Here is a 144179-nt window from a genome sequence, read left to right as displayed (position 1 = left end):
CTAACAAGTTGCAGAAGAGACATACGTTTACCCTGCTTGTGAATGGTAAGCAGTGTACCACAGGAGTACCTTCTTTCACATGTGGATGTGCTGTATTACCATTCTTAGGATTAAATTAATCCCACTGCTATGAAGATTAAAGTGGGGGGGTTGGCTGGGAGAAGAGCACTTGAACCTCAGCCATGGGAGGGCAGAGGTGGCCTGTCTCTCCTGGCTCTCCTGGTTGAGAGACTGCAGATTCCTGGTGGTGGTGTTGTGATGATACTTTGTGTGTGTGTGTGTTTGGGGGAAGGGGGGTCTGTATATTATTTTTTTGCCTCTGCATCCTGCTCTTTTCCTGCCCTCCTTGGCCATGCTGCCTGAGTCCTCCCCACCCCGCTCATCCTGGCCCTGTCCCGCCTCACCCATCCTTCCTGCCTCACGCAGGCTGTCCCTCCTCTTCTGACCTGCCCTGTGCAGTACTGATGCTCCTCTTTCTTCTCTTCCTCCTCTTCCTCCTTCTGTCTGCTCCCCAGGATAACACCTAGCCTCTATGCTTTGAAGACAACAGGTCTTGGGAAGGGCAGTGGAGCTACATGCAATAGGGATCATAGACATTTAAGGGGTGGCGGGAGCCTAGGAGCTGCATTTTAAACCAGTAGGTAGTGGAAATATTATGGACAATCCTAAGCATTGCATCTTGATGGCCTGATTCTCACGGTGCCGGGCAGGTTCACCTCTTCCCTGAATGTTCATAGAGATTCTCTGTGTTGCACTTGTGCATGAGGCAGGGCATAAATTAGTTGCTGTGGGTCTAATGCATGCAGTGCTGCTGGGGAGGTGTAACCTGCTGCTCTCTCCTCCAGTCCCTCCCCAGATTGGTGAGAATGCGTTACTGGCCCCTGTGGACTCCTACAAGTATGGCTCGACGCAGGCCCTCACCTGCACCGTCTACGCCGTCCCACCGCCTGCCACCATCCTCTGGCATTGGCAGCTGGAGGAGGAGTGCACTTTCAGCCCTCAGTGAGTGCCAAGTCCTTGCCATCTGCCGCAGCTTACATAGCTCTGGTGGAATGGTTGGGTTGGGGTGTTTGGGTGCATCCCTTGTCCAGGCTCATTACTAAATTCAGACCCAATGGCTAATGAAGAAAAGATTGTTGTGGTCAATAGGCTGATAATTGCAGGAAGGCTCTGCCAAAGCCATTGTTGTTGGGAGAGGTAAGGATCATCCACAGCAAGGAACTGGCAGCGCGTGCATGCAGCTGTCATGCCTTCTTGAAAGGCTTACTGGGGTTCAACTGCAGCTATCTGCATGCCTTCCCCTTAGATCTCCCTGCAGGCTGCAGGACCAAAACTCCATCCCAAACAGAGGAAATTTACTGTTTATGTTAATTACGGTTCCTTGTGGTGGCTTTTTTTTATGCTCTAGTGCTGAGTGTGACCGTGCTCTTTATCTGTGTGAAAGTGTATCTCAGAGGAAGTGCACTGATTGATGTTGGGGAATGATAGAGAGAGTGCCTGACTGAGATTCACGCAGCTTCCCTTATCTGGGCCTGCCATAAGCCCAGATTTCCTTTAAAAAAAAAACAACCAGCAACCAACAAAAAGCATTCTTCTTTCCTGTTGTTGTTTTTAAAGTGATTTCCACTAGTTTCTTCCTTTGGTGCCTGGTTGCTTCTTACACAATGGCTACTGTCCTCAAGAAATTCTTGTAGGGAGTTCAGCGATTTCTATGTCTGTCTTCCTTTGAACTAAATTAACTTGAATCATCCATTTATGAATGGAGGTTTGTTCCCAGAATAGCTGCTTCCCTCCAAGCATCCTGATTGAGCTGACACAGGCAGATTAATTAGGAAATTCACCTTTAGGCTTGGGGGTTCCTTATTTTACAGATCACAAAGGTCTCAGAAGGTTATAGGGTGCAATTTAATAGAAATGTTTTCAGAATTCCCTCCCAGATACAGGCTGTGGCTGGTGATGCATCTGATTTATAGATAAATATTTTCATATTAAAAAGAAAACACAAACCATTCTCTTGAAGGGTGAATTTTCATCTTATCTAATGCATATATCTCTACTTACTGCCTCAGGAAAGTTCGCTCAGGATCCAATCCATATGCCTGCAGGAAGTGGAAAGTGATCTCAGAGAGAAAGGGTGGGAATCAGGTTGAAATTAAGCACCGAGTTGTCACTATTGCTGGGAAAACAAAGGTGAGCAGATTTTCTTTTCTGTTGGCTGGGGATGATTGGCCCTGTTAAGCAGTCCAGATATCTGGAAATGTATCACTGGAGATGAGACTCTCTTCACCTATCATTAAACTTATGGATCTACTCTTAGCTGGTTGTGCAAACTCCTGCTAGAGCAAACGGCTAGAGATGCACACTTTCAAATCCTTTAGGCATTGACCCAAAATGGTCTCCTTTGAAGAACACAACCTACTTAGATTTCAGTGCTTACCTTTTAGCAGTCTGAAGTTACATGGTTTAAACTTCCTATTTAACTGTAATGAGGAGAAGCTGTAGAGGCTGAAGAGCAGAAAAATGAGGGAGCAGCATTTATTAACACATAAAACAAAATCTGCCTTCTGTGAGACTGCTTTTTCTTGGATTATTTTTTTTTTTTGCCTGATTGTTACATGCTTAAGGACAAAATGTAAACGTCAGGAGGGGACTGTGCTCCTGCCATGCCATGAATTTGTGCTTTGGAGGGATTTTTGGTTGTGCAAATACCTGCAGAGCACTTTGCTAGTCTGTTGGGGTCGTCAGGCTCAAGTATGTACTTTGGGACTGACACAATATGAAATTGCTTGATTGTTCTTTTGCAGACTGTGAGCACCCTTGTGATTCAAGCAGCAAATGTATCTGCTTTGTATAGATGTATGGCCACAAACAGAGCTGGGTCAAGTGAAAGAGTTATCTCCTTTCATGTGACCAGTAAGTATACCCTGTTGAGGACAGCCATGGTAAATTATTGTTATTTTGTCTGTTTTGCTAATGACAGGCTCTTCAGTGTCACTGTCTGATCCCTGCCCTTTATTAAATACATTAATAGTTAAGGATTTAGGTTCACTTAAGGTTTCCTAAGGCAACCTTTAAATTCACCACCTAACTTCAGCCAAATAATTAGTTCTGCTGGCATCTGTGGAGTGGTGGTCCCATGAAAATAATGCAAAATGGGCACTGTTGTCCTGAGAGTGACTACGTTTGCAGTCACTTAAAAGAGCTACAGTGGAATTGTGAGTCGCAGAAAGAACAAGGATGTACTGTGAAAGCTAAGACTAGCCTTTTGAAAAAGTGTCAAAGAGCTTCTGTCTTTTTAAAAATCAATCTCCATATTCATATGATGAAATATTATTTTAATCCAGATCTAAAAATTAGCTATAAGTAATGCTAAGAATCAGCTTAAGTTGCTGTAAATTTCTGCACAGAGAGGAGCTATATTCATTACACAAGCCTCCCTTTTCCTTTTGATGGGAATTGTGCTGTTTAGATGATTGACTGATTTTCAGTGTTTTGTTTCCTTATTTACAATTGGATAAGATGAGGATAAGGCCACAAAATGTGCAACCTAATAGGAATTTGTTTTATTTTTTTAACTTGCAGGGGGTCTTGAAATTAATCTCCAGCCTCGGAATCAGCTCACGGAGAAAGATAATATGTCCTTGCAATGCACGGCAGACAAATTCACCTTTGAGAAGCTGTCATGGTACAAACTGAGTGCTCACGCTTCGCAGACTCCCTTTGGAGGGCTGCCTATGCCTGTCTGCAAGAACCTAAATGCTCTCCAGAGGCTGAATGCTACAATTTCAAATACCAATGGTGAAAATGTCACCTTAGAGCTCATCCTCCGTAACATCTCCCTGCAGGATGGAGGGGACTATGTTTGCATTGCTCAGGACAAAAAGGCTAAAACACAGCACTGCCTGGTGAAGCACCTCACTGTTCAAGGTACACATCTCTTACTGTGAACCAAAATGGGAGGTTGTACACAAAAATAACTGCAGCAGTGTCAGGCTTTGGTACCTCCAGGCCTTGCATGTTTTGGGTTAATGGTGCACTCTGTTAAATAGATTCAGACCATTTGTTGTTGACGCACAGGTCTGGAGCTTGTCTGAGCAGCAGGGTCTTACTGTTTCATTAGTACCAGTGAGGAAACACTGACGGGGACACTGTGCTGTGCAAAGGGATGAGTCTGGCTTTTGCACAACAGCACATAATTAGCTCAATAACTTCTCAGTTTTACTTTTCAAAGCATGTTTTTCCCTCTAGCTGTATATGCATGTGTGTATTCATAGCATTGATGCTACTGCTTTGTGTCACTGACTTGAGTTTAAAGTAATTGTCTGAAGTTGCCTGTAATTTAAACTGTCATGAAGTGATGCTGGCATTCAGATACAGGCAATGCAAGCTGGTAATCAATCAGCTTTGCACACAAATAGTGATGACTTCGTTTTGGACCTGGATGTCTAGGCTGATCAGGCAGATTCAGGAAAATACCTGTTCATGGGCTGTTCTGAATGGACGTTTGATGGACCTGAAGTATCAGACTTTTCATAATGTCTCTGAAAAGAGAAAAGTGAGGAAAGCAATTTCTCACCTATTCCGTCTTCCTGCAGCAGCCTGGCCAGTCACACATTAAACCATCTAAAGCATGTTGCATCAATACTGTTAAAATTTTCTTGGCTATTGTGATTTTTTCATGTCATGTAGAAGTTTAACTATGATTTTAACATGGATGCTGTGGCTGTTGGTGTTATAAAAGGATTTGAGACTTTGTTATTGAGCCATCAAGTGCTATTACAACAACAACAACAAAAAATTGATGTTTTCTGTAATGTAATTGCTCTTTGACAATGTTCTTGTCAGTAATTTTGCTGTATATTCTAACCAACAGAACCCATGGCACCCACACTCATAGGAAATCTGGAAAATCAAACAACAAACGTAGGTGAAACCATAGAAGTGTCATGCACAGCAAATGGCATTCCTCCTCCAAACATCATGTGGTTTAAAAATAATGAAACCCTTGTGGAAGATTCAGGTGATGGTCGTTCCTTTGCTATGAGTTTTCTATCACTGAAGGGCTTTCTTTCATGGGACTCACTGCTGATTTTCACCGAAAGAGTTTAATTTTTAACACAAAGTGGCATAAAAATAGCAGAACTGAGAGTCATGGGTTTTTTCCAGGTATTGTTTTGAAAGATGGAAACAAAACACTAACCATACGTCGAGTGAGGAAAGAAGATGGGGGGCTATACACTTGCCTTGCCTGCAATGTCCTCGGATGCAGAAAAGCAGTGGCTTTTTTTTCAGTGGAAGGTTAGTGTTAGCTTCTTTCTAGGTTGTGTGTGAAATCTTTATAGTTGCTAAAAGGAAAATCTACTGGCTACCCTGATTGGAGATCTTAAAATATACCATGAGATTTGTGAAAAGTCCTCACCATTTCTATCAAGCTCAAATTGAGTGCTGTCATAGCCATCATAATCACAGCTGTTGAGACTGGTGCTTTCTTGTCCACATTGTTGTTCAATGCTTTTCAAGAAAAACTAAATCTATCTTACTTGTGGTTGCAAAGAAAACTCTGCCAAGTCTATGTTACATGCAAACCTATAGAGCCTACCTAAACCTGCAGATATCCTGGGGCATTTCTTTGTCTTGGTAACGTAATTGTCATTGTGTGTGTCTTAACAGTTGTAACTTTTTAAACTATGTCATTGCTGTCACATCATCAAAGAAAAACAGAGTGAAGACTTTGTGCTGTCTGTTATGGCTGCCATCCCATTTCAGTGATAGGAACCATTAGCGGTTTTGGGTTAGGGGACTCCAGCCTTAGTCCACTAAGCTCTGAAAGTAGCATTTCTGAGACTTAACCTCTCACTTGTTCCAGTCCTATTGTGGCACACTGAAATGTAATTCACAATGATAAACAATAAATCCTAACAAGAGGTTAGCCTGTAGTCTGAGTAGCCGGAGCTGTGATGGACTTTCCATCAAGAGTTGCAATGGGAAGCCTTGAGCTAAAAGCTCCTCACCCTTGATGATGTTAGTACATTAGCAAAATGTAGTCACTGAATCCTACACAAATGTCTGTCTTGTAAGTCAGGGTGGTTGTTCTATCTGTTCCGTTAAGGTAATTAAAGCAGTATCCTGTTATTCTCATAGATCCCATTAGGATATTTAGATGTTGGTCAATATGTTTACATGGGGTGGAAATTATTTGCAGCTGACATCAATGCAGATTTCAGCTGATGGGGTAAACATGGCTGGGGCATGTCTGTAAAAGCTGGAAATCTGTGTTGGACATACTGATTCACTCCAAGAAATTTATAGTGCAGCTCGTTTGGGTCATGCAATGAAGTGTGCTACTGTGTAGGAAAATCTGCATGATGAAAAGGATGAAATACAAGAGCATGATGTGTTGAACAGGAGCTGAAACTTCTACATTAATAGATGTTTCAGTGGTATCTGCTGGAGACTATTTTGCTGGAAAAGGGATGTTGTAAATAAGGCCTTATTTTGTTGTAAATAAGGCCTTATTTTGTTGTAAATAAGACCATATTTCACAGTTCTTGTAGAACTGTGTTTTTTTTTCATGCCAAAGTTGAAGAATATAGAGAGACAAGAAAGAGAATGTTCTTTGGGTAATCCTCACAGTACTTTATTTATTATATGATGGGGTTTGTTGGTTTCTGGAGAAAGAATTCTAAAACAATGATTTGTTTGTAAAATGTGAGATTTCACTTTATTATATTTTTCCAAAGGTCCATATATTGTCATTAGAACAAAGCTGATGCTAAAAAATTGGGTGCTGCATAAAACAACATGAAACAAAGTATAATATCCCAAAATAAAACCCTAAGCTTTTAGTTTTGTTTTGCTTTTGTTTCCTTGCTCCATGTTGTACTTTTAAAATGAACCTTCAGAACAAGGACCTCCATTCTTTACTTTAATGAATGAACAAAACAAATATGCTTCCAACTATCACTCAGATACTCATTTATTTCTTCCCAGGCGCTGAAGAGAAAACAAATCTGGAGCTCATTATCCTCGTTGGCACTGCAGTGATTGCCATGTTCTTCTGGTTGCTTCTTGTAATCATCCTCCGAACCGTTAAGCGGGTAATGAAAAAATTCTTATAGTGTCCTATCAGCACTGGTCTTGCATGACAAATGAGAGCTGACTTGAGTTCTTTTGTGTTGCTTCTTTCCATTGTTCTTAAATCAACAGACACATTTTTTCTCTCCATGCTGTAACATTCTTGCCTGGAACCTGGGGCACAGAAATTTGTTTTTAATTGAGAAGCCCTCACAAGAGAAAAAATGTTTCAGCTGGTTTTGTTTATTAAAAAAAAAAAAAAACCAAAAAAGAAAGAAGTGCAAGTAATTAACGGTGATCACACTCATGATGACATGGTGAAATGGGTAAAATGGTAGCCTGGCATTTCTGGGAACTAATGAAACACTACAGAGTGAGAAAACGGCACTTTGCCTGCACATCACCAGCAAAAAATCTGTGCAACTTCAACTAATACCATTTTCCAGGCCAATGGAGGAGACATGAAGACTGGGTACTTGTCAATCATCATGGATCCTGATGAGGTCCCAATAGATGAGCACTGCGAACGGCTGCCATATGATGCCAGCAAGTGGGAATTTCCCAGAGACCGGCTAAAGCTAGGTGTGTCTTCATTGCATGAGGCATTTTGTGATACCTGTGCTGGGGGGGTGTTTCAGGTCCTGGCTTGCCCTGGGGCTCTCCAGATGCAGGACCAATGGATGGTCTCTGTCACCCTGTAGGATATAGTAAATCCTCTCCTTGTTACCAACACTGTTAATTTCTGATACATAAACTCAGTTTTGAGTTGCTCTTTATTCTGCATCTTTTGCCCACTGTGCCAGGGAAATAAACCGGAGTATGTTCATCTTCTCACTTCAAGGTAAACCTCTTGGGCGTGGAGCTTTTGGCCAGGTTATAGAAGCAGACGCGTTTGGGATCGACAAAACTGCTACCTGCAAAACAGTGGCAGTCAAAATGCTTAAAGGTAAAAATGATGACTAAAACTTCACCTTAAATACAGAATGTAGGGATAAATACAGCTATAATACTATAACCAGTAGAAAAAGAAAAAAACCCAAAATATTTGTACCAAAGGTGTAATTAATGTTAATATAATGTGTTAATATAATTAACAAGTTTAGCTTAACAGTTGGTGTCATGAAGCAATGACTAGGAAAAAAACACACCTTTCCCTCATTGATAACTGGATCAACTGTGGTTTCTTAGTCATTGCTTTACATACCTACTCAGGTTCAGAATATGAACTTGCTCCTGCAGACAATTTTCACATGTCCATTTTTGCCTCATGCAGTCTGGTAGGGAGCTTTCTGCAAGTCTCAGACAATGGCTTAGGCATGCTCCAAAATGAGTTGTAATTTTGAACAGCTTTCTCCTTGCTTTAAATCATATTATAGTGCTTTGCATTCACCACAAAAAAGTTGTAAGCTGTGGTTCCAAGCATACTGTTCTTGAAGACAATGTAGCTGGGGCAGCAAAATGGGGCTGTTAGCATCCAGGGGCTGTATCCCATCCTGTGCTGTACTGAAGGAAGAGTGGGAAAGCCAGTGATTTCTGACAGTGCAGTGTGAGCTTTTGCAAGTGCAGGCAATATCTGTTGCAGACTGGTTGCAATGGGAGGGGTATGCATGGAAGCCCTGTCCCTCCAGCATCCTAGTGCTCAGGCAGCCTGCAGAGAGCTGCCTCCTCTGCTCCTTCCTCCCCATTGCTTCAGCTCTTTCCTCTTCACCTTCTGTCTGTGTGAGATGAGGACACCAGCCAAATCTCCAGGCTTTTGGCAAGGCTGCAGGGTCAGGCATGTTTGGCCCTGGCCATATATCCCCTAGACCCATTGGACACCAGCAGTGGCTCTGGGACAATGTTTCTAGCTCTTCTTGGTTGGAAAGTTCAAATGGTAGAGTACAAACTGCTCAAAAGGTCTGTAGGAAAAAAGATGTTTGCTAATCTGGGTTGTTCAGACCCCATTCTGATGTACTGGAAAATGGTTAAAAGCAGAGCAAAACCAACCCTGTCATGCAATTGCCCAGCTTTAATCAATCCTGCAGCATAACTGACCCAGGCTACCAAACAACAAGACTTCTCACCAGATGAGCTGGAAAAATAACAGGAGAAAATGCAGAGGAGGGGAAAACCTTTCTGCCTTTGATGCTGTTCATCCTTGTTGTTTTGCCTCTGCAGAGGGTGCAACCCATAGTGAGCACAGAGCACTTATGTCAGAGCTGAAGATCCTGATTCATATCGGCCATCATCTCAATGTTGTCAATTTACTTGGAGCCTGTACAAAGCCAGGAGGTGCGTAAGTTCTCAGTGGGTGGAAGCTGCTAGTGAAAACCCTGTTTCTGCTGCATAGAAAATTGAGTTTCAAAATTAAGGCTGGAGGAAATAGTCTTCTTTTTTTAAAAAATATATTCTGACAAGAGTGAGCAGGTCTGGAGGTGGATAAGGGCTCAAAAGCCCTGAGTTCTCCATCCAGCTCCATATATTAGTTGTTGTATCACTTTGCTTTTCTGTATCTCAGATCCATTTTTATAGTGGACACCTGATGTGTGGCAGACTTTGGGTCCGAGTCCAGTACCAGATTTAACAAGTTGGTCTTATTTTTATCACTGGGTACAGTGAAACTGCAAGTTGTGGCATCCCTCTCTGGCTTTGGATGGGATGTGGGTGCCTGTGTGCGTGTGTAGGAAGCGAGATTGCCATTTGGATCCCGCTCTGGGTGGATGAACCTTTATACCTACTTTATAATGGGGGACAGATGTTTTGTTTAACAAGTCCAGCACTTCATGGGGTCTGAATTTAATTTGTAAATTCCATGGCAGAAGTGTAGTAGTTGAGGGAAACATAATCCATAAGTATTTCTTACCTTGTTTATTCCATAATAAAATAGAGATGGCCAGTATCTGGAGCCTAGAATGGAAATCTATCCTTCTGACATATGCATATAGATGAAGCAATTTGAGCATGAAATACCACATTTGCACTGTATATTAAGGCATTGTGTGAAACCAAGATTTCTGTTTTAAATTTTTAGGACTTAGACTGCCTGCAGAAAAATGCATGGATAATTATGTGTGTAACTTTATTGCAAAGGAGTGGTTAATTGCAGTGAAGTTCATTCAGATATTTGTGTTGCATCCTTACAATGTCTATTAGCATAGGCAGTTATTGGCACCTCAAGTAGAAGCACACCACTATACATTTTCACATATGACATTGGGCCTGTGATTTTTCAAAAGCATGTGGTTCTTCCTTCCTTCCTAATACAGCAGAAAAGGAATAATTTCTCTGCTTTGGTTAGATTTTCTTTTTATTACTAGTATTTTTAAAAACCTCTGGATAGGAGAATGCTTTTTGAAATGGATGTATTTCTAGCCACAAATTATGCTCTGAGATAAGGTGGGATATAAATAGTCTAAATAAGGAATTGCTTTGTGTTTTACAGGCCCACTCATGGTCATTGTGGAATACTGCAAGTTTGGAAATCTGTCAGCTTACCTACGGAGCAAGAGGAGCGAATTTGTCCCGTACAAGGTAAGGAGTCAAGGTTACTTGACATTACATTGGAATGTTTGTTCTGGTGGGTTTTTTCCACATGCAACTTTTCTGTTTCTAGTGCAGACTGAAGTGGCAATCCTTGGGGACACTGAATATCTAGTACTTCCCATGGGAATGAGAGATGGCAAAGACATCAGAGGTCATCTAGTCTTTCCCCTGGCCCCTGCAATGTAGCTATTTTGTTATTGTTAGCTTAAAATGCACAGGAACTGGGCTTCCACTGTTTCCCTTGGCAGATTGTTCTACACTTGGCCATATCTGTCAGGAAGTTTTTCTGATTATCAGCCTGATTTTTTTCCTTTCTTAGTTAAGCTCTGGACCACCTTAAATAACTGCACACCCTGCTTAGTGCATATATCCATCAGATATCTATAGGTATCTTCTATCACATGATTATCCTTTCCACTATGCCCTTGCCAAACCAGGCTATATATTTTGCTGTTAATCATTTGTGTAATTGATGTATCTCATGAGTTTATGCTGAGCTATGTACCTTCCAAGTCCTTAGGAAAAGGGAGCTCCACCACAGCACCTCCTCTTTCCACCTCAATTTGAAAGGAGTGGGAAGTTGGAGGCTGGCGTATTCAAGTTCATTTCTGGATGCCTTTGAGAGGGGATCTGGTTTCTGGAGAGGGGTTGAGAGTATCCATCCCCTCCAAGGGTTGTACTGCTGGATGAAGAGTATACCTGCATGTACCCAGCACTGAGCATCATGCTTGGGACCATATCCTTTTTCACCCACACCCTGGGCTGTGCTTTGCTGCTCTGGTAGACCTGAGTCTTCTTGCAGCTGCTGTACCTAGATCACAGCTTCTTCCAACTGCTTGTTGGTTCTCTAGGGGGTTATTTTTCTTGATATTTGGAGTCATTGTTTACTATTTTATATTGGCAAAGGCAACTTGCTGCATCTTCTTGTGAGATATGAAGGATAAACAAATATCTGAGAGGCCTTGAAGGAAGAGTCAGGGTTTCATGAAGGTGCTGACCCTTGCACAAGTGGTGGAGATGGGAACTGGCAGTGGAAAAAGACAGCCCTGCCAGGGGAGAAAGGTCACAAAACTGAAGCAGGAGAAAATGGAAATGTGGTTGAGGAAATCTGTGTTGCTGGCATCCTCCCTATAGCTATTTGATATCTTAGGGGAAGGTGGAAATCAGAGTTTTAGGGCTGCTAGGGCTTTGGCCAACTTAGAGGTTTAGCACAGGGGCCTTTGCAAGAGTGGGAGGTAGAGCCATAGCAGTACAGAGAGGCTTGAGTATGTGAGAAGAGGTTTGGCAGCATCCGTGTGTGCTTCACAAGTGGTGGGCACCAAGGGGCTGAGACCCCCCCAAGCGTGTGGAGATGCTGCTGGGTTGCAGCCGGGAGACTGTGGGAGCAGGCTGAAGCCTTTGCTGTGGAGTGGCAGAGGGTGCTTGAACTGGTGAGCCCATGTGGCCATGAGTTAGGGTTCCACAACCAGAGCTGGCTTAGAACAGAGTGGCTGATATGCAAGTGCTGTGCTGCCCTCCCTACCCTCAGGGGTGCCAGTGGCACAGATTGCGGGGAGCACCACTGCCTCTCCTGGGAAAACTTGTGACACACTTTCTGCTTCTGATTTCTCCCACTCTCCCCTCACACTTCTAGAACAAAAGTGCCAGGTTCCGGCAGGGGAAGGAGAACTATGTTGGTGACCTCTCTGCAGACCTGAAGCGACGGCTGGACAGCATCACGAGCAGCCAGAGCTCAGCAAGCTCTGGCTTTGTGGAGGAGCGGTCCCTGAGTGACGTGGAAGAGGAGGATGGTAGGATATGTCTTCTCCTCATACTGGAACAGCTGTCTTTACTGGGGGCTGATGAGGAACATTGGGGACTATGTGATTTCCAAAGCTTCCTCAAAGCTGTGTGCATGGTATTTCCTGGGTGACCAAAGTTCCCGAGTTATGGATTATCTAGCTCAGCATCCCAAACCCCTCAGCATAATACAAGGTACTGTCCTGTCTTAAAAGGGTGCATTTTTAGTGCACTGCTTCTGTCTATTTTACACTCCATTGTCTTCAGGGAGAATTGCAGAGCACAGACTCAGAAGGCTGTGCAGAGGGGGTGCAGTTAGAGGATGCTAAGTAAATTTCCTCAGTGTTTATCCAGAAGTTAAATATCATGAAATGCCATTGGTTTATTAGCAGAGAAGCTGATTTGCCTTCCTGCTGCGCAGGTGGTCTGTCAGGAACAGGAAACCTGAATTACCACTCATTCAAAGCCTCCCCTGAATATACGTACCATCTGCAGCAGTTTCATTGATGCATTTGCCATGTTCAGCTTTGGCAAGGACAGCACAAAGTGCTCAGTGCTGCCAGTATATTTCAGAGACTGCTAAATTCAGCAAGTGGTGGGATCTGACTGGTCCGGAGGGAAGCCATAGCTCAACTGCCTGTACCTCAACTTCTACTAAAAATCATTTAATGCAAAGAAAAACATCAGTATGCTAACAGCGAAGATGATCTTGTGGTTTAAGTTTGATCCTAATAGATAATGTCAGGCATGCACTTTATGCATTTGTGCGCCGTTTTGGTCCTCAGACATCTCTGGTGTAAAAACCGACCCTCTGAACTGGAACGTTGTAAGAAGTATGTAGACATAAAGAGGCCTTGATATGAGTGGTTTAGCCACCAGTGTTATAGTTCTTGGAAGATTTCTTCTTAAAATCAAGAGCTGAGTAAAGTCATTGAGTTGTTTGTTTCAGCAGGAACTAAATGCCTAGGTATCTTTGTTGGATACTTGAGTGTATAATTCCTCCAAGTCACCAGAGGATGAGGTTAGTCTTCTTCTACCTTAAATTAGCAGGGCTTTTTGCCAAATTCAAGTCTTTCTCCCCATGGTGTATTCTTCCCCTCTAAGGACTAGGCGAGGCCTCCCTCTCATGGGTTTCCAAATTCATCTGCTGAAACCACAGCAAGCCTTTCCTGTCCTAGGAACCTGTGTGCTGACTTTTGGTTGTTTTTCTTCTGGGATTGTTTTGCAAATCTTTCCACTGGTGAGAACTGTGGAAATAAGCAAGGAGGGCTGGGGTATAACCCATCATCTCAAAGTTTATTTTACACACGACTAGTTTGGTGTAAAAAGGGTTGTTACTGATAACTATCCAGCCAAAAAAGGGAATATGTTTGCCCTTCCATTTCAATGTGGCATAAGGTTAAGATGGACTTTTACCTAAGAAGCAGTTATGGGTGAAATCAGTGACAAAGGGCATGTTTGGTTGTTGTCTGATTCTTTGCAGCTGGTCCTGAAGACCTTTGCAAAAACCCTTTGACCATGGAGGACCTCATCTGTTATAGCTTCCAGGTGGCGAGAGGAATGGAGTTCTTGGCTTCACGCAAAGTAAGGAACTTCTCAGGAAGAGTGGCATGTTATTTATTTGACTGTAGGAAATAGTGCTGTAGGTCTATAAAAGGAAACAGTATGTTCATCTTTGGACTAGCAGTCATCCGCAGCATTTTCTTTTTGCCTTAAGACATAACCAAATCATTAATACTACAGAGTGAAACAGCCCATGCATTTATTGACACAAATGTTAGTGATCTGTACAAGGCTTATGGGTCACTGATTCATAGAAGCATGATTAAGTAGTTGGAGGAGGTGAGCTGACTTATGAGGATGATTAAAAGAATTGGGGACAAATCTCTGGTAACCATAGCTAAACAGGAGTAAAGGAGTTTTCCCTGAGGAGGTTGCCTGTAACTTGTGCAGCAGGATTGGAAAGGCAGTGTGAGGAGAGATGATGCTCATCTATGAAACTTCATGGATGACTCCCTGGAAAGTCTCTTGCCAAAGACACCCTGGCAGTTGGTAACACCTCACCTGTATTTTCACTTTCTAGAAGTGCTTTTCTGTGGTTTGATCCTAAATATGCATAGCACATGTTTCAAAGGATGTAAATGCCAAAGAGCAAAGAATTGCTGCAGTTGTATAGACACAAAAAGTACTTAGAAATGGGAAAAGGGAATAAAAGCAGGGAATACAGCACTGCTCTAGAGTGCAGGCTAGGACTTCAAAACCAGACTTGAGAGTCCTTTCTAAAAACATGCATTTCTCTACATTTCATACATCATGGTTGGTGTGTATATGTAAAAATATGTCTTCAAATGATCTGCAGTTCTAGTCCATACTAGAAACGTATCTGCAGCCACTTTCAGAGCTTGGCTTTTTTACTTCAAGCTTCAAGTTTTGAAGACTTTGGGTTGTTGGCTAAGCTGTTGTTCTGCATATGTAAAGACATGTACTTTTCCCTCTGTAGTCAAGATTAGTTTGTGTTGGAATCAAATAGATGTTTTAGTGTGGTATGTTTTCCAGAGAGAGAGCATAGAGCGCACAGATTTGAGTGAACCTAAGTAAATCTAAAGGTAATCAGATCTGAACCTGTTTCGTGTCAGCTTCTTAGGATAATTAATTAGGTAACTTCAAAGGCCCTCTCTGCATAGTGGATAAACAGATGTATGTTTGGACTTGGGAATACAAGTCTCCCTGAGCCAAATCAGTTGTGACCATCACAAAAACACTTAAAATCAGTAACTGTTGATGCCGAGGTTTCTTTTTCTTAAAAGGTTTTAAGAATTATCTGGCCTTTGAGGGTCGGGGAGCACATGTGTGAAAGAGATCAGCCCTGTGGACAGAGCTGTGACAACAGGCAGCATACGAAGTTGTTTACTTCTCTTTGCAGTGCATCCACAGGGACCTGGCTGCTCGTAATATCCTCTTGTCAGACAATAACGTTGTCAAAATCTGTGATTTTGGCTTGGCTCGAGACATCTACAAAGACCCAGATTACGTCAGGAAAGGAGATGTAAGTTTCAGGTTCTCTGTTTCAGAGAGAATTAATATCAAGTCCGGACTCCTTCCCCACCCTCCTTAAATGGGTTTGTGGAAACTATTTTGCTAAACTGTGATACCTTTTTGTTTGTGGAAATGCTTTCAGGCCAGACTACCCCTAAAATGGATGGCACCAGAAACCATTTTTGATAGAGTATATACCATTCAGAGTGATGTATGGTCCTTCGGAGTTCTGCTGTGGGAAATATTTTCATTGGGTAAGTCACTTTAGTTTTACTGAGCCATCTTAAATCTTAAACAACAGAGTCAAGCAGTCAAAACAGAAAACAGTCAAAGTGTTCTTGGATCCTCTGCAACATGTTGGGTTTTTTTACTTCTTGAAAATTTCCTGTTTATTTTCTCCATCAAAATAAAATACTCAAATTTCCTTCAAAATGCAAATGTAGGAACATGGACTTGAAATGCTTCTTCATACAATTTCCGTAGGTGATGATGTGCTTCATCTACTCAATCATAAATCTAAATTGTTTGCACATCCAAATATACTGGATTATCTTATTAACTCAGGCCATAGCGAATTGTCTGTTTGAAAATCAATCCCAGAATTTAAGAGTCTAATGCATTAAAATTACCCTTGCTCTCATTTTAGGTGCATCGCCATACCCAGGAGTGAAAATTGACGAGGAATTTTGCAGAAGACTGAAAGAAGGAACAAGAATGAGAGCACCAGACTATACAACACCCGAAATGTGAGAAACTGTTCTTCCAGCTGCCTGCATTTACCCCACAATGATAGCAGGTGCTGGAGCAAGCAGTAGGTGCTGTTTTCCTCATGCTGATATTGTAATGGGCTTTGTTCTTCCAGGTACCAAACAATGCTGGATTGCTGGCATGGGGATCCTAAGCAGAGGCCAACTTTTTCAGAGCTGGTGGAACACCTGGGGAATTTGCTGCAAGCCAACGTCCGTCAGGTATATGGAATGTATTCTCTGATTGCTAAACCCACCAGCTGAACCCCTCCTATCCTGACATCCACCGTGAAATCTCCTAGTTGAGTACTGTCCACTGGGGATGTGGGGGAGCCTGGGCTTCTTCTACCCCTTCAGTTACTGACTGGCATAGGCGGGGAAAGGTTGCAGAGGTCTGTTATGGTAACCAAAAGCCATGTTACCCTGCCATCAAGGGCTTCCCATGAAACCTCCACTGCTGTTACTTAGCTGTCTGGCCAGCAGTTGTAGGTATGCTGGGGAGTTGTTCACCAGCCAGACAGCAGTGGCATCATGGGCTCAGTTTGTTGCTCTGATGCTGATTTCTCTGCATACTACAGAGGTGTTTCGGCAGGTAGCTCCTGTTGATCTTACTGTGCCAAAGATGGCTGTCTTAGCATATGTGAGCCTGTGGGCAGCCATGCTTTTAATGGCTCTTATGGAAAATGAGTATGCAGGTGTTTTGCTGTCTGTCAGCAGCTCAATGCAGATAAGTGTAGTAAGACTTGTCCTGTGTGCAGGCACTGTGGTAAGGGAGCCCACTGTGTCCAGGTGAGCTATATGGGCCTCCCTCCCATGTTCTCCATCTTGTGGATCCCTCCTAAAGTACTATGGAAGTGGACAAGGCCAGGGCAACAGATGTGAGCACACTGGGTGAGAGAGGCTGAGTTTGGCCACATGCTCTCCTATTAGTCAAGCTCTCCCTTTCTGACCTATTAGTAACAATAGGAATTACCTGCCCTTCCAAACTATTGTGTCTGTGCATACCAAAACTCAGAAAGGGGAGCTTTTATTCACTTTTCTGCAGAGCAGCTTGTATCACATGTATCACATCACCACAAGCTGGATGAGGTTGGAAGGGGCCTCTGGAAGTAATCTGGTCCAACCCCACTGCTCAAGCTGGACCACTTGGAACTTGATGATCTTAAGGTCCTTTCCAACCCTAACTATTCTATGATTCTATGATTCTATGATATCTGTTTGTCCGGGACATTGTCCAGATTGGCTTTTGAATATCTCCAAGTATGGAAACTTCGCAACCTCTCTGGGCAGCCTCTGCCACTGCCCAGTCACCCTCACAGGAAAAACAAGTGTTTCCTTGTATGTTCAAAACATATTTTGTGTTATTTACCTATAACTTAATATGGTTGGATTGCTAATGATTTAGACCCTCTTGTCATAAACTATTGTGTACTGTGACTATAAAAGACAAACCTGATTTACTGTCTGATAACGAATAGCTAAATATGTATGTGTCATATTGTAATCCAAAAGAGATAGATGCAAAAAAAACTTAGAAAAAATTAGATTAGAAAATCTACTAAAGGATTTCTCATGGGACTGTAAATAGATATGCAGTACTAAAGGATGCATAATCCATTTTTTCTATTATTTTAGAGCAAAAGTGTAAACAAGTGGAAGAAATTTAAAAAGTAGTTATCCTTGTTATTCACATCAAGTTTGATGTCAAACTATTGATAGAAAATTTTCTTTTTTGCTTGGTTTTTTTTCTTCTTTTTTTAATTAAATTTACTTCTTATACTTAATTTAGTCTTTCTGGTTAATATCAGAAATTTCTGTAGCCTAATTCATTTTAAGGTAATCTTTTTCTTCAGGTTCATATTCTTTGTGTCATTGAGATTCAAACATTCTTAAACCCTACATTTTTATTTCAAAGACATCAGTAAAAAAAAGTTCAGTTTATTCTTTATGTTATAGTATGTCTTATAAACCCATCATTTTTGAATCTAAAATTACTTGACAGTGATTCTTATTAAGTTTCCTTCTTTTAATGTAGCTGCTCTGCAAAGGTGATAAAATGTTCAGTTTAATAAAGCAGCCGCGGTATTACTGGACTGATGCATTCCCATGTACATGTGTGTGTAACTGTTTATGTCAGTGTATCTCTGTAGCCAATTTAATTTTTGTGGTTTTTTTCACTGCATTCTGCAGGATGGTAAAGACTACGTTGTCCTTCCTTTGTCAGTATCGCTGAATATGGAAGAGGACTCGGGTCTCTCTCTCCCCACTTCACCTGCTTCCTGTAGGGAGGAAGAGGAAGTCTGTGATCCTAAATTCCATTATGACAACACAGCAGGAATTAGGTATTTTATATGGTGGACATCCTACTGGGGCCTCTGGGCAGGTTTTGTTCATGCTGGGGGCAGGGAAAATGAAAGGAAGAGACTTTAGCTGCTTGGTCCATATTTAACCTCCTCCACAGGGATAAGAAGGAATCTGTAGAGCTTTTGTAGGCAAAAGCTAGTTTCTTATCTTCCCAAATGCCAATGACTTTTTTTTTACTACCTTTTCAACCTTTGATATTATCATTTAAAAAAAGAAAAATAAGTAATAAGTGTACTTAACTTAGTTTTTAAGAATCAGAATGAATAAGAAAGTCTTACTGATCCAATACAACTGTGTTCACACTCTCGTGTGGCAGCTGCCTAAAATATTAATGGTAATAGATTTATCATTAGTGACCTCTCTGGCATTTCCCCTCCTAGAGCGAAATGCTGATAAATAGGTCATGAATTGATGGCCAAGGGGAACGCAACCTAAATGTTACTGCTTTTTGTCCACTGCTTGTTTCTGGTGGGCTGTTGGGGCACCCATAATAGAGCAACAGCGGTAGATGCTGTTTGGTGTTGTGGCAGAGGTGACTTCCCCAATAAGGAGTTTGTACTAATGTATTTAAGAAGGGGTCACATTGGACCTTGTGAGGACCTCAGGCATGGGATGTAAGGGAGAAAGATATTTTCTCATCCAGTGCTGCCTAAGGTCAAATTCAGCCACTTGGGTGCTGGAAGCTCTGGGTTGCTTGCTGCAGTCTCAGGAGTAGGAGGAGGATAGAAGGAGATGGATCCAACTAGAATAGCAGAGAAGGACTCTGTTGGCAGGGTTCACATGGTTTCCACAAAGTGGAATCCTCTCCGTCACTGTTTGTCTTATATCTATCAAAGACAAACAAAGTTCCCAATGATTTTGTGTACCACAGGATGGCTTTTTTATGTTGTCCTGAGAAAGACTAGGTAGACAACAGTGCATTTCACACTTCAGTTATACTTGTGGTCCTAGAGTTGAACTCTCAACCCCCATGTTTTTGTAGTTCACTTTTAGGGACTTTAATTGGCTTGGTGGATAGCAGGAAAGATAAGAGTTTTATTTTCTCTTGGGGATTTTTGGCCCTTTTTTAATGGGACAGTCTATTATAAAATGCAAACATGTCAGGAAATACTGTCAGTATGTCATCTGAGCCCTCACTGCCACTGGGCAGGAGTCACACTCCACGTGTGGCCTTTCTCTGCCTGCACACTGTTTCTGGTCCTGTTTGCAGAATAGCTTGACTTAACCAGGAGGATCTTGCTCTTTGTAGTCCATGAAGGCTGACTCTTGTCTGGGTTGAGCAGAAAGATGCAGGACTTCCATAACTGGGAGGTTGTTCAGATCAAGAGGCTGGGGTTTCCAGTCCTCGCCCTGGTAACTGTAGTTCTGGCCATGCAGTTCTGTGCCTATGTGCACAATTAGATGCAAGCACACATGGAGCTTTCAGACTAAGAAGGCAAGTTGTGAATGAACTTATCACCATTTAAGGTGATGTACAGGAGGATAAGTTGACTAGATTGTCCATTAGATGTTTTTGGTCCTGTCAGGGTTGGGCTGGGAGTGGATTAGATAACATTGCAGAGTAACAGGAGCAGAAGACACGGTCAATAGAGAGATCTTGAAAGAACTGGTTTTGTTAAGTCTAGGAAGAGCAAATGGAGAGGGAACATATTAGCAGTTTCCAGTAAACGAAAAGTTGCTTGAAAGAGTATGCTAATTGTTTATTCTGTGTCCCTAGCAAGAGGACAAATTTTATTTGCAGCAAATACTTGGGTTTAATATTTGAAAACCATTCTAAAGTGTGATTGAGCACCTGGGCAGGCTACAAAGCGAACTTGTAAAATCCCCACCAGCTTAAATATGTGTTTGTTGGAGATAGGCAGGACTCAGCATAGCTGGACTCAAAGCTGGGAAATGGGATGAATGATGCTCTTAATTGCTTTCAGCTTTGTGCTTCAGGTGAATGCATGTTTCTTTTCTAAATCCATGGCTTTTTCTTCATTAGGTGTTAGGAACATAAATTTGTCCTTTTTAACTGGGACAGTATCCATTTTACTCCACATCCGTTTAGACAGAAAACTGAGGGTAGCTGTTCTGTTTGCTGTATTAGTACCTCCATGAAAGTAATGAGGTTTTTTTGTCCAATATTTTTTATGGATGTCATCGTGACCAGAGGGCTTCTTTTGGAGAAGAGCCTTCAAGAGACACGCAGCGCTCTCTGTCCTGATCCCCCCAGTTTAAGGGCGGCAGTCTGCTGAGTCTGCTGTTGTTGTCCTAGGTCCAGCCAGGGGTCTCAGAAGTGCAGTCCAAAGGAAGAGACACATATCTGAGCTCCAGGCTCCTCTGTTTATTATACTTCTAAGTGAAGCTTGCAGGAAGCGTAACTGAGAAAAGAGGCTGTTTTCTCTAAGCCATTTCTTAGAATATGCTCAGAGATCAAGATTGTCAGGAGCAGAAGGTCAGAAACATGCCACTTTCCAGCCTGTTCGTCCTTCTCAATAAATGGATATTTTGAGGTTTGCATAATATGTTTTGACAAAAGGATTAACTTCTCTGTAGAGAGATAAAAGGATTCTGATATCATTGTGCTGTGTGCAGCCAAGTTGTGGAAAGTGGACACAAAATATTTTTTGTTTGTTTTCTTTTCAGTCAGTACCGACATGGTAGCAAGAGAAAAAGCCGCCCTGTGAGCGTGAAAACATTTGAAGATGTCCCATTGGTAACCACTGTAAAAGTTGTTCAGGAGGTGAGTTTGTCTGATAGTTGTATGTCTTCTCTCTGTCTGTTTATTTTATTTTATTATTTTATTTTTTATATATATATATATTTATTTATCCCTTTGCATTTAATGCATTCCTAACACCTCTGCAGGAAAACCAGACAGATAGTGGGATGGTTCTTGCATCTGAAGAGCTGAAGACTTTGGAAGAGAGTGATAAACAAGTGAAACTAGCCTTTAGGTAAGGATTAGGCTGCATGTGGGTTTGAACAAGACGTTTTGCTTGCAGTATGTCAGAAAACTGATTGGTTTGTAAATGGTTTAGAAGACAAAATATTGTCTTACTGTATTTTTAAAAATACAAAGAAATATTGTGCATTGTGTCCCTGGTCATCTGCATTTGGTACCAGGAGAGGAAAGGTATGCAGCCATTGGAAATAATGGCTAGCACCGCAGAAGGGACTTGTATTTGTCAGCTACAAAAGCATCAACCGCCAGTCAAAGGAACTGAGTTGTTGCACACAATTGAGCATATTTTGAGGGCTTGTCTGCAGTGACAAAGAGCTCCTTTGCTTTTCTTTTTCTTTCTTTTTTTCTAAAGCTGACTCTTGGGTTTTCAGGATGTACCTGGGTGTATTTTCAGAGCATTGTTCAGGGGGGTCATTGTGCAGTTCACAGGAAGCACAGTAACGTTCGTGGAGCTCAAACCTCACGTATGCTCTCTGAGAGCTTCTTGGGAATTACTTTTTCCAGGACAACTTCAGTGCAAACAAAAGTATACTGCTGTTATAATTGCACCACAGCTGAAATGTGTGAAGCTTCTCAAAGTTTTCCACCCATTTCATCTGTGTTCACAATCTAACTCTTTGTATCGCCATAAAATTAAATATCTTTTTCATGTGTTAGTGAAGTTAGGGTATATAAAAAGGTCTCTTTTATAATCAAATGCATGTTTAAAAAGGCTTGAAGCCAGCTTTGCTAAGTGCCTTCCAGAAGACAGTCTCCACAGTTCTCTCAGTCCTGTTTCTGCTTGTTTTTCACAGCACGCTGGTACCCAGCAAGAGTAATGAGTCCGTCATGTCCGAAGCCTCCAACCAGACAAGCGGGTACCAGTCAGGGTACCACTCGGACGACATGGACACCACTGTGTACTCCAGTGAGGAGACTGAACTCTTGTGTGCCCGGGAGCCTTCTCCCCAGCTCTGCCATGCTCATGGGCTCGCCTATGATGGCTCCGTGCCGCTTGCCTCCCCACCGCTCTAGGGCGAAGCTCCAGGTCCCCCCACGATGTGCCTTCCTTGCCTGGGCTCGGTGGTATTCAGGTTTGATGTACAGAAAGACGGCATCCATGAGATGACTAAGAAAAGATGTTTATTTTTCCTGAAGAGGATGCAGGAGCATCTGGCAGCAAAACTGCGCTGTGCTGGGCTATGGGGCACTTTCCTCAAGAGATGCTTGTGGCTGAGGGTACAAAGCCCCAGCTGCAGTGTGTGGGCTGTGCCGACTGAGTGGCAGAGGCAGCATGGTGGCCTTAGGGACCCTGGTGACATAGTGTTCAACTGAACTGTTTCTAGTTGTACGAGATAACGGCACAGCCCTGCTCTTTTTTTGTTGTTGTTGTTTCTCCACTTGTGGCTGGACTCCAGGAAGGAAACAGCACGGCACTGGCTTCTTGTTTCTCAGAGTTATCCCTTGCTTGTACCTCCACAAACAAAAAAAGGAACCTCCAGCTCAAGGCTCTGGCAGTCGCTGATGGCCTGAGTCTAAACATAGGCTCGGCTAAATATAGGTGGGGGCGATGGTCTCTGTCCTTGGCAGAGGAAAACAGTTGCTGTACCAGACCGCATGAGCTCTATTTGCCTGCAAGGCTTGTGCGGTGAGGCTGGTCAGTAGGGAAAAGGCAGAGCACCGAGCCAAGTGATGGGACAGGGGTGCAGGGGCCATGCCTCATGTCTGAAGATGGCTCTGACCCACGTTGTCCCAGCACCCTTGACCCATGCCACATGCCTGCCTGCTTCTGAGCTAGCCTGAAACTGCTGCAGAAAATACCCCCTCTCTGAATCACCACCAGGGCAGCCTCTACAACAGGTAGAACAGTCAATGTAATCTACCTTGAGGCATCCTAAAGGCACCCTACCTTCTCATCTCATCCCCCCCTCCCTCAGATGTAGGTCTGACTCTTTCAATTTGCAAACTCAAAGTCTGTTTGCAATAGCAGAGATCTCGGTTTATGTAGTCTTGGGTATCCGTGACTGGTTTCGTGGCAGCTCCAATCTTCCCTGAATGGTGAGATTGTGCCTAATTGTTGGACAACTTCTTACCTGTGCTCTTGTAGTCCTAGAGCTCTGCTGATAGACACAACGCAGGCTACAAGATCTTAAAATGTAAAGCTATTTCTACTGAGTTCTTTTTTGTATTTTTATAATTATTTTTTTTCAGTTTGTACTTACTATAATGTCAAATGCTGGGAACCACGAATATAAGGCATATACAGTATTTATAGCCTCTTTATGTAGAAATAAATGTAATATATTAAAATATAAATATATATATTATATAATGTTATTGTACTAGTCATATTTTATATCAGTGTTCTGCAGCATTACAAGGGTCACAAAACTTTTAATAGCTACAATTTCACTTTATTACAAGGGACTGGAAATTTAGAGCTGGGGGCTACAAGTAGATCTGTTTGCTTTTCTTACATTTATTTTCCTATATCCTTTCTATTGACAGTGAGGTTTGTCAAGTGCTACTTGGTTCAAGTGCCATTTAATGAATCCAGTTATTTATACCATTGTACGGGTCTATCAACATTTCTGTGGCTACCTGTAGTAAAGAAGCTTCACTGATTTTAGCAGTTGGCAGTAAGTGCCTTTAGAGAAATGAGCACAGGAACAGGCTGCTTGCACAGACCGAATCTCCTCTGAAGGAGTTTATTATGTTCAGTTTGGGAATGGTTGATCTAATTGTATTGTGACTTTTGCCTTGGGAGTAGCAGTTTCCCTTAAAGGCTTATTCATCTTTTTCCCACTTGCATTTCTTCCCTCTCACTTCCTATAACTGAGATGTTGTCCTTGCTCTTGTGTAGCAATGTCTACCCTTATTTTAAATCTGTACTTAAAGGTCCCACCTTTTCACTCTGTTGCCCACCTTTTGACTTTCTCTTCTGCACTGTGCAGGCCTTCATTCTCAGTGGAAGACTGGCCACTGTTGGGGTATCAGGACTCCAAGTACTGTAACAGCTTATGATAAAATAAAAAAAGCAAGGGAAGTTAAACTATAAACCCCAGACTTTATTCAACTTCTCTTCACTGCAGTTTGAAATGAGACCTTCATAGGATACTGCATAGTCAGACCACTTCTCTTGGAAGTGGGAGATCTCACTGCTAAATTCTTCTCAGTCTGAATATGGGACTAACACCTTCTACACACTATGTGCACATCCTAGCTACAAGGCTGTGGAATGTCAAGCTTCAAATGTCTCTCCATTCCTCTCCTGAATCTGAAGAATTTTACATCCAGGAAAGAAGGAACTGGGAGGTCAGGTAGAAAAATAAGGCAGAGGCTTTGTAAATCTACAGTAAGGGCTTCTAGGAAGGACTTGTACTGTCATGTATATATTTAATATTTATCTTGCATCCCAGGCAAGAGTCTAGCCAATAATTGTATGCTCAATAGCCAGTGCTACAAACTTTACCTTCCCTCCTTTCCAATATTCTCCAATATCTTTAATGAAAATGTTCTCATGTGTATTACTGTATGATGGACATAAAATACTGACACTGGCAGAATATTGGTAGGTAACCTGCTAAGTCACATGTTGGAGAGTCCTGACAGAGAGGTGGAGGTGGAGATTTATCTTTGATGTCCATCTGTCCTAGTTCTGGAACTCCCAAATGTTTGGGATATTCAATTTAGATATCTCATTCTGTAGTTTTGTTTCCTCTCCAGACTGGTGTGACACACCGTATGTGCCACATACATGTAGTCAGATGCTTCCCTTTGTGGTTGTAGAACCTTTAAAATGGTTGTCTACCATAATGTAGACTGATGAAGTTGCAATATAACCATTTCAGCTAATGAGTTCTCACAGTTCTTGCCAGCCAATGAATCTCTCTTGTGGGTCCAAATAATTTTACATATGGCTGGAAAATGTGGGAACTAGGACACACCTGCTTTAGGAAAGGAAATTAGTGTCTTTAAAACAAAAACCAGAAAAAAAACCAACAAAAAAAGCCACCTCATATATTCAGATTCAGGAGAAAGCAAAGCTTCTATAAATGTGTTCATACATTTGGCATCCAGTAACACACATCTTTTCTTAGACCACAGCCATTACATCCTTTAAAACACCTGGACTTTCTGTTGTATTCTGAATACAGCACGTTCAGCTAATCCCCAGTCAGGCCACATCTGTCTTGATAGACACTTTAAGTTCCAAAAAGGATATTTTCAATGAAATGACAGAGATACAGAGCACAGATTTGCAAATGCTTCACAAACCACTCCCAGCTTTATCTCCATTTTGCAGCCATGAAGCAAAGTGGCAGCGTTTGGATCAGCATCCTTATCCATGAAATCCAGCTTGACTCTGAGCCCAATAAGCTGCAAACAGAAGGGGCACTCATGAGATTAGGGATCCAAACATACCACTCTGAGCAGCTGTGAACAGGGAGAAGCAGTGATGGGGTTGAATCCTCTTGCTCAGATGAACTGCCAGAATGAACTGTAATTGCTGGTGGGTTTGGATGTGGGGAATCAAGCTGAGCCATGCCTGAAATAGGCAGGTTTGGGGCTTGAAGATGGCTCATGTCAACTCTTATCAGTGTAAACACAGCCCATCTGAAGAATGCAGGGGCAGTCAAGTATAGTAGCTAGGTTCTTCTCCTTGCAAAAGATACTGTAAAATGTATCTCATTCTTTGCCTGGAAATGCCTTGCAAATCCAGTCCTTGCCCAAGCTTTTCTTATTAATGCATCTCCAATCACAAGCAAGTGTATTTCACACAAGCATAAAAGGTGTTGTGGTGATCCTTCATGTCTTCTTCTTCTGATGTGATTGTCCCCAGGCACCATAGCTGGGGACTTCTGGGATGAAGTGCTTTTTAATTCTAAAAGCAGCATGTGACTAAAAAAGCTACAATCACAGAGCTGTTGAATTGGGAACAAAAGTTTCCTGATAATTGCATATCTTATGGATGGTCCTAAGGCTGGGAAACATAGCTGGGTAGCATGGACAGCCTCCAGATATAAAGCTGAAATTGGCTATTTTTATATGAAACATTCCCAAACCATGAATCATCTGAGGTTTCCCCTCATCACTGATACTTGAGTACACACCCTGTGTTACCTCGCAGTATGGGACCTCACAAAGCAGCAGCAAGGGCAAGGAAAACAAAGTTAACATTTGTTCTTCCTAATTGAGAAATTTATCAGGGACAGAAGTTAACCAACAAAGAACTTTCCTTTGGACTTCAGCCCTGGATTTTCATTCTGCCTGGCTGAGTGTTGCATTCTGTGTCATAATATATGTCCTCAGCTCCTCAACCCCTGACATTCAGGCTGATTAAGTCCCAGAAGGTCATTGGGAAACATAGCAGAAGCTTGTAACATATGGTGCTGATAAACATCTCAGAATCAGAGATAAGGAGCTGGTCAATGTAATCTTAGGAAGCTCAGATTTGCTTGCCATAAAACTGTACAATGTAAAGCCTAATCCCTACACAGATTTAATTAGCTGTTAAACGTATCATGTTCATGATGAAGGGTGTTCTGGTAAGCTAGGTATTCACTGACTGCCACCAGTTGGTTCAGATGTGAAGTATCTTTGCCTTGCAGCTTGCTAGGATGACATGTTATGGTGAATGCCTGCTTTGTAAGCTTTTTTTGGGAGGGACAAATGAATTCAATTTCCAGACCCCCTTCTGTAGCGTCAGACACAGGCTCTGGTGCCAGGAAAAGTGGCAATGCTGTGTGGTTTCTTAACTCTTGGTCAGAAAAAGACTTTTATGAGGGTGGAATAAATGAACTGAGGTTTAATTCTACTTTCCAGGGGGAGCTGAAGCTGTCCAGCATCACACAGAACTGTTTCCCTGGGCACTGCGCTGCTTTCTCTTTCGGTGTAGTCATGCTAAGTGGCACGATTAGCAATGGTTACAAAAGTGAGTGGAAATGTAGCTACATTTCAGGTTTTTTCTCTTGTTCTGTTTTCACACTACAGTCAGAAGCAGGACTGCAACAGGTTGTACGTAAGGTAGTTTTCATCTTGCCAGGTTAAGCAGTGAGGGTTTAGCAGGCTGGACTTCTGCTTGTTGCAGTGTTGCATGTTGATAGTGTGGTGCACAGCAAACTCCGTGCTGCTGGCATCAAGCTCACTAGTAGCAAGCCGGCTGCAGGATATCCTCTGTATGTGCCAAAGCAACACCTTCAACTGCAGCACATCCACATGTGCAGCCATAGGGCTGCAAGCCATGTTTGGTTACTGCAGTTTCTCGCACACTGGGAACATGGTTATACCTGTGTCCTGCACTGTGATGGCAAAGAATATGTCATGTTTCATTTCTTTGGTATCAGAATGGCATTACTACAATCCCTTCTCAGACTCAGTTGAGGTTGGAGGTTGCAGTTAGTTTTCCACCATTTGTTCCCAGTATAGTAGACCCTGGCTCTGTTGACCCTACTCAACCCCACAGCTGATGAGGATCAGTGGGCAGCAGTGGCCTTTGGAGTGACACTCTGCCTGTACTTGGTAGTGCTGCACTGGCATGGAGCAGGGGAGAGTAGCAAAAGGCTGAAAGGAAGTTTTAATAACTGTATGTGTCCTTTTCAAATATGCATAGGTCCTTACACTGGAAAGTTGTACTTCAGCACCAGGAACTGAGGAAGAACAAAGGGGATTTGCCTGTTAAGAGAGCATCAGGTTGTGACACCATGGGACTGGAAAACCAGCACTGCTTATTACTAGTCATCTGGAGGCTGCTTTGCAGTCCATATTTCATACCTAAGTAGGGTCCCTAAGGGTTACTAGAATTTCACTTGAAGACTTGCAGAGCACATTGTTTATTACTCTGTTCACAATGTTCAGACTACGGTTTAGGATCTCATCAGCTGGCCAAGGCATTTGAAACATCAATGGACCCTCACGTTTAATATCCTTTGACAGATTTTCCACTTGCTTTTTGAACCCATGTAAAAACCCTTTGCACCTGCAACATCCAGCAGCAAAGACTTCTTGCATGCAGATTTTCGCTTGATGGCCCAAGCTATCTTCCCTTCTACTACCAAGTTTTCCTACTAATTTTCTCCATGTTATTTAGGATTTTGTGGATGGCTGTCCCCTCAGTCCTTCCCTTTCAAGACAGAATATTATAGTATTATATAATATATATAGAATATTATAGTATAGCCCATAGTAATATCTGTTCGTATCTCCACAAACTTTTACATAGGACCCATTTGTGAGAAGGTGACATTTGCCGGGCAGCTTCCAAGCAGGTCCCGGCAAGGTACCCGGCTTCGTGTGGGAGGAAGGAGGGTGTGGGACAGTCAGCAGAGAGCAGTGCTATGTCAACCAATTCGTGTGACGGATGTACCGCAGCATCCGCAAACATCAATGTCAAGATCCCACTTTGCTGGCATCTTCTCAGCATTGCTATTTTTGGCCTGTGAAATGTCTCCAAGGGTTGGGCTGGACTTGTCTCCCGTGTGTGCAGTGTCGCTCCATTCCCAGGCTGTTTGCACTGGCTCCTGGCTGGCTGCAGGGAGGGATAAGATGCAGAAAGCAGAGGCTGTATGGCTCAAATGCGGCACAAACAGGGGCACAATTTACCACTGCAGACCAGCAGAACAGAGCAAAAGCAGGGCCTATCTTATCAGTTACTTACTGAGTTAAGACTCTGGGGTATAAAAACTCTCTTTAAACTCTGGGTAATACCCATAAACGGAGCCCTTAGGAGATAACTCCGCAAGTGGAACTTTTTGAGTGCACTTATGTGTAGTTTTATATTGCAATCACAAAGTCATCTTTTTATTGCCTGATAAACTTCTTAAACTGGCATCAACTATTTAACATTACAGTTTAGTTAAGTACTAAAACAGCAGGGAGTGTGCAGCTAAAGCAATGTGATTATTATTGTATGGTTCAGTAACGCTATCAAAACAATGGCTTTGGGCATTTTAAGTCTGCTCTCAGGCTAATGTCACTAATTTTTCAGAAGGATTATTCAATTTTATTAGCAATTTACAACTCAGTGTAATTATATGGATATTAGAGAAATCAATATTGTATAATGTAGAATCCCTTAATGGCTATGCAGTTTGTTGAGTCTGTTACGGGAATAGCTTTGAAGTCAATTTAAGGAGGAATCTTTATAATTCTGCTGGAATTAGACTTTGAATGGTGAGATAGATGTCTTAGCTATTGGAGAGAGGATTGCAAAATCTGCCCTTATTCTTGAATCTTTGCATTCAAGTGACACTTTTAGAGGTAGACTACAGAAAGATCATTGCTGTATGTTTCAACATCTTCCTCCCATTCTGACTTTTAATTTAATTAAAATTCCTGACCACTACATGGTTTTTAAGCAAATTAATATATTCATATAAATATATGTATGTTCAAATCACCATGCCATAAACATGCTTGTCACCCATTCAAACATTCACTTATCTAAGGTGATATAAGGCGGAGAACTGTCTGTCACCGAAGTGTTTGTGACAGATTTCTTATCTGAACTAGTGAAATGAAATTCTTTTCCACAGGTTGCTAGTATTTACATCAGTTCAGAAAAATGTGAAGCAAATCAGTGGAAGAAGAAAGCATTCAGATGTACTAAGTATAAAGATTCCATCATAAGTTCGAGGAATGTCTGAGCTGCAAATCATGGGAAACTGAGATAGGGTATTTGGGAAAAGTTTTCTGTGCACTTATCCTGCTCTTTTACTCTTCCTTAGGCTTGCACTATCAAATACTAAGGTTTCTGTAAGGGTGCTTTGGTATACTGCGGTATGATCCCCCTGAAGTCTTTATAAGTTAACTTGTAAGCTGTTACAATTAACTAAAACACTGGCTCAACACATTAACTCTCTGGAAGAGTTACAGAGCTCAGCCTGCACATAAATGATCATAAGTATGTACTTTTCAACACACACTTAAACTGCTTTGCACTGAGCACTATGGAGGTTAATGAAGGGAATTCTGCTGAAATTGCTCCGGGTCATCCTGAGCCCTTGGAAATAGAGCATGTCTCCAAAGAGAGAACACGTGTGTGACTGCAGCCTGAGGTCTGATTTCAGTGATGCTTCAGCACCACCATGTACCAGATGCAGAGCTTATACCTCATGTCAGTGGCTTGTTGAAGAGTCATGCAACCTCTGGATAAGAGACTTTAGACCCTGATTTTCAGCCTTTTCGCTGCAAATAAACAATGCATTCCTGACATTTCAAGTACACAGTCAGAATATCCTCAGCTCCAGCAGGCTGCTGACAAGCTGTGCACAGGAAATCTACTACAGCATCAGGAACTGATGGGTTTCCTACTCATTCTCAACAGATTGACTAGTGCTAAATATATATATCCTGTATTTCCACACAGTCTTGGTAAAAAACTTAACCTGTTTACTCTTTTTTTTTAAGACAAAGAAAAACATAAGGTGAATGTAAAGTGGTAATTAATAAAGCAAAATCTAAATCACATTTTTCTTACTACTCCATGCTTCTAGGTCAAAGTTTGCTGAACACCACATCAAACCATGCTCAGCCATGCACAGAGAGGGAAAACTCATTGACATCATTAGGAAACATGTGTAGTTAGTAATTTTACAAGGAAAAATTTCCTGGAGACTAAAGCATGGAAGTGCTAAACAATTGCTGCAAGTCCATGGGATGTGAACACTGTTTACTTTGGTGTCTTTGGATATTGCCTTGCCATATTAACCTTTAGAAGACACTCAGATAGAACAGCCTTGGGAAAATCTCCAGTAGCAAAATGTAGCTAGACATAATGAGCTCAGTCCTGAAGCTGCTGGGACACGCACATCCACAGCTTGTCTGCAGACAAATAACTGTCCTGAGCATGAGCCTGAGCAGGAAAGCCACATTAGATTTGAAGCTTGGCATCTGCTGCAGTTGAGTCCCCAATAACTGCCAGTATTGTTACAGGTCTGTCAGCCCATGGAACAGCAGGTACATGAGAGTTCTGGATCCACACGGATCACACATGATTCTGAAGATACATAAGGCTAAGAGACCTTCACGGCAGTGTAACGCAGCAGTTAACTTGTCTGATTCTGCCAAGCCTTTCCCATAAGAAACCAAGCAGACAGCCTGATGAAGCTGCACTCTGCAAAATCCAGCTCCTTGTTTCAGCTTACACTTCACTATCTATGCACTTTTCCAGCAAGCCACTGTCTCACTTGAAGTCTTCTTCCGTGTGAGAGATAAGATGCGAACTTGTAAACAAACTTCTTCGGCAAATATTGCTGTAAGTTTGGGGTGGGGCTCCAGGGAATTTCAGAAACAACCTATTTTATTCCTCCTTTAAGAAGACTCTACCTTAGATATATAATGTTAGACCTTAGGTGTTAACTATTCAAATAGACTTTTTTTTCCTTGCTTATTCCCTTGTTTCACATACACACTAACACCTTACTATTTCAGTCATCCTCAGCACTATCTTTAGATCAAGGCTGTATAAACTTGGTCTACCTTTCCTTAGTTATTGCTGGGGGTATATGGAGATGCAAGCAAGACTGATCGGCATTGCAAAAGCAGGAGCTAATCAGGCCCTGGGAAATAGTGTTTACTGTTCTGCTAGGAAGGCAGCAGGGAAAAGTCAAGTTGCAGCCTGATTTCTCTAAACTCAGCCCTCTCAGATCAGGCAGTTTTAAAATAAAATTTATTAGAAGAATATGTTAATAGCTCTTGAGATTGGAATAAAAGGGAAAAGCAGACAGGTCTGCCCTCTGAGCCTGGGACCAGCAAAACTGGACTGGCTGCGGCTCCCGCTCCCATGGTCAGATTTCTTAGTGCCTAGTAAGTCACCAACTCTGTTTGAAGCCTTCCCTCAGCACTGAAGTACATATATAAAATGATAAAATGGAAAACTAATGGATTAAAATGGTCAGTGGATTAAAGTTGCTGTGGAGGTCAGGAAGGGAAAACAGGAGGACAGTGTGATTATATTAGAGTGATTTCCTGCCTGGGGTCTGCAAGAACCATCAGGGCGATGTCATGCAAAAAGTTAAATGCTGTACATAATATGCTACAACCATTGAATACTGGGGTTTAGAGAATACAGTTTTCTCTGAAATTAACTGGATTTTTGCCCTCATAAAAACCTGTTCCCTGTGAGGAATATCACACTGCAAAAAGGGCTTGATGAAACTCTGTCCTCATTGAAATCCGTGAGTGTTTCACTGTTGATTTTAATCCTGCAGAGATTTTACTTGCTGCTGTCTCTGCAAGATCTCACAACCTGTGCATAAGGAATCACTTTTCACTGGTCTCACAGTTTCTGAAGCCCATGGGACAGTATCTGTGGAAAAAAACAAGGCAAATTAGACAACAATAACCCAAGCTTCTCCCTACAAAACAGCAGTCCCCTTCCAGCACAGCTAAAGGAAGCAACAAGCCAGATGAGGAAGGTAAACTTGGGATCTGAAAGGAAAGAGTCTCTGGTATTTATAAAAGTCAGAGGTTCACACGGAAACTTAGTTCCAGCACTGATCCTCTCCAGTCTATTTCAGGACACGCAACCCTTTCTCAGCTATAGTATTTGACTCATTAGTGTTAGAATATTTCTCCTCTCTTTAACTCTTTGAGTGGAAAACCTTGCACTGATTTGAAACCTTATTGACAGCTGGAATACACAAAGTGGGAGCTAAGCACTGAAATCCGTTCCCTGAACTAGAACAGAGAGAAAACGAAATAACAGCTTTACAATGAGAACTCTAAGTGGTAGATCCGTTTTACTGATTGTGGTCTTCTGTGATTAACAAACCCATGGCATGGAAAAAGAGAAACTGCCAGCAGTGGGTACTCTGCTGAAGTGCAAAGAATGTTGAGGCATACTGCATTTCAGATGTTAATATCATCTGAAGGAACAGCCTGGGCTGCATTTAATGCCTTCTCAAAGGATCATGGGGCAAATCAGGATGGAAGGTACTGCAGAAGGCCCCTAAAGCAGGACCAGCTCTAAGATCCAATCAAAGTGTACTTCACCGCATTCAGGTCACTGGTAAAGATGTTAAACACAAGAGGTTCCAAGATAGACCCCTGTAGTAGCCCGTTTCTTACCAGCTTCTAGGTGAAGGATGACCCATTAACCTGATGACCCATTAGCCTGATTATCCAACCAAACTTTTAGTCATCTAGTTATCCAGCCGTCCAGACTATGATGTCTTAACTTAGGATACAAGAACACTCTTAGGAACAGTCTCAAAACCCTTGCAAAAGTCAAGGTAAATGACAGCCACTTTTCTGCCCTCACCCACAAAGCCAGTTATTTTATCACAGAAGACAAGCAAGTTGGCTAGGCATGACTTACAATTGGTAAATCCATATTAACTGTTCCAAATCACCTTCATACCCTTATATGCCCAGAAATATCTTCCAACAGCAAGAAGACTTGCTTCAAGGTTTTCCCAGGAATCAGAGTGAGACTAACCAGTCTGTAGTTCCCTGGATTGGCCTTTTGGCCTATTTTGAAGATATGTAACTGAACCATGTAACACTTACTTTTCCTTGCTTTTCTCCAGTCATTACAGAGACTTTTTGAAGATGATAGAGAGGGACCTTGCAGTGACAGCAGCCAGTTCTCTCAGCACCTTCAGATGCAGCTCATCTGGTCTCTTTGTGGCACCATCTTTTATTTGGCAAACAGTTAGGTTCTCTATATAACAGTATTGAGAGACAGCTAAATAGGATTCTAGAATTGGAAAAACATACACAAAAGGATTTTCATTGTGACAGTGGATGAATGGTGCCAAGGACTCAGTGACTACACTGTAGGTGGGGAGAGGAGGTTTTGAACTCTTTCTGGTCAGGTATCATAGCCTGAATGCCCATTAGTGGCTGGTACATCAGTTGTGTTTCTAGAGCTCACGTTTTTGTTCAGTGTCACCTGAAGGGACCCCGGTTTTCACACATAGTGCCCCAGCATAACTAAAGTGTTCACCCATGGGGAGAGTGGAAGATTTGTTTCCCTTTCAGAAAGAAACAAAAATACTGATGTCAATGCAACCTGTTATCCATTGTGAATATCATTCCTGACTGTAGGAGTTTCCATATCACTGTTAGCCCAAGCCCCTCTCCTTACCCAGACCCTTGTTAATATAAGCCTTTAGCTTTTCTCAACAAATTGGTTTGAACTTTCTAACCTCAAAGGTTAAGCCTGAGACTCAGTGAGTATCTCATATTATCTGTCTTTATAAATTAGAAGAGGGCCTGTGTCATCCCAGCTGAGGATGTTTGCTCCACTCCTGGCAGGATTTTAACGTTGCAGGTTACACCTGTTTATCATCTGGAATGAGAAAAGCAACGTGACTCTCCCTGTAGCAGCACCATGTTTATCTGAGAGCTCAAGCTCAGGATCGTGAGAACCTCAGGAGACCACTTCTCAACTTGGTATCCTGATTTGTGGCCTCTAACTGTTTGTTTTGAAAACAGAACTGTCATCAGCATCCCTTGAAAACAGAGCTCTGGGCTTTAACTATGTTGTAGCAGTCACTTGATATTACTGCTAAAATGAGAGTGCATGTCAATGTTAATTGAGGTCAGCATCAGATGTGTTTTATTGGCTTCTGATTGCTACCATTACAACTGTTTTTACTACTGCTTACCTTTCTATAACCTCCTTGCTCATCCGTTAGGTAGTGTATCAGTTAAGCAGGTTTCTCCTCATTGTAATAAATGGCAAATGAGAGATAATAAAAAGTCAGCTTCTGCTTCTTGAGATTAATGGAAATGTCATCATTTCACCAACATAATATCAAGCTAATAGCGCTGAAAGAGACATTATAGCATTTCCCTCATTACAAAATAAAAAAAAGAAAAGGAAGAAGGAAAAGAAAAAAGACAGGATTATGCACTTATATCAGTCCTAAAACTTAAAAGTTATAATCCCAAGGGGGAATAAGGGAGAGGAGGGCACCTGTCAGTACAATCGCATTGAGCAGTCCTGGCTTCTGGTCTCATGACAAGCACTTTTCCATGCTTTGACTTTAGGAAGGCATCCTAGTTTCTGAATGCTTGAAAATAGTCACAGGGCATATGCATTCACAAGTACATTCAGGTATGTCATAGGGAAACTGATATATAAGTAGCATGATGTGTTGGACAGAAATGCTGGGGACTGTCAGACCATTCCAAACCATTCCAGGCAAACTCAAGCAAGATCCTGAGATGGTGGAGGAACAAGTTAACATGAGTTAACAGGAACCTCACGAAGTTCAACAAAGACCTGCAAAGAAACAAGATGTCCTGCATTCTGGTGCAGTAACCCCACACAGCAGCATGGGCTGGGACCAGTTTTATGGAAGAAGGGGAATCCGCTGGACAAGAAATTAAACACAAGCCAGCAGTGAGGAAATGCTGAGGGAGCTGGGTTGGTTTACCCTGTGGAAGTAAAGGCTTATGGGGACCTAATTGCTGGTTTTAGCTACTGTTATGGCACAGAGAGAAGTTAGAGCCAGGCTCTTGCAGGTGAAAGGACAAGAGGAAATAGTCACACATAAGACCAAAGAGACATTTCAGACAGGTATAAAGAAAAACTCTTCACCATGAGTACCGAAGCAGGTTGCCTAGAGAAAAAACTTTGCAGATTTTACAGATCTGATAGAGACAAGGCTCTGCATAATCTGATCTGACTTTGAAGTTAGCCCTGGTTTAGGCAGGAGGATGGACTAGGTGACCCCCAGAGCTCACTCAAATCCTAAATTGTTCTATGACTAAAAGTTTAGGTTGTACTGGGAAAATATTTCTGTAGGAAGCTTTTCATAGAACTGTTGTGTAAAAATGAAACTATTTCACATGATCATGTGTGTTTTAAGATGAAACTTCTCAAAAATCTCAAAATTGCGTTTGTAAAACTCCGAACTGAACTAGGGCATGTTATTTCAGTTGTTACATTATCTGTATAGTTTTTATAAACTCATACGCCAAACGTATACATATATTCTGTTGTAACACTGAACTACTGTGAAAAGCAATGAATTCTACATTATCAAATTACTGTGATAAGGTCTGGCTGGTGTTTCCAAACTCACATCATTTGGAGTATTTTCTGCAAAAGTTTACAGACTTCTAGTTATTTTCTGAGGAAAACAAAGGTCATATTTATCTGCAAAGGGGCAGATACACATACTGTCATCCATAAATCATCTACTAACTCACAGAAGTGACAAAATGTATCACATCAAATACATCTTACTTGTATGCTGCCTCACATGGAAGCCACCCATGTTTTTGTTCCAGAGAGAAAATCTCCAGTCAGAAAGCTGTTATCACCAGTTGCTTTCAATTCTGATCTCAGTACCATCTGAGTGATAAAAGGGATGTATCACCTCAATGAGGCAGGAAGTCTTTTTCTGGTTCATGATTCAGAAGTTACACCACATCCCCTTTTGGTGAATTTCTCCAAAGAAATAGGATCTTCTTTTGAATGGGCTGTTGAAGTACCAAGAATCCACCCTTAAAGGAAATTATGAACCTGGCCCTTTGTAAGCAGGGAAGTTTGAGCAGCTCTAGGTTTTGTGCATGGCATTGGTACTCCAGCCAAGTTGAAAGTAGTTCCCAACACTATGATCCTCATTTGGTAAAGGGAATGGTTTCTTTTCTTTCTGCTCTTGAGAATGTGCATTTACTTGATCGTCTGGTTTTTTTTCCATTTTTCTAAGCCAAGTTCCTGTTGTGTTTTTACTCTTTGTGGTAATCTTGATTTACTTTGATTAGTTTTCAAAATTTTATAAAGCAACAAAAGAGATGGGTTTTGCAATAACACAAATCACATTTGCAGGGACATAATGGAGTTTGAAATCATGCTTGAACATTCACTTCCCTGTCCCTGGTAAGTAAGGCTGAGAAGTCACCAGACATGGGCCTAGGGATGGAGACTAGATTAAGAAAATTATGTCCTTCACCTCCTGGATGAAGTAAGAACAGGTAAAGATGAGGAGGCAGGGTAGCAGATATGTTTCTGCCCAGTTGTCCCTATTACCCAGAAAGACTGGAGGAATGCAGTGAAAAGAAGACAAACCTCACAGTGGTGTGAGGGCTGTCTCCTTGTGTTGTCCAAGCTGAACTTTTTAGTTAGGACAAACTCTCCAAGGCACTTGGGAAGAGATTAAAGAAGTGTAAGAAACAGCCCTCTCAGTCCCTTTCCTCCAGCCAATTTGGGTAGTTGGAAACCTCATGTTTACTGTCTTTTCCTCCACAGCACTGGTAGTGAATTAACTGAGAAGTGTGACCAGAATGGAGCTCACTTTGGCTGGTCAGGGCTTTATGTTCTAAGCAGCAGGGACAAGTCTCAGGAACCAAGGGGTATGAAATGAGATGTGCTTAGAGGGAGGAGGTTTTAACACTGAGCAATGTTCAAGCACTGAAAGCATAAGGCTTCATAGATTTCCACATGGACAAACTGATTTTGCTATGACCATTTGGGTGTCATTAGCACCCACTTCATCTGTCCTGGAATTAAGCTGCATGTTTTTAAAATAAATCACTGTGTTCACCTTGTTAAGAAAACGACTGGCAATGTCCTAATCTTGAGGTGTGATATTTTCACAGGAAAAAGAAATAAAGTTTGTCTATCTAAACCTTGTAATTAATGACAAAAAACAAGTGGTTCATTCATAGAACAACTGAGCGCAACTGAAGAATGGCATCTTAAACTGATCTGTTGAAAGAACTTTGGAAGAAGAAAATCATCATTCATCTTTGCACGTCTTTTGACTGAAGTTGCCTTAGGGATCATCTTTCAGAAGGAAAACAACCTTAGGATATAAACCACTTCGGCCAATGTTTATCCAAGGCAAACCATGAGGACACAACTTAGGTGTGTATAAACAGTTAATTTCATGGGGAATTAGACTGTATTTCAGGGATCAACAGGACAGCAAGGTACAATGTACTACAAGCTGCCTTTGAAACTCAGAAGTTTTAGCAGAATATGTAACGTTATTCAGAATATTTATCTTCGTAGTCATTTTTTCCACTGTGAGATAAATTTTTACCTGCAGTGATACACAGCAACAACTGAAGCAACAGCAAAAATGATAGGAAGCGTATAGGAGGTGTACTTGTGCAGGCTATGTCCTCTCCCACTTTTCACAAGTGGGAAAAGGAAATGCAGAGATTGGAAATGACAGGATAAGTGCACAACTGTTCTGGCAGCTGAACCCCACACTAGTGTCACCTATCTCAGTGACTGAGCGAAAAGACTCCCACACACCAAAATTCATGACATCTTTAGCAATGTTTGCAGACCATCAGGTTTCACAGTCTGGAAAGCACCAGAAACCACCTTGCCCCGAGTAGTGAAAAATATTTCCACTGCAGAAAAAGTTGCATGAGAAATGTTTTCATGCTTCCTCGCAGGTCTTCTACATGGGCATCTTACTGGGAGCAGAACCCACAACTGCACAGTGGCCAGAGGAAAACTCAGAAAATTCACTTTCCTTACCTTGGAAAACTTGAGAGAACTTGAGTGAAAACTGAAAGAGTAAAAATGTTTAAGTAATACTAGTATGATGTTTTTAAATGAAATCTGAAAGAAAACCTTACATTTAAAGAAATCCTGTACCTCTTTCAGGGAAAAAAATACCTCTCATTTTAATCCTTCCCAAGCAGAAAACTACAACAGCATTAATAACATTTATACTGTGGGTTGCTTGTTGGGTTTCATTTAGCAAAAAGACATGTATTTAAGATAAAATCAGTAGACAAGATTTTGTCCGGTGGGACATACATTTTCAAAGTGTATTATGTATCTCCACCTTTTCTTAGTAACAGGAGAAATTGACGAGAATCAAATGCCACCTCCAGGTTTTGCCTCTAGCTGCTCTTTTTCACTTGTAAGTTTGGGAACTTGAGAAAGTGAACATCAAAAGAAAGAGTGCACAATGCAATTGGGAGCATGACTTCTCTCTGCCTGGTCTCTGCATTTGGATGACTGCTATTCACTCAGCATTAACCTTCTAGTCTGTTATCCTCATATAATCCTGATTGCCCTGTTTTATAGCAGGTTTGTACTGTGTTCGTTTGCTGTGCCTATGCAATAATAATAATGGAATACCAAGACAAAGTACACTTTCCACTTCAGCCAGTGCTGAGAGGTGAGCTTTGCCTGCTGGAACCTGCAAGTGAGCTTCACATCTGCAGAGAAAGAGCTGCTCTCCCCATCTCTGAAGGTGAACTTTTCCATCAAGGAAACTGCCAACAGCTCACAATTACCCACCAAAGAAGCTGTTCCGTGCCTTTGAGCCTGAGGGCTTTGACATGAAACTGCACATGGAAACCTGCCTTTTACTGGCTGGGAACCAACGACAGTGGAACACCAAGTTGTTGTGGTCTTAACAGCTTCTGCTAGCTGGGGTGCCATGCTGTAAAATTATATTGATAAATGAGATGGCCATATGTGTTTGGATACATAGCCCTGATGTGTGTTTTAAAGTGGAGTATAACCTGTAGATATATTTTTATTTTTTTTTTATATCTACTATTTCCAACAATATTCTTTGTAGGGAATTCCCCTGGAAATGCCCAACTTTTCAGACTGACACTTGCTTCCCCAGACATTAATTATCCAGAAGAATACTTTTCTGGCTCCTACTTGTGACTTTTAAGGCTAAGATACTTCTTTCTGGAGGTTCTGAAATCAGCCACAGCCTATTAACAGTATCTTTTACATAGAAATTCATCACACAAAATAAATAGAATCAAAACAAAGTATAAAATTTAACATATAAATTTTGTATTTCAGTCAAATTTCAAGTAAAACCAGGAGCTGACTGGCTCTGATTCTGTATGATATGGCATTTAAAGTGAAAAATAACAAGTCAACAAGACCATCAGGGTTCTTACTTCCAGGAAGCAATCTATTTTTAATATTAGAAATGCTTTCCTGTTTTCTTTTCTCCAAGATTTCTCCAGTTCATATGAAATTCAAGGGTTTAAACATTTATGTTTTTCCTTGGCTGTATTATGCAATCAGGGAGAGAGATCAACATTTGTTATTTATTTTAAGAAAGCCTCTGCTCTATGATAACTGAGCAGGATAACATTGATAGGCTTTACGGTTCACAAATGTCACCCTTGTTCTAGGTGAAAAGCTACTGCTGCTAGAAAGCTTGTGCACTGTGTGTGCATCTCGTGTACGTGGGATACATGTTCTGAGACAGAATGATCAGGATATCTACTGATCTGCAATTAGATTATCTGTGTTATTATTTTTAGTTCTTATTGAATTGTAAGCAAAGTGAGCTCAGAAAGAAACCGTCAAATGGCTCCAACTGATATCAGCGATAAACAACTGTTTTCACACAGCAAAAAGCAGAGTAAACACAGTCCTAGTTTGCTCTGGCCGTGATGCTTGTCATAGACCAAGAACATCCATTTCTAATACTTGTCCAGACTGCTGCAACAGGCAGAAAGCAGAGTGTGTTTAGAGAGACTTCTCCAGGATTTATGCAATCTCCATGGCAGCTACAGCACACCCTGGGGGTAACAGGAGAGAAGTATAGATACTCATGGTTGCATGAAGAGCAACCAAGACGCCCATGTCAGGATATAGCTGGATCATTCCCTGGTTTTGCTTTGCAAGACACCTTTCTCAGTGAGCAGGTGCTGTAACAGTTTCTGAAAACGGGTTAGATGTTTTGCTGAAAATTGCCCAAACCAATTTTTAAAACTCATCTTCATGTTTGCATTTGCCAGTGTATTATAACTGCTCCTGGACTACGTTGCAAAATCAGAAGCTGTAATGCTGTTAAAATGGATTTTTGAGTTCACCTCTTCACTGAGTAATGTGATGTCTGATTTTCAGCCCCAGTTTTTGTCAGAACCCCTTATTCTCCAGAAGATCTTGCATGATCTTATGACTACAGTGTTTGCTGTTGTTACGCATTGTGTACTCAGTAGCGAAAAGCCTACAGTCGTGTTTTACACATCCAGACTTAACCATAAAATCTGATTTTCGTACCCTCAGATGCTTTTCTTTCTGCTCAGTGTTCGTTTCAGAGTGATTTGTATTTCTGATGCTCCATCGTCTTCTGCCTTTTGACCCTTTCTTTATTTTTGAAACGAAATGGCTGCCCATTACAAACAGAATTTAATTGTTTCCTGGTTCCTTATGCTTTTTCATGAGTCATACCAGAACTGCTGATTCTCAGCAAGACGCAGAGCTGGAGTTCCTAGGCTCATCACGATCTGCACCCATCTTCCTTGCTAGCACCTGCTTCCTTTTCTGGTGCACTACTACAACAAAAAATGTAAGCAACATGGCAAATTCCAGAGCCATTTGCAGTCATCTGGCATCCATCCACTGACCTTGGTCCACAAGCTGAAGACCAGCTGAAAGACTGTGAGTTGATTCATTGCCAGTTTATCCTGGAAATCCTTGGTAGCTTTCTTATCTGCTATGAATACATGACTTTGGTGGTCCTCCAGCAGCTCAGGTAAAGTCATCCATTTTCCCCTCCCAACTGTAAGCCCCCAGTGCCTTCGTCTTCACTCTCAGCTGTTTCCCTCAGTTGCTTATTGTGCTGGTTGCCTCCAAGCCACAGGTTGATGGTCTGTACACCATCCAGGTGATTCCGTCCGTCTTCCAGGGGACTGTTCTGCAAGACCGTGAGAGATGCACCATTCATGCAAAGGCATTGACAGTTGCTCCTATCTCTGTTACTCTTCCACTAGATCACAATGAACAGAGATTAGCAAATTAAGCATCTTTAGGAGTGACCTTCATAATGGAACAGAGTGCACACATAGCTAGTTTACAGGCAGTACAAAATCATGAGGGTGCTGATACACCAAATCATTGTGCTGCCATGCAGAGGGACCTGGACAGGCCACAGAAATGTGCTGGCAGGAACTTCCTGATGTTCAGCAAGGGGAAATGCAGAGTCATACACCTAGGGAAGAATAACCCCAGGCATCAGTACAGGCTGGGCACCAAAGGGTTGGAAAGCAGTTCTGCACAGATGACCTTGGGGGTCCTGGTGGACACCAAGTTGAACACAGGCTAGGAATATGCCCTTGCAGCCAAGAAGTTCAACAGCCTCCTGGACTGAACTGGGAAGAGTGGGAAAAAAGGGGGAAACTTTTCCCTCTGCTCGTGACTAGTGAGACAGATCTGGAGTGCTAGATCCAGTTTTGGGATCCCCAATACAAGAAGGACATGGACATACTGGAGTTAGTCTTGCAAAGTGCCATGAAGATGATTAAGAAACTGGAGAATCTCTCATATGTCGAAAGGCTGAAACAGCTGAGACTCTTCTTTCAGCCTGGAGAAATCTCTTTGCTATGTGTATATATATACTTGATGGGAAGGAGTTGGGCTTTTCTCGGTAGTGTCCAGTGGCAGGTTCAGAGGCAATGAACACAAACTGAAACACAAGAAACTGAACATCAGGAAACACGTCTTTACTGTGAGAATGATCAAACACTGTCACAGGTTGCCCGAGGAGGCTGTGGAGTCACCTTTGTTGGAGATACTCAAAACCTGACTGGCCATGGCTGTGAGCAACCTACCCTGATCAGGGGAGTTACACTGAGTGATCTCCAGAGGTCCTCTCCAGCCTCACCCATTCTGTGATTCTGTGATCTTTGCACTATCTGAAGTGGGATGATCCAATCTATCTCCCTTACATGGTTAGAAACAGGTTGGAAAACAGTCATAATAATCATAAAATGTATCTGATCATTTGTTCTTGTGGATGTTCTTGTTGTTTCCTGGTGCTTCCATGTTTCTAGTTCATGTCAGTGGGGTTGCTGTCCTTACTTTTCCAAACTAGGAGTGTTGCAAACGGGCTTCCCATTTCTCCAAGAGTTTGTTGTTTTTACCCCTGCTTTAAAAAGCATCTTAGGCAAAATACCTTTTCTGTGATATTTATGTGAAGCCTTCAGGTTCAGTTTGAAAGACTTCTGCTAAACAGGTCCTTCTTTAAATTCATGCATCATGGACCAATTTTAAGGTATGTGAGAACCTCTACTATTTGTTCATTCTTGTTTCCAGAAGACCACAAAGTCCTGTTATCTTTCTACAAGAAACCAATCACAGTTTTTGACACTAGATAGTACAAGCTGAACCTCAGGTCTCCCCAGGAAGAGAAAAACAGTCAATGCAGTCAGGTATCAGATATAATCTTGGTTTCTCTCAAGAAAAGCAAAGCCCCTTTTTCCTGAATTTTACTGGATTCAAATAAGAAAGAGATTAGGTCTTTCACCCAGAAGTCCTTCCTCAAACACAGGATTCCTTCAGTCCACATAACTGCTTCTGAGAGCAGTGATAATGAAGTGTCTAGTGCTCCTGCATCTTTATTATTAATATCTCTTGCCTTTCTGCTGCTTTTCTCACAATACCAGCTCAAAGAAGCAATGTCTGGCCCTTGGCATTGCTGGGTGAGCTCCTAGGACAAACAAACATACAAGGTGAGCCATAGACATAGGTGAACGTTTTGATTAAAGCGTTCTGTGGGCTCCTGTTTTACTAACAGCTGCTTTGACCTGACTGCCTAGAAAAGTTTGATGGCTTCTCTATGGTTTTCTTCCATAAGACCAAATTTAGAGAAGTTACCCTACATACAATAAGGTGCACTTTGCTATCATGGACCTGGGCTTGACAGAGTCTGGATTTGGTCAGACACAGATGTCATAAACAGTGCTCTATTATCCAGACCTGACCTACGCGTGTAGCACCTGACTGCTCTGGAGAGACTGCAATTTCAAACAAGAAACCACTAATGGCTAAATATACAAAGCACTAACGATCAGCACAGATTTGCTCCAAAACAAAATACACTGAAGTATCAATTATTAAGCAATAACATGAATTTTCTCTCTTTTCACTGCTCAGGAACTGGCACTGTAGAAGTAACCTATGTCTCTAGCTGATTCCAAATAAATGACCCCTAACTCCAAAGGTGTAGGCACTGTCCATGGCTATTCAATACAGAAAAACACTCTACACTGGCATTTGCAAGCGCGTTTCTGTGGCTGACATTCTCTGCTGTATGCATTAATTTTTAATTCCTTCACTTTCATTATCTGAATGTAGTGATTTTCCCATTATATTTGTAAAGGTGCAGCCAAAAAAAAAAAAGTATGAAACAACAAATGGCCACTGGGCAGGAAATGAATCACTCTGGCTTTGAGTGTGCTAACTACAGATACTGCAAATATACAGAAACACTTTGAAAACTTTCCAAGGACAGTGCTCTGTTAAAGCTATAACATGTATTCTGGGGCTCTGGATGTATTATTACACAACTTCTTGAAAACAGAAAACAAGCGAAGCACACAGTGAAAAGCCTGGGGATGTGTTTGCATGGGAACTTTTGTTTCAAATGGGTTGACATCTACTACTCTCAAACAGCACACTATAGCCAGATCTCCATTCTCCTTTCTAGGAAGGACTCAGCAGACTGCTGAATGAGAGTCAGATTAACTCTTGCCAGAGAGTTTTCATTCTGCCCATCAGTCTCATCCCCACAGGATGCTGCGGTAATGTGTTGGCAATGTTTTGTCAGAGAATATGTGACTGTTCTTTTCCAAAAGGAAAGTAAGGGATTTCTCCATGCCCTGCTGTGATACTTGGCATTTGTCAGAGCATGTCTTGTCATTTCCCATCACATTGACAGTTTACATAATGTTTGCAGTTTGATTTGCTTGATGGGGTCCCACTTGCTCAAGAGGGCTGAAGATATATAGTTAAGATCAAAGGTTGTCTCAGAAACTTTTCATTATTCTCTACTCCTACGTTGTGATCAGAGCAGAATAGTTAAAGAAAAGCTGCAAACTATGGGCAAAATTCAATCTTAACTCATCCTCTTTGATTCAATTTAGGTGATGGGAAACACAAGCAGTTTGGATAGGATCGGTTACTTCCCAGCATGTTACACCATGTCTTCAGTAGAGATTATGTTTATTTCATTATCTTTTTTGATATATGCAGAGCGTTATCTCAAAATCAAATAAAATATTGACTTTCTTTTGGATACTTCTTCATTGTGACTCCTTTGTGAGCTGCCCAGATCTGGATAATAGGTGACTCAACCAGGGGATAAAAAAACCCAACAAGGTAAAACATCTGTGGTTCATTTTTAAAACATCATAACAAACAATATAAAGTGTGAAAGTTCATGCAGCTTTATTTGAACAGCCTACCTCAGACCAAGCTTGCTGTGTTTCTTTTCCTTCAAATCACAGCACAGAATGAGGTTTGTCATAACCATTTGGCCTTCAGCTGGGGCTGCAGCTGGATCAGCTCTCAAATGTGGAGTTGCTGAGGCATCTGTTATTTGAAATAAGCCCAAGGGAAGAAAAACCAGTAAGTGACAGCTGTTACTGACTGTTTTAAAATTCTCTTTAATTTTAAAAGAAAATTGTAAACAAAGGTATTTTGGCCGTATTTCAGACACAGGCATGGCAGCAAGAGTAAGGAGTATGCAGGTTTGGTTGCTAATCCAGGATAATGGATGGTATCCCTTCCCTACCTGACTGCATGCTCCTCTTTCACACAGAGTAAGAAACGCTGGGTGCTGTGCAGCCTGATGGACATGGCCAACCAACCCATCACACAAACTATCTTGGGTTATTAGACAGATACGGCAACATCACTGTAACTTGTATCCAGCTGGCACTCCTGGCTACTCTGCTGTATGCTATGGCTATGATGCCTCAAGGACCTTAATGACTCCTTTGTAATCAGTCTGGCTCTACTAATGAGCTGGAGAGAATCAATACTTAATGACTTGGTATGCGTATGAGAACCTGAAGTTTCACTGAGTAGTATTTGCATGGAGTATGGCCAACACAAGAATCCAGGCAAGTGCAATGTGTTGTGCATGCCTTTGGGTGCTGCTGCAATGTTCTCTCTCACCCATGGCAACCTTCGACACAACCCAGGCGAGCAGGGATCTGTCATGCACCACATTTACCTTCACTCTTCATGTGTGGCCATTTCTTCTCCTGAGGGTGCTACTGCCTCGGCAGTTCCCAGAAGGGGTCCAATGCTAATCTGAAGTCAGCAATAAGTGGAGAGCTCACCTCTTACCAGCAGTCTGCTCTCACTGATAATTAGCCTTGATCAAACACCATGATCAGACATGCATAGCTTTGGCTTCCAGCTGCCAGTTCTTGCTATACCTCTGGGCCCTAGAATTTTCTCCCTGTAAAGGCAAATTCACCATAATAAAGTCACCTTTCTTTTTTCTGTTTTCCTTCTTTCAGTGCAGCCATCTTCTGCACTTTCCCCTGAACTGCAACGGTCCTCTTAAAATATGATCACAGACCTGTACATCGCCTTCATTACTTCTGCTTTGCACAGAGAAAAATGGTCCTTTGCTGCATCTCCATTGCTTAAGCCTTCATATTAAACCTCTGTGTTGATATGTGATCTGTTAGTATGTGGCTGCTATAGATCAGGATTAATTTTTGTGCACAGTAACTCCTATGGTATCCTTAGGTACTGAATCATCTGAACCCAAGGGAGCAAAGCAAGGGTTTTTTTTTCATTTTATCTGTTAGATTGTGTTCAGGAAGTGGAAAAAAGGCACTAGCTTCAATCTGATGATGCTGATAGGGAAACATGCAGGTGTAAAGCTTTTAGATGTACGGATTGTGTCTCACTTCCATTTTGAACAGTGCTGTGGGAATTTATCCTGCTTCTGTGCTCTACCATTAGAACACAGACAAAAGAATAAAGTTAACACTAATTAATGGGACCAATAATTCTTCATCAGCTGCTTCACATATTACTTACATAAGATCAAGACTGCGGCTTGTTGCTGTGATCACAAAAGCGCGGTGTGATAGAAGAGCTCAAGAAGCGAACTGAAACATTCCAAGATTTATAAAACTTAATGTTATTTCTTGCAATATGAAGACCTTGCCTGGCCAGAAAGAAATACTTAGTGCTGTATAGAAGACTGTAGTTGGGTTTTTAAGAAGAAAAAAATGGATATTTGTTGAGTGATGTAGTCTTTGAATAACAACAATGTGCAGGTTATTAGTTCACATCTCATCCCCCAGCAGAGCATGCACTACAGGCACGTTTGGGTCTGGTGCTCTCAGCAGGGATTTCCCTATTGGTAATGCAAAAAGAGGAGATGGAAGGTCGATAGAAGGTGGCAAATGTAAGCAAACAGTAACTAAAGGGGAAATCATCTGACACGAAGAAAAGGGTCTAAATGGAGTTCAATCTCTGCTGTGCTTAAATCCAGGTATATGACGCTGAACACTCATATACATGGCTTTGAGCATGTATATTCATATGTACATACTCATATACAGGAAGGACACTCCAGAAGAGTCATAACAGTCTTATACATTGCACACATTGATCTCCTGCCTAGCTTTGTGAAGCCTTCAGTGCCTTTTGCGCTCTCAGAAAACCCTTCTTCACTCAGATTTCTCCTAGACTTGTATTACACATTTCTTCACTCTCATACATGATGTCAAAACTCTTTCTAATTATGCCATCAAGAGATTATTGAAGAATGAAACAGGTAATAGGCACAAAACTAGGAGAAACTCTACCTGGATATGGTAACCATAGAGATTTTAAACTTCACAATCTGAAGAAATGTTTCTCTCTCAACCATATGTCTAAGGAGTGCAATGAGAAAACTCTGATCTGCAAGTCACAATGTAATTCATAGAATCACAGAGCGGCTTGGGTTGGAAGGGACCTTAGAATCATCCAGTTCCAGCTCCCTTGCTGTGGACAGACACACATTCCACTAGATCAAGTGGAAGCTCCAAGCCCCCTCCAACCTGGCCTTGAACATTTCCAGGGACGGGGCAGCCACAACTTCTCTGGGCAAACTGTGCCAGTGGCTCACGAGTCTCATAGTGAGGAACTTCTTTGTAATATCTAATCTAAAACTATCCTCTTTTGGTTTAATTCCATTGTCCTATCACTACACAGTCTTGTAAAAAGTCCCTCACCAGCTTTGCTTGTAGGCCCCCTTTAGGCACTGGAAGCTGCTCTAAGGTGTCCCTGAAGCCTTCTCTTCCCAAGGCTGAACAACCCAACTCTTTCAGCCTGTCTTCATGGCAGAGATGATCCAGCCCCTCTGTTCATCTTCGTGGCCTCTTCTGGACTCACTCAAGCAAGTCCATGTCCTTCTTATGTTGAGGGCCCCAGAGCTGGATGCAGTACTGCTCTCATAAGAGCAGAGAAGAGGGGGAGAATCACCTTCATTGACTTGCTGGCCACACTCCTTTGGATGCAGCCAAGCATACAGCTGGCTTTCTGGGCTGCAAACGCACACTTCTGGCTCATCTTGAGCTTCTTGTCAGTCAGCAACCCCAAGTTCTGCACAGGATTGCTGTCAATCCACTCTTCACCCAACCTGTAGGGATTGCTCTGACTAGGTGTAGGACCTTGCATTTTGTATTGTTGAACTTCATGAGACTGGCATTGGCCCACCTCTCAAGCATGTCAAGGTCCCCCCGTATGGCATCCCTTACCTTCAGCATGTAGACAGCACCACTCAGCTTGGTGTCATTGGCAGACTTGCTGAGGGCACACCAATCCCACTGTTCATGTGGCTGACAAAGATGCAGAACAGCACCAGTCCCAATTCCAACCCCTGAGTTGTTGACCCTAAGTCTTTGAGTGTGGCCATCCAGCCAATTCCTTATCCACCAAGTGGTCTGTCCATCAAATCCATGCCTCTCCAGTTTTGAGACAAGGATGTAGTATGGGACAATATCAAACATTTTGTACAAGTCCAGGTAGATGATGCCAGTCACTCTTACTCACCCGTACTGTAACTCCATCATAGGCTAGATTTGTCAAACATGATTTGCCCTTGGTGAAGCCATGATGGTTGTCACCGATCTCCCCTGCTGTGTTGTCCTCCAATAGATATTGGAATGGTTGAAGTCCTCCATGAGGATCAGGGCTTTGAACATGAGGCTGCTCCTACCTGTCTACAAAGAGCCTCATCTGTTCTGTCTTCCTGGTTGGGTGGCCTGCAACAGACCCCACTGTAACGTTCCCTGTCCCTGCCCTCTCTTTCATCCTGACCCACTCTCAGTCAGCCCCACGTCCAACCCATGCACTCCATGCAGTCCATCTGGTCATTGACACAGAGGGTGAGACCCACTCTACATCCCCACTGCCTGTCCTTCCTGAAGAGTCTGTATCCTTCCCACTACATCTCCATGATGCCAAGAAGATCATAGCCCTGCAGGTGTGTGCATGTCTCTAACTCCTGTTTATTCCCCATGCTTTTGCGTAGAGGTCCCTGGTGAAGCTGGAGTGGCACCTCAACTCTGTGAAAACTAAGCAGGATAAGTGGATCAGATTTTTGGGGAGAGGAGGGGGATGTGAAATTGACAATACTTAATGCTCAAATTATCACTGTCATATTAAGTCATTAGTTAAAACTTATTTTGTCATGTATTTTAACTAATCAAGTTTATATTGCATATATAGCAATGCAATATATATTTTTATGCACTACATCAAATAAACTTCAATAAAATATCTTAGCCGCTGTTATGAAGCATGAAGCATATGTAATCAAAATACATTAGCATAATTAAACTCCTTAATCTAGAAAAGAAAATCTGCAGCTGCAGTGTTGCTGCTCTTTAGTAAAGACAGACTAGAAGCATTCTCATCTCCACGGTCTCCCTTTGCTACATTTTCTTCTGCCAAGGAAAATTATGTCCAGCAAAGTAAGCTTTCCTCGGTGTTGCAGAGCCATCTAGTGTCGGAGCGACAGGGTTCCCGCACACATAATTTCTTTCCGTTTACTCTTAATTCCCCAAACGTTTCCCCATTCCATGCTTTAAAAATTTTATCCCTGTTTCGCAGGATCCTTTTTGCTTTCTGAATGAACTTCCTTTCCCATCCTTTTCAGTCTTTAGAAGTCACAGGGCATAAAAGGATTACCTTATACCTGTACTCAAATGATAGTAGGTCCAGCTTACTGTATTTGCTTCTTCCTTAGGATAGAAAAGCTTAAGAAACAAAACCCTGAGAAATATAGGGATGGGGAGAGGTAAAGATACTTTTATTGAATCCTCTGCAATACCTACACCAAGATACAGACTAGCCCTAATAGATCTTGGTCTATCCTATCCCTAAAGACTCCCAGACCATCCCTATTCCAAAGCCAGGAATTTATTTTCTCTCTGGCCAGCCTTTTCCCTGTGGTTACACATTTTCACTAGGGTAGTTTTCTCTCAAGTCTAGCTTCAGTCTGCAAATTTAGGTGGCACCTTTTTGTCCTGCATTGAAAGAACCAGGCATTTGACCAGTGCTGTCTTCGTTGTAACATTTGCCTGCTGGTGGATGCGCCTCCTCCACTGCTTTTTCTCTGTACAAACCAAGTGCAAATCTTACAGTCCCTCCTGCCCACTAGGGCTTGCAGGACCCTTTTGCAATGCTTTCCGTCAAGGCTTTGCTAATGCAGCATCAGGACAGCACAAGGGCTGTCAGTGCTTTACAAATGGTATAGCTGGTTCTGAGCTTGGGTGGCCACCCAAGGTCAGGTAGAAACAGTCTGAAGGACTGCAGCACCTGCAGAATACATCATATAAAGAGAGAGCTGAGTGCAGAGTGCTCAGGAAAAAAAGGACTACAGGGTCAAATGGGAAATATTAGAGGCAGTTCTAGGTAGCTCATGAACACTGGTGGCCATCTGAGTCAGGGGAGTAATACATCTAACATAATAAATGCACATTTCTCACTGAATGTTTTAGTTCACTATATACAAGATAATGCTTAATTATTCTAGACATGGAATAAAACTGTAATTTGACAAACTAGCTGGAGAACGGGTTAGCTAAATGCAAGTACAGTTTTGTTTTGTGACTTGTTTCAGGTAACAGGGTTTATTTAGATGTTGGTTCTGGGTCTGTTAATCAGCAATTAAAAAAGAATGAAAAGTTTGGAGCTAGAAAGCTCTCCTATTTCAAAACTAGGTTTGCCTGCATAACATTCACCTACTGGTGATGCATTTCATTTGTATGTGTGATGATACATATTATTCAATTGGACCTGCAAAAGATAGGCAGCTCTACCCTAAACAGGACAGGGCCTCAAAGGGATGCCTTTTATACTCAACTCCATTTAGAGCATATTTCAGTGATCCACTTTGGAAGTGGTGAATAAATAAATGACAAACAAGCAGCCAGCCAAGAATAGGGGCAAACATAAACACAGAGCTGAAATAGTCTGACAATAGAAGGGATGTACTGACATGTACAAGTACCCATGTTAGATAAAGAATGGCATTTATCACCCATGCCTCTTTTTAGGCTTCTGGAAATACAACAAGTCCAGCAGGACTTTGAAAGTAATCTAGCAGAAGGTGGGTAACCTCAGATTTCCACTGTGATGATTTATTTTTAGGGTGGTTTCCTAAGAAACAAAGTATGTGTGATTACACTGTCTCTCCCACTAATAGCTTCTGAACCTGCTGGCCAGGTTTGATGGAAGGCTAGCAATCTCCAGGATATGAAATTCCTGTGTGTTCCACAAAAACCAGTGACTGGGTGAAGGAGAGAGACCCATCTCTGTGGAGAGACAAGACATCAGATGAAGTGAGCTGATCTTGGTACAATTTGGTCCACCAGCTGGGAAATAAGTTGGTACTGGGCAGACAATAAAGAAATGTGTTCACATTGCAGACCCAGGCACAGCACAGCACTGGCTGCTGCCTTTTGGGGCTTCACTATCCAGTTGCTGGGCAGAAACTGGGTGTCCCAGGAGGAAAGGAAGTATATGAAACAGATGGTGTCACTGGAAAGGGGAGCTCCTGCTCGTAGGAATATGCACTACAGTTAATGTTGCTGGTGAATGAAAGGTGCTGCACCCTCTACAATGATGTAAATAAGATGTCTGCTTCCTCCTCTGCTATTTTACAGAAAGTTATAATTTGGTTAAATAAAATATCTTAGATTTGTCTTAGATTTTTTTTTTTTTTTTTTTATCAGCTACTCAGCAATCAGCAATTTTATCAACTGGAGACTGCTATTTTAGGAAAAACACACCCATTTGCTCATCTTCAAATAAACGTGTTTGCAAAAGCCTTTGGCTCACAATAGCATTTAGGACAAAAAGTACCATGGGAATGGATGCGCTTTCAGACAGACAGCTACCTCACTGACAGAATACATTAACAGGGCATACAGTGGTGCTTTGCACATCTGCCCACTGGAGGCCTCCCTCTCAGTGAGCCCATCACTCCTTCAGAGAAAAGAGGTACCACAGAGGTGCCAATGACCTTGGTAATGCAAAGCTATGCCAGTTATTGCCAGACAGGATCCACCAGTACATGAAAGCCTCCATTAACTCCAGGCCTTTCTTTGAAGGCTGCAGTTTCCCTGAGTTATTGGAACATAAGAAGTCTCTGCCTTTGAGGGGGTTTCCTATTTTGTTGGGGTTTTTTTTGTGGATTCCTGACAGTTCAGGCTGGAGTGAGGTAGAAAAGGTACTGTTATATCCTGCCATGCTTTTTCCTTCACCTAACATTAACCTGTTGCTGAAGTAAGATCAGAAAGCAAAGTTTAAGACCAGAAAACAAGGTTAAACCACAAGCTATTATCTATGAGACCTTAATGAAGAGCTGCTTGCAATTCCCAGACAAGTGTATGGATTATTACAAGAATACAACCAAACCTAGTGTGTTTTCCCCCCTTATTCTTTCCCATCCTTGCTTCTGTGGCATACCTGAGGGGAAATGTAACTTACCAACAAAAAATCTGCCTTCTGACATTTCTACATTTTCTTGCCTTGCTTACCCATTTTCTTACTCACTGCTGGCCAGCCCCAAATCCCTCTCTACCTTCCATCCTTCCTACCTTCACAAAGTGGCAGGGTGTGTTTGACCCGTCTGCTGTTACTACCAGGCATTAAAAGGCTGATCTCATCAGGGTGCCAGAGTTTCCCAGGAATCACATCTGGCTAACAAGCAAAATCTGTTTGGTCCATCTGAGTTCCTTACAGACCCACCAGCTGCAGCGAATCAGCTCCCTTCCCCTTTTCACACCTAGGCACAGTTTTCAGCGTCAGCATCACACACCTCTGTGCAGAGACATGAGCTGGTGTAGCTAGGACAGCAGATCACCCTTAGGGCACTGTTCTCTTTCCTCTATACCTGAAGGCTGGGTCATGGCCATGTGATGCAAGGAAGTCTGATTAGGTCACATGAAATGTCCATCAGCATTCAAACAAGTCTTGTTTCCCATGAAAAGGAAACAATGACTGTACTAAGCAGGCTATAGTCTTGTGCCCTTGTTCTCTATGGGGTACAGGGTAGATAGCAGGAGAGAGGATATGGTAGCAGATCACTGCTCATTTTTAGTAATAAGCCCAGCACAAGGGAAACAACATCTTTTGTCTTTCAAACAATGTCAACAGCTAATTCAAGAGAATTACTGCAATATTGCCCCATGCAGTGAGTGCTCCCTTCTCCCAGTACACTGGAATTAAGCAATTGTTTCTGAATAAGCATGTCTAACCAGAGCCTGAGTTTTTCTGAATTTAATAAAGAATTATTGGCAGCAAGTTTCTCTGCCATTCTTTTGGAACCTTCTAGCTGCCACTCTGCAGCAAGGAGATAAACACAAGACCTAGGAGCCTCTCACAGCTTTCCCACATACTGTATCATATTCTGAAGATCTAGAATAATACAGTAGAATCCAGCAGAACCGAGCTGCACTGCAGAACTGCCAAAACTGAGGAACTGGCATGAGGCACTGCCACTGCTTCTTTTACGCTGCAGGCTTAAGTTGCTTGGTGAATTTTGCCCTGCCCTTCATCATTTTTAAGCAAACAAGCAATTGTCAAGCATTTAAACTTCAGTAAATACAGAAGACTGTAAGCTCTGGTTTTAAACTGTTTGCTGTGTTAGCAGAGTAGTAGGAGAGAAATGACTCCTACCTGACTTTAGGTGCTCTAAGGCACATCTACATTCCAGCTTGGTAACTAAGCACCCTTTAGATTCAACAGCGTTAATGAAATACGGAGAGCAATTACTCTTGCCTAAAGTAGTCAACTAGATTTGGCCAGGTGAGCTACAAAACCTCAGTTGAGGAAATCTTCCCTGGCGGGATGGGTACCTAAGCACCAAGTTCAGATACAGGCAGCTGCCACTGTGATTGATGTCTCATGTCAAGCAAGTTGAATGCAGTCCAATATGTAGCCCCTCCCTGAAGTGACCAGGTACAACTGTTACAAGAATAGTAAAGAAGATGCTATTGGTAACAACCAATACAGTGCCAGAAGCTTTTCAGAAAGAGCCAAATTCTCTGCTACTCGTTGACAGAAATGGGAATCAGAGAGCCTGAGAATAACAACAAAACTCCCAGAGAGCTTAAACAGAGGAAACTAAAGGATTTGCATCACCATCAGAATTCAATTACTTATAACCCACTGGGAAAGCATGTTCCTCCAGCAACACTCATGGCAGACCTTCAATTCAGAGCTATTCAGAGGAGGTGAGCAGGGATAGGGAAAGGAAAGGGAAGGTAGACAGCACATGGGCAGCAGCACTTGCAACCTCAGTGAAGGGATATGGGTCTGGTGGTGGGATGATGAAGACTCTGCCCACTGACCATACCCAGCCTCAGGGGGGTTGCCCAGTGTTAGGTGCTTCCCAAAATACCAATGTGCAGAATCCTCATTAATAATAAAGAGCAATTAGCTTTTTTCTCTCATAGGGCTGTACTTTTCATAGTCACTCACTAGTTGAAGTTCACCATTCCTTTCACAGGCCACAGAATCCTTGCTGCCTTTTGTCAAGAATCCCCTTCTTTTTCTTTCTGTCTCTGTTGGTGGAGGGACCTCCATGAGACCTGAAGTAGAGATGCTCTGGGGTCACAAGCTGACAACAAAACTTCTTTGTGGAAGAACTGTGTTTTTTAATTAGAAATCTGTCATTTGTGCCCTGCTTTAAAGAAAAAAAACCAAAAAAACCAAACCCACCTCAACCCAAACCATTTATAGGTGAACTAGATTAACTGAGGACCACAAGTTCCATACACTTATATGTGTGCATGTGCATATTCTGAATCTGTAAACATTCTTCCTCTGTTTCCTCTCCTGACTTTTTTATATCCTAGCAGTGAATAATTTAAACATTACTAAACTGTCCATGATCATGGAATTACAATATAACCACAACTGGCCTGAACAGAATGCAGATATTTGTATAGATCACTTCTGTTTGCATATGACATACATTAGGAAGTGTCCCTAAAGCAATAAGTTCTGGCCAGACTTTGTTCTAAGAAACAAGTGGCATCAGACAGCATTAGTATATTTAGGCTGTTGTTTTAAACAATAGCAAGAGATTTAATTAAGGAAAATCACTCCATATTGTGAGTAACACAGCGTGACTGTAGCACAGACAAAGCATAGAAATTCTCAGCTTCCCTCACCAAAGCTGCCTCATAGGTTACAAATGTCAGATGAATAAATAATGCTAGCCTGTGTTTCTGAAGCCTCGTTTCTCTGTGAGAAGCCTCTCCGAGTGAAAAGCTAAAGAGAGCTGTTCAAAGATTTACATAGGTCAGGATGTAAATCTTGGGGGAAGTAAGAGATTTTTCTAAGGAAAGAAACAGGAAAAGGAAAAACAGCAGCTTTCCTTCTTCCGAGAGGGGAAAACAGATAAAGGGTTCTGGTGGCTCTTGCCAAGTCCTCACGCCTGCTGTGCTGCAACAGTCCTGCCTTTCATAGACCATGGAGCAGTGGCCTTTCATTATTAGCAGAGAATTAACTGCTTTTCACATCTATTTTTCCTTTGAAATTATAAAAACTGGCTCCTGGGAGAAGCTAACACTTCTGTTTGCTGTATCCTGCCAATAATGATCAACCAGGAGCATTAAAAAGGAGAAGCAGTGATACATTTTGACTGGGCCTTCTCTCCCACTCTCCTGATAATTATCAGCCTCTGTGATTTGATAATTAAAGTTAGAACTCTAGAAACAGTGAGCACCGCCTGCCCGGGAGCTATGTGTCGTGGCAGCCTGATGTCCCCAAGTCCCTGAGGCCAGCAGTCAAGAAGTGGTGTGGCACTGACAAAGTATTACTCCAGGAAGGATGCTTTTCCTGAGAAGCCCTTCCATCTTGATTCCTAGGCACTTTCCCACACAGCATGCTTCAGTAGAAAGTTCATTCAAATCTGCTCACAGCCAAGCTCATCCCTGTAAGGCAGATGTATATGAGCCAAAAAGAGGGTTTGGTTGGCGAGGAGGGTTTCTATCACAATAGCGAAATGTTGACCCTTTGCTCATCTAGTTGCTCTGAAATCTTCTACTGGTGAAATGTGCTGCAGTGGGTGGAGAAAGGAGTCTCCATCTCTCCCCAGAAAATCAACACTTTTTGTGATATCAGGCTGCCAAAATCCTTGTTATCAGTTTATTATAAGCCCCCAGAGAGGCCAAGGGAAAGGCCAAAAAAGATCGCAGTGCTCAAAGTGAAGCTTGGTGTGTCTTTAATCCAAGTTAAAGTATCTCCAAAACTTTGCTCCTCAATCTGTGTCCTGTCGGGTTTGTGTTGCAGTTCTAAGGCACCTCACTTTTTCCCTGCACAAAATGGGAGGCCAAGTGCCTAAGTCTGGGCTTTGCATTTCCACTCTGTATGTTAGTCTACAGAGCAACATTTGTCCTGCAGGGGTATCTCTGCTGCTCCATTTCTGGAGCAGGCTTGGCTCCTGCTACCCTCTTCATTCTGTAGACACATCATGGCCATTCCTCTGCTCTCTCCCAAAGTTTCTCGGAGCCTGAACTGTGACTTCCAGCTCCCTCCCTCCTGTGTGCTTTCAATGCCATGGGTGTCTCAATCCCTCTTCACACTTGTGAAGCCACTGCTTCTGGTGTCTTTGTGGCAAACACAACGCAGGACCGTGCTCCTCGGTTAATAACTGAGCGATGTGCAAGACCTCAGCTCCTCAAAGCACAAGGAGGAGTTTTTTGGTACTTTGCAATGTTTTCTTGCAAGCTTGTGAACATTCTCCCGAGTGTACTGATGGCCTTGCATGTTTCACAAGCTGCAGGCATGGGGATTTTGCAGAAACCTCTTTTCATACAAGCTCTTGCCACAGAGAGGCAGCCTTCGCCACTAAGACAGAAAAACACACTATGAATGCGAAAGAGGAGCTTTGTAGAAAGCATCAGCAGACGGAATAATAGGGATAATATAGTCCGGATGTGAGGCTGTGCCTGACCTGCTCCCAAAGTGCCTGGACTTTGTGCTGTGGATGGAGGCAGCATTTACCATACAGTAACAAGGTCAAGTTTTCATAACCTATGAAGGCAAGAAGAAGTTCTATCTGCTGTGAAACGACAGTGGTGTCTTTGCAGCAGCTGGTTCTGAGGGCCACAGCAGCAGCAGTACCTATCCTGATGGTTTCTGTGCCCTCGCTGAACAACTTGAGGGATTCCTGAGCCCACCTTCTGCAGCCAAAGGACCTTGTTGGTGGAGGCTACTCAGTTCCAGCATGGTGGGCACTCTAAAGAGAACATATGTAATGATTTACAATCAGGTAGGGATTAAAAAAAAACATGAAATGCAGATAAAGATTTTGTCCCTTATATTAAAAGAAGACTTGCTGGTTGGTTTTGGTTTGTTTTTTTTTTTTTTCCCTAACTCAATATATGGACCTTTATTACTTCAGTTTTTCTGTTGTTGGTTGTTTTTTTTTGCTGGGAACTCTCTTATATCAACATTCCTGAAGACAAAAGTCTTCAGCTCTCCACCTGCAACTCAAGGATGTTTTTCTATTAAAATCCTAATTGTATCAATGAGGTTTATTCATTGTTTCAAAGCTACTAGCAACAATCAGCATGCTGATGTTCACTGATTAAGAGAAGAAGAAAAAAATCCCCTCTAAGGTAAATAAATCAACTTAAAAATTATCCCTTTCTGCAAACAGCAGCTGCACAGGAAAAGGAAGACTGTTAGCCATCTTTCACTGATGTACTAGGCTGATCCAGTAGATGCGTTACAAGTACTCTGCGGCTGCAAGTTAATATATCCTACACTCCACAGGAAAGAACCATGCAGGAAAACACACACACAAAAAAAAAGACAGAACAATTGTGTGAACCAAAGGCCCCATCTTATTCTGAAAACATCTGGGCCTCTGAGCATTTCATTCATTCATTTGGTTTATTTGGTGCCAAACCTGCCCAAGCATTAGCAGCCTTAGTTAATAATAGAAAAAGCAAATGCTGGTGTAGAAGTCTTTTGCCTTTTATTCAGTAGCACATGGACTCAGAAAACGGGAACCGCTCAGGGGCTGAGGCTATGATGAGATTCCTCAGTATGGGGGAATATGGCTGCAATGCACAATGCTAGGAATATGGAGGGGCTCAGCAATGCCAGGAGTTTTGGAAATACTGGTTTACGGAGAGCCTTAGTTCAGCACAAAATATAGGAATGTTGAAGAAAAAGACTACAGGGGTGAAAGAAATAAAAGGAGGATGAAATGCAGGCTCTGAAAGTCTGGAGTGATTTTGGCACAAAGCTCCCAAAAATCCAGGATTTTACCAGCCAAGATAACACAGCTTCTGACATCTGCTGCCCAGCTCAGCATGGGATTCTGCTTCATTGCTGAGGAGTGTCCCGCAAAGGGTTAAGTGATGGAAGAGCAACTGCTTCATCTTATGTAGATAACACAACAAAGCCCGGAAATGCAAATGCATTCAGAAAAAGCCTTTGAACGTTGGGCCCCCCCCCCAAAGTTGTTACCTTACAGAGGTTTAAGGAAAGTCCTCACTGTTTACTGTCGAATGTTTATTACTGCAGACGTCAGGAGTGGCTGACAAGTTTACATAAAAAATTCCGGATCTTAACATTTCCCGGTTGTTACTTTTCCTTTTCTACTGCTTCATCTTTACAGAAGAAAGGGATTAAAGTGATGTATTTTGTCACACTTTTTCCTGGGCTGAATTAACCCTTGGCCAACAATGACAAGGAAGATAGCACACCTATATGGAAATTAACTTGACAGCCCATAAACACAAGGGGCTGTTGCTCACTGGATTTCATTTTAATAGACATTAACAAGGCTTGTGGGTTAAGTAAGTAAAGAGAACTAGCACTGAAACTAACATTTCATTTCATAACCCTTTTCACAGGGATTAGCTATCAGTCTGAAAGGACTGAGGCTTCATCGGTCTTTTTAATACAAATTGTACTGAATCCGTTGCAATTCCCTTTTGCTTCTAAATTGGCGCAAACAAGTAAACAATATCCCTTGTGAATCCTTATATTTCTTGGTATGTGTCAGGTTTTTAAGGAGAACTCTGAGGTTGGAAGGGCGCAGATCTGCTCTGTTTTACCAAGGGTAGAGCCTACCTACTCCCAAAACTTAAGTTAGTGATAATTTTTATTCTACGAGGATAATTTTGCATTATAGGATGTGAAAGCTGCACACATGAGCTTAAGGAACAGTTGAGCCCCTCCTCGAATTTCAGGCACAGTTTGTGCCTGGGCATGCTGCAGGGATACTACTAAGTCAGGGTTGAAGAATGGTGGTCAGAGGGTGCTGATGTTAGAGCATGTGACAGGAGGATAAATTCAATGGTGCTACCATGTTCACTGTTCTCATGCTTCTCAAAATGTTGAGTGGATGGAGTTGGATGATTGATAGAAAACTGTTTTCCCAACGATTCACAATTCAGTCAGCCTTGCTTGCATCCTTTTCACCTGCACTCCTGCAATTGTTTGTGTAGATATTTGTGAAGAGTCTTTTCTTTACGAGTAAGTATTATTTACACACGAATGTATCGACACATGAACAAATGGGTTCTCAGAAGCACAAGCACCCTCTGTCTGGAAATTATTACCCTGCCACCCTATACATACACATTCACTTGATGGGAACGTGACTAGAGAAACCAAATGTAAAACATGCAGGACATCCAATAAATGTCATTTATGTGTCCTAGTCAGGAAGGAAACCATCTATTTTTAAAACAGGGTTTTATAAATATAGCCAAATGTAAGGAATACTCTAAAGAGGACAAGCAGGAATCAAAGATACTCAGTGGCTTTCCTGGAGCACACAGCTCGTTCACCATCCCTGTTACTGGCCCAGACCCAAGTAGAGCAGAGCCTTTCTAACATCCTGTTAATGTTGCTTCTGCTCTTTTTGCTAATAGCATCAACACACCAAAAAAAGTCTCTAAAAATATGTAGGACAAGGCTTAGCACTTCTGCGTGGCTCTCCTGCAGATTTCTGACTCATGAGCAGCAAAGGGGTTGAGAGTGGAGTTTTCTGTGTGTCTGCCTCGTGCTTTCATGCATAGACACTCACAGAATCTTGTGGCACACATGTATCTGAGCATGGCTCTTCACATGCTGGGCCAAGACAGCATCCCTCCACTTTCTTTCCTTATTTGAAGAATTCAGAAACACCCAGATGGATTAACTCATCCTAGCAAAATCCCAGTGTAAGCACCTGTGCTTTACAGCTCATTCATCACTCCCAAGTCTCCATCTATATCTCCACTGGAGGATCCTGCCATGCAGCTCCTGTAAGAAGGGTTTCCTCCAGGGAGGTACATGAACAGGATCCTCAGACAGCAGTGTTGCCTGAGACTCAGGAATACAAGAAGCTCAGTGCCTGGACAAGTCTATATTTCTGTGCTAAAGAACAGGAATGTAAATATTGTGTTAAGATCTTGTGTTTGACATCTGTGATCTCAACAAAGGGTAGGAGAAAGAGAAGAAGGAGGTTGTCAGGAAGAAAACAGCAATGCTTACTACCTGGAGGTTTGTATTTCAAAGGTTTTAAAAAATACTTCATTTGTTATTTGCAAAGTTATATACTAATTAAAACGTGAACTGAAATATTTATTAAAATACTGCATCTCTCTCTTGGATCCCTCTCTCAAGCTGCCTTGGAACTATTACATTAGCTTGGGGGGGTTGTGTACAACAAACAGCCCAGAGGCTTAATTTTGTGCAGCACTTCTCAAAAATCTATGACTGCAACCTGTACTTCAGCAGAATGTGAGGTTGAAAGGTAGCAAGTTATTGCTGTTTTAATGGTCCTATCACATGGGTGTATAAGGCATGGGAGGTAATCAGTAGCTGGTTATTAAAAATCAATTTAATCCAGTGTTCTATAGGTCAGACATCCACCATCATAACTAATGTAAAAGACTTAAATTTCATTATGAATCTCCTAATACATGGATTAAATTTCCTGATTTTTTTCTTGGAGCCGCAATTCCTGGAAAATGAGGACTTGAAATTTTTGTGGGAACATTAACACATTTCTCTGACTGATAAAAAGGACATGGTTGTTGTCTTCTTATTTTCCCACTTTGAAACCATTCTTATGATTTCACATCCTTTAACAGTGAATTCACTTATTAGTGAATTTTGGGGTTTCTGAGTCCCACCTGCATTAACTACATGCAATAATCAGCAATTAAAAGGATGCTTGTGTTTTAAGGGGAATTTTCCACTCTTGCTAATTTGAAGACTTGATTTTATTCTCTAAATTACAGCTATAGCCCATAGCGTGGGCTTTTACTGGGGCTCTTCAATAATTATGGTTTTAGTGTCTGTTTTCAGTAGCTTAAAAGACCATTGAATTTCAGTGTGCTTGGGGATGTTACTTTATAGTGTGGAACTCAATCTTCCCTGAACAAATCCTGAGAGACTCTGGAGAAAAAGAGGACATGTTTGCTGAAAAAAGATGGTGTCCCGTAAGAAAATTTATTGCCTTCATGCTTTGAAACAATGGCTTACTTTCATGCTCACAACCCTGCCATGTTTAAATGTCATTATTAAGACAGCAAACACATGTGTGCAAAAGGTCAGAAATGCCAGAATAAGAACAACATATTTTGGGGGGGGGGGAGTTCTTTATGTGTTCTGATGTTGACCCTATGGACAAGATTGTGTGCTATTTCTCTGTGGATGTTACATCTTACCTAGCAAGTTGCTTTCGTGTGACTCAAATGCACCTAATTTCGTTACAAATACTGGAATAGAGGAGGTTGCCTGCTGCAGAACATGAGAGAAGCTTCTCTTGTTGTGCAATGGAATGGACCCCCTTTTTCATTATCATCACAAAAATCCAATGGTATTACACGTTTGTGTCTTTCCTAATAGCCCACATAGTGCTGTGGAGGAACCATTTGCTGTGAAATTACAGGTATCTATTTAACGCCAGGAAGGACATTTGGTATTCTAAGAGCTGAATTGTATCAAGGTAAGTGACATTCCTTTCAAAGCTATTCTAGATTCACATCAGTGATAGTTTGAGGAGAGGTGAGCCTCAGTTACAGGCTCCTTCCAGGCATTTCTGCAGCCTCAGGGCTCCTTGGACTCATGTGCTCTCCACAGCTGTCTCCTTTGGACAAGGAGCAGACACCATAGCCAGTGGCAAGATCTTCTCCCCCTTCCCCAACATCCCTCACATCACCGACATTACCAGGCCTGCAGCTGACTAAGGACTGATGCAGCACAGGATGTGCTCATTGGTCACATACCAATTTTTTTTTTCCCCAAAAGCAGTCTCAGACTGATCTCCTGTCTGAATATCAAACCTAAAGCAGATACGTTTATGCAGGAATGGTGGGAGCCTCATTCGGATCCAGTTTGAAACGCAGCAAGCCCATCACCTCCATGTTGTGTGTACTGTGCTACTGCTGCTGTGTGTGTACACTGGTTCTTAACTGTATTTCTTCATTGAGGACTTTTTGCCTTGTGTAGTTAAATAGCAAAAAATGCCAAACAAAACAGCATTACAAAAGGTACCAAAATAAGACTGCTTTCCAAATGCCTTGTGATTAGGACAAGAAGTATCAGCAAAGGAAACTGAGGTTAAACTTTATTCCTTTCTTTCTACCCATGCAGTGAAGTACTTCAGTACTTAATGTAGGAAGCTGTGGAAATGACATCCTGGAGGGCTGTAAGGACAGGTTAGCAAATACCTCCCAGAAACAGATTAGGATTCACAGATCCTGCATGCGGGTCACACACGATCCTCCCCATGGCCACTGAGATAGCTGGTGGTGTAAGAAGGTGTAAAAGCTTTAGCTTAACTACTGCACTGTGCTAACAAGGTGTAAAAGCCTTAGTTTAACTAGTGCACTGTGCTAACAGTAGGCACTAATAAAAAAGGATGGCCAAAAGGTTTTTTAACTCTCTTAAAATCTCATTTCAGATTTTAAGTCTTAAAAGAAGAAAGAGTGAGAGTTGGCTCACACCACCTTGAGGGGACAAATGAGCTTAGATAACTCGGCAGACAACGAACAGAAGACATGGAGCTACCGAGCAGGACAGCTTGATGCCAAGAGCGAGCAGGGAGCTGATGTGCCACCAGCTTCATCTGAATATTCAGGAAAGTTAGCTAAATGGTGACACCTTGTCCTGGCACATGTCCCTATCCTCTCCTGTAAAACAAACCCTGGCACGCAGCACATGTCGTGTCACTTGCCTTCTTACTTTTGGAGGAAGAGTGAAAAAATTCTGCACATTTGTGAGACATCTGCATTTAAAGCCACAATAGCAGGGAGTGTAGATGAATGTGCCCTTTAAAAAGAAATATCAGGGCATATTTTCATGAGTGCTTTGTGCCTATCCTTGCTAGACGACGGAGTCAAAAGATCCACAGATGATACATAGGTTAAGGCAGAAGCCTTGCATAAGCATAGGACTTCATAGAGGCATCTCCCACACTAGGCAAAGATTTCAGGATTCTGATGCATAAAAGCTAGTGGTAACTGATAATGACAGAGATTTAATAATGCTCCTAAAATTGCCTATATGATTTTCCTGGCTGTTTCTGGCCTAGAGGAAATGCTTTCTAGGACAAGGGTGGTATATGTGAATCATCAGTTCTCACCTGCCAGAGATTTTGTGGGGGAGCCATGTAAAAGTGGGATGCATTGGGGAAGCTGTGGTGCAAGGTGGCAGGCACAGTAAGTTCAGCAAGTCTGGACGAAGGAGTGAGCTGTGCCAGGCTGGGTAGGACACAGGGAGCTTGGCAGAGGAGACGGGCTCCTTTTCAGAAACAACTCAGGTGCAGGTCTTGCAGGGCAAAACAACCTCCTTCTTAGTGTAAAGTGAGGGCTGTGGGGAGGGTGGCAGCTTCAGTGGAGCTCATCCAAAGCTGAGTCCTCTTTTGCCCCTGCCCACTGTTTTCACTTAGAGACATGGAAAGTGCTTGGCAGAGCTGTGTTTGCCCTCATCCAGCTCACCTGGAGGAGCCCAGGCAGCACAACAAAAATGCCTTCTGTAAATCCTCCCTAGCACCCTTCATGCATGTGCTCACCCCTTGGCACTGCTCAGGTTGCCTGAGTGGCTTGACCATGCCCAGGACAGTTGGTCCCAGAGCAAGTGGAGCCTGCCAGCCCTACTACAGCAGCAGCTGCTGAGCTGGTGAGGCTGCAGTTAAGAAAGACTGAACTCAGGAGCAAAGAGTGCGTTTTCCAAGGGGTTATATGGCAGTTAGTGGCTTGCCTCCCAGATAACAGTATCAGTCATTGTAGCAGGCACTGTGCATTACCTGGCTTCAGATAGAAGTTCATCTTGCAGGTAAAACCAGAAAAGGGGATCAGAAAGAGACTTCAAAACTTGTCTCTGGCTTGATGAATCAGGGTTTTCTCTAGTAGTAGGTAATTATTCTGTGGAATATAGATTCTGTGAAACATCACCAAACACTGTCATGAAGGCTGAACCATAAAACCTCACATTAGAGACACTGAATCCAGGCTTTCCCTAGAAACAGCCCTCTGGATTTTTATCCAGCCCAAATCCAGGCTGAGCAAGCATCCACATTAATCCATTCAAGAGGGAAGATCATAGCAAACATGTCATGACAGCAACTGACCTTACAAGAATGCCTCCTTCAGTATGGCAGACTTGTCATAGATGCCTGAACATGAAAAGTATTTGTTATTTGGAACTGCTTTGCTGGGACAAGAGTTCACAACATGCTTGGGATCCTCAAGCCTTGCTCTCTAATTGCTCTTCAACCTGAAATCCAGTTTATTCAGCAGAATTCAAGTAAACGCTTAGCAGTAGTCATTTTTAAATATCTGAGCTGACTTGGGAAAAGCAGGATCAAGCTCCACAGTAGTAATTTCTCAATGGAAATAGAAGGGAATTACTTTTAAGGAAAACAAATAATTGTTTTCAGCAGGTTAATAATGAAAAGGATTTTAACCATGCTGGAGTTTGTGCTGTTAGATCTACGTTAAGTGAGAAAGGTTGCATAGCGTGGCTCCATGTTGGGACAATGATACAGCATTATCCCTGCACCCCTCTATTACAGCTTTAAAAATAATCTGTAGACTGCACCTCAAGACAGCTCAAGACAAAGGGTCTCACAGAGCTGGAGATAAGCACCGTGTTTTATCACTGCAAATTTGTTCCATCTCCTGCCTGACTCAAATAGATGCAATCTAGACTGGAGGCCTAATGTTCATGTAGCTTTTGGTGTCTTTCTGACTGTGTAAAGAGACTGCAAATGGAGCATAAGTGTAATTTATACACGCTATAACCTTACTTTTTATTGCCCCAGTGGAAACTTGCTAACTGTGAGACTCAGGCTCAGAAAGTTCACATTGATTCAGGCATTTGTTGTTTCTTCAGAGTGTAAAATGGCACTTGTACAGCTGAAGATCCCAGTGGCAACACCAAAGCTTAGCAAGGGGGAACAAACAAAGCCCTCAGTGTTCAGAAATTACCACAAGAGCCAGTCTCGATGAATCTGCTGATCTCCCCAACATCCGTCAAGCAAAGCCGTCTCAGAGAAAAAGCATCTGTTTGAGAGTTCTCATACATCTGACAGCTCAGGAGGTGACTCATGCTGGGGAAGGGGGGCTCTTGTAGTCAAGCTGGCTAACTTTGGTCAATACCAGCTCAAAAAAGAGCAGAGAGACAAGTGAGAAGAAAAAGAAATGTCCCCATTGTTGCAGCCACGCCGTGTGACATGGTCATGCTGCTTTCTTTGCCTCCCCTCAGACAACCTTGGCTTTGAGGTGTTTTGACTTTCCTGACTGTGGAGCAGGCAGTGCCTTTGGGCTGCACAAACCTCTTGAGTCCCCACTACCAAGGAGGGATCAGTGCTGGGCAAAGGCAGGTGGTGGCTGCTCACACCCCACAACTGCTGTGCCAGGCAGTGCCTTAGGGATTGTGGCACTTGGTCATTTGGTGTCAGTAGAGCTATGATCTGTTTGCATTTGCTGTACCCAGACCTGCATTACCTGGAGTGGGGAGGAGGTGCTCCATGAGCAAGGGAGACCCATGCAATCAGCACAGAGTGAAGGAGCCTTCTCGTGTCTGATACTGCTCCCTTTAGGGCATCCATCTCACCTACCTTAGTCTTCTGCACCAAAAATGTTGTTCACAATTAAAAGCAGTTCTTAAAGGCATGCAGGCTACCTCTGCTGTTTAACAATAGATAGTAGCAATGCATAGATAACTTCCATTTATCTTCTTAATCTTACATTAAGCTAAAAATGTGTGTTTACATTTAGCATTTCTAAATATCATACTTCTCATGTGTGCTTGATTCTTAATGATCTCCTGAATAATTCATTCTAAAAGCCTCTTTATTTTCTTCTCTCCAGTTTAATTAACCTCTTGGTGCAGTCAGTGAGATTTTTTCCATAAAAGCATAATGCATTTTGCATTAGAGTGTAACTCATGCTGGAAGAATTTGGGTCCAGCCACTAAAGAGTTAATAGCAGGTTCTGACTTAATGCCATTTTATTATGGATGATGAATAATAGCAGAACATTTTCTTTATGTGCCTGAGTGCTACCTTAGGATACCCAGGAAAGAGTACTCATCCTGCCCAGCGTCCTTAGGCAGACCTTGGCACATGGCTGCCACCTCGCTCTGAGGCAAGGGCACTATCCTGTGTTAGTTCTCTATGGAGTTCTCCCTACACTTCCCAAAAGGCTGAAGAAGGCTCCCAAGTCTACACTGATCCTCTGCCAGAGCATCAGGTGACAAATGTTATGGGTGATGTGACTGCAGTGTCAGAAGGCTCTTGACTGATTAGTGGTTTTGGGTTCCCAGGTAGAGCCTTTTCGGATTCCTACCACTGGACCCCATTGAACATCCCATTCAAAGACTTGGACTTCATTAGCAGAAAAGAGCATTTCTTTGCTGTAAGTTGACAGTGATTATCAATAACTGTGAACTAAAGCTTTTTGTTTGAGGAGCTAGACTACTTTCTGCAATGAGAAATACTTTTTTGCTTTGCAAATGGAAGTTGCTGTGTGGTAGTGGACAAGTCTTTATGAATGCCTATGTATGAGGGATAATTTCCAACATACCTTCTGTTTCAGGGTTTCTAACTACAAACTCACCTGCCTAATTTCACAAAGTTTGGGGACATTATTCTTTTTTATAGGAGATCTTTTAGGAGATTTCAAAGTTTAGGAGATGGAGATACAAAGAAGTTAAGACATTCATCCCCAGTCCTGTCACCTGGGTGGGGACAGAAAAAGGAATCCTTGCTTCCTCACCACAACATGGTGCTTTAGCTACAAAGTAAGCTTTGCTGCAAAACATCCCCTGTGCTCATGTGTGCCCTTGGCTGGTACATGGGCAACTCACATCTACAGGTGCTTCAAACGGAGAAGACTCTCCTGATGCCTTCTGCCATTTATTCTGTCTCTGAGCAAGTTTCCATGCCTCTTTCCTGGTAGCTAGTTGCACATGACCAGGTCATGCTTGGGTCCTTTTAGTCTTAGTGCACTTTATTCACAGTGGACCAGCCAAGCATCACTTTGGTCCTGTGGTGAGGGATGGCACAAGGCCACATCTGCACAGAAGATGTGCAAGAGGTCACAACAGCAAGGAGCCATGTTTTTCCCTCGGCTCGTGAAAGATAACCCACCATTACATAAAAGCCCCTCTCCAAAGACTAGAAAGTGAGTCCTTAAATAGTCAAATGATTAAGCCCCAGCTGTTTTGGTCTGGACTAATTATGGCCGAGTCTTTGGCTGGGAAAAGTGACATGGGATTTAAATCAGCAGTGCACTGTTTCAGGAAACAGATTCTCTCATGTTGTTTTATTTCCCCCATAACTATTGTCCAGGTTCAGATTGTAAAAACGTGCAGTGGCAGTTATTCGCTGTTAATTATTTTATCCTTTCTTAAGATCCTCTTGTGCAACCGCTTCGTTATGCAATGAAACAGCGGCAGGTTGCCACACACTAGGCAGGGGACGAGGAAGCCGGCTGTACCTTAGATAAGTGGCAGGGGTTGACAAGGCAGCAGGAGCAGGGGGTCTGGGAGAGGGGGGATGAGGGGAGGGCAGTGTTTCCTATGCACAAGCCACACCAGCGCCTTGGCTTCCTGAGCATCTGCAGCTCATGGGATGGGCAGGCCTCTCAGCTTGTCCTGTAAAGGCCTTTTGCTTCCTTTATGCTGAGACCAAAATATCATAAACCACTTATATTATGCAACAGGGCTAAACTGAAACCGCCTGGGTCAAGGGTTTCTCTTCTCCCTCTCTCCTCACATACACACACGTGTAGGCACACATATCCAGTCTAAAGAGTGCACGGTAATGGTGGTGCTTTTCTCAGTGGCTGTATATAATTGTGAGAAGAGATGGTCCAGTTACTACGTTATTTTTCACATAGTTTGAATTTTTTTGTAGTTTCTTTACAGGACCATTTAGACATTTATTCTTTCCTCTATGTACAATGCAGCTTGAGTGTTAGAGAAGCAGCAACTGTCTCCATAAGAGAAGCAATGGCTGAATTATTTTGCTCCCAATGATTTCTGATGACATTTCATAAAAGCATAGGATCATAGAATGGTTTGGCTTGGAAAGGACCTTAAGATCATCTAGTTCCATCCCCCTGCCATGGGCAGGGACACTTTCCACAGATTTCTCAAAGCCCCATCCAACCTGACCTTAAACACTGCCAGGGATGGAGCATTCACAACTTCCTTGGGCAGTGTGTTCCTGACAGCAAAAAATTTCTTCCTTATATTTAACCTAAATCCCCCATTGAAGTTTGAACCCATTGCCCCTTGTCCTATCACTACAAACACTAACCAAGAGTCCCTCTCCAGTATCCTTATAGTCCTCGTTCAGATACTGGAAGGCTGCTATGAGGTCTCCACGCAGCCTTCTCTTCTCCAGGCTGAGCAGCCCCAACTTTCTCAGCCTGTCTTCATATGGTAGATTTGAGTGGTTTGTATCCCAGCTTTCTCCAAACATGGATGAAAAGCCAACACTTTTAGAGTCTCTGATAGTGCAGACTGCAAAGTGTCCCCTGCATGACCTCTGGGGCTCACAAAGGGACAGAAATGGTGCTTGAGCAGCTCCATTCCCTGTGATTTGAGGGAGCTCAGAGAGGGGATCACAGAAGCCAAGGCTGGGCTGCCTTTTGCTGCTCAGGCTCTCAACCAGAAGTGTCTTTCACCTTGTCTTGGGCAGCAGCTGGCAGTGGTACCCCAGCTAGAGATGGGGAAAGCCTTACTGCTTTCTGTCAGGTACCATCTCTACTGGTATGTAAAGCCTGGTAATCAACTTATTTAAGGAGAAATTCAAAGGATGGATTTTATCTGTCAAGCCTTAAGTGATGTGGTCCCTGAGCACCAGTGCCTGTCTTATTCCTCATAGGACACCACGGCCAGCCCAGGCACACCTCCTGGGAGCCACGTGTTTCACAGGAAACATGCTGGAAGGCGGCACCTCCAATAGCCCTTGGCACTCGCTCATCATGAGAATCAGCCTTACACTGAATCTGTGGCTCTCAGACCCTATTTTTGTGGCTCCCTCCCTGGGGAGAGAGATGATCCTAGTATGCAGAGGGTTGCTTTTAGGCATGGGCATTTGTCCAAGTGTATAATGCTGAGGTTTAGTTTATTAAGATGCACATATATTAGGATATAAAAAGGCATTTTGTTTTGATGTATTTTACTGCATACCCAAATGCTTCCAGCTCCTAAAATTTGCCTGAAGACCAGCTTGAAACTTTTTTTGCACTGTACACGAAGACCATCATACTGTTGCACAGAAGAGAACAAACTCATCAGGATGTCCTGATAAGCTGTCTCTTGGTGTGTCTCTTCAGTAATTTTTGGCATGACCTTTTCTGTTAATACACATAAATTCAACAAATTAGTATGCTGAACCTGGAGCTTCAAAATGAAGAAAGCATTCAAAGACTGTTTGTCTCTGAGGGCTTCAGAATGGTCCCAAGCAACAGTTCTTAGAGAAAGGAAATCATCAGTTTCTATTTTTAACATTTTAAGTGATTTTAAAATTTAAGGAAGTTCAAAATTTAAGGGATAAACTTGCTTACTCAGATCTGTTAAAAGCTGAACTGTGTGTAGAAAAGGTTGGGGGTATTTTAATTCTCCCTTACCCGCTGTGTAATCAGGTAAGATCGTGCAGCCATAATTCAGGCTGTTTGTGGTTTTGTCTTGTAATAAGGTGCTATTTATTCCCACAACATCCTAGCATCAGACACATATACCAAAAGTATTGCTTAAATTTTAGCCACTTTAGATTTTTTATCTTGTTTGTTCCAAAGCTTCATTCTTAGCCAAGAATTAGGTTTCTATGTCTTAGGAGATTATTATTATTATTATTATTAAACTTAGAATTATTTGCACTGAATGAAAACATACAGGAAACGCAGCTAGCTTGTGCACTTTACAGATCACTGCTTGTGCACTTTACGGATCACTACGGAGGAAATTCCTTCAACATACAATCTGTCTGTCCAGCTGTGTTGAAACCTTTATATACTAAACAAATGGCACATGGTTTAAGACTCCTCATGCTATGGACAGCACAACTTTGAAAGCATGACTTTAAATGTTTCTTTGCTTGGGAGACCTACCAACATGCAGCAGCATTCTTTCCTTGGGCACGTTGAGCTGACGGCCACTGAGGCTTTACCAACAAATGAACCTTAAGGGGTGACAGGCTCAAGCCCTGCATTGTCATGGTTTATGTGCTGCAGGGAAAGCCCTAAAGCCCCAGCAGGGACTGTTTCACAGAAAACCTCAAAAGCTGAGCAGAGCTGGTGTTTACATACCAAAAGTGTGATTTTTCAATGGAAAAAAGGACACTCAGACAATTTCTGCTGCAGAAGAACAGGTTTTCCTTACCAAGGCATATGCACCAACACATACAAAGGTTTTCTAAATCCCCCCAACATGAACCTGCTTGCTGAATTTTCTAGCTAGGGATCAGCTTTCCAAAATCTCTAACTACCCCATGCATCTCTTTATGAAATAGCATTGGGATATTGCAGGAAATGTCATCTAAAGAGCATAGTGTAATCCTCCACCATAAATTATGTTAGTCTTCTGGAAAGCTCAATTGCCAAGGGCGAAACACCACCTCTTTGTGTCTGTCAAACTGGGGTAATAATACTTACCTATATTACAAGGGTGCATTTAGGATTAATCACCCTTCTTCATGCCAAGGATGAATTTATCCCATGGTGTTTGGTACTGCCACCCATTAGTGCTAATTTGTATAATTATTGTGAGACCTGCCTGCCAGTGTTTTCACACACACACACACACACACACACACACACATACACATACTCTACATTAACTTCTTCCTAGCAGACTTTCTGGCACTAGCAGAAGTTTTGAGCAGACTTTACCCAGATAGGTCTTCTTCATGTTTTCCTTATCTTTAAAGCTGTCTTGACTATTGAGTCCTCAAGCAGTCCGGGCTACTAGTCCAGAACACAAAAGTATTTCCTGCTGACATTTTCAGGTACATTTTCAACCATTTTGGGGGTAAGAAAACAGAGTAGGACCCAGAGAGATCCTGCCTCAAAACCAGACTGTGAACCTTTCTTCCAGCTGGTGGCATTAGATTATGGCATGCAGCTCAACAAGATGACTATAGAGCTCAGTCACGTCAGGGCTGAGGTAACACTTCCCAAAATTAACTGGAAACCTAGCTGCCATTTCCAGAAGTAATTTACAAGCTAACTGAAACTGTTAATGATTAAAGGGTTTACCTCCCATAGCTTCAGCAGTATAAATGCCAGCTTTGTAGGCTTGAGTGATTCATCCCATTCCAGGATAAGCATCCAAGATAGGTGAAGCAGTCCCTCTGTTGCCTGCAAAAATAAACTGTGAGGGAGCCTGCCCAGGATGCTTGGCTTTCAGACAGCCAAAATTAACCTAAATTAATCCAACTGGAAGATACTTTGAAGATGGGAATTAGTTTGTGAAGTCACTGCAGCCCAGAACATCAAAGGCCAGTGAGCACCTTACTTGGGCTCTTTTCCCAGTTCTGAAATGTTCTCTCTACATCACATGAAATTCTGGTGCTCACTGAAAAAGCCTTGCCCTGTTGTATATCTGAACTTGTGAATACAAGGTCCTGTATACAGCACAGTGTACTATACTGTTTGCATTCGTTAAATCCTTTTCCACTGGAAAATTGGCTCTCTGTCTTGGGATATGCATGACACATAGGAAGGATGTCTGTAATCACTTACACAAATGTCCATATCCTTCTGTTCTTCCTGCTCCCTCTTTACTGTCTCTCATGCTCAAGTAAACTGCATCTTGAACTGGGAAATGACAAGCCATGAGGTATTTTCGATCAGTTAGAATTACATTTGGGTCTCAAGTATCGTAAAAGCCAGAAAAACTGCATTTACTAAAACCTTTTTCTCTGAAAATGTATTAATAATGTATGATCATACTTGTGGATAATGCAATAATTGCTTGCTTGATTATGTAGCCAAAATAATCATTTTCAGAGATGTTTCATTTTTGCCTGGTGACTACATTTTGTATCATTTTCAGGGCAACAGATGCTCGTCTATTTGTTCTGGTTCAAAAAACAGCTCTAAATTGAAAGTGAATTACTGTAAACGTTCCACAGGCATCTAATTTTCTTTTAAAAATACATGCAGCCTGAACGGTCTTATACTCAGGAGGGGAGAATCCACACACAAAGTCCATGCTCAGCGAACTCAGCACACTGCAATTAGCATCACACCCTGCCAAAGCGTACAAGTTACACACCCAGAGAATACACATTCTCACACACACATGCACAGAAACATGTGCTGTCTTTCACATCTAGTTTTTAAACGTTGATTCTGCTTCTTTGCCTTGGCATGACAGTATATTATGTAAGTTTTTTAAGTACATGCCTATTTCATTAAATAAATACAAGTAAGTAAATAAAAGAATAAATAAAGATAAGTAAACAAATCTAAGTAAATAAATACAAGTTATAAATGTAAGTAAATAAATTACTGTTTCCATCTACTTTGGTACCAACATGACCACAGGTGGGTGAAAGCCCCAGTTTACAACTTTGTCCAGACCAGCTTAAGTACATAGGTGTGTTTCCACTGCTCAAATTCAAGGGCAAATCTCTCTGCAGCAGAGGCTTCCCCACCCCTGGTTTGAAGTCATGCAGCAAGAACACCATGGAGACTACAGTGTCGGTGGGCAAAGCACACCTGAAGAGGACATCCATCCTCCAGCTGAGAGCTGGCATGACCAGTATGTCACCTGGTGAAGATGAGCTTTCTGCTATGAGTATTGCTGCCCCAAGGAGGCGGCTGTTTGGAAATAAAACTGCACCATGCAGTGTTGATTTTTTATCAAATTCTGCTTGGTTTTGCCAGCTTGGTTTTGGGTTTTGTTTTCTAGCAACAGGTCAAAGTGCTTTATTTCTTGCATGAATATGAGTACATTATGTTCTAGTTGTCTTCTCCCCCATTCAAGTGTATTTGCACCATGGTCTGAGGCAATTCAGGGCTTGGGAAGACAGCTGTGACCAGATGTATCTGCAAGTGTAAATGGTCTCCCTTCTACTGAACTCCATTTATGAGATCCTCAATCAGGGTGTTGCAATTAGATGAAGTAATGTCTGAGACTAAAAGAGGGAGAGTGACCTTGTTCTAGGATTTTTTTTGCAAATAAAATATTGAAAGGAAATCAAGGCAATGTTGCACTGGAGAGGAAAATGCAAGAAAGAAGTGGTCGATCTGCTGAGAGGCTACTTAGAATCTGTTTCTAATCAGGAACTTGGGGTAGAAAACGAGAAGGAAACATCCCAAAAGGTATGGTTGGTCATGGTGTGTGGACAAAAGATAAGAGTGTCAAAAAGAGAATCTGTGTGCACCAGGTGGAAGAGACTGGTGCTCAGAAATGACCCTGTACTTGGGTGGGAGGCAATGACAGTGCCCTGGTTCCTGTGGGCATCTATCCCAGCCTGGCTGCACTGTGGTGCCTCCTCCTTGTGCTGCCTCTGCCAGGTCCCCTGAGACCATGGAAAAGATTTCAATCAGAATGCTAAATCCTGGGTGACAAGCTTAAAAATCAAAAATAGAGTCAATCTGTGCAGTTATTAACCACCTGACAGAAGTGGTGATCCTTGCAGTCATCAGCTACCTGATTTCCAATTTTAAAATATAATGAAATATGGTTTAAAAAATCCCTCAAATTATCCATTCACAGCTACAGGTTGCTGAACAACAGACAAATTGTAGGTTAGGATACAAAGTGGGAGCCAAGAGCTACTTCTTGATTTCAGATGGTTCTTCATACCACATGACACAAAATCCTACCTGCTAAAGGACCAGATGCTAGTTTGTGTTGTGTCAAAGCAGGAATTGAAACCTTTAAACAAAATGTAATGGCACTACCTCTGTTTCAATAAGGCCCTTAATGGAACGGTGCAGGCATCAGTATTAGGCCTGTTTTTCTTTAATATATTCATTATTCATGATTTAGAATTTTATGAAGTAGTCAATTAATTACAGTTGCAGAAAAAACAAAACTGTAAGGTACATTACTATGCTGCTGCTGTTCCAGTAGTTAAAGTCAACTCTTCCTTCTCCAGGAAGGTTTTTTTTTCCTCCCAGCCAAAATTACTAGTGTAATTACCCCAAATTTCTCTGTCTCCTTACTCCCTGAGACAAGGGGGTTTTCTCCAGATCATCCCAGAGCAACTCCTTCAGGTAATGGATCTGGGTGCCATTGACCCTGCAGCATGCCTCCCAAGGGGGTTGTATGTCTGATGGTGATGCCTGTGCCAGGCGGTCCCAGGAGCTGTGTGACTGTTCTTCCAGTTGCTTGTTCATTCTGTGCAGACAAAATAGTACAGAATCTATGACTTCTGAGCCCTCAGCACATGTAACTTACCTACTTTTATCCTTCCTATATATACTTCTTCCCACATACTTCTGGGGCAGGCATGTAGGAGAAGGGGAGCAGATGTATAAGGGGTACAGGTGTGTGCTGTAAAGCACTGGTGGGAGCGTAATGGAAAAGATGCTTTGGCAGAAGCTATACTAGTAACAGTGAACATCCTCAGAGGTAACCAGTTAGTTTAGCAAGTGTCACCTGCAAGCAGTTGGTAAAACAATTCTCTTGATGGACTTCTCAAAAATAACCACTTTTTTTTCATGACAGAAGGCCTCTGGGCAGCAGGATGTAAAATAAGGCACAAAGGCTTCATGGAAGAATAATGTGAATTCTGAAGTATTTCTTGTTCTTGTAAAGTCTCCACATTAAATCTGTCATGCATAGTCATGTCATAATATGCATAAGTCATGATGCATAAACTTAGAGCTGGCTGTCATAGCAGCCCTATACAGCACAGCTTCTACACTTAGGGTAAAAAGCTAAAATCCATTGCAAATGAATTATATTGAGTGTGTCTGCTTGGAAGTGATAGACTTTCTGAAGCCGTACTGATGTTCAGGAATGGTCTTTTCAAGTTTCGTATATACTTAGCTGGCAAAGAGGACTTGGACATTATTAGACAAAATGAACCATATTCATATGGTGTTTATAAAATACATTTAGTTGTTATTTCCCACTGCAGCAGATGGTACCCAAAATAAGAAATGACCTGGAACCTCATTACCAACTGCATCAAGTCTACACAAAACTGCTCAGGGAAGTAGGAAAATATTTGACTCGTTTTCATGTGAAGAAGGCTTTGCCTACCTTCAGACTCTTAGAAAGGAAGTTTCACAGAAGACATTCATCACAAATACCCACTGTGACACTGGTCAGGATGGAAAAGTTAGAAATAATATCCATCCTCATGCTGCAGGATACCAACCATCAGTCACTGTCTTGAGTGAAGAAGACACATCCCTGCCACAGGGCAGCTATTCCCAAGGTGCGTGTAATGGGTAACTTGTTTCCAGCCTCCCCCGAAGCAGCTGATGGGGCTGTTGTCCAGAACTGCAACACTAAATGCCAGCATTCATTTTCCAGGGAACTGGCTGGAGTCTCAGATATCACTAGAAAAGCATCCTGGTGTCATATGATGTGACCACCCCTCCTTCCCTGCCACGAGGGCTCTCAAGGGATGCAGATAGGGGTAATTATCCAAAGATCTAACACTCAAGAGGGTACCCATCTCTAATGCTTTCCTATTTTTGGTAGATTGCTGGAGTTAGCAGCCAAATGTGCAATCTCCCATTTGCATTAGTTTCTGCCACTGTCAGAGGACAAAGATGAGCATGAAGCACAGGACTGGTGTGGTGCCAAGCCCAGTGCTAAGAGCAGTAGGATGCAGCCAGGGAAGGAACGTGAGCCCTTTCAGCAGCTTTCAGATCTGAAGCTCCTAGTAACCATCTGCAGCTGTGTTTGCCCATACAAATGTGGATCACATTCTTGCCTGGTATTGCTTCATTTGCTCTTGTTGTTTGACTCTTCACAGTGACTGCTGTGAAGCAGCTGTGGTTGGTAGGGGCTAAGCCGGCAGCACCCAGGGCACAGGAGTTCTGACTTTCTCCCCAGTGCTGGGAAAACCTTTTCCCTTTCCTACAAGTTTGCTCTTACTCACATGATAGCTGTAATCTGTCTATACAGATGATAAGCTTTGAGGCTGAATCTCCTTGTGGTTTGGGTCTTTATTGGGTATCTGCCACCACAGACCATGCTCTCTGGATGGCTCTTACAACTCAGCCTTATTACAGAGCTCCTTCACTACTGCAGACCATTGCTGTGTCTGATTCCCCTTCCATGTGAGGTTACAGAAAGTCTGCCCCTGCCTCCCAAACTAGATGGGAATGACTCAGCTACACTGGATTTCACAGGAGGCACAACCACCCCAATGCTGTATGCTTGTCTGGCTGGCCAGGTGTCTGCATCTCAGCCCAGCCCAGCCAGTTGGCCCTGGTGTTGCCAAGTTTGGCTTTCCTCCCTTCTCTTCTTCCCACTTGATGTGTTGCGTGATTTTGCATCTTGATACTAATTTGAGCCTAGACAAATGTGTGCCAATGTGTAATTCAAGTTTAATCTGCCACCAGAAAAATTGCTCTTTTCCCTTTAAAATAACCATCTATCTGATGGTAAAGCTTTTTAGTAGTTCTAACTGGAGAAAGAGCCATTCCAGAGAATAATAACACTTCACTGTAGGAAAGCTCTTTTCAGCCTGTGTTCTAAGACTTCCACTGAGACCCAGAGGCTGGTTTTATGTCATAGAGGAGAAACAGTTTTTTGCTCAAGTTCCTTATGTAAAGGAGCAGAGACATCTCCTCCTCCAGAAGTTATGCTGTAGATCAGCTTTAAGCGTATTTGCAGGTATTGCTCTGGTTAGGCTTGTATGAACCACAAATTACAATTTGGGTGCCAAACAATCTAGACAGCTTGTCATAGGACTGTAACTATGTCACGGCGCAGCGCAAGTGGGGTCCATGTGCCATCTTCTTTACTTTTGCACTGGCTACACACAAGTATAAAACTGCAACTTTCTCCTCTCTGCTCTTCCTTTGAAAGGAGAAGGCTTGGGAGGGGGGGGCAAGCAAGGTTCGCTGACACTCATCCACAGTTCTAACCTGTGCATATCTGTGGACTCGGGTGAAAACTTGGTTCTGCTCTGGAGAGGCTTTTGGTATCAGAAGAAGAAATCCTGAAAGATGATATCTGGTGATACCAGCCATGCATTGCTCTACAGGTCTTGTAGGCATTAGGCCAGCAAATATCCTTCATGATACTGTGATGTTATTTCTGAAGGTATTTATCTTGTAATATAAGTGGCCTAAGATATTTCACATGTAATATAAGTCGCTCCTTGGACTGTCCAGACACTAGGTGGTAAATTAATGGACTGAAATTCTTACTTCCCAACTGGTTAAAAAGTATTTTCTTCATAATTTGTAATTAAATTACTAACTGCACTGTACAATGCAAAACACTTTGACATTCTACCAGGACCCTCATTTTTCTCTCCCAAACTCTGAACTAAGGGTAAAGTGTGAGAAAGCAGGTGTAATGAATTTAGTCCTAAATATTTTTCTACCATGAAAAACATGATAAAACATGGTTCTTTTTCAGCTTTCCCCCTCCCTCCCCTCTCCTTCCTTTCAGGAACTGATGTTTTAAATGTTCTTTGCTTTGAATGGATGACAAGAGCAGGTCCAAAACACAGCTGCATGGTCATTTGCACAGCTGATAGCACCAGCCTCACAAGGAGGTAGATCCATATTTTACATGTGATTAGGAAGGTGCTGGTGTGGTGATCGGCACACATGACCATCACATGGCCTGGGGGTCCTGCATAATTGCAATAGCTAAGGAAGAATATTAAATGGATATTTGTTCCTAAAGCCATTTAAAGAAGAGGCCAGAGGGGCTTGTGTCAAACTGTGCTGATTGATGCAGCAGTGTGTTTGCCTGCGGGACAGTGATTTCTGCAGCTATCCTGCACTAACACACACACATATACAACCCAAGGAGGGAGCCAGAGCCTCCCTGTTATTGGAAAGACACCTTGAGCAGTTTGCCTAAAACCAGGATCTTCCCCAGTGTTGTACTGCTAATCCTTCATAGAAAAATCAGGAGTATTAAACACTGCAAGAGCCAAGGCTGGTGAGGCAACTTTAGTAAGTAGCAATATAAAAAGAAAGTAAAACCCAAAGAAACATTGAGGATCATAGAATATTTATTTTATTCCCAGGTCTTTGGGACAGGACAGAGGATGTAAGGAAGCAGGTAATATGGTTCCTGCCGGGATTAGCTGGCAGAGTAACAGAGGCCACCCGGGAGGCAAATCCTCTGGGTTAACTCCTACCACTTCTAGAGAAATTCCTGTCCCGTGTCAAGCACTGGTGGCTTCTCTGCAAGGGACCAGTGAGATATAGTGCAGATGTTCTCCTTGACCCTTGAAGTGCTGTCTATGGCCCCAGAGAAAAGTTGGCTGGTGAGAACAGGGGTGGCATTGCTGGGGATGCTCGTCTCCATGCTGAGATCCCATTACCCCTGCTGCCCTGGGTCCTCCTATACATCCCTGCAGGGGCTGGGCAGCAGGGCACAGGCAGTACAGCACAGCATGCAGTGGCTGGAGGGATCTTGCAATAATGTTTTTATGATAAATAATTTTGTTTTGGTTTTCCATTTCAGTGGCTAAAGTCAGCCTGGCTCTTTTTGCTTCACAAGTGAAACCCAAACAACTGCTGCCAAAGGAGCCTGAGGAACCCCAGGAAGTCTCTAATGAGCTGACAGTTGGTGGCCAGAGGACATGCAGAAAAGAGCCAGTCAGCCGTGCCTTCTGGGCTGCTGCTGGAGCTATCTCCCTGTAACCCAGGGCTCTACTTTAGCACTGCAGCACCCAATTGCCAGGTTAAGGAACACCCTGGTAATGGTCCAGGCCTCTCAAATCTCTAGGGGCTTGACTATGAGCTTCTGCAATTCTGTGATTCTATTAATTCCCTTGGGGAGGGGGGGGGGGGGAAGGAAGGCGAACATACCAGTGCTCCTTGTACTTTTATATTTTCTAAATGCCCCAAAATGCCAGACATTCTAAAACAAAAGAATCAAACTTTCAAAAATAGATAACTAATTGTAGTGAAGCAATTTGACTTTATACTACTTACTTCGTTTCATCAAGATAGTTCATAGGATGCTGACAAGCATTCTCTTCAACCATTCATTTTCATTATTAAAAGAGAAGGCACTCTAAAACTTAATCTCCCCCCCCCCCCCCTTTTAGTGTTTTAGTTCTCTCAGAATGAATAGCTAAAATGTATTACATCAGAAACTTGCCTCCCTTCCCTCAAAACAAAGCCACCTGCGAACACCATGATGAGTGAGGACACCTCTGCAGGCCTGAGTTATGGAGGGATGAAGCCACCATTCCTTCCTCTGCTGCTGCCGGGCTTGACCACATGCTGGTACTCAGCCTGAGAAGCTCATTGAGATTCTGCTGCTCTTCACAATGCCAGAACTCAAGGCTACCCTCAGGTCGACCAGCGGGTGCTCTCGGTAGAGCAATTGACATTTTGATCCGTTGTTTCTAGTCACAGGAGAAGTCTTCCCTTTGGTGCTTTAGTTCAGAGACATTCTGACTACCAGGGTGAGTTGAAATCCAAACCATATTGCACAAGAACTCTGGAAATTTCCAAATAACACTAATTTCTAGAACAACATAACTAGCTAATGTTTGGTCCCAGCAAAAGAATAAAAACTCAAATAGCTTTTGAATGAAAAATGACTGAAGGGGAACATACAAAAATATTTTCATTTCATAAATGAGTTTGAATTGTTTTGCCATTTTAACTCAAAAGAGGAAACGACACAAACAGCATAAGGGAGGTTGCTGTTGCCCTTTTAAAACTCTTTTAATGCACTGAATGGACCAGAGCCCTGAGGAATGTCTTTCACTCCTTTCATCCCCAACCCACCAGGCAGCTGTCCTGCTCAGCAGCCCTCCTCCCACCCTGAGCTGGTAAGTCAAATGTCACATTCATTTCAGTTGCCAAAAGTGAGTGCTCAGCTGTACCACTAACCCAACTTCTTTTTGATGACCATACCAACCTCTACCCCAAACATATATTAAGAGGAAGGCCCCCTGCCCAGTAATGGTACTTGGACCAAGTGAAAAGCACGTGCAGTAGAATTTGTGGAAGTGCAATGAGCCACTGGTACTCAAAAATTTACATGTCTGGGGGAAGCCAAAGCTGATTTTGCACTTCCTGCAGCTAGAGAAAGTACTTGTACTACACACTGACCTGTACTGATCTATAGGCAGGCTAAAGACTGTGCCTTCCTACATGGTGACCTGATGGTTGGATAGCATTAAACCCGACACATAAATCCCTTATCTGATGCTTCTCATATTCCTTAGTGAGGAGCACATGCTTAAATCCCAATGGGCCCTTTGGGGTCAGTTGTTTTAATACTGCCTGTCACAACCTAGCTAAAATGATTTCCAGGACATGGGCAGAAAAATCAAGTCACTGGAGCTATCGCTGCTGGTAAATATCTCTGCTACCTGGCTGGCAGCTGAGAGATAACAGTTCTCACGAAAAAAGAGTGACTGATAATCAATTTATGAAATATGGACAATCTTTCATAAAACATTGCCTCAGCGCATTTTTTGGACATAAACTTACTAGTTACAGCAAAATCTTTTAAGAAGTTAGTGCTCAGGAATCATGGCAATTTAGGGTTATCTGTAACCATTACTGAGAATTACAAAAGTTTCTGGAAACCACAACAGAACTGTAGAGTAGGTTTGCATATTTTTATCACAACTTCACTTCAAAACCAGGGGCTAAAAAGTCTATGCAACTGCTCCTTGTCCTCTTTTGAGACTCAGACCTCCCCACATACATAGTTTCCTAATCCACATACAGGAAGGGGAAATGTTTCACTCTCTTGGTGTCAGCCTACAACGCAGTAGAAATAGGGATGCTGTTATCCAACCTCTCCAGTGATCACTGTGAACATTTTGGTCTAGGGTGTGACTGGTTATTCCCTGCTGACTTGGCCAGCAGCATCATGTCTCCATTGCATCTTTATGGCATACAACAAGAACCAGAGACAAAAAATTCTGCCGGCGGTGATGTATACGATGCTGGTCACTACCTCCATGTATCCTGTAGTGTTTCAACAGTTTTTCTTCTTCTTTCCTATAGAGCTTACAAGTATTTTCTTCTCTAGCTAGTAAAGAGAATGGAGGAAGAAACACTCCCTAGTGTTCAGTATAGGGGCGGGATTTTCTTTTCTGCTTCTTGCTAAATGAATGTTACAGCTGAGGTTCTCTGAAGTGCCCTTGCTGATTGCAAAATTATAGAAGAGTTGAGATTGGCAAGCACCCCTGGAGGTCATCTGGTTCACTGCCCCTGCTCAAGCAGGGCACCTAGAGCCAATTGCGCAGAACAATATCCAGATGGCCTTTGAGTATCTCCCAAGGATGGAGACTCCACAACTTCTCTGGACAACCTTTGACAGTGTTCAGTCACCCTCACGGGAAAAAAACAGTGTTTCCTGATGTTCAGAAGGAGCATCCCATGTTTCTGTTTGTGCTCTCTATCTCTGGTCCTGTCAGTGGGCACTGCTGAAAAGAGTGCTCTGGATCAGTCTTCTTTGCAACCTCCCTTCAAATATTCGGTCCATGATGGTCCGCAGTCCTGATGGTCCATGCTGGTAGCACGATGTGGTTTCTCTTTATATCTGGGTACAATAATGCTTTGAAAGGCGGATAAAATATGTACTAAATGCTTTCCTAATGTGCTTTTCCACGTAAGCTATTGCTTAGAAGTGGCTCAAAAAAATAATTCAGGGGGAAATGGTCTGTGCAAACATGAGCAGGGATGGAGGCAGTAATCACTGTGAGCCTTGAAGCAAGAAAATAGCAGTAGGATTTTTTCAGAAAGCAAGAGATGTCGTATTCTAGGTTGCTTCAGAAGAGGAAACATTTCAGGAAAATAAAATTAATAGCGTGCTAACTGAATAAATGCATAGAATAACTCCTTTGGCTATGCTAAGTAAGAATTCACTCATTATTTGTGCCAGCTCAGCTACTGGGATACATCAGTATAAAGTCTACTTTGCTTGACATGAGGGGTGGATGAGACAGGAGAAAAAATGGTTCAAAATCAGCCACAGTTCGGTATCTTCTGAAGCCTTAGTAGAAAACACTGACAATGCTAATTGTCACAAAGCTGGCATCTCCTGGCTCCCCCCAAAAAAGTCAGTTTTTAATTTTCTTAATCAGTCTTACCAAACAGAGCCAAGACCTGAATGGAAGAAAAAAAACCCCATGAAGCTATTTTAAAAAGAAAACTCTGAAGGAGGGGAGCTCTTCAAAGAGGTTTTCTGACAGAACAGAAATGTTTAAGGACCAAAACAGTTGAGGTCTGTCTCTCATATATTTGTTAGTAGGGGGTTTTGATAGTATAGTTCTAGAAACTTTTGCTTATATGCTCTGTACCTACTATTAACCACATACCAACTATGCTGATGCTAACCCTTACACAGCAGAGGAGTAAGTATGAGCAGGTAAGTCACAGATTTCAAATCTGGAATAATGAAAACACAAGTCTCCCTGTGAGATGCAGCATACCTGCTCCGCAAGGGAAGCATTACGTTTTCTCTTTCTGATGCCCCCAGCCAAAGCAGCATAAAGTATCTCATCCTGCCTCCCTTCTTCCTGACAGATAGACTCCATTACCAGTCTACAGGATCAATCTTTAGTTGAAATTTTTCCAGAATAAACCTGCATCCATGTTTGCAAGTGTTTGTCCCATATATTCACAGGTAAAGAACTTTCATTATAATTAAACATTAAGGTTTTCTGTCACAGAGTTGGAAAAATGTTTCAGAATGCCAAACTTGACCTGTGTGTGGCCAGACACTAAGATTTTGCTTCAACCCAAAAATTTATTGACTTACATGAAAATATTCCATCTTAACATAGTACACATTGGTAGCATTTGAATACATATTTACAGATTTATTTGAATTTTTCTGAACTGCAATTCTACAACCGAGCAACATATCCATAAGTGTTTCAAACTTTCAAACACTTACATATTTATACATATAGTTTTTGCATATATATATATAAAAAAATACTTTTGAGACTCAAGGACTGAGAATAGTCAAAAGGACATTATTGCTACATTTCCATATTTACAAAAACAATGCAGAAACCCATTCAAAACACTAAGCCATTGCAAAATAAGATTCAAAAATCCCCAAATTATAAAAATATACATTTCAAAAACAAAAAACCCAAACCTCTTTCAGCTAAGTGTCTGTATAGTACCGAGACATCTATAATTATAACAACTAGCTTGACTACAGTAGCTCTCAAAGCCAACACATTACAAAAGAGCTTTTATAGCATTAAACTGAAAATGCTCAACAACAAGTATGCATAAGAGTGCCTCCAAACAACCGGCTAACTTTGGAAAGGTGCAACAGCCTAATTATGTTCAGTGCAAATGGCTAATTTTTTACTTAACTCTGAAAGACAGCTTCCTGTAACAATAAACGAAATGCACAGTCACTGAAGCAGTGCGATATTCAACATAACCCAAAATATACTACCAGTGTGTGTATTTATAATTACCTTGCATTTGGGCAGTTAGTTACAGATTTAAATTGCATGTAAACTCAACCAAAATCCTGGTAAAGTATAAGTCACAGAGTGCTTAAGTGCATTGTAAATAAATAGGTACTCCACTAGGACTCTGTTTCTGACAAATGCTTCTTTCAATGACTTTACTAATTTCTAGAAACAAAAGAAGAAAATAACTACCCAATCCTAGGCTGAACAGGTACAGATCCAAAGCCTCACGTCTCAAACAAGAATGAAGGGATACTTTCTTTTATCCCTTCACAGCTATGCTCTGCTTTATAATCTCTGGACTACAACAGAAAGATCAAACAAGTCAGGGCATGGGGAAATAGCCCTTTCCATTTAGTACTCTCCAAGCCTGCCTGTGTGAAAAATTCACCTGGGTAGGACAAGATAAAGAAAGGGCCCCTAGGAGAGATGTTTCTGCCTCTGCCGTTGCTTAGATGAGTCGTTAAATGGCCTCTCCTCCAGACACACCGTTTACTGGGAGCAGCCCTCCTCCTCTATTTTGACCAACACCTATCTTTGGTGAACACTTTTGGACATAAATATAAGCAAAACAAGCATCCAAACCCTTGGGCTAAGGCAAGGAGGTGTGAGAGTGGTTCAGGCTCTGTGGTGCAGTGACACCCTGTGATGGGCAGTTCCATCTGCCACTGGTGGGGAATGGGCCAGTGGGAAGTAGTGCCTATATCCACAGAAACCTTGCGACTGGTCTGCAAGGCTGACAGTGTGGGTGGGAAACGAAGGTGAAGATCCATGTTCTTCTCCCCTCCTCTGGTTGAAACCCCAGAGCTCCCAGGAGGGTTTGCTACTGTGCAGACCAACTGTGGAAGGGTCTCGGTCCCTTCTCCCCTCTTGCCCAGATACATACAGCACCCTTGCTGGCCTCTATGATACTTGCCTGGGAAAGCTTCTCAGGCATGGCTGGATGTGGAAAGGGGTTTGCAAAGCCATCAGCTTAATATTAGTTTATTTCTTACATTTGCAAAACAAGATTAACTAGAAAATGACTGTAGGCCTTCCAGGCGCAGATCCAGAGAAGGATCACAGCAGATTTGGTTTGATCTGCCGTCATCTTATTCCACACCCTGGCTCAGGATTTCTTTTGTTGGTTGTTTTTTTTTTTTTCTTCTTCAGATCTGGCTCTCTACTGCAAATACACACAATATAGCAAAATATATACAGCTTCAGTTAACATTGCAATGATGCGTGTAACCGTGCTCAGAAGATTGAGTTTATGTGTAACAGTGTGTGGTAAAGGACAGTATTACAACAACATTTCAGCTACACAGTGGTAGTAGTGAGTAAAAGTAAGAGAAATTATTGAAGTTGTCCATCTCTCACCCCCTGCACAATACAGCTAATACACCTGGGCTCCTCCTCTTCCAGATGCCACTCAAACATCTTCGCGTACCAAGAGAGGCTGAGTAGATGAAGCACTACTACCCACCGAGTTAATCCTCACTGAGTGATCTGGAGCGTTTTCTTGACTGGAAGGTGGAGTTGAGAAGTTTGCATAAACCTGCAGACGCCAAAGACCAGTGTCAATACTCTTCATGCATACCTGGAGAGCATTTCTTTGCTAGCCTTTTCTCACTGTGTACTACACACCTTTGTGGAAAGGTTCCAGCTCAGGTGTTTCTTTGTAAATCTAAAGAGATTTTCAAAAGGTCTTGGGCTTAACTACTCTTTTAGAGAATCAAGAACCTCAGCTTCTGTTGTTAACAACACCACAGCTTCTAACTGTATGTCAAATTTCAACGGAGCTGGAGAAACGCAGCTCAGGCTGTTACTAAACTCCCTCAGAAACCTCACTAACACTTCCTTCATATTCTTGTTTTTGTTTTAGTAATGCCTGCACCTGCCAAAAATATGCTACAGGATGCAATCGAACACCAGCAGCTTTCAGTTTCCTCTTTTCTCAAATTGTCAGGAAGCCATGTATTCTGTGCCCAAACAAGGCATCCAGAAGGTAAAAAGGAGCTTTATTTTTAAACCAGGTTTTAAACCTACTTCTTTAAACCCCAGCAGCACACAATGTTATTGTGAGAAAAAATCCAAGTTTCTGATATGCCTCTAATTTTTCTTTGGACTGTTTTGTCCAGTTACACTCCCACAAAAAGGTTTCACTAGAGAATGGTCGAAGAAGCAGTGAATATGGTTTGACATGACATACCTCCAAGGTTATAAAAACAGAGCTAGGGAAAGCAAAAGAGAAGAGGCAGAAGAGCATGGAAAGCTCAATCCCTTAGTCCACAAAGATTTCTAATACAAACAAATGCTAAGTATACTTTACGTCTGAGATGTTTCCCAGATCAATAACATTTTTCATAGTTTAAAATGAATTTAAAAAGTAGATCAAAATTGTTGTGCAAGGTCTATTCTGAGTGAGAAAGATCAAACATACTAATAGTCTACACCAGATGGTACGTTTTAGGTACGGGCTGACAGCTACTGTCTAGTGGCACAATTAAGCAGCAGTGAGTAGCCCAGATATCATTCCTACCACCCAAACTAACAGTGTAAAGCTACATAAGTAATGCTGGAGAATTAATGAAGCACCCTGTCTTTTTGCTCCTTACAGCTCTAGTGTAAAGTATTGCTTGAAACTGCTTTGACTCCTGAAATCTGATGATCCATAACTCACCCGGGGGGCATTATCTGAAAGCTGCTGCTCTATCAGCTGCACGATTTGTTTGAATGTGGGTCTCTGTAAAGGATCAGCGTCCCAGCAACTCTTCATTATGTCATACCTGCAAAGATAATGAAATTAAGTACCTCTCATGAGGTAGTCCTTAAAGCACCTCTCATTTCCATCATTACTTCAAAGAAAAGTGTGACCTGGTCCCACCTTCTTTAAATGATATTTAAGAATAGAAATAGTGGTGATAACACCTGAGCCTGTGACAACAAAGGACTCAATACTCATCGGAGCCTCTGGACAGAACTTTCTTTGACAGCTTGCTAAGTGCCAACCATTTACAAAACAGAGGATTAGAGATGGCTCATAAAGAAGATAAGAGTCAGTCCTCTCAGTGTCAGGAAGTACAGTGCAAATACAGATGCTGTACAGGCTGGTAGTACATCTCTATGTCCACTTTATCTGAACTAAAAATGTTTAATTATGTTCTGTGATCTGTCAATAATTCATTGACATGGAGCAGATGCCACGACAAAGTGATCAGATGACACAACACATTAGGGTATTTCATTGCTTGTAACAACACAGGCATGTATTCTGCTAGTTAGAGTACATGAATTATTTAAAACATGAAAAGAACTTAAACAAAAAAAGACAATGAGACAGTGCAATGAGCCTTAAGGCAAGAATGGAAGCATCCCTTCCTTTGTGCCACTGCTTATGTTTGGTGATCAGAGGTGCTGGTTTCTCACTTACATTTCAGGTGGTGCACACTCAGGGCTGAACATCCTGTATCCCTCCTTGATCATTTTATAGAACTTGGAGTCCACAGGCATCCCTGGATAAGGGCTGCTTCCTGTTGAGAGAGCACATGAGCAACATGATTTCTGCATCTGCAATAAACCCAAGATGAAATAGAAATCCCCTGAAGTACATATCTTGAAGGAGCTTACCTAAAGAAAAGAGCTCCCAAAGCAATATCCCATAAGACCAGACATCACTCTCAAAGGTGTAGACACAATTGAAAATACTTTCAGGTGCCATCCACTTCACAGGAAGACGGGCCTTTCCAGGGAAAAGGGAATAAATTAAGACAATAGACATAAGGAATACAAAATTTACAATACAAAATCAAGCTTTTCTACTTCTTACGTGCTTTAAATGCCCATTAAATCAAGAAATCCAATCAATCTCAAGTATCCAACCAAAAACTGAAATCTCGGCAGTTTAGAGTCTCCAAGCGCTGCATGGTTATTGATCCATCTTTCTGTGGATCTACCAAACTCCTGCAGTTCCTTGCACTCTCATTTTCTGTATACTGCATGATTCCTCCTGTCTTGTTTATAAAAGATGGCAGGAAGCTAGAGCAAAATAATATATATGACCGTAGCATGGTTCCTTATGCAAACATGGAAGTCCACTTCCATAGACTGGTTACCATAGGCACACAGGTAAGATTAACCTAGTCAAGATGCTTCAGGCTTTAATAAACAGTTAAGACACCTGCTTTAGATCCTGAGTGTATCAGAAAATCACAAGAAATAAATATATATTGACACATATTTTGGGTGGGAGTGTTGATCTGCTGAAGCATAGGAAGGCTCTGCAGAGGGATCTGGAGAGGCTAAATCGACGGACTGAGGCCAACTGTGTGAGGTTCAACAAGGCAAAGTGCAGGGTCCTACACTGGGGCCACAACAACCCCACACAACACTACAGGCCTGGGAAAAAGTGGCTGGAAAGCTGCTCAGCAGAAAACCACCTGGGGGTGCTGACTGACAGCTGCTGAACATGAGCCAACTTGTGCCCAGGCAGCCCAGAAGGCCAATGGCACCCTGGCCTGTATCAGCAATAGCATGGCCAGCAGGGCCAGGGCAGTGATCATCCCTCTGTACTGGGCACTGGTGAGGTTGCACCTTGAATCCTGTGTTCAGTTCTGGGCCCCTCACTACAAGAGAGACACTGGGGAGCTGGAGCGGATCCAGAGAAGCACAACAAAGCTGATGAAGGGTCTGGAGCACAAGTCTGATGAGGAACAGCTGAGGGAACAGGGGGTGTTTAGTCTGGAGAAAAGGAAGCTCTGGGGGGACCTTATCAATGTCTACAACCACCTGAAAGAGGCTGTAATCAGGTGGGGGTCAGTCTCTCCTCCCAAGTAACAAGCAATACGACAGGAGGAAATGGCCTCAAGTTGTGACAGGAGAGGCTTGGATTGGATATTAGGAAAACTTTCTTCATTGATGAAAGGGTTGACAAGCACTGGAACAGGCCGCCCTGGGAAGCAATGGAGTCACCATCCCTGGAGGTGTTTAAAAGATGTTCAGATGTGACACTTAGAGACATGGTTTACTGGTGACCTTGACAGTGCTGGGTTTATGATTGGACTCAGTGATCTTAAAGATCTTTTCTAACCTAAAAATTCTATGATTCTATGATTTTTCATAAATTTGAGTGGGGACAGACATCCCTTGGGAATGCCAGCTGAAGCAGAGGAAAGGGCACAGAAAGCCCTTTCTGTAGGAACCAGTCAGGCTTCTATCCTAAGCATTTGTCCTACTGTGGGAGAAACCTGTTAAGTGGTCTTGCAACGATATGTCAAAAGTTACATTTCAGCCATACTATTGAGATGAATTTGCCATGGGCTGGCTCACCAGACAGTCAACCAGAGTTGTTTATTTCCTGAACGACACGAACAGCAAACACTCCTCCTGGGCAAGCCCCAGCTGCTGTCATCAGCACTGCCTCCCAGCAGTATCGACAACCGGCAATGCCCCAGCACTCTTCATCTGCTTGAAGATCAGGCCAGATGCAACTGGATGCCTCCTGCAGCCACTGCTTCCTCTCTCCCTCCCCAGGCAGCTGCAGCCTATCCTCCTCTGACCCTTTCAGGCTATGGAATCAAAGAAAACCATGGCTTTTTGCCTTCCACTATGCCCTAATCAATAAATTAACACTTCAGAATCCAGTTTCCATTGTCTGAGTGATGTGTTACAGCACAGAAGAGGATGCAAGCCCCAGATTATATAGGTATTTTAAAAATGAACCATTTCAGTAATGCACAAATACAGTAATGCCAAGAGAAAACAAGTTTCGAAATAATTATATTTAAGATTGGGCTACCAGCATATTCTAATGGCAAAACTTACAATTATTCACAGAGCTATAACTTTTAGTACATTCAGATGTACCAGAAAGACTTGGCATTATATTGGTGCAGCAAACCCCTCTCCTCCACTACAACATGCATTTAGACACCAGCATGTTTTTTCCAGTATAACACCACACACATACCAAGGGTTTTGTCAGCACACACATCTATATCAGGAATTGCTCCTGCTAACATTTCTGACCAGCATGGATATATACCAGAATTCGGAAACCTAGATTCCTGTGTAAGAAAGACTTTTATTTGCACGTCAAGACAACAAGGACTCGCCAAACTTAAAACAGGTGGCTTAAGTATCATATATACTTACGTTTCCCTTGACCACATAATTGGAGTCATTCCTTATGTCTCTTGCCAAGCCAAAGTCACAGATTTTTGTTATTCGACCATGAGTTAGAAGAATATTTCTTGCAGCCAGATCCCTGTGAATGCACTAAATAACAAACAAACAAAGCTTTTTTACAATCATCTCAACAGGCTGTTGCTTGGTTACACGTATACTCAGCTATTCGACTTACTGCATTATACATTTTATGGTAAGCCAAAAGTCATAACGAAGCCATGTGACAATAAGCTTACTCAGATGATTAAACATGCTGGTGTAGTAAGTATCTTCACTATCATGACATTGATCCACACAGCTAAGGTTGTCTATGCATTTATTTTAGAAAAGAGCATTTGCAGTCACTTTCAGTTTTCTACTGTTTCACATTTGCAGCTAAAGTTTCTTATACTTCTTCTTTGTCATTTTATAAAGAATAATCACTGCCTTGTTTCCTAACACAGAACAAATATGGGGAAAATGTGGTTTGTTTCTAAAATAATTCCAATCTTCCATTAATAACTATTGTGGTTGAGGGAAAAGTGCTGGAAAGATGAAAATAGGGAAATTACGATAGTAACTCAAAGCCAACAGCTTGGAAACTGAATCCCATTTCAGAAATACTCCTCTTGAAGACCCGAATTATTAAGTACCTATGAGATCTTTATAAGCAGACCTAAGTATTTGAAAATACCGTGAATTTTCACATGCCAGTATCTTTCAGTATATAGTCATGTGTTCAGTGACCTAGCTAGCTTATATTTCCATTTTCTGGAATACATTTCCCAAGCTCCAGATGGGTGCTTGAGTTTTCCATGAGTTGTGTTCCTTTGTATACAGCTTTGGAAGTCATGTGCATTTGTTAAGAGAACAGAGGCAGGTCCCTAACAAAATTATCTCTTTTTCCATCTGGAAAGGCAAGTGTTAAGCTCCTGTTTTACTGATGGTATACAGATGCAGGCAAAAGCTGTCTAAAGAATACCTGAAGATGGTTCAATTTTTTTTTTTTTGCCTTGAAATATGAAACTTCAGGAATTCCCTACAAAAAATTACTTAAAATATCAAGAGTTATACAAATCAAACTCAGAAAATAACTGCAGGTTGCATAAACCCCTTCATTTCTGCCCCTTCCACAGACTTACATGAGGAACTATTTTTAATGACAATTACTGTCTCAGGGGACTCTCATTCACCTCCCAGTCCAACACATTCTGCACTTTGCATATGTAAAGGTGAGAGCATAACTGCACTGCAGCAGTAAAGTAAAGGAATGGTCAAGCATCCAGCATGTCTCTGCCTGGTTCAGTTTGCACTGAATAAAGACTTTGTTGGAGGAAGCCCTGTCTTGTGATTAAGTCACCACATGCTTAATAAGGGAATTATTTCCCCATGACAGACTCCTATCCCAGCTCCTGCACAGAGGCACTTTTATGCATCTGAGCCTTGATACACAAGCAAGCTGCAAAAGAGCAGCTGGGTACTCTGCGCTGCTGATCTGCATGGACCCTCCTTCCCTGAGGGTATGAGGCAATCTGAGGCATCTTATCCATCAGCCCACACTACTCTACATTTACTAGCTGGAGCTAAGAGCGCGTATGTACAGTATGACTGAAGAGTTCAAAGCACAACAATGTGTTAGCATAGTGGAACTTAATTCTGTGATAAAGCTGTTTATTCTGCACTGCCAAAGCAACATTGCCCATTATTTCCCAACCGCACGTTCAGGTGGTGTTACGTTCATTATTACCTTTGCTACTCAATGCCACAGTGTCTGTATCAATGGAAAAACTATAGAGAAAAGAGTCCCCAGGGATGATGCATAGTGAATTCTGGGGCTATTCTATAGGAAGATAAGAAGAAATAAAGTATATGCATGCTAAGCAGTGGATGTCCTGCATACTGAAGGATAGAGGAGCCTGATGAAATCATTAAATCTGTAATATGAGTTTGCCCGTAGGCCTGTTTTGAAGCTGTTAATAGGCAAAAATTAAACCAAAGGGTTTGGAAGGAGGAACAGTAGGGGAATAAACAAGTCCAAAAGCAAGTTTTAATGGGGACTTCCTCTGGAGCAGAATTAGACCCACATTTTCCACTGTTAACACAGGATCCTAGAAATATATTATTTCTGTTAAACTGTTTGGTTTTGCTCTTTATCCAAGGTGCAACTGTATTACCCTGTGTCTCTATTAGTTACAGTGTTTACATGTTGAATGGCATTTTTCCAATATAATGTAAGAACAGCCAATAGAACAAAACAACTATGCTGCCCTTAAGACTTCTATTCTATTATAAATCCATTTCTGTTCTGCAATACCTCCCCTATGAAACCCAAAGAAATGCCTATTATGTTCAGTGTAGCCTGTGAAGATTCTTTGTGGGTCTCTAGGCTGGTTTTATCTTTCCAGAAATTAAAAACCAAGATATATCCTATACATTTCACCATACTGCTAAAAAAAAACCCCAAAGCACACAGTGTGATACCTCTCCTGTTTAAGGAAGTATTCTGCATGAGAGGAGTAGCAAGTGCAGTGCTGTTTAGAACTAATGCAAACAGAAAGCTGCAAAACTGTCTCCATAGTGTTGTTTATTGTGCAAATTCCCCAGCAGAGAATGAATCTTAAGCTCTCAAGATTTAATTGCTTTTCTGAAGGAGCCCACATGTTGGGTTTCCATTTTTTTCCTGAATTCCCCTTAATTCCCATACACCAGAGAAGACTGAAGAAATAACTCCTTAAGGTTTCCATTCACTGCCTCCAAAGCCATCAGGAGTTTTGTGTGCTCCAGGAAAGAAGGAAGGGCTGGAGATGAAACTCATAAGAGGCACCAACCAAGCTCAGCAGGGTTCAGCTGTACCTGCCATCTCCCAGGACATGACATTATTAATCAGTGGAGTCTTGGGGTGCAGCAAACATACTACACTGCAATTCCTCCCTTCTGTCTCTTCTCTTGACATTTCTGTGACTAGCTTCTGTTCATGAGCAAGGTCACCAATTGTACTAGCCTGAACCATGGATGTGTAATACCACTGCTTGACATTGACTACTGTGCACCCTGTATTCTGTTTTATGGGATATAAACCTCCACTTCTGGCCAATGAGCACCGTACAGAACTCCAACACTAGCCAAAGCTGCAGGTACATGAAAGAGCATGTCAGTTTGCAGTGCTTGTTTAAAAGAACACAGAAATATTCAGCATTTAAACACATGGATCACATTAAAACACTGAAAGTGATGCTAGAGAACATCAGAAATCTATTGATTCAGTCCAGCTCTGAAAAATTCTTAACTTACATTTTTGGAGGCAAGGAAGCTCATGCCCTTTGCCACCTGGTAAGAAAAGCTTAGCAAATCTTCAACATCTAGAGCAAGTTCATCATCTTCTGACACAGAAAGAGTAACATCCTGATCGGTGTAGGATCCTACACGATATAAACAACAGCTTTTGAGTGGAGCAAGTGTAATAGTTTAGAAACAGAGTTGTCTTAATGTTAAATAAATCAGTGATCTAAGTAAGTACCAGACTAGAGTCACATAAATAGCCCACCACCAAAAAGAAGAAAATAATTGATACTCCATTTAAATGTGGAGAAACACAAGACACTGTAATTCAGCATACTGCTCTTTCTGAAGCCTTCTCATATCAATTAATGAGTTTTAATTGTCCTCGTCTGTGAGAGAAAAGTCTGATAAAACTGAAAAGAATCATGAAGCCCCTCTCTCTGCACTCCCACAGGCAAAGAGAATTCCTTATCAGTGTCCTTACCAGACTTCACTGGTCTTTTTTTATCAGGTTTTGGTGGGACTGCGTATGACACTCCTGGTTTCATGTCCATGTACTCATTGGCAACATCACTGTAGAGGCAGCAGATGAAATGAAACATAGCTTAGTGAAAAAGGTCTCAAAAGGCATTCAAACAAAAAACCAAGGTTACTCCAACCTTCTGAATATAATGCTTTATAAACCATCGGTAGATTGGAAACTCATGGGTGTGTAAAAAAGATGTGGAAAGGCCTGTACAGTTTCTCAGTACAGCTAATGATACATCTCAAAAGTTTGGAGTTTGGCTCAGGTGAGCAAACAAAACCTTTCATACATACACTGTTTATACAGACTTCACTCTCTATAAATTAACATCCAGATGTTTCACAGGATTTGCTAGTGCTTCCTTCTTCTGCTTAGGCCAACTTCTACCAGAGTATTTCAGCAACTTACGTGGCAATTGAAATGCAGAAGACAAATGGTAAAAAATGTTAAATTCAGAGATTCCCAAGTACCATAGAGGATCCACATATATTTTGAAGAAGTCGAGGCTTGGGACAGCCATCTGCTACATTTTTTAAGTTTTCTTACTGCTATATATAATTCAAATGTACAGATTTTCATCCTATATGGTTTATAAAGACACAGTTGGGCACCTTTAGAAATTATGGATGTACTTTGGCATTTTTCACTTCATTTCCATTAGAACTCATACACATAGCCCTTCCTTAGCCTGAAATATCTGTTTAGTTTATGAACAACAAATGCAGCCACAGTGCTAACATGGAAAGGAGTAATGAGATTACCAACAGTTTTAGTCACCACCAGAAACACATCTGATCCATTTAGCAGCTGCAAATTTACAGTAAATATTAATATGAGAATTTGGTAAATACTCTGCTGTTTATACCTCAACTTGCAAATTGTGCTCAGTGAGGTTCCTTCACTGAAAAGAGGACACACCTCCAGTGACAACTCACAGCTTTGTATTCATCACCACAATAGCCCCAATCTCTCTGGGTCATTACCAGCCATCCATGGCACAAACAACTCCACCAATACTACAGCTCAATGGGACAAAGGACTTTACCACCTCCTAAGGGTCTGCCTGGTTCTTTTGTGTCTGCCAAAACAAAGTAATGGTCCCACCGGCTAAAAATCAGGCTAAAAATAAAAATGGGCAGGTATTGCAACAGCCCCTTGGTTTTGGCAAATTGTATCTCCCCTCACTTTGCAAAGGGAAGGAGTGAGCAGGAAATCTGCTTGGAAACGTACTTGGAAAGAGCTCTGGGCTGGTATCTAAAACAGAGTGTTAAAAATACACAGATGAAGTAAATGGAAAAAAAAAAACAAAGTACAAGCGCAATCTCAGAATCGTGACACAGGCCGTGTCAATGCAAAATCTAGTGAGCTGTACTGGTGGCAGCTTGCCTCTAATACTGTAATGCGCTGGCTTGATTTTGTAAGAAGTCATTTCTGAAGGCAGGGACTTAGGAGAACTCAGAGTATTAACACCCCAACACTGGGGGAATTGTCATTCAAGCTGCTAAATGAGCACTGCCAATGTTTAACAGGAACGATAAACACAAACACGTACAAAGACTGGAGCCAAGGAGTTGCATGAAATAACTACAGGAAATTTGATAAAGTAAAACAGAGAGTGTGTACAATCAATTGCGCTCTGTTAGAATAAACCACCCACTGTACAAACCGTCTCTTTAATTAAATTGTTTCCTTGCCCAGCAAAGATTCTTCAAAGCCAGCTGCATGGAAGGTTTCTCCACATCTCTTACCCCTAATAAACTTTGTTATCTCCTCCTTCTCAATCTTCTAAAAACACAAGGACATTTCAGCAGATCATACTTACGCTGCAGGCTCTGCCTGATGCAAAAGGTTCTCGTAAACTGCTGTTTCTACGTGTTCCTCATGTTTTGGACAAATAAATGAATCTCGTTTCCGTCTCAGAAAATTTAAAAGATCACCATAGCAGCAATATTCTGTGATGACTAGAGTGGGACCTGCAGATACACATGAGGTTTAGAAAGCAGGTGAGTATTGTTTCTAAAGCGGAAAGCCTTACATAAAAGATAGCATTCAGCCAAGCACACAAGCTGGGCTATTAAAAATCACACTGCCTAGCACTGTCTAGACTTGAGAAGTTACAGAAAAGTAACACAGCATCTTCTTCTTTCACAGATCGGCAACTATGGTCCAGCTAAAGCTGTGTTGCTCCCAGCTAATTTGCCCCCACCCCCCTCAACAGCATTACATTGTACAAAGATTAAACAAATAAGGTCTTTTTCTTCATGTGATAATGTTTCTGGCCAGACACATCTGTTTGATTTTGCTCACTTCCTGACGGAAGTTATTTGTTCCAAACGTTAGAGTAATTCAAGCTTCATACATTAATCCTTTTGATTCACTTCTGTTTACAGTAGAGCTTCACACTCCTTCAGTAATGTTTTGGAAATGATGTAGGGTGTTATATTCTGCAGTATAATAGGAAAAATCATTCAAACAGAACAGCCTGCTGCGACAGAAAGCTACACTGCACAAGGTCTTAGAATATTAAAATGAAATCAGAAAGGAGAATCAAGTCATCTCCAGCACGGATGTTTATAGATCAAATATATGTTTTCTGAGTGAATGACTCCAGCTATAGCCCTTGAATGTGTAATTGCACTGCGTGTTATTTCATCTGTAAGGTTATTCTCTACCACCATTTCCTAACCTCACTAGTTTATTTCCATTTTTCTGCAGTTAAAAATTACAGCTTTCATAGTAGCAAATGCAGTGTTTGTGGTGTGATTTTCTTACAGATGCCTGTATTTTCATCTGAGACAGACACGCACTCAGGCCAGTGAGTCTACTCTGTCGCCTGCTTAAACAAAATTGTTTCATCCTACTTTTAAATCATTAAATGTGAAAGTGAGAAATGTTTTGCTTCCATCTAAATCTGTGAATTTTTACAAGCTCCTCTTCTTTGGAAAATGAAGCAAAAACTTAAAAAGCAAATATTTGTGTAAGAAGCAACACCATCTTTCACATTAAAATGCACATAAATTAAAAATACAGGAGTGTATCACTCTGTATTGACATTTCAGCTGTTTTGTAGCTTTTACTATGTATGAAAACAAACTTTTAAAGTTAACATTAAATGTGACACCTTTGTGTTGTGCAATAGTTTATTTAGAAAAGTCTTTTTCTCAACTTTCCGCTGCTTAGAATTTGTAATTTCAGTGGTGCCTTAATAGACACATTTACAGTTCTAACAGAAGGCTAGAAGACTATACAAGACAGGCGAGTTGACTTCACCTTGGATACCAACAAGGAACCAGCTCATGTATCTCTTCTCATTTGTGAGAAACAGTGTGCTTAAGGAAAAAACTTATGCCATGCGTTTTTGCATTTTCTTCTCTCAAGAAGAAAGCACACAGTGGCTCACATGAAAGACAGTAACAGCAACCTTCCTGTTTAGCTGCAGCTACATTGGTCTGATTACTGGTTTCAGGATGAGCCTAAAATGTAGGTTCAGTAATTCACAGGTGATAGTCATGATGACCTGCGACCTGCCTAAACAAGAAATGTATTTAAGATTCCTAGACTTGGCAGCACTGGATTCTTCTTCACAGGGTTCCTCCTTCTGGCAGTAAAAGAAGGAACAGAAATAATCAATAATCTGCTGATAATCCCACCTCCAATAGTGCAAGCTCCAAGTAGATTCACAATATTAATGTGGTTTCCAAGGTAACTCAGCACTTTAAGCTCTGACATCAAAGCTTCTCTTTCTGTTAAATGGGCACTTGCTGCAAGGCAAAGCACAACATTCAGTATGTAACACACTGACCACAACGAAGTGAGAAAAACTGAACAGTATATTAAAGCAACTTACTTTTCAACATCTTTACTGCTACTGTCATAGCAGCGTCAGATTTAAACAGACCATAAGCAGTGGCTTCAACAACTTTTCCAAAAGCTCCAGCACCAAGGGTTTTACCTAATAAAGAAAAAAAACCCAAACAAACCTCTGTAACAACTTGGAGCAATTCTTCTTGAAGGGTTTAATGTTTCATCTTGATATCAGGGAAGCTATTGTAGATATTCATGCTTGCTTTTTGTCCCAAGGTAAGTATGAGCAATTATCACTATCTGAACTATTGCAGGTCTTTTTGACAAAACCCTCCTGTGTTTGACCAAAGTCTCAAATGAGACATGAAGTTTTCACCTTGCAGATGAAGTTAAATAAATCTAAACTAACCAAAACTCAATCGGTTTCTAGGAAATTCCCATTTGTGATCATAAGGAAGTTGCGTTGGGTCTATGTAAACATAGTTGTTTCCATTTATTTCTTCAACAACTTTCCACTGAACTTCATATTTGGGTTTCTGGAAAAGAAGGAGAAGAGCTGTCACTCCTTAAGCCTCCAAAGGCAGCTCACACACTTTCCTAACTCAGGCAGAGTGGCTTCTGGTCTTACCTGCAAATATATGTACACCAGAATCACGACTATGATGCACATCAGTCCTGCAGCAACTCCAAACGCAATTAGTAAAGGGGTGAAAAGGGTATGGGTACGGATTTGTTCTGGAAAGAAACAGAAAATTCTGCTTCAGTACTAAAAAACTGTATTAAAAAGATGCAGGTGAAAACCTTTCCTTGGTTCTTCCTTGTGAAACATGACTTGGGTTTTTGACTTTCCTGGATGTGCTCCAGATACACCAGCATAACTTTCCTGAATGAGCTGTGGGGGACAAAGCTGGCACAGAAACTATCCAGTTCCTTGCGTAAGGAGTCTCAGCTTCAACAATCAGGAGGCATGACTGATTAATGCAACAGAGTTTCACGATCTCAGTCAAGTTAGGTTAAAGAAAGCTTTATTTTGAAGTCCTAATTTCTTCTCTTTTTTTTTTTCTTTTCTCTCAATTATGATCTCTACAGCACAGTCTTTACCCATAGAGGTTGTGACAAGTAGTGAAGGATTACCATTCCAGTAAAACCAAGCTGCCCCAAATCTGGCTTGTTTATATGTTACATCTGGGTGTAACGGAGAAAAAAAGAAGCAGAAGAACATTTGATTCTGCAAAGAGCGCAGATTTACAAGCACATTTCAAGTCATCTACGTTCTAGTGCTTTTTTTTCCCCCACAAACCCACAAATGCTTCTACAAAACTCGTAAGTCCTTTTGCAGGATGTTGTTACTTCTTTTACAGCAGCAGGGCCCTTAGGCTCCAGGGAAGTTCGGGACTGCATTTTTCCTGAGACATTGTAAAAACATTTAGAAATCCTGCGACACTGTAAAAACATTTAGAACCCTTGGAAAAGAAGTGATGGACTGAACAGTCAAAACAAACAACACGAAGAGGGAAGGGAAAGACAGTGTAATGCTGTAGGTGGTTTGCCCCTGTGCTGCACAGACAGAAGACAACCAGCTACCTACCGTGCTGCTTATCTGGAGCCATAAAAAGATGATACCATAATATTCATTGACTTAGACTGAAAAAAGAAACACTTTGACAGGCAGAGCATGCAGTGTAATACGTCATCATATGATCAGCCACAGTACTGCAAACTTCTTTATGGCAAAGAACTTAAAATCCTCTTACAGAAAGAGCTGAATGGCACCCATGTTTTATGGTGTCATTCGTTCCAGCTGTTACCTTTAATAGCAAAGTTGAAAAAAGCAGAGCTCTTGTCCCCATTGCTAGAAGCCTCACAACACACAGTGCCAGTGCTCCTGAACATGCTGACGTTAATGCTGCTTTCAACCAGGATTCGTTCAAATGACGGCACTGACGAATTTGTGTAACTGACATTCATGGGGGATATTGCTGGTGAATCAAAACATCTAAGAGAAACAATACTGACAGTTAGCTGCCATGCAATGGATGACAGATCCTGCTGTTGAGGCAGATAGTTACTGCCAGAGCATCAGTAACTGAACAACACTGCTCTACACAGGGGTTCAGCTGACCATCTTATCTTCGAAACTTAGCCTACTCATGATGTCCCACTGTCTTCTATACAGTGGGTGAAATGGATACGTACATCAAGCCTGACCGAACTGGACACCATGAGGTCTTTGTGTTTGCTTTTGACTAGATACCTACAGGTCTGTAAGTCCACTAAGGGTTATGTACCATTCAAACTGTATCTCTAACTTCACCTCCAAGCAGTTGTGGTCTATTACCTACTCTTGAAAACTTTTCCCAAACATAATTTTATTACAGCACACAAAAAAATATTCCATAATGTATGCACAATACCATCAGGCTTATTATATGCAGCCGGAAAATAACCAGTACTGCTCTGTCAAGATTCTGCCTCTCTTTTGTATGCTACATACTACATGAGGACACAGTTAAGACGAGAAAAAAGTACTATTTAAAAAAAATAAATGAAATAACAATTATTTTAGGCACAACTCTAATTACACAGGTGAGACTGCATACTTGACTCGCTAGTATGATATCTACATCCACAGTGGAATTCAAACAAAACCTTAAAATGTGCTTCAGAAATGCTCACTTCACAATGAAACTCTACAGTCTTTTTAGAAGTCTGGTATCTACGCATCAGGTTATATTCATAATAACTTCACTCTTGTTTACTTGTCATACACTTCGTGTGAATAGAAATCTAATTACTTTATGTCTTGAAAAATTACATCATTACACAATAAACAGAAGATAACAGCCATATTTGCAAGTGATTCTGTGACTGTCATTCTGTGAAACTGCATACAGAATGTGTCATTTGGGGCCAAACTGATGCAAATCTTAGCTAGCTTGCAGCAGAGAGGGAGTTTGGCTTTACTTGTCTGTGGCAGAAAGTGCTGATTATTCCCCTTTCAAGGACAGCATGCAAAGGAGAATAATGAAACGTACCCCTGCCTTCTCTCAAACCACTGCAAATAATGCAATGCCAAAATGATGGAAAAAGTGATGTAATATTTGAACGTGTTATGAAGTCATTTTATGTTCTTAATTTTTAACTATAAATGGGTGTGTGTTGCATCTAGAATAACCTTTGGAGAATAACCTGGTTTACTTAACTCACCTCTGCTCAGTTCCTGGGCAAAAATACCAGTATATGGTTGGGGCTGGAAATCCAGCTGCTACGCACTGGAGAACACCATTGCTAAGCATATCCAAAGTGAGAATCTCAGGTTTTGCTGCAATAAACAAAAATGGAGGTCACACATTAGGCGTACACAGAATCTACACTGACATTTACACTTCACCCCAGCAACTTGAGTGCATTGTTATCTGGGGAATTACTTAGGTGAACAGAGCATGCTCAAGTGCGTCCAGGTCTGAATCAGTGTCCTGCAAGCGCTGACCATCTGTGAAAATATCAGATCTTACACTGAATGGTTGAGCTGGATTTTGGAAGAATACCTAACTCCACTGAGTGTCTGGTTTGATGAAAGATCCTAAACCAGCAAAGCCCAGAGCTTAAACAACCAAAGAACAACAGTGCAGTTCCCGTTCTTGCACAGCATGACTTTACCCGCCTGTAAAAAGGACAGTTTCTTCACAGTTACAAGCATACTAAATCTGTCAAACCACATCTCTCTTACATCTGCCCTGTGTATTAAATATTACACTGCAACCAGAAAAGGAACTAGAGTGCAACCAGTACAGACCTCCCAGTCCCCACAGAGGGCATACGTCCCTCTAAGATACTGCTACCAAAGAGCTCGACTGCCTGACTCTCTGACACACTGCACACAGAGGAAGCTAGTATTTAGCTGAACATACTAGCTTTACAAATGATAATTCAGTATTACTTCGGTAGTTTAGAAAGCAATCCAGCCAGCCAATGCTTCCTGCCACATCCTGCGCCAGAGCTAGTCCTGCACTTGGGTCAGGAGCTGCTGTTTCAAGTATGTCCGGAAACTAGAATGATTAAATGGACTTCAGAGTCCACTGTCATAGGATTCAGCAAAGAGCACTGCCAAGACAGCAAGCTGTTTTTCTCGGTGAAACTTGAATTAAAGGCCTTATTTTCCACAATATTACCTTAGCTCCCTTGCAAAATCACCCAAAAAGAAGTTAATAGAGAAACCAGACTATATTGCAATGACACTGCTCACTTGACAGGTACGATATTACAAGTCCATTATCAGTTAACACAACTTTACAGGAATGTAAGATGAACTTCTAACATTCTAGAAAATAGTAAAGCTGCACAGAACACAGTGGGAAAACATGAGTTTATTTCTGATAAAATCCACGTACAAAGACTGCACAGCATTAGTTTCTAATGAGTATTCTACTTGCTGATTAAATTAGAGGTAATAAAGCACACATATATTCTCAATCACATAGCATATCCTCATGACTCATGTTACAGGAACGAAATGTTCTTTCATTTCTAAATCTGCATGTTGTGTTTTATGCGAACTACCAAGAACCAAACATTGTTGCAAAATGTTGAGACGGATTTTCAGCATTACCCATTTGGTGAGGAACTTTCTGAGAGCACACAGCATTTCACCCAGTCTCAGTGCTCTTGGAATACACATAATTCACATTTCTGAAACTGGCTGGATTGCGAAATCGTAATTAGATCATCTCTGCCCACATTCAATTTGTTTTAGGTATGTACTATATTTTAGGCAATGCTGTAACACAATGTAACTCAAGAAACGAGAGAAATTAAAAGTCAAATATAAGAGGAATAAGAATGTTAAGCCACAGAAAAAAATATCATGCCAGAGTCGGGCTCCCATCTTCTACCAGAGATCTTCCATCTTCTGACTTTGAGTGAAACAAAAATGCCCACGTAAGTCAGGATTCTTCTGGTGCAAAAACCTAGTGCAATAAAAGCCTGTCTATGTGGCCGTAAGTCCATGTGGACTTATCCTGAAGCAGCAGAGGGGGATGTGAGGCTATGCAGGGATAATGTCTCTGGCAGCCAAGGCAGAGTGGTCCAGCCCTGGTGCCATGGGAAGCTGAGCTGCAGCAGCCTGGTGAGAACAGTGGACCCGAGAACACCACTACATGTGATGTGCCTGGTGAAACGCTGTGGTGGGGTGATTAGTGTGATCAGTCTTTCTCCACCAGCATGGAGGGTTCCCAAGCTTCCCCGGCACAGCGAAATTAAGGGATGCGTTGCACTCTTGGCAGCAAAGAGCTCCTGCAGCCAGTCCCCACGGGGACTGAGGCAGTGGCTACTGCCATCCCCCGGGGCTGTGTCAGTTGCCACCTCAGGCCACACACATGTCACTGCACCTGCACCCCTTCCTGGCAGCCAGAGCATCTTCCTCACCCACCAGCACAGGTGCTCCAAGGGGTGCTGGAGCAAAAGTGGACAGGCTTTTGCGAACAGATGCCAAGCTGTCACCAAGCATCTTCTTTTTAAAAGAGATTTTACTGTGCTAGATTTTATGACTTTCACTGCCTCATTAACCCTGATACCAGACAGGCTGTTAATGACTAGACTTTGCTTACTGTTTTGGCTTTAACCCTTTAAATATTTAATGTTTCGTTACATTGCTCAGTATATATGCATACTGCCATCCATAATCAGCCATTAGATGTCTTAAAACTTCTAATTTTACGAAGTTTATTAACTGCTTTTCAGCTTTTATTAATGATTCTGAATGTTTCAAAGGCCACTCCTACTTTAATTCAGTGCTCTGTGTGATAATGTGCATTTAATTGCTTTCTATTACCAATTTCCCTTTCTTCATCATTAACAAAGTGAATGGCTAAGAAGTAAGACTGAATAAGCATTGTCTGTCATCACAGACAAAGAGACCGGGTTTTCCTCCTGCAGCTACATTTTCTAGATGGGAACAAATCTTTCTATAGGATCATGGTGACTCCTCATTTGTTCACTGCATAGCTTAGTGACAGGAAAAACCGCTGAGCTTGGTTTCATGCGATCTGTAATACCAGTTTTCTCTTTGCAGCATGAGCAACTGCATAGATAATATTTTGCTGACTATAATTAAGCTCAGATATTATTCTGCATTAAAGTCAGATACTAGTTGGAAGATTCTTCTTCCTGTTGGTAGATGCACTGTACTTTGCCACTCTGGAGATTTCTACAAATTCTTAATTGTAACTCCGTCCAGCATGCTGCTTGTCAAGCTGTGATTTTCCATTTGGCTCATAATTTCAGAGCTCCTTTCTTCCTTACTTTATTTTACATTTACTATAAATTACTACTTTTTTTAAAGCAATTTTGTATTGTTTCAGATTAGCATATGCAATTACTACATGTGTTTAAATCCAAGGCAAGAATTTCTGCACTGGGTTCTTTCAGCAAATGCTTCAGCATTGCTTTTTGTTTATGTGAAGACACTCGCCTGATTACGAATCCTGTTTTACCTGTTTGATTACTTTCTGCTGATTACTTGCCTAAGACATGTAAACATCACAAGCTGTATCTCAGCAATTTATGTGAAATCCCCACTGACAACAGCGCCAGGTCAGGATGCACCATTAGATCTGCATCTGACACACCACACATGGCTGACCTTTGGCAGTTACTCTCCTATGTCAGATAATATGGTATGCTGTCATGCAGTTTTTATTTCAAACCTAAATGATGAGCATTTCATAAACCACTAAACCCAGGTTATTTTTCTTAAAAACAGCCCCCTAGAAGGATCAATCTTTTTCATTTCTTCTTTTCAAAATGAAAAAATATTTGCAGGAGCTTAGTCAAAACACCAAAAAACCCCCCTCTTTTTTGAGTCAAGTGTGTCAAATCCACCTGCTTCAGCAATGGCTGCAGTCCACCCAATGCCACAGTGCATGGTGATGAGAATTCTATGAGACTGCTTAAATGTGCTCGCTGCATCCCAAGATTGATCTTACTACTTACAAGCTGAAGCAAGAGGGAAGAAACCTTGAATACTGATGTTTGTATGGACAAGCCAATCAGAAGAACTAAACTGTCTATCCTCCTTTTTCTCTTGACCATCCTCAAGCTTCACCATGCTCTTCCTAGTCTGGTTTATTAACCAACATCTACAGGGGTTTTCAGCTTTCATTCAGTAGCACATTCCTGAAAAGTGGCAACACGGAGCACTGCACCAGGAACTGACACCTGGTGATGACAAAACTGTAGGTTGGGTTTTTTCAGTTCTTGTGAGCAGATTGCTCCCAAGCAGCCTGCAGAGCCTGGGAGAGCTGGAAGGACCATAAACAGCCCCTCACACTGCACTGAAGCTGCAAGTCAAAAAACACCATCCAGCCTCATGTGAATTGGCAGTTCTACTGGCAACCTGCAATTTCTCACATTCCTTCCCAGAAATTAAATTCTGGCTCAACAATTTCCTCCACTAATCTGTAAAATAGTAAAATTATCCCTTGTGACTATAACCCACACTCATCCATTCAGACAAAGGATATCTGAAGTCACCAGAGCCCTCACCTCAAAAATCACAGCTGGGAAATAGAAAAGGCACAAGGATACAAATGACAGCATTCACAGATGAAGTAAGAAGTGCCATGCTCTGAAAGAAGCCCAGTTGACATTTCTAGACCCAAACTATGGCATCGCTAACAGTGAAGCTACAAGTGATGATCTTCAGTGATAAATGAGAAGAATCCAGAAAATAGTATCTAGGATTTTTTGTTTGTGGAAGCCTCAACAGTTCTCTGCATAAACCTATTCCTGCAGAAGGACATGTGGCTGCTAAAGCATAGCAGCGACACAGAACTCTATTTGCAGCACATTCACTCACTTTCTACACAGTTCCTCCTGCTGGGCTTGAAGGCATCATTGCCTACCTCACCCTAGTTTCTCCAGTTTGCATGCAGTTCCCTCCTAGTTTAATTTTCCTTAAGCCTGGCCTTTAGCAACTGCCAATATTTATCTGCTGAGAGCATGAAACGCTCTAACAGGATGGCTCTGCTAAGAAGGACAGGACTTCCTGAAGGTTTGATTGAATTAATTTTGACGTTTAGCTTCTGTCTTGAAGAACGCTGTTTGGAAGTGAGACTGATGCTCTTTTTTAAAAAGCATGTCCCAAAGATGACAGCACATGCATTTATAAAGTTATGCGGATTTTTCTAAAACAATGGTGATCTATATTATTATACAAAACTATTTAGGTGCCAAAAGGCACAAGCGAATAATTCTCTTGACAAGCATTCAAACTCTGCATCCAACTCAAGCAAATTAAAGACGAATAACAGCTTAACTGTGCTGCCAAAAATGCAAATTATAATCCCTGTATATCTTGCTCCACCTTAAATTATCAAAGGTTTATGATACATGCTTATATTTGAGATCTTGTTTTCAGGTGCTCACGTTTTTTTCCTGTGTCTAGCTGCTCTCTGGTAACCTCTGGAATACGTTCGCTGGAATGTAAGGTCATGTTGTGTAGTAGGTGGATTTGTGTAAGTACTCTGCACTTTTATATCTTGACATTTAAATAGTTTTCCAGCATGTGCTTTATTTCAGAAAGCCTTTCATATGCTGAACCACACTGTGACATCTTGTGCATACATTATGTTGTGTAAAATACAATGACTATGATAATGAAATATTTCAGACTGTTCACTTTACTTACTTTTCACATAGACATTAAATGTTACAGAGGAGCTGGCATCAGAATTGGACACAAAAAATGTGTAAATGCCTCCTTCTGTTCCTTTTAATCGGGTAAGGTGAAGTTCACTTGTATAACTGTAAAGAGAAAACTACGCATTACTGATGCTCACAACTTGCAGCGAACAGGCAATTGCTACCCGGAAGCTGAGAAGTGAATCACTAGCACACTGTCTTTTGCAGACACTTTCCATGCAGACACTCTCACCTTGCATTACAACAGCTCTTGTGCTATAGTGTCCAGAAGTTCTGCCACTTCTAACACCCAGATTTGTACCCAGGTGACAGCTCAGCATCAGGCTCAGACCTCATGCACCCACCATGGCCTCCCCCTTTTCTTGCTGAGGGGGGAACCCAGGTACACAACCCAGGCCATAGGTACTAGATGTTTCACTGGATTTTTGGAGGACCATGGCTCAAAAGACTATAGTGCCCAGCAGAATTAAAAGCATAAGCATTTGTCTAGAGCACTGGGTTCTGCTGTGGTAGTGGGAAAACAACTTTAAATTCTTAGTTTTTCTTATTGGGCAGGATGGCATCTCGTGGGCACACCGGCCCACAGATGGTGTGGTTAGCTCAATGCTATTCCAAGTCTAGGTTAGCAGACTTTGCACCAGTTACTGTGGTAAGCCATGCAGACTACAACATCTTTTATAATCGCAATTTTCTCACCATCTCCACTTTCTTCTTTCCAGAGCAGACTCTATGTTGCTATTCCAAAGTGAAATCTATAGGACTTACAATCACTCTTATTACCTGTTACTGCCCACAGTCTTGAACTTGACATAATGGTCAGATGAATTCTGTAACGTTTCATTCATGTACATCCAGAGCTCTTCTTTCGGTTTTGGATATGCCTCATATTCAACTGTTAAATTTCCATTTTGTCCTGCATTTATATCTATCGTGGTATTCATTGTTGCAAACAAACGGACAAATCCTTTAACTGACGACCATAAGAAGAGAAGAAAAACATTTTTAGGGCCATTTGGAGGATTGTCAGTACACTAACCACACTTGGGACTACTTCAAGATCAGAGATCAAGCATCCAGATAACTGTGAAAGAGGAAACCTTATCTACAAAGCAGAACTTGAACCCTCACCTGTCAAAACCAAGGCCAACAGCTTTATATAGCAATGAGACACAGGACTTAAAGCAGTCTTGAGTGCCTTAACAGAAATAATTGCATCTTATGGTGACAAATACCCTCTTTTTGCTTTTGGAAAAAGGCAAGCACGTGTTTGACTATTCAAGTATTTATACTTTTCAAAAACTCAGAGTTGCTAACTCTGATATGAAATAAACACTAAGAAAACAAGAGAAATGGATCATTTAGGACAATATACTAGAGTATTTGAGGTTTGTCAATTGTAATTAAGAACGACATCACGAATCAATCTATTAAAAACTGTAATTAGACAAAAATGTGCTAAGTCCACAGGCCAGGATATGAATTGTCTTAAACTAAAGCATTTCTGTTCATCTACTGCTGGGTCTTAATCTTTTATTTGGCAAATATCATTTATCATTATGCAGTTCTGTTCCATGATATCATGTGGAGCAGCATCCTTACTGCAGTGTTTTTAATTTCATTAATAAACTCATCAGCTTCAGGATTATTCACTTTGAAAGGACACATTTTTCAGTCCCATTACACAAATTCATACAGGAATTACCAGTTTGATGGGCAGATTGCAATTACAAGAAAAACACATTTGCTGAGAGGGCTTGAATTTAGATCAAAAGTCAATCTCAGATCACTGCTTCTTCCCACTTTCTAGTAATCAAACTGCTGTGGCCAGCTGGGCACCTGAGCTCAGGAAAACCAGAGCCAGTGGGGCTTGGTGAAAGCATATGGAGCTGCCAGAGCACTTGACAGATGCTTTGAAGAAGAAAGGATGAAGTAAACTCACAGCAGGCAGGTATGCTCTAAAATGCTCCCCATCATTAGGAAAAAGATTTGTATCTGGAAACTGAAGTTTTTTAGTTTATTCGGTTTTCTTCTGTTTTCTGTATAAACCTAGATTCTAACTTGGACCCAGGAATCTGCTAATAAAGTTTTATGATTGTGCTCTCAGTCCCCGAAACAAGGTTCTGAAAACTGTTTACAGTTAAATTAACTGTTAAAAAAAGTAATTAGGAAATTTACCAAAAATACCCATTATTTCCTGTAAACCTTTTGGTGAACGTTAAAGCCACGGTGATTTAGGATCTGATACAATCCCAGGATCTCTCCAGTACATGCTACAGACTTCCCAGCACCCTGAGCACTGGCACAGTTCAGATAAATATAGTCAGTTTGACAATGAATGGTGAAAAGCATCCAGAACGTAGAGTTTATTTTATTGTAAGTCAAATTTGAGAGGGTGGGAGAGAAAAGTACCTTGAAAATGAAAGATTCCAGCTTTTCTCTGGCATTTTTTATTAAATACAAACTTTGCATTTTACTAAGCACAAGCTTGTTACTTTATTTTCTGCTTTTTATAAGGCTGTGCTTTATTTTAGTCCCCAGACCTTAAGTCAACCCTTTTTAAAGCCACATTTGCACATGCAGTCATAGGCCTAATAATTTCTGTAGTTAAAAACTTCCCTCCTCTTATAATAAAAGCTTTCATATTGTTCCCTTTGGGGAAAAGATTTTGTTTCATACTTCATGCTGTTTTCCTCTGTTACATATGAATTTTGTCTCTCCTGTGAAAAAGTGAGGAAACATCTTCAACATTGAGCCCTACCCCTCTGAATGTCAGATCAAGGTTAAGGACACTCAAACCGCTGCTGCTCTGACATGCACAGGTCAAACACTTCTGTTTCTTTTTAATTTAACAGAGAAAGCAAACCAAGCAATGAGTATCTGTGCGACCAAAAAACAGATCTGAAAAGGAAAAAGGATCCAAGACTTCCCTAGTTACTACACCCTTGAATGGTAAGGAACTGAAACAGATGTAGCCAACTATGCAGACTTCTTCAGAATGATCTTACTAACTACACCAACATGTTCTTAATTGTCCTTAGTTTATCAAATCAGCATGTTTTAGCAGCTTTAAAATCCAAAAGGCACCATGTGTCACTCAAGTTAATATATAGCAGACTCTAACCAAGCCTGTTACTAAACAAGAGGAGAGAGGGAGTTTGCTCAGTGTCAAGGGACATGAACCAAAACCTGTGGAAATGATGGATAGTGGGTATATGACAGGGGTGAGCATCAGAACAATTTCATACTGTCTATGCACACTACAATGTTCCTCACAGCATTATTTTAAATAGAAGTATATATAAAGCTTCTACGTAAACAACAGTGACACGCTGATGGCAGTGAAATGTCCTGTGCTTGGAGGGTAGGTATTAAAGATACACTTCGTGCTTGTGCTGCCAAATTACTTAAGTGTAGGGACAGCATCAGGCAAAGTTAAATGACTTGCTTCGTTAGGACTGTATTCAATTGAAAATTAAGCCAGGAAGGTTGAGACAAACCAGCGACGTAAACACTGCTGGGTGGTTTCTCTAATATCACATTCTAATAACATACAAAGGGTTATGGAAATTAAAGCAGTCATCCACACCACAACCATTCCTAAGCCATCCCATATGGTACCAGTTGGCAATAACCTTTCAATAAAGCAACTTTACTCATTGCGATTTGGGGGAAAGGAGAGAGATGGAAGGGATGGCTCTCTAGTGTTCTCACTTTCCACCTCCTGCTCTTAGAAATGTTAAGATTTCCACAAGAACTATTTACCTAGTGCTTTCAAGGTTACTGTGGCATTGGTTTTTCCGAACGGGTTTTCTGCTTGGCATGTGAATTCTCCAGAATCATTAACTCCCACTGAACGGATGTTCAATGTTAATTTCCTTTCGTATCCATAATCACCCAAATTTCTGCTTTTGCTTGTAACAATCTGTCGGTAAAAAACAATTAACATCTAAAACACTGTGTATGCAGCATCTTTGCTAGATAAATTAAAAATAGAAGTAATTATAACTTTGCTATATTAATATTCATAACTTTAAACCGGAATAATAAGCAAGCACGGCAAACCTGTCACTTGAATCTCTCGATGCAAAACAAGTGTGTGATCAGCTGTCTTTGGGAGATAATGTCCTCTCCTAAGTCCTGTTCCTTCCCTTTATTCTTTATTTTTTTCCTCCTCAAGCTCCAGGGTAAAGTAAGAATGTGTGTGCATGTGTGCATGTGTGTGTGTGTAGAAAAAAAGGGTGTTGTGCCCAAAGTCAGACCCAGCTCACTCTGTCTACATTTCTAATCCTGATGATGGTGAGGAACTGACATGTTTTATTTGTATTAACAATGACTCTAGCTGTGGGGCTTGATGCAAAATGGTCACTGGCTCTTAACCTTTCCTAATGCTCAAAAGCTGCAGCTATTGTAAAAAGTCATTGCAACTCTGAAGTGAGGTTCACCACTCAAGTCAAGACTAAAAATCATTGAAGTTTCCAATGGTTGCTTCCTGGTGAACGACAAGAGAAAACTTAAGGTGCTAGAGCTTCATTATAAACTGTGTTGCTCTATGGCATGAGGCCGAGCATCTCCTGATCACAGACATACTGCAGAGAGACCTGCCAGCAGCAGGTTTTCCTCTTGTATCGCTCTGACTCTTGGTCCATAGCAATCTAGATTCCTTAACCTTAAAGGCAAGCGGAAACTTCATTCTCTTTTCAAAGTATTAAGTGTATCATGACTCTATGCCTACGTATGCATAGAAAGAAATAAATGCCTTGATGTCTTGACTTTAGTTTTTGTGAGAATGCTTAGTGTGGTTGGAAAGACTGATACATTTACATTGATTAATCCAATGCAGACTTGGGCTTGTTATGATTTTCTAATGAGATTATCTCAATTCTTGAGGTTCCAAGATTCTAGATAAATTTAATCTTTTCAACACCGTTTTGATTCCTGCTGATCTATAATAATCACAAATGAAGTTTGTTTTGTATGGATCTGTTTGCTTATAACAAGTCTCCTGATTTTGAGAAGTGGTGATAAGTTCAGTCATATGAGGAAGAAGTGGTTTGTATTTTTTCCACCCACCTATTCAGGAGAAAATGTAGTTCTGCATCTATTTAAACACGAATTTAATGTATTCTGGTTTAGTACAAAATTTAATTTGAAAGTCAATATTTAAAAGACAGCATCACCTACTATTTACCAGAAAGCACAGAAAGGTCAAACTTATTTGGGCAAAAATATTTTTCTCGTGGCTCTTAAAAAGTGAAAAGTGAGAAAGCATGAAAGACCACAGTTTCATCATACCATAACAAAGAAAAGGGAGAGAAGTAAGGGAACAAATTAAGTTCTCAGATGAAGGACTTGCAGTTGACCTTGGCAAAGAACCAAAAGCTCCATCTGCATGTCCCATGCCACCTTCATTTAGACCTCCCCAATCTTCGGAGCTGAGATGTGGGATTTCTGCAGCAGTGAGCACTTAGCGACAGCAGCTCTGCCAGAGGCAGTGGATTAGCTAAGCATGGCATACCCAGCCCCAGGGAACAGGCCTCCTGTTCCCTATCTGCCTGAGGAGATGTGATTTATCCAAACATCACAACATCACCCAAGTCTTTTCTTCCATACACACATAGACTTGTGGAATGTGAATTACGCATTCTGGTCACCACCATTAGCAGTAAAAGACCAGCCAGTTAGCATGGGATCATATATGGAAGAAGTTACTAACAGGTCTTCACAAGGGCTTTTGATTAACAGAAATTTCAGGGTATACCCAGAAGATCAAGAAGCATCCTTAGAAACAACCCAGTGCCTGCTGCTCATTTCAAAGGCAGAGCTGGCAGCACACTGGCTGACCTGGGGAGGGGATCTCTCTGTCCCTCACCTGCAGAATAGCTATGCTGCCAGTAATCAACTCTACTGGAACACTTAGCCTGACAATAATTCAATTGGTGATGCCAGGCAGTAACTTCATCTGTCACTACAGACAGAAGCCAGTTCACTGGTTCATTTTTCAGAACTTCCCCACTTAGTGAGGCACACCATGTAATTTAAATGAATTAATCATTCCTGCAAATGCTTACTACTATTCCTGTCACACACAGTCCCATGCTAATTAGCAGGTATTTTACTCTTAATGATAACGACTAGAATATGTAATTTGCAGTCCATGTGTTGATATTTGCAGCTCCCATTGATTGCAATGTGATGTGTAGGCACTCCATGCTTCCGTACTTAGGCAGCCCAATAGAGGTCACCTAAACTTTACAGTGAAGAGCCTAACTTCAATTTCTGCTTGGGGGGAAAAGCCCATGCAGATGCTTTTCCTCCCAGCCATCTGCACGGGCTGTTGTTGCTGGCTCTTCATCAGTCTGTGGGATGTGGGACCTTTGGAAATGCAACAAATCCAAACTGATACAGTATCAGGTATCCAAGACAAGTATGTGAATATCTACAAAAAGTTTGCATACTATGATGAGGCATATATGATACAATTAAAGGAACTCACCGCGCTTCTGTGAGAAATCCAGCTAGCTTGTACACTGCTGTCCACATCCGTGATTATGCAAGTAACTTCAAATTCTTCTCCTTCTTTGAGAAGCTCATGGCTTTTGGATAAGGTAATGACAGGAAGAGTTTTGTGAACTGGAAAACAATTTATAAGTGTACTTTTCATTAGCTTCAGAGCTTCCAAGGTGGGGGGGGAATGACAAGAAAAAATAGTCATTAACTTTCCAATAAAATTTCAGCCCTCCGAGAAGCATCCAAATTTATATAACATATTACACAGTTGTTCCCTTACAACAAGCACATTTTTGCTTCGGTCCCCCTTCAAATTACATTTAAAGTTAGGTAATATGCAACAGCATAGCAACTTTCAGGAAGAAACTCCAATGATGTTGAATCATCAATAAGATGATCCATTCCATGACAGTGATTAAAACACTGCACTCTGGAACTGAAAACATGGTGAGGATTAGCCACTACAGAACCACAGGCTAGCATGAACTGCAACTTTGAATTAGAAAATACCACTAACAGAAAGTACTGTCTGACAGGTTCCTCAAAGTCCCTGATGGACAGTCTAGGAAGGACAGTACAGCTCAAAGACTACAGCACACCCACCTCTGAAAGCACCACAACCTGTGGTGAGCCTCTGCTCACGGTGATGGTTCAAGGTGGCTGGAGCCAAGACTGTGGACAAGCTTGTCACCCAACAGTAGGTGACATGGGCTAGCTGTACCCCTGTTCTGCTACGGGGTGTCTTTTGTCAACAGTTAAGTATATCTGAGGACTATGTATCTCCTATCTCCACAAAGGTCTTCAGCTTTTCTTCTGTTCCCTCTGCAATTTGTTTTTTCTGTTTCCTTCAACCTTTTCTTCAACTTTTTCTTTAGAGACTCCAGTGAACTTCCCACTAGGGCTTTTATGCAGGAAGACTTACTCTCAAACTGTGAATGGAACTTATATCAGATAAGGTCTCCCAGATTCTTTCCTGCCTCTGACACAGGCTTTGTAGTTGTCTGAGGTAAATGACACAAAACTTAGGAAAACGCCACACTTTTCAGCCATTCATACTTTAACAATAATGTTTTCCTCATGCTGCTGTAAGCAGCTACAGAAGAGAACAAAGAAACATGTTTGCTCTCTTCAGATATAAAAGCTGACATGAAAATCTCCCCAGCATTCAGCAGTACCCAAGAGACAGGAAGAAGCTGGTGCAGAAGGCGTGCTGTGTTCTCACCCACCAGAAACATCTATGAACAACAAAAAAGCCATTAAGTCCATAAAGCCCCTCATTGTTTTGAGAAAGGTTGGACATAAACGCTCCCTGTGCTACTGTAGCAGGGCTGGTGTATGTCACAGCTCCCTGTTTCATGGATGCTTCTTCTGTCCTTCTGTGCCAGAAGCCTGGGGGTCTGAGTGCCAGTTATGATTACAAAAACATTGCTCACCAAAGGGTCTCCAATGCATTGAAATCCTCACCCAAGGAGAAAGTGGGAGTTTTACCTGGTGAACTCAATGAGGACTGAACACTACAGCACAGTAATTACGACACTAAGGATGGCAATGCTGCTCTGCTTTTGATGGCCTTCAGCAGATGCTTCCACTTACTTCATGCTTCCCCGCAAACAGAGAACACAGGCATATTGCCCAGGTTCCACTAGCCACCAACAACCCACCACCAGTGGGTGGCTGGCAATGGATGCCAGGTCAGCAGTTCCCATCGGAAGACACTGCTGTATTGAGCAGCTACAGATTTTATCCCATAAAAAAGTGAAATGTTTCAATAGTAAAACTTGCACTTTCCTATTAGCCCTGGGTTTAGCAGTAGCAGTCATTTTTCTCTTTCTTGGTAGCTGGTGCAGTGCTGTGTTTTGACTTTCAGCTGGGAACAGAGCTGATAAAGATGCTGTTTTGGTTTGGCCAAGGACTTTGTGGGCCTCATGCTCTGCCAGGGAGGAGGGAAGCCAGGAGGAAGCAGAGACAGGACACCTGACCCAAACTGACCAAAGAAGTATTCCATACCACAGCACGTCATGCCTTGAATGTAACTGGGAGTTACCCGGAAGGACTAGGGGACTGCAGGGTTGGAGGAGGTATCGGTCGGTGCTTGGTCGGGCTGGGGGGGCGAGCTATCGGTCACCTGGTGATGAGGCGTTGTATTCTCTTCCCTTGTTATTTCCTTTATTGTTATTATTATTGGTGGTAGCAGTAGTGATTTATGTTATACCTTAGTTACTAAACTGTTCTTATCTCAACCTGTGGGAGTTGCATTCTTTTTGATTCTCCTCTCCGTCCCTCTGAGAATAGGGGAGGGCAAGAAGGGGGGGGGGGGGGGGTGTGAGTGAACAAGCTGTCTGGTTGGGGTTAAACCACGACACTATTTCAGAGAAACATCAACAAATTTCTTTCTTTGGCCATCACTGGGAAAAAAAACACAGTTGAAAGAAAAACTTGTTACAGAACAAACAAAAGAGACAGCAAGAACAGACTTGATTTCTGTCATCAAAGGAGAATGCCAGAGATGGCTGTACTGATCCAACTTTTGTTCTTTTCTCATTAATTGAAATTTAGTATTCATTACAGTTCACTGCATCAGACTGCCCAAATCACCAGGAACAAGACTTCAATTTGCCACAGCAAACTCCACACTTGAGATGAACCCCACTGCCCAACCCCTGCCCCACTACTGAAGAGCAGAGCATCAAGCTGGCCACATAGACCTGAGCTGGTCACACTGCCCTCACCATGGAGCAAAAACCAGTAAGTGTTTCATCACACAACAGAGCATCCCCTCCTTCACCAGCATAAGTGGTGAGGCTGCTAGTGGCCTGGCCTCAGCACAGAGCAGGCAGTGGGGGAAGCACACCAGCCCCAGCAGCCCCAGAAGCACCGCTGCATCGGCATCACTGATGCCTGGATACCTTTGGAAGCACAAAGCCACCAACACAGCCCCTGCCCCTGCCCCTCTGCTTTCAGCACCAGAAACCCAATGGGACACCTCAGCTGCATGAACACAAGTGCCCTTACAGCCGACAGAAACTCCTGGTGCACAACCTATGCGTATGCATGGACAGGGAGTGCTCCCTCCCCAGACCTCACTGCAGCCTTTGTCTCACACACACCCCTTAGCGGGGACACGCTCTCAGCTGCACCCAGGGGTTACTTCATGCAAAAGCCTCAGAGCTACATGGAGACAACCTCATTTATTTGACTCTGAGGAAATGCCAAGCCAGTCCGGCTTGCTGAACCGCTCCCTCCACTTCTCTCCTGGGTATTTATACAGTGGATTAATGACACACGGGGTAACCCCAGGCTCCAAACTGCTGAGACAAAACCAGCCTGTGACACCCTACACAGCCGGGCACTGGACGTCTACCTCCCAACCCACTCAACCAGCCAACCCTAAGGCACAAGTGTGAGGGTCAGAGGTAGGGCATCAGCAACAGGCTTGCAGAGCATATTGCAAATGTTGCGTATCACAGCTCAGCCAGAACACACTCCTCATCATGATCAGGACACATGGTTGCTGTTGTGACCATCCTCACAAAGATGGAGACAAACAAGGGCCCTCTGCTCCCCCAAGCTCTGCCTCTTCACTGAATCCTTCCTCTTCAGTTCCATCAGTTCCTTTTGCTGTCACTTGTAGGCAACAGACATGAGAGTCAGGCCTGTGATTCAGACACAAATCTCCACTTTGCATGCAGAAACCTGTCCAAACCTGAGGGTTTGTGCTCAAAACAACAGCATAATCCAAATTACTCAGAATGGTGAAAAAAAAAAACACCTGGAAATCACCAGGAACAGAAAATAAACATGATCATGGCCAGAGCTGGTTAGCACTCCTACAAGTCAAGTGTCCTACAACCAATCTGTAGCCCAACACAACTTGCCCAGAACAAGCTTTCTAAGCCCCCATCTTCCTTTGAACATCCTGCAGCAGCCACAGGCGCCAGAGTAATCCCCTGGTGTGCAAGTATCTCTGGTTTTGAGTAGAAGACTCCAAAAGCCCCCGGAGGAGACCACCACCTCCATCCTCCCCATTAAAAGGTTAGGACAAAGGTGAGGCTTCACAGCACTTCCCACCAGCTCCTGGAAAGTGAAGGGTAAAATCAGGTGCTCTACAAGAAAGCAACATTTTGGTGTTACCTGGCCTCACGTTCAGAAAAATGTGCTCAGATATTTTCTCAACTCCATTCTGCTTGGCCAAGCATTGGTAGCAGCCCTTAAACGACCTCTGCACGTTCTTTATAATGATGCCTTCCTGGGGATTGGGAATGAACGTCATATTTTTGGGGAGACGTCTGCCATCGCATTTTCTCAGCGTGAAATCTGAAACATCTGGATCTGTTAGTGGGCACACCAGCAGGATGTCACTGTCTTCTTTCCCATAGATGAGAGAATCAACAAGGAAGAGCACATTTGGATCTGTGAACAAACACAAAACCTGTCAGAGCAGCTGACATTGCATAGGGAACTTCTGATGACCCTAACTGTGCAGTCGGGCACCTACATCAAAGAAAGTTTTATGCTCAGCCAATAAAAACAACTATTACCCAATTCATGTTTACCAAGAGACATTAAGTTTTGTCCTAGAAGAGCAGTACAACAGGAAATGTGCAGTAGCATTCAATACCAGACACACTAAGGACTCATGTTCACTAAAAATAATCTTACTGCTTTTTTATTCGGAGATGGGAGATATCTTTTTTTGCCTTGTTTAGCTCCCAAACCTCCACCCTCAACCTCCAATAACAGTAAACAGATTTTCACAGACCATTAAAAGTAATTTGCTTTTAGCTAGCGGCCAGGCTGTAAGGTTTCATGCCCACAGGAGGATCTTGAAGAAATTTACGAGCAAATGGAAGTTGAAAAGCACCTAAATTATGGTTTTCACTTCTGTAAAACACATAATCTAAATGAACACACATTGCTACCAGAGGAAGCACCAAAGAACTTCTCTCTCTTTCTCCCCTCCCTGAAAGCAGGGGTTATTTTTAGCCTCCTTAATAATAATACATTAAAAAGGCATATAAACAGCATATCTGATTGAAAAATCATCACACAACCTTCACAGGGTAACTTTCCTAAAGCACTTAATGTCAGCCAACCCCAGCACACAAACATACAGTAAATACTTTCACAACTAAAGTTAAAGCCTAATATAGGTGATGACTTTGAAATGCTAAGAACCTGGCCAAAAAGAAAGGATGGTGTGGTGACAAACACTCTGTAAAAGCCTATTTCAGCTCCCATCTGCCCTCCCTACAGAGTAGCATGAATTAGAAATGTAGAAACAGGGGAAGAAGTTTTGTTTCTTTTTTGCAAACTTGCTTAATGCAACTTGAATGATTAGAGGTCAACAAATGGTGACTTAAGAATAAAGACTGAGAGAATCTGGTAAGGAAGATGGACAATGCTCCTTTGGTTTAAGACAAGTACTAGTCTGAAAATAAAGCACAGGACATTTGCACAAGTAATTAGGAAATACTAACTTAAAGGATGCCCATCGCTAAACAGGGAAGTTATTGGCTGGTTTCTAGCTTAGCGTGAGGGTGTAGTTTTAACTTCACTTGATACTGGCACCCAAGATATCCCCAGAAACGAAAAGCTTTAAAGCAACAGTCTAGAACTAGAGGATGGAGACTACTAATAAATGAAGTAAGTAGATGAAACAAACGAAATAGTACAAATATAGAAACAGTAAGTGAAAAAGTAAAGCGTGTTTGAACAGAAACAAAGTGTGACATTATGCACACAGAGATACTTAGAGAAATACCATGAATAGCTGTCACTCTTGGGCAGAGAGAATGGACTAGAGAAATTCCTAAATCGCTATCCCTGCTGATAGAGACTAAGCTAATTGGTTTCATCTCAGTCCACTTTTTCTCCAATATGGACAGAGACAAGATATCTCCACTATGAAGAAAGTATGGCTCCCCAGGGGAAAAAAGACCTGAGATCGAGATCAAAATGAAGAGATTTTTCTTGTATATTTAGATGTCTGAACTAGCTTGATCTTTGATAAACTTGCTCAGATAGGAACACAAACTACTTCTATAGATACACCACCAACATTTTGTGCCAAAGAGGAATATACCTACAGTCTGTCAATACTGTGTCATCCTTGGTCACAGAAGCATGGAAAGTATGTTCTTAGTAGATTCATATGGATCCAAATATAAACAGCTGGCACCATTTTATGTGCCACTTGGGACTAGCAGGATCAAGGTTCTTGGTCCTGTTCTCCATGCCCAGCTTTACAAGCAGAAAGCATATGGGGTGCTTGTGGCAACATCACAAGCAACTGAGCTCATGGTAGCATCTTCAAGAAGATGTAAGGCATCATTAAGACAAAGCCAATTGCAGAATAATGGCCAACCTCACAAACATTTACTTCCAGGAACTTGGCAAAGTGAAGGTTGCACATTTTTTCACACAATAAAGACAAAGAAATTAACAACATGTTGCATGAGGGCCACACAACTTCTCTGATGGTTTGGTAATCATGCTCAGTGGAAGGGTTGCCTGTTATCCTGAGGTGAAGGAGTCATGTGGTGGAAGGCACAAACAAATCTATGATCACAGCTGTCTGGGATAATTACCATGACTTTCAGGAAAACAGTCATAGTAGATAGTCAGCAATGTTTGTCACACGTAGGTAAAATACATGCCAGATTTTCTTTAGCCATAGTCTCAGAGAAACACAGGTGGTCAAGAAAACATCCATAGTAGCTGCCTGGCTATTTAGACAACTCAGGAGCAGTTAAAGGAGCATTCTTTAAACCATGTGGTTACTAAGTCAGATATCTTCCCTTGGGAAAATACTCTTCACTGTGCTGTGCTGATATTTCCCTGTCTTGGAGAACAATCTTGCAGTTAAGTCTCAAAGGATTGGCAGGGCTCAGAGGAGGCTCTTTGAGACAACCCCTGTTGGACAAGGAATGATTTCTGCAAAAAAGGTGGATGTTGTAGGACTTTTTTCCCTCAACAGGGAAGAAAGATCACCAGAGCTATGTGAAGAAGCAGGAAAATAACTGTCTTCCTTGGAAAGGAAAAGAGAATGCCAGGATTGGTACACTGTCCGCTCCAGGGCAGCTGATGAAGCCACAGATCAGGAGCCAACAAAAGATGAGAAGAAAAAACAGGGTAATAAAGGATTGCAAAAATGTGTCAGAGCAGAGGCACTCTTCCCAAGTTGGACACTTCTGATCAGTCACAAGGCAGATCAGAAGCTGGAGGTGGAGAAATCATTGCTGGCTTAAGCCCTGAAAGTGCAGCCTCAAAAAGCCAAATACTTTAGCTACATGTCTCAATAAATCAAGTGCTTGGGGCCAAGCCTTACATGACTTACTGCTTGCTTCCTCACAGTACAATTGAGTCATACAACTGATTCAGGTCACTTGGCTAGCTTCTAGAAAGACAGCTCAGGTATATTTCACCACAAGCAACAGGGATGTAAACAGAGACTCATCCAGAACATTGCTCTCATGACAAAGCCATTACAAGCAAAGCTGGGAGTGAGTTTTCTTTCTACTGACAGGGAAGATGATTTCTTGTATCAGACTCTGTTCTCCCTTTGTTCGTCAAATACATTCCCTCCTCCAGCATTTACTGTCCTATTATTTTGAGAGTGAGAAAGAGAGGGAAAGCAAAATAATGCCTTAATTGATATTTACCTTTAACAAAAACATAAAAAGAGTTGACGATACTCCCTTTGCTTTTGCATGTGTATCTCCCTGTGTCTCTGACTGTTGCATTTTTGGTGTACCACTCTTTCTCATTGGAACTCCTTGCTTTTGCTGATGGGTCCGAGTTCTGGAAATTCCAAGTCACAGGTCCATTCTCGTTGCACCTCAACCTTAATTCCTCCCCTTTATTAACAACCAATGAAGCTTCTTCATGGGGCAGTGAACCACCTGGGGAAAAAAAAAAAAGCACAAAATACAATGCCTGTCAATACAACACTCCCCTTTTTTTCTGCAGCAAAACTGTTATTTATAGTTGTATATGTGCAGTTAACATTTTGGGAGTTATTTCTTTAAAATACTAAGCTGCAGTGGCACTGTGCAATTCTACTGACACCTTTTGGATCGTAAGACTTTCAGCACATAGAGCAAGTAACCACTGCTGATAGAAACTGGCCTTTAAAAACCCATTTGAAACTCGTTTCAGATGAACCCGTTTCTGCAATGGTTTGGCTTTTGAATGGGAACAGACCCAAGCTATTTAAAAATTAAATTCAAGAACATATGAGCCTGATTCTACATGGCAGCACTTTTAATCATTCTTTGTCATTTACTCAATATGTTGCCAAGAACTAAAGTTTTTTTGCTTAACAGTTACCTTTTTTTAACTGCTCTCATGTATTCAGAAACTTCACTCAGACTCTTCTATTAGAAGTGTCCAGTTTAATGAAGGCATCTGTACATTCTTTCCATGCTTCCTTAGTTTTTTAGTTGAAGTGCTAGTTCATCATTTCTTACCTCCCAAACATTTCATGCAAAATATTCTTCAAGCTTCCATCCAACTCTACCAAATTAGTTTCACCAACTCACCAATCTCCCAGTCACCAACGCTGCTCTAAATGACCTCTTAGCTTCTTTTCCACTGAACATGCCACAACACAACTTCTAAAAAATTCTCAGAGAATAAAGCTGTATAAAATTAGCAGCTTCAATTCACAATTCCCAACTTATACTCCATACTTGGAGAAAGAAGCACATTCAGACTTCTCTGGCTCCACAGTTAAGGTAACTCAAACGGGGGGCTGCTGAGTTAAGCATTCTTAGTGAACCTACAAAATGGAACTCATAGCTGAAAATGCAGATTAAATTCTTACTACTATGGAACTACTTGAACATCAGAAGAACATACACAAATACTGAGGTTGTTTAGCAGGAACAATCCCTTCAGTTTTCAGAGTAGCTTTTTAGTCCTACAAGTAATCCTTAGCTTACAATAACAGCGCTGTTAGCTACCGTGCCTCTCATGTGAAGCATAGTTGTACAAGACTGTACAACAGCCATATGCAGTAGTAGAGTCATGTCACTGAAAATACTACTTGCATTCAAAACTACACTGTGTCTCCGTTCAGAGACTGAACTTCTCTACCCACACAGATAACAACAGACGTTCAAGCAAAACAATCGGATAATTAGTTGGGATGAGATTATGTACTCCAGACTTAATTCATTCATCTCACAGCTTTAGCTGCTCTTAAGACACATACTGGATTAAGACCAGGTCAGGTAACTGCTCCTCTTCCTGACAAATCCACCACAGAGCAGGAAGCAACAGACAGCCAGACCACCTGCAGAGTCCAATTACTTGGTTTGTGTTCTGGGGTCTGGAGGGAACCCTTGTTCTCTCCCCATGTCCCTGGGAGGAAGACTTATTTATCAGTGCTAAACCAAACAGGCAATCATTATTACAGCACTACCAGAAACTTTTCATATGAGTTCCACTAACCCTGCATATACGCTTCCATTACTGAACGCCTAAACAACCATCCTAGAAATAATAATTGCCAGAAAAGGGCCAGAAAAGCCCCACTTTTAATTTCAAACCTGTTACCTCAAAGTGCAAGCGTGAACCTGAGCTGTGACACAGCAGCCCAAACAAGGAAAATTAAAGTCCTAGGTCTAAGGAGCACAGGTCCCAGCCAGCAGCGGCTCAGCAGACAGAAGAGCTGGAAAACCCCTTTGCCCTGGACACAGAAGTGCCTGATACCAGGTTAGAGGGAAGGAGACCTCTGATTTGCACACCCCTCTGATGAGAGCCATACACTTTTGGCACATGAGAAGAGAAAGATGTCTGAGGTGGTCTCTTGGGAATGTTTTTGGCAGACTTCTCTGCTGCTTCCCACAGACCATAGGGTACTTCGGTGACACATTACGTGAGTGGCATAATATAGCAACAGTGCAATGTGGTATACCCACCCTGGCACTTGGTCCTCAGATGAGTCAGGGAAGGCTGCAAAATGAGAAGGTAAGGACTTCCTTCTCTGGCAGCAAGGTCTCAGCCTGCGCCCTGCTAGGGTGTGCATGTGAAGCCAGGCTGGGATGGACCATGAAGCCCACCTTGTGCCACCACCAAGGACCATGGCACTGGGTAGGTCACAAAGCCCCTATGATGGAGCAAACACCAGTGTTTCATCACACAACAGGGCATCCCCTCCTTCACCAGCATAAGGGGTGATGCTGGTGGTGGCCTGGCCTCAGCACAGAGCAGGCAGTGGGGGAAGCACACCAGCCCCAGCAGCCCCAGAAGCACCGCTGCGTCGGCATCACTGATGCCTGGATGACTTTGGAAGCACAAAGCCACCAACACAGCCCCTGCCCCTGCCCCTCTGCTTTCAGCACCAGAAACCCAATGGGACACCTCAGCTGCATGAACACAAGTGCCCTTACAGCCGACAGAAACTCCTGGTGCACAACCTGTGCGTATGCACGGACAGGGAATGCTCCCTCCCCAGACCTCACTGCAGCCTTTGTCTCACACACACGCCTTAGCGGGGACACGCTCTCAGCTGCACCCAGGGGTTACTTCATGCAAAAGCCCCAGAGCTACATGGAGACAACCTCATTTATTTGCCTCTGAGGAAATGCCAAGCCAGCCCAGCTTGCTGAACCGCTCCCTCCACTTCTCTCCTGGGTATTTATACAGTGGATTAATGACACACGGGGTAACCCCAGGCTCCAAACTGCCCAGACAAAACCAGCCTGTAACGCCCTACACAGCCAGGCGCTGGATGTCTACCTCCCAACCCACTCAACCAGCCAACCCTAGGGCACAAGTGTGAGGGTCAGAGGTAGGGCATGAGCAACAGGTTTGCAGAGGAAAGGGGTACATTAGAGGTGCAGAGTGTAGATTAAGGTCGTACCTGACCCACTAAATGAGTGTGGATCTATCAAAGCACCCACAGCACTTCAATGATGTGCTGTGCACTTCGCACATCACTTGTGCAGATGCTGACAGGTGCTGCAGCAACAAACCCTTCCCCTTCTGAAGGCTGTCTCTTTAGTCCTACAAATAACCATTACCCTCTTACTCAGAGCATAGTATTGCACAGTTGGACTGGATATACAATAGCAACACCTGAGTTAGGGAAGGGGATATTTCTCAAAAGCCAATACCACTTGTGTTCAAAAACACACTGTTTCTCCATCCAGAGGGTGAATTTCCCTAACCACACAGATAACAACAGACGTTCAAGCAAAACAATCGGATAAATAGTTGGGATGAGGTTACATACTACAGACTTAATTCATTCATCTCACAGCTTTAACTGTTCTTAAGACACATACTGGATTAGGACCAGGTCAGGTAACTGCTCCTCTTCCTGACAAATTCACCGCACAGCAGGAAGCAATGGACAGACAGACTGACCACCTGCAGAGTCCTATTACTTGGTTTCTGTTCTGGGTTTTGGAGGTAACCCTTGTTTTCTCCCCATGTCCCTGGGAAGAAGATTTATTTATCAGTGCTAAACCAAACAGGCAGTCCACCAGCACCTGTTTCTTCCAGTGTCACTGGATATTTTCCACATGAGGTCCACTAATCCTCTACACAAACTCATGGGACTGAACATATAAACAAGCATCCCAGAAGGAATAGTGGCTGGAGAGATTAAGAAAAACATGATTTAACCTTTTTTGCAATGCCTGTGGCTTTCACTTGCTCTTTCCGCTAGCCCTCATCATGCGCATTCGGGTTAGGAGTACAAAATTTTGCACCACTTACTATCCACACTATCTAGCAAGTTGTTAGAAAGCCTTTAAAGGTGGTAAACAACACAGCAGACCATTAACTCCACCCAGGGGCACACAAAATACATTATGTACTGAGGAAAAGAAAGGCAAAGGGAACAAGCACACTGGCACTCCACAACAGGAGTCACAATACTCCAGTTGAAACCATACTCAGATTTCAAGACAATCTTGCTATGGTTCCTTTTATGCAGCCTACATATTCTTAGCAAAACAATTTACAGACTGAACTGATGCCTTGTGCAAAGTATTCCACCATGTAAAAGGGTTGGGTGGTTGGGGTTTTTTTGTTGCCCTCTGAAAATAATGTATCTTCAAGAAAGTACAGCAGTGTAAGGACAACAGGTTGTAAAAGCAAAGTCTACCAGATGTGCTTGGTATTGTGCACCTGAATATCGCCTGCCTTTAAAAAAGAACAATTAAAATGGTGCCTAGAAAGATGAGAATGACTTTGTATTTCACTTTTGAAGGAATAATCAAGTAACAGAAATCTGAGAGTTTAACCAACAACTTGTAATTCAGTGCACTAATCCCCATAGCAGATGTCTATCTGCTGTCTCTTGATCTTTCCTCAGACAGCTAATGCCTCGCATCCAAGGCTGCTCCAAGCCTAAGGCATGACGGGGCTCTCTCAGGCCCACTGTTGCTCCTGCGCGCTCCAGGAACATCAATCACCAGCACATAACCATAACCATGACACTAACACTAATAGTGTGGGAATCAGTTGTGTTGGCAGGGTATATGCCAGGGATCGTAAGAGACCCTCAAGTGCCAAGCCCCACAGCATATGACATCTGCTGTCTCCCCCCAGGGCTCCATGTTCACCCTGGGCAGGACCACAACTTTACCAGTCACGAGTGGGATTGCGAACTCTCTGAGCTGCAGGATGTAGGAAACCATCATTACACCTCCACTGAAAGTTTCCAGGTGTAGGTATGGATCCTTCCCGTTATTTGACGCATATCTAGGCACGCCCCCACCCTCTCCTTATACCTTGGAAAAGGAGGTGGACCTCAGTGAAGCCCACCCCACTACTAGTACCACACAGGAAAAGGGGAAGAGAGGAAAACCATCCTCTGCCACTGTGGCTCCTGCAGCCTAGTGGGGGCAGATGATCCCACTGTTGGTCACATGCTGTGGATCCCCCTGACAAACAATCAACACTCCCCACACACTGCATAGCCATCGTACCACACTGGGATTCTGATGATCCTCTAGGGTTGACCTCTAGGGCAACAGCAGTTAGTTATATGCTAACAAAGTATGTGGATATTGCCAAATATTTTATAATTAAAAATATTAAAGAAAACTCTCAAACAAGCAAACTAACAACAACAGAAAAACCCATTTACAAAGTTCAGAGTTGGACAGCCCAAGATTCATTCTGGATGTTCAAAATTTGTGTCCCACAGCTGAAAAGCATCACTTCCACTACCCTAGCTTCTCCCTGTAAGGTAACAAATCTGAGTTAAAAACTACAATAATGGGATCACTTGTGAACAAGGCTGGGTAACTGAAAAAAAAAAGAAAAAATAAGCAGAATGTATGACTATATTACAAGCAGCTTCCTAAGCCCTAAAAATGAAGGGAGATGGAGGAAAGAGGGGGAGTACAGCAGTTGTGACTTCTGCATGCAGCAGGAACATCTGGAAAACCAGGCTGGAGGAATTAGAAAATGAAATAGCTCTAGATAATACCGATAGGAAATGCAGGTCAAATTGCAGGGATATGATTAAGGACAGCAGAATGTTCCTGTAACAATTAAGGGATGTGCAAACAAAAAAAGCTTTGGCTAAGGAGTACACTGTCCTGGGAAAAAAAACAGTTTATGCTGGACCTTTTCAGCCTCAGCCACAACACTGCTGCAGCACGGAAAAGCACATCAGGTGCAAGTCCACATCATGCTCACAAGCAACTGGAAACCATCTCCAGCTGCCAAGCAAACAAAGGATGTGGGACTGCCATGGAATAAGATGAAGAGTCAAGCTCTGTGGATTTTATTCCCAGGTCTGCCACAGACTTCCTGCACAACCTCAGGCCAACAGGTTAGTCCCTCTGTGGCCGCTTCCTCTTTCAACTCTTATCTAAACATTAAAAGGAACAAGAAGTTTGTGGCAGCTCTGAAACACAACAGATTGCTTTCAGAGAAAAACAAAACAAAACAAAACAAAACCCGTGTGTCTTACCCCACACCCTTCTACATTAAACTTATCTCAAACATGGCCCAGGACAGAGCCACTGCACAGCTTCACAGTACAGCCACAACCTGCTCACATCCAGCACCAGCCTTTCTGCCAAGCCCAAGGGACTGTCAGCCGCCTAACAGCAGGTTCATTGCTACCCAGCAAGAGCAATAACTCTCCCTGGCTCTCCCAGGGCTGGAACACACTGTAAGGGCATGACAAGCTCTCCTCATCTTCTGCCTCATCCCACTGTGGTTGTCCATAACCTTCATAGTCATCAGCAGTCCCTGTGTAAGCTGTACAAACAGCACAGTGGAAACAGTGACCTGACTGTGACCTAATCCTGCCCATTATTTCTTCTAAACCAGGTAACGCTTTTCTGTGACAAATGCATCAAGAAGCTAAACTACAATGGACAAAATTGCCATGACTTTCATATACGATTGTGGTGACTGGACACAATTAGACTGCTTTCTTTTCAGAGCCTATTCATTCTGGGCACTGGGATCATTTCAAGGGCTATCACACAAACCTCACTCACCGCATTTTTCAGTTTCTCATCTACAACAACATGAGAGAGCAGAAACAGGAGATATGCTTTATCAGTTAAAGTAGTGGCACTGCTGCAGATGCAATGGTCTGGGGATATCAGCAAGACATTGCTTGCAGGGAGGTAATATCCTCTTTCAGCATACCCAGTGCTGCTGGAAAAATGAACATGTTTTCAGACACACAAATCTCCCGCAGGTCTGAAAGAAAAGCAGAAGCAAAACCGTCTCTTTTACACAAGTGCTGAAGTCCTAGCCAGAAGCCTGCCAGGTCTTCTTTACAGTATTAGTTGGTGTAATTGAAGGGCATTGCCCTTCCAACTCTGTCACTTACTTGTTAAATCCACTATGACACTTGATATACGCTATGATGGAGACCTTTTCAATTATAGTTTCTCTGTCCTGACATTTCATGCCCTAAAAAGTGTCAAACTTTCATGTTAATCACACTGAAATTACTTTCATTTACTCCCATGGATAAAATCTCCCAGATTTTTCACAGGAAAGATGCTATCACATGCTTATTTGTTTTGTTCCATTTCACTAAACAGACACTCTCCCTTACACTAGATGAAAAGTTCTGCAATAGCAAATGTCAATTTTAAATGATTTTATGCGGAAGCTACGTCAGATCCCATTTCAGCTAGGCTGCAGGGGAAAAGAAAGCTTGCAGTATAGACTCTTACTTCACAACAGAAACTATCCATTCCAACACCTATGCTAGTGTCTTCCTCAAGGAAACAGACCAAAAATTGTCCCATGATTGTCCCATGCAACACCACAGAATTTTGTCATAAATGCCACAAATCCTTGCTGAGAGGGTTCCTTTGCCCTAACTTCATCTTGGAGACTGAAAAGTAACTTAACTGTCATTGGGCATGTATTACAGGGTCTAAACTGATTAGGCTTCCCTGCAGAACCAAGTGGTTTGTTTCTAATCCACCTAACAGAGGCAGTGCTATCTGCTGACCAAGAAACTCTTTACATGTCTTGTGTTTCCCAAGCAGAAATGCAGAGCTCCTGTGCTTGTGCTTGATCTGAAGTTTTGGATCCTCAGAGGCTGTACGTTACTAAGAAGGAAGAGGATTTGTGGAACTTTGACATTTACCCAGCTGCATGAGGGCAACCACTGTCTTCTCACCCAGCCTTTCCCCCAACTTCCGTAGACCCTTTATCCTGAATGGGAAGGGGGCAGAGGAAGGGCACTGTGAAGAGCAAAAGGCAGGAGCTCACCAGCCCAGCACTCAAATAACAGCAAAGCCTACCCCATCTGCAAGCAGCATGAAGGAGAAACCAGCATCCCACAGCACAAAGAGCAAGTGTGAAGTCAGCCAGCCAATTCCCGTCCATGGCAAACTCAAGAGAGGAAGTGGAAGGAGGTTGAAACAAAGGTTGTCTTTATCATCTGTGGAGGCACGGGTATGGGGAACCACACAAGCAGCTGGACTGTGGCTGAGACACCCCTCTTTGCAGTGACACCCTTGTGAAGCTTTCAGTTCCATGGTTTGGGATTGCTCCACATGGACCTGTATCACTGAACACTCATGCCCTGCAAGAGCACTCCACAGGAGAAGTAAAAGGCACTTGTTGCTTACCCCTCTCAGGGAAAACAGATCAGGTGTCTGAGGAGACAGCTACACCTAAAGAATGGTTATGCACACCCCTCTGGACAAGATGTGGTTAATCACAAACAGCCAGCATCAGAGGCAGGTGGTAAGAACACAAATCCAGCCAGCTTCCAGCCCCCGCACATCCCACTCTCCAAGAGAGACATTCACAGGATCTTCAGGCAGGACAAGCATGAGCACCTGGGCTGATCCCTGTGTGTGGGTGGAAGCCAGCAGATCCTCCTGCAGAGGGTCTGATCACAGCAATTAGCAGTGTAGATCATCATACTTCCCTATTTCAGAAACAGGCTCAGCAGAGCAGATTCTGCTCCTGACTTCCAAAACAAACATGTGAGAGCTGCCCTACACATGCCAGTGCAACCCTCCCTCAAGGCAGGGGGCTAGGGGAAGTAACTGCACCTCCCAGAGACAGACACTCTCCTTCCTCTTCCCCCAGCCACTCTGTTTTCCCTTGCTGGGGCAAGGAAACTCCAGACATGCAAAGCCAAGCAGCTTGCCCTTTCTGACTGGCATGCCTCGCTCTGCAGCTAATAGAGGCATTTGTCAAAGGCTGACATGCTACAGTATAATTCAAGTTTAGCACGCATGCTAAATGGCCCCAGCACGATCAAACACCATGCTTCTTTCCATGGCTGGGTACGGTGCCTTTCTGAGTCCTTTTTCTGGGAAATCCCAGCTTTGGGGCTTTTTCTCTTGCTCTGGAATTTCTTTTTTGAAGGAGCATTCTGTGGACCTTCAAGTCACTTACCTTGAAACAGTATGAGATACAACCTGTTCTAGGTGATTAATTAACTTTATTACAGCATGTTGGCACACTATGGTCTCTTACACCCAAACTTCCCACCACAGAAGGAATCTACAAGCAATGTGCTAATGAACAAAACCAGACCCAAAGCATGACTGATCTATCAGGGTTTTTTTAAACTTAGAATGGTCTACGCTTAAAACAACTACCAGCTAACTCTCATTAAAAAGAAGAAAATCCCGAGGACAGATAAATGCGTATGTGCGTACACACACACAAATAGGATCTGCATAAAGATTGAAATGGTTTGCCACAACACTTGTCAGCACTGAGATTTATACACTTATGCTGATCCTCACTCCTACTGAATTATTGCCTTCTTCCCTCTAATTTCTGAAATTACTTATTAACCAGCTGTTGCCACAGTTAGTTTTATCAGCTCTTAGACACATAAATAAACAAATTATAAAGTAAGTATGGAGAATGATTAGCAGGAATGAAAAAGCACATTAATGCATAGTGTATTCAAATTCAGCTGTCATGCATCCAGTCTATTACTTTAATGGCTTTTTCTTCTCACTTCTCTCTTCTGACATTTACATTAAAGGTGCAGTATCTTTCAACTTCCATTTTGAACGAATTTTCCTTGTGATGAGCAACATGGGCTTGAAAGTGTGTTTTCTGAAATGCAGTGAAAAGGTAGTTTTAATGAAGAGAAATGAGAAAACTGGAGAACAGTGAATCGTTTTGCAATCTCAATTAATGCCTGTTTGGAAAAGGCTCAACTGAGAAAGGAGATGTAAGACTTTTGGCAATGCAAATTCTAATTATTTCAAGTCTTGGCAGTAATTTTATCAAATAGTAGCAATTTCATTAAAAGGTGCACTGGTAATCATCTACATAAGGTCTCCAGAGGGGAAAATATACCGATAATTGCATAATTATGTTATCATTGCTCTTATGATGGACCACATTAAATACCACAAAGAGAAGCGCTGTTTTCCACTTTCTCCAGATATTCAGTTCAGTATTTTTTCCTAGAAGATTACAGCAATAAACAAGATTTTAAGATTAATAAACATGTTCACCAAATTTTGCAGAAAAGGCACAGCTATCTTTTATGTCCATATCACTTTGTATCCTTTCCTCCAGTGGAAGAACTGGAAGATTCTTGAGAAAAACACTGGGTTTAGTAAAAAGATAGCTAAAGCATTTCTATAGCTGTTACTGAAATACAACTCACTGCATCACATGTCATGCATCCACATGGCACATGGATCCATTTAAGAAGCAGCTTTGGGAGTATTCCCATATTTGTCCATATAATTAACCCATCTATTCAGTGATTTTCAACAAACCTACAGTAAGTCAGAATTCCCTTGTCTAACTGGCTCACAGACTTTGCTACAAAGATGTTGGTAAAAAATTATTGTAAAGGCCTGGCTTTACAGACAATACCAAATCTAATAAAGGTATTTTTAACGGGGGTGGGGGACAGTATATACTTATCTTTGCACATGCCCTCTGAAACTGTGAGTAGGACAACTTCTGGAGAATTCATCAGCATGTTCTTCAGAACCTCCTTGGGTGCACAAGTATCACCTTATGTAATCACACTAACACCTAGCAAGATCTGTCACTGGTGTTGTCTTGTAAGTGCCTTAAATACAGAGATTTTGATCTATTTTTGAGAATGCAGTTTCATTTGCTCAGTCTTCTCACAAGGAGATACATAATTCAGCCATTATACTTAATTTCCAGCATTAGCAGAAGTCACACTTGTATATTTTGCTTGAAAATTGTACTTTATTTTTTATTAATAAATCCTGTCACAAATTGCATATACATGGCATACATATAGGTAGCTGCTTATTGAAAAGGTGGTCCTTGTTCCTGCCCCTGAAGAGATACACAGGAGGGCATAGTGCTGTGAGCACAGTTCGCGTACCTGCCTAAGCAGGGAACGCCATTTCAGCATCCCTTCTGATAGTATCTAGTTTATGTATGGAGACCAGACATAGAGGGTTCTCTTCTCCTCGTTTTATTTGACCCCTTTTATTGTGCTGCATACCTCAAATCCTAGGTATGATGATAATCAGAATTACTGCAGAGTCAGCGATTTTACGTATAATACCTGGAAGTCAGACATGCTATGAAATAGGAACCTTCAACAGCTTGTGTCACAATGAACACTACTGGGAGGAAGCTTTTATTTTGTTGAAGATCACATAATTTCTTTTCAAAGTTAAAAAGTTATGCTCATTCACGCACAGAAAGCACTTCCATGACATAAAATAGCAAACAAAGAAGCAGCAAAAGTAAAGAAAAGAATCAGGCAGTCACTGAGCCGCAGAAAATGAATGCCTCAGTACCAGGTCCTAGTGCAGAAGCGCATCTAAGGCATATGAACAGAACCACTTCAGGTAAAAATACCCTATTAAATTGCATATTTAGTATTACATTAAAAGTACTAATGTAGCATTTTTATAATGCATATTTTATTTTTTAAAAGTAAAAATATTCAACAGTGATAGTGAAAATACAATTACATAAATTTACACTTACAACTTCTCTAATTATTAAAAAAATTAAAGGCAAAAAAAGTTATTCAAGCCATACATTTGCTGCCAACGTTTTAAAGATAATCAAACTACTGAAGTCATGGAAGTCAGTCACTGAGCACCTCTAGGCAGGTTGTGCTGCAGCAATAAACCAGCCTTTGGTATCTGGCATTTCCTAGCAGGTGCAGAGAAAGCTATTTCTTTATTTCAGTTCATTCAGTACAACTCAATTAAGTAACCAGTCCATTCAAAGAGGAGCTACTGATCATGAGTTGAAAAAAAAACATGAATGTTTTCTTTCCGTTGCCATTCTAAGAATAAAAAGAGGATGAGATGAACTAGTTCTAAAATTTTCAGAGCACAGTGATTAGAAACCACCAGTTTTGACTACAGATAGGCCTTTCAGTCATTAATTCTTTATTTCAAAACATTTCTCAATGAGTTTTTTCTTCTGAATTGGCTGGCTTCTATGTGGTGCTATTTATTTAATAGAAGAACATCTCAGAATTCTCATTTCCTTCATTGTAAACAATGCAAATCATCAGTAAAAAAATCAATTATCTAATACAAGAAATGTCAACACTTTCTATTTTCATACTAAACATAAATATGAAGAATCAGAATAAGTGCATATATAACAACCTATATAACTGCTTAAATACCGGCACAGTGATTAATCAAATAGTGTTACACATTAGTGAGTGTAACACTAAATGCAAAGGCTATATTTAATTAAAACTCTATCTCAGTGGTAATAAAGGAGGTTAAACCTTTCTTTACAAAATGATTAAGTACAAATGCAAAACAGTTAGAATGAGGCTTACTGTTGGCTGATTTAAATCATGATTAAAATCAGATTTACAATGCCTTGAATCAAATTGAAGCACATAGTACATGGGGACGCAACTATTTTGTTAAACCTGGAAGACATTTCTTATCTGGATTCAGCCATCAATTTTACACCTCTTATCTGGAAGAAATATAAACGAGTTGGAGAGGCCTGAGAAGAAAAGAGGAGGAGGAGTTACAAAAGATACACCAAAGAAAAGGCTGAAAAAGGTTAATCACAGAAAATTCAAAGATGTTATATTAATTGTGAATGTGTAAAATGGCATTATAAAGAAGATTATAATCAGCAGTTCACGATACACACCAGAGCAGGGAAAAAAATAAAAGGACTGAATTAAGCAACCAGCAAAGGAGATTAGGGTAAGTATCAGAAGCTTTTGACCTTTAACAACTAGTTTTGTCCTTAAAAAAATGGGTGGTAGACTCTGCACCCCAAGTCTGCCTTAGAGCAGATTAGAGCAGTTAGTCTGACCCAGGGGGTTTGGAAGGGACAGGACAGATGAGCTCTCCAAGTCCAGTCCAGCCTTACTCTTACAGTTCTGTGGGGTCTTCCCAAGACTTGCTGTGTCTCTCAGAAACCCAGCTGTGGGAGACAGCTGAATGTGTGAAAAAGTCAGATTTCATTCAACAAGAATGAAGTTTCCAGTCCTGAGAGCTGCGGACAAAACCTTCAACACCTGATGTCCGTGCAGCCATCAACTCCTGAATAAAAAACAGATTAAGAGAGCCAAGTGCAAGTTTTTAATCTCCTGATACTATCCAGCAAGAACCTAGTTACTTCTGAACAGCCTAGGTATGTGCATACCCAAAATACTTCCATTAAACACCTCACTGGGACTTTTCTTCCCCCCCGAAAACTGCAGGCTCTGAATGACATGTTATAACCAGCAAGTTTGATTTCTTTTTCCTGCGTGGCTTTTGCACAAAGCCTTTCTTTAAAAGGCATCCACTCCTTGTTCTGAGCATGTTCACCCAGAATGAGCAGAGGAGCACTACTCAGCTTAAAGGACAATTCCTGATGGGAAAAGAAAGGAGATGCAGGACTAACCTAGCATTTGCCACGTTTCCAAAGAACCTATAAGAGAGATATCTCTCAAATTTCCAAATTTCCCTGCCACAGTTTTAATCTCCTCTTAACTTAAATCAGCACATGCATCCTCTTTATCACTTAAGATTTACAACCATCAGTGCCTAGTTGACCAGAGAATTCTTCTCCGTATCAGGTATTTAATGATTATGTCACATGATTATGGACTCAGCTGTCAAGATGACATTTAAAATCATAGACATCTAATGCTGTCAGCCCTCCAGTAACAAACCCCCCTGTAGCTGATAATGTTATTAAATGATGCTTCATTTTAGTTACAATTTCCAGGAAGGACCCATATGGAACAGCTCGGGAGTTGCATAGCACGCTAGCAACGTTAGAAACTTTTCTGTTATTTACACTCCAGATTACTGTTATAGATAATAAAGAGCCCTACGTGCTGTGCAAAAAAAAAAAAACTGTTGCCATATGAAAAAGATCATTAAAAATCCATTTAAAGATACATCTGAAAACCTATGTTTTCAGAATAAATCAGTATAATCCCCAAGAGTAAATCCATTGAGAGATTAACATTTACTGTGCTTTCTAATTGGTATACCCTAGAAAACAGGAGTCACATTCTCCCTTCAAACACAGATGTTTACACTCCCGTTACGCTTTTATCACTAACGGCAGCAATCTTGGCTGGTGGACAAACAATACTCTTCGGTTGTCATTAGGTTTGGCAACCAGCCAAGGAGGCTGTTCACATGCCTAAAACTATGTTCATTTATGACTGTTTGCAGGGTTAATTGTCAAAGACAATTTCGGAAAAAAAGCCTTTTAGTTTCCTAAAAGTCACTGGAAAAGCCACGCGCAATATTTCTGCAGTAAAGCAACGCAAAAGAGTAATAATGATTTAAAAATTCCTTTTATGCCAAGTCCTAGCAATCTGTATGTGCACTGTCTTCAGGTTTGTTTTTTTTTCTAATAAATGTCCAAAACGATGTAACACACTGAACTCTGGATCATCACTTTCATTAGGTGACTTTAGCATCAGCCCTCATCTTTCGCCTAAGGTTACAATGAACGCCTTAAGCTCTGTTAAGACTTAAGAGCCTCAACCATGGCCGATGAGTTTCTGAAGGACAGAAACAACTGCAAACTCTTTCTTCTGCAGGAGAATATTCAGAAGACATTCAGAAATTTAAAAAAGACAAAGTTTTACACTTAAAGTGAGAAGGTACTTACAGTAAATGCAATGCATTAGGATATTAGACCTCATTTCCTCTAGCTATTCTCTGAACAGCTGAAAGAGACTTAAGGAAATGAGTCAAAATCCTGGAAGATGTTTGTACTAGATGAAAAAGAAAACAACATCTGTAAAATCATGTGTCACATGCATAGAGCAAGACAATGTGCAAAGTCTGATCTCTGCAATGACATCCATCTTCATGGGCAGAGAGAAAAAGCTGAAAAGTGGCTTAACCTTGAGCAATTACTGCCTCTCTTCTACAAGACTGATATTAGATTGGTTGTCATGTATTGTAGATAAACGTTTTATGTTGTTGAAACTCTGATACTGTGCGGTTCTTACTTCATCCAGAATTTGCTATTCCTTACCTTCAGATTACACCAGAGTGTTTACTGGAAGTTCAGGCTAGAAAGCAGCTTTCCTTCAAACTACAAATACGAAGTACTTGGTATTTAATTTGACTGATTTATATATGCCTTAAAAATCTATCTAAAGAATATAGAGGTACCACTAGAGTCTCGCACAACAGACTGGAGAGAAAGAAGAACAAGTTTCACAAGGAACTCCTACCAACTGGAACATGACTCAGAAGTTCCTCCTAAGACCTGTCCTATCTCATGCTTACATATGCTAAAGACATATCCCTTCTGATTCCACCTGTGTCCTGGTGCAAGATGTCCCTTCTGGAGGTGACTCAGGATCCTTTGACGAATCCAGGCAGTTGCAAAGAGTTCTTACTGTTTGGACAATCAACGATAGGTTTCAGGGAGGGCTGAAGAGAGGTGGAAAGCCCACAGGGAGTGAATATAATCAAACAATACTACAGCTGCAGTCATCTGTTGACGAGAGGCTCTCTCTTGCAAAATGAGCACATGGAAATGCCTCCAGTATCTGTGAATGGTACTTAAACAGGATGCAAATGGGAGCCTCACTTCTTGCCAAATGTATCACATTCCTTATTATAAAGCCTGAAGAAAAAAATACTTACGCACTTGCTGGGAGAGGGTTCCCAGTTGTAAAGGAAGGAAAAAGAGTCAAGCATTAAGCAATCTTTGACACTTTCATTCTGCCCCTGGCAGTGGCCTTGGACCATGTTTCTGCACAGGAGAATATGCCCTGACATGAGGGAGGGAGGAAAGGAGGAGAGAGCAGAGATGGAAACAGGGGAGTAGGGAAGGCATGATGCTCAGATGGTTTGAGGGGGTCAAGGCATGAACTGAGTAACAGCAATCAGAATCCCTATCATTCAATCTTCCTCCTTCGAGCCTCCTCCCTTGAGGCTGACAGGTAGAAGGAAGCATCATGAAAACAGACATTCTTCCCTCTGGGCACAGGGAGAGCCTCCTATTACTCTGCAGCTGACTGGAAGAAAGAAAGGCTGTACTGATGGATGCTGAAAGGAATCACGTCCAGTCTTCCATGTCCATGGGATGGAAATGCCACAGACACCCTGGCAGAGTACTGGGGGTGAGAGGTAGGGCAAGCCTTTGGGGAGGACAGCAAAGGTACAGAGTAAAGATTTGTTCCAGAATATCACATTAAATGAGGACTAAGGCAATACCCAAATGGAAGGAAAAGTGTATGTTAGGATGCAAGAAAAACAAAAAGCAGGAAGGTGCTGTAGACAGAAGAGATGCACAGTTTACCCTCCAAGAAATTACATTAAGCTCTTTTTCCCACATCTTCCTTCCCTGTTTGCAAACAAAGGAAGAAGCTCTTGACTAAAGGCCAAAGAAGGACACAATATAAATTTGTATAATGACAGACAACAGGATTGGTCTCAATAGGGACTGTGGGAGATCATCCAATCCAAGTAGCTGCACTGAGGCAAACACAAAAGTACCACGGGGTCACATTAGCTCCAGAGCAATCCACCACAGCAGATCAGCTCTGTCCTGCCTGTTACTTCTGATTGTCCCCTGCGCCGCTGCCAGGACATGAGCCATCACTCTGATACCTCCTCCAACACAAAACCGTATCGGAATATTCCTACATCCGTGTGACACACAGATGATGCGCACACATACCCAAAGACAGTTGTCTTTTGAACAGCAAGTCATTTATGCCTACTATACAGTGTATTTTTGTCTACACATTTGTTTGATGTGCTCCTGAGCTGAAGTCTCCCACAGGTGTCTGAACCAAGAACCAGAGGAAGGTTCTCTCCTTGCCTCTCCAGTACTCTGGAGCCTGCATCTCATGTTTTCCAGGACAGTCTGACCTGTTTCTCAGTCTTCCCTTAAGGACAGCCTAATCATACGATGAAGGGTAACTTTCAAGTGCAGCAAGAAACACATGAACAAAGAAAGTTGGTGGGTATTGATAATTTCAATATGGGGCGGGGGAGTTATATATTTTGAAGAATAACCTGTTGATAGAAGACTTTCCCACCCCTGTGGCCACTGCACTAGCATTTTGTGGGTTATTTCTAAATAGGAAAGTGCCCAAATTGGCAGACATCACACTTACATTCAGATTATCAATAAACAAAGGGACCAAACCCAGAAAGTTACCCAAACAAAACCATTAACAAAAATACTTATAAATCAGTTACTGCCCCCTCTCACCTCCCAGAGTAAAATGATTACAAAGAATCGTGAATTGTCACTACTGTTAGTTCCTGGTACGTTTTCTTTGCTCCCAGCAGTATGGTCAGGAACTTATGGAGCCGTCCCTGGCTGCTCCCTCCGTTGGCGGGAGCGGGTGTTAACCACCTCGCAATGTGCATTGCTTCCTGAGATCCTCAGCGTGCTCAGTTAAGTAGCAAAATAACCTTTCGTGTTACGCACTTTCAGACTTCGGTGCCCAGGCCCAGATTCCTCCCCGGGTGCAGCTCCTCGAACACTAGCTGCGACCTCCTTACAGCATCTTCCTCTGTAGACCTCCAAAATGCCTCCTAAGCCTACGAGCTGCACGGCGACTGCTAAAGCCATGTGCAAACTTGCCCAGCCCTGCAGCCAGATGCTGTGTTTAAAATCACCATCCCTGTGCGCTAGTGCTGCAAGGTTGGGAAAGGAAAGCCCCTTTTGTCAAGGATGTGGAACGGAACCTTTGAATTTATGCCCTACACACTAAAGTTTCAGCACTGACAGACCTTCCTAAGGCCAGAGCGACACCGCTCGCCCTCCTACTCAACGCAGAGCATCGGCAGTACCGGAGCACAACGGCTCTGGTGCCTAGTCCCGCGGTGAGCCGTCTGCTCAGCCCCTCCAGACCGCTGGGCACCGACCCACTCCCGGGCGCACCGAGGCACCGACCCACAGCCGGGGCGCACAGGGTCGCCGAACCGAACCCCAGGCCCCGACACCCCGGCCCCTCCCCGGGGAGGCTTCACGCCTGCTGGGGAGCGCTGGACACCTGACGGCGGCGGCTCCTTCCCTGCCTATTGTTCAAGGAGCACTTTAACCGCGGGGACATTTTGTACTCATCACCAGATACTTTATTGTCAAAACAGCCCGGCCCGGGGAGGTGTGGGGGGGCTCCCTGCCGGCCCCTCTCCCAGCGCCGGATAACCGCGCACTGCAAACAAAGGACTTACTGCCCACCACCACCCCGGCGGGGCGTCCCGCGAAGGCGGCGCAGGGCGATGCCAGGGCACTGCACGGAGCTGCCGCCGCGACCCCTGGCACAGCGCTGCCCCTGAAGTTTTCCCCGCAGCAGCCCGCGCCTGCCCCGGCCCCGCGGAGCTCCGCGCCCTCCCGCGCCCGCGGCTCCCACCTGCGGGGAAGAGGCTCAGCAGCAGCAGCGCGGCGTGCGCCAGCTCCCAGGCGAGGTACGCGCCCTCCATCCCGCCGCCGCCACCCCCTGAGCCCGGCGCGGCGCGGCTGCCGCTCGCACCGCCCGGCGCGCAGAGATGCCCGAGCCCCCGCGGGAGGGCTGCGGAGTACAGCCGGCTCCGCCTCCACCGCCCGCCCCGCGCCGCGCTGCGCGGCCCCCCGCGGCGCCCTCTGCGCCCCCGCCCCGCCACCACGGGGATGGGCGCAGGTGAGAAGCTAACCCCACCACCATCCCCGCCCCCCGGGGAGCGTTCTGGTTTGCCTCTAGTGCTTAGCATACAGACCTCAAACACCACCACCCCCCCCTCCCAAAATAAAACGGTCTAACAAATAAAAACCCCAGTGGCTGAATATGCCCACAGTGGTGTAGGGGGGGAGAGATCGCCCTCCTCTCGGAGCAGCGCTTCTGCCCTTGCTGGGCGCCGGCGAGTGCTGCGACGAGGGGTCGGGGCTGTAGGGGTGGGGAAGCCTGGGTGTGTCGGGGACAGAATCCTCTCTAGCAGCTCTTTGAGGTGTCACAGCAGATTCTGTGTGCACCAAAGGTTTATGCCCTGGCTCCCAGCGCTGGGATCTCAAACTGTGTCTGCACTGGGTTCTCATCTATTAAGGGTCAGTCAGAGCACCAGAAGTAAGACTTGGTGCTGTGACACAAAAGGAAGGATTGAAAGAACTGACTGGTTTGGTATGGAAAAGGGAAAGCTGACAGGGAGATTGAACACGGAAAAGGTTCTTGCAAAGAGGATTGTGAGCAATTGTTTCTCATGTCCCTCAAGGGCAAGATAAAAAGTAATCCATTTAGTTCTCAGGAAAAAAAAAATAGCTTAAATGTTAGAAAGCACTTGCAAAGAGTAAGGAGAATTTAGTCTACAAATGCATTGTGAAGACGAGGTTGTGGAATCCCACAGAGGGAGTTTTTTAAGCACCGATGAGACGATTGACAATGAGGATCTGGGAGCACTTGCTTCTGTAGCTGCAGAGCTGCTCTTCAGGCAGAAATAATAGAAACTACAGAAATGCCTTAAACACTGCTTTGTCAGTCAGTGTCACATACTGCAGAGGTGCAGGAAAGGTATATGGGTGACCCAAGTGAACGAGTCATCCATGCATGCACCAGCTGCCCTCTGCCCAGGTATCCACAGGCAGCACCTTAGCAGGCAGATGCAGCAAGGGCACACTGGCCACCAGAAAACCCGTACCAACACTTCTGCATGTACAGAAAGAAATAAGGGACACATGGCAAAACCTTCACCCGTGGAAAAGCATAAATGTAGACTTCTTGAAACGTGTCAGTACAGATCAGAAAAGTTATTGAAGGCAAATTATTCCTTTTTTATATATATACTTTCTTCATCTCCTTTTCTCTTACACTCCTGTCAGATTTTTTCCAAGGTTAATAACACTGTCCCGTATGGTCCAGCATGAGATGAAAGTCTTGTCTTATATGTTTAAAATGGCTCTCTCCCCATTTCTTTACTCTCTTTCATCTCTGACAGCCAGTCTCTTTTGATGGGTGAATCCTTCCTCTGCTGCAAAACGGAGTACTTTCTTGTTAGCATACCAACAATTTCAAAATCAAACATCGTTTTAAAGTCGTATTTCTCAGTAGGTGCTAGCCTCATCAAATTAATTCTAGGTAGAGGAAAAGAACAGCTGAAATATCTAAATTTTTAGTGTACTCCAGATTTTCCAGGTATCTTTGGGTTTTGTTGTAGGAGAAAAAAAAAGGGAGTTGGAATTTTTTTCTATAAATACATGGAACATTTACAGTTTAATTCCTTAAAGATGCAAAGGCAGCCCACAATAAGCATATGAGAGGTTTCCACTGAAACATTATCAAGGAGCATGTGATGTTGTTATTGTGACAGGTTTCTTCTCCCTGTTGTTCTTGATTAGCACTCTTTCAGTTAGTGACCTGCCTTTATGTCCTGCACATCCCTGATCACATGAAGCCAAAGTCCGCATGGCCTTGCATCATGTGCCTTATTTTCACGAGCATTAACTGAATGTTAGACATCTCAAAATCGGAGTGGCAACAGTATTCTCCATGTACTTTGCCTGGTTATAAATAGCTACAGTAAGTGGGAAACAAAGGTGAATTGGTTTTAACCTTGCCACTTCATTTATTTTTAATAATCACAATGATAAACACATTTGCTCTTTCCACCTCTGTCCAATGCATTGCACTGAATGCTGTAAGTTCTCTCATCCATAATCTGTTTGCATTATAGAAGAAAAAGAGAATTTCTTAAGCAGTAGAGGATTCTCTTAGGTCTTTTTTCTGTCTTTGTCCAAAATATGTGAGCTTAAGCCAGAAAGTGGGGTCTTTGTCTTTGCAGCCAGCCTTAACATGCTCCTCTCTTTAGTTGTCACTGTGGTACTATGGCGGTATGTTAGGACAGGGAATGCCATCTCTCCTCATCATCTGGTGGAACCAACTTGTGGTAGGTTGACATTTTGTGGGGGAAACAAACAAAGAGGGAGATCTAAGGGGAAATGGGTACAAACTGGAACACAAGAGGTTCCACTTAAACTTGAGAAGAAACTTCTTCTCAGTGAGGGTGACAGAACACTGGAACAGGCTGCCCAGGGAGGTTGTGGAGTCTCCTTCTCTGGAGACATTCAAAACCCGCCTGGACACGTTCCTGTGTAACCTTATCTAGGTGTTCCTGCTCCGGCAGGGGGATTGGACTAGATGATCTTTTGAGGTCCCTTCCAATCTCTAACATACTGTGATACTGTGATACTGTGATCTACAGACTTTGGAGACAATGGATACAGATTTGGAGATAAGAATGGTAACTTTGAAGAATTATGTGAAACCCTGTATTTGGAAAGTTCAGTTCAGCTTGAAATCCTTGCAGTGATTTAGCATTTATGGACCAGCTCCTTTGAATAGTCAATTCAAAAGGTTGCTGTTACACATCCATAGGACTGCTTACTGGAGTAAACATGAAGAGATCGATAATACTGGTGAGAGTAAGCTGTTGTCATTGAACAGCTGGTGCCCTAATGAAAAGGTTATGTTATTTCTGTATCTGAATGAAAATGCATTTTGAAATTAGCCAGTTCGATTGTTTCAAACAGTTTATTTGTCAGGGCTATGAAAAACTTTTTATTCTAAATCTTTATGGCATAAATAATCTGTGGAAACTGTTATCTATGGCATGGCATGTCTAATGAGAAGAGAGGCAAATACCCCTTCTGATACAGCCAATCGATGCCAGCTGGAATCCTTGCTGATAGCCCTATGGTAACAACTTCTTCTATAAGGTTACACTTTCCTTTTTCTAAATTGCAGATTGATAGATCTTAGGCTGGGGCACTGCTGTTCTATATAAACTGGCAGCCCCAGCAAGCCAGACAGCTCCAGAAGTAACTCCTCTGTGATTCCTGAAGGCTTTGAGAAATTATGAGAGTTGGAAATGTGTATTGATCTACCAGTGTTGGTGAAATAGCTTTCTAATCATTGGCATTAAAGTTTTTTAAGCTTTTTAAAAGTGAAAACCAGTTAAATTTCTGCCTTGTGCGTTCATCTAAGCCAGCATTTCTGAAGAGTGGCTGTCAGTCATGTCATATGACCACCATGAAAAATATATACTCAGCACTCTGCTGTATCTTAATTTTAATCGACAAAACCATGGCTGTGAATTTTCTGAGCCTTTTGTTTATTAATTAAAAAAAAGTGTGAAATCTGCTGGTCTAAACTGTTGGTACAGCAAGGCATAACCCAGCTGGACCTGTTTTCTAGAAGCCTTGAGAATTTGGGACGACCCATTGCATTTACTCTTATTTATTTCCAGTCTTCTACATCCTCACATTGACATGCATGAGGTCACACCTATAAGGTGGGGTATAAGGTCACACCCATAACCATTTGTGATTATCCATCCATGAAGGTGGGTAAGTGAACTGGTAGTATTTGATAGGCATATGTCTTTAAGACTACCATCTGTAGATGGTAGGATTATAAAGTCTTCCATGCAGTTTAACTGAAGAAGCTTCTGCTGTTTTTAGCAGGGATGACACTAAAACAAATGCAGATAAAGTGGACACCTTTATCTCATTCCCTCTGCAATGAGACTTCAAACTGAATCCATTCAATCTTACTAAAGTGGGAGGTATATCTTACTCCCTTTTAATCCAGTTTTGTAAAATACTCAAATCCC

At 42.2% G+C, this 144179-nt stretch overlaps 2 protein-coding genes across 3 annotated transcripts in view; one reads left to right on the top strand and one right to left on the bottom strand.

The window, feature by feature from the left end:
• The window catches only part of KDR (kinase insert domain receptor), a 30216-nt gene extending 7389 nt beyond the window's left edge, over positions 1-22827 (top strand). The window contains exons 9-30 of the mRNA XM_061370422.1: positions 1-45; positions 846-1002; positions 2070-2190; positions 2805-2913; positions 3583-3927; positions 4874-5020; positions 5167-5298; positions 6991-7097; positions 7521-7656; positions 7916-8020; positions 9232-9345; positions 10496-10584; positions 12230-12386; positions 13859-13959; positions 15299-15421; positions 15554-15665; positions 16058-16157; positions 16274-16379; positions 18348-18499; positions 21150-21246; positions 21372-21460; positions 22263-22827. The exon at positions 1-45 is cut by the window's left edge and continues 119 nt beyond it. Coding sequence (XP_061226406.1) covers positions 1-45; positions 846-1002; positions 2070-2190; positions 2805-2913; positions 3583-3927; positions 4874-5020; positions 5167-5298; positions 6991-7097; positions 7521-7656; positions 7916-8020; positions 9232-9345; positions 10496-10584; positions 12230-12386; positions 13859-13959; positions 15299-15421; positions 15554-15665; positions 16058-16157; positions 16274-16379; positions 18348-18499; positions 21150-21246; positions 21372-21460; positions 22263-22482 — 2864 coding nt within the window. The 3' untranslated portion in view covers positions 22483-22827. The remainder of the gene's footprint in view (positions 46-845; positions 1003-2069; positions 2191-2804; positions 2914-3582; positions 3928-4873; positions 5021-5166; positions 5299-6990; positions 7098-7520; positions 7657-7915; positions 8021-9231; positions 9346-10495; positions 10585-12229; positions 12387-13858; positions 13960-15298; positions 15422-15553; positions 15666-16057; positions 16158-16273; positions 16380-18347; positions 18500-21149; positions 21247-21371; positions 21461-22262) is intronic.
• A 62869-nt stretch (positions 22828-85696) lies between these two features.
• Positions 85697-140140, bottom strand: KIT (KIT proto-oncogene, receptor tyrosine kinase). Of its 2 annotated transcripts, XM_061370414.1 has the most exons (22): positions 139955-140140; positions 121350-121589; positions 117820-118098; positions 113675-113811; positions 110944-111103; positions 107962-108151; positions 107168-107283; positions 101689-101803; positions 100290-100477; positions 99110-99216; positions 98891-99017; positions 98525-98629; positions 98328-98438; positions 96500-96650; positions 94636-94724; positions 94164-94291; positions 90861-90983; positions 88338-88449; positions 88141-88240; positions 87391-87496; positions 86158-86265; positions 85697-85893 (listed from the first exon to the last, which is right to left on the bottom strand). In XM_061370414.1, exons 1-22 carry the CDS (start codon positions 140022-140024, stop codon positions 85891-85893), a joined length of 2865 nt encoding a protein of 954 aa, XP_061226398.1. In that variant the 5' UTR covers positions 140025-140140; the 3' UTR covers positions 85697-85890. The 2 variants fall into 2 exon arrangements, with proteins under 2 accessions (XP_061226398.1, XP_061226390.1); XM_061370406.1 differs by having other exon boundaries at positions 85697-86265; positions 139955-140139.
• Between the last annotated feature and the right edge of the window lie 4039 nt (positions 140141-144179).

This window comes from Neopsephotus bourkii, unplaced genomic scaffold (assembly GCF_033783945.1).
Source record: "Neopsephotus bourkii isolate Nb327-2 ecotype Australia unplaced genomic scaffold, CSIRO-AGI_Nbou_v1 NB_168, whole genome shotgun sequence".
Lineage (NCBI taxonomy): Eukaryota > Metazoa > Chordata > Aves > Psittaciformes > Psittacidae > Neopsephotus > Neopsephotus bourkii.
This window is presented reverse-complemented; position numbering and strand designations above follow the sequence as displayed.

Coding starts and splice junctions, on each gene's coding strand:
- KIT (XM_061370406.1), bottom strand. CDS start 140,024: ATGGAGGGCGCGTACCTCGCCTGGGAGCTGGCGCACGCCGCGCTGCTG. Junction 98,630..98,890: donor TAGAAACCGATTGAGTTTTG/GTTAGTTTAGAT, acceptor TTTCTTTATTAG/GTAAAACCCTTGGTGCTGGA. Junction 94,292..94,635: donor AAAAAGACCAGTGAAGTCTG/GTAAGGACACTG, acceptor TATATCGTGTAG/GATCCTACACCGATCAGGAT.